This window comes from Carettochelys insculpta, chromosome 30, assembly GCF_033958435.1.
Source record: "Carettochelys insculpta isolate YL-2023 chromosome 30, ASM3395843v1, whole genome shotgun sequence".
NCBI lineage: Eukaryota > Metazoa > Chordata > Testudines > Carettochelyidae > Carettochelys > Carettochelys insculpta.
In genome coordinates, this window is record NC_134166.1 from 7909942 (window position 1) to 8029070 (window position 119129).

At 53.7% G+C, this 119129-nt stretch overlaps 2 protein-coding genes across 7 annotated transcripts; both read left to right on the forward strand.

Moving 5' to 3' along the window:
* Positions 1-840: 840 nt before the first annotated feature.
* LOC142003657 (acyl-coenzyme A thioesterase THEM4-like) lies at positions 841-14380 on the forward strand. 5 transcript variants are annotated; one of them, XM_074980789.1, is made up of 8 exons: positions 841-1089; positions 1599-1802; positions 5874-6033; positions 8316-8481; positions 8623-8693; positions 11340-11464; positions 12335-12378; positions 13070-14380. In XM_074980789.1, the coding sequence occupies exons 2-8, from the start codon at positions 1665-1667 to the stop codon at positions 13173-13175; spliced, it is 810 nt and encodes a 269-aa protein (XP_074836890.1). In that variant the 5' UTR covers positions 841-1089; positions 1599-1664; the 3' UTR covers positions 13176-14380. The 5 variants fall into 5 exon arrangements, with proteins under 5 accessions (XP_074836890.1, XP_074836891.1, XP_074836888.1 ...); XM_074980790.1 differs by having other exon boundaries at positions 841-1029; positions 8623-8739; XM_074980787.1 differs by having other exon boundaries at positions 841-1029.
* Positions 14381-27007: 12627 nt separating this feature from the next.
* RORC (RAR related orphan receptor C) lies at positions 27008-94229 on the forward strand. Of its 2 annotated transcripts, XM_074980666.1 has the most exons (11): positions 27008-27106; positions 45824-45853; positions 79579-79664; positions 80396-80537; positions 83572-84090; positions 85095-85216; positions 87321-87453; positions 88232-88339; positions 90941-91051; positions 92211-92320; positions 93316-94229. In XM_074980666.1, the coding sequence occupies exons 1-11, from the start codon at positions 27061-27063 to the stop codon at positions 93475-93477; spliced, it is 1569 nt and encodes a 522-aa protein (XP_074836767.1). In that variant the 5' UTR covers positions 27008-27060; the 3' UTR covers positions 93478-94229. The 2 variants fall into 2 exon arrangements, with proteins under 2 accessions (XP_074836767.1, XP_074836766.1); XM_074980665.1 differs by lacking the exon at positions 27008-27106 and having other exon boundaries at positions 45763-45853.
* The last annotated feature ends 24900 nt before the right edge of the window (positions 94230-119129 follow it).

Here is a 119129-nt window from a genome sequence, read left to right on the forward strand (position 1 = left end):
TCTATAAGGTGCCACAAGACTTCTTGTTGTCCTGCATGATGTCATGGGAAGCCATTTCACAGCACTTACAAGACCGTAAAATCATCTGGCCAAGTACTCTTCTGTGATGTGGCACTGGGTAAAAAGTTAGGACAGTCCTGTACAATTGTAAAAACTCATCCTTCTGTTTTCCATTTTACCTTGTCCATTTGAAAAGTTCAGATTAATTACCAGAGTTCACTTTTCCCCCCAGACAGAACACTGAAACTTTGCTGGGAAATACTGGTTTGTACGACCAAATAACCTTTCAAAGAACCCCGTTCCCTTTCTCAAAGGAATTAGATAAAAACCCGGGCCCGACACATAAACTTTTATGGATTCATTTGGCAACTGGCGGGATCACATATTCTTCACTGCTTGTCCCTTAGCCACTTTCACATGAGTGAGGGGACAGAGATTTCCTGCATACGGTATGAAGGACCTTACAAGCTTTATGTCAACGAGACCTACCTGGTATAGAAGCGTATGGGGCTATGTGGCTGGTAGTGGGGGCTATATAGGGCAACAGACAGGCCTAAGGAACTATATAAGGACCTGGAAGGTTTGTGTAGGGTCCTATAGGGGATCTGGGGGAGAACTATGCGAGCTTGATGAGCCTGAGGGAGCTATGGGTAAGCTGAGGATAATTACATGGGCCTCTATAGAGTCTGGGAGGGGCTACAAGGGCTACAGCGGAACTCAGGAACGATTCTATAGGGTCTGCGGCGAGCCCTGCGGGTGCCGCTCTACATGGGACGGCAGGGGGCGCTGTCTATGGGCGGGGAATCGCACGAGGCCCCGCCCACGGGACGGGAACGAGACTGCGGCTTTCCAGCGTCTCCAGGTTCCCCTGGCAAACGAGGACCGCGGCGCCGGAAGCGTCAGCCTGGTCACGCGCCGCAGCATCGCAGCCGGTCGGGGGGGCGGGGGTTGCCGGCGGAGCTCGTGGGAGGGCAGGAGTGGAGCCGGCGGGTCAGTTGATAGCGCTGCCGCCAGGTCTGAGGGTTAAAGGTCAGCGGGAAGCTCCTCCCCCCCCCCCGTACAGCTGGGGTCAGCTCAGAGCCGCCTAAGGTTAGAGATCCGGGCGGATCCCTGCTGGGGCCGGGAAGTCATTCCGGGGTCAGAGGTCACTCAGTGTCCTGGGGGAGGTCATCGTGCGAGTTCAAGGTCAGGCTGTTGCCCCTCCCCCCCCCGGCTCCTCGCAACACCCCCCAATTCCTTGCTGGGAGCTGCTGTAGCCTGGCCCTGGGAGGGGCCCTAAGCCAGGCCCCTCCGAGCCCTTGTCGGGTTAGCGGTGCAGCCGCAAGCTGTAAAGCCACGTGCTGGGGTTACAGCCTGGCTGAGGCCAGTCTGCTCCCTGCTGGGTCCCTGGTAGGGGAGACGGGGAGGGCGGGTTGCTGTCAAAATCCCTGTCCAGCCTTTGCCTCCACTGAGCTCGGTGGAATTTCCCACCATGCTGCTAGTGAGCACTTGTGAAATCACCCTCTGGTGAGCACACCCCCTCTGAAGTCACCAGAAGCCTGAACCAAGGGGCTCTTGTTCATGGCACCTGGCAGCATCGTTGACTTCCTTTACTACAGTGGCAACATTGAGGGCTGTGTCCCCCAGAGCAAGGCTCAACGTTTGGTATCTCTGCAGTAGAAGCCATGTGGAGAAATTGTGTGAGGCTGATGTGGAGGCTTGGTCACAGTGCAGTCCTCTGCCCAGGCATAAAGGTATCACGGTGCCGAGTCATTGGAGGGTTCATTCCTGCTGCTCCGTGCAGTCCACTCTGGAATGCGGTGGTGAGTACCGGTTCCCTGTTTGAGAGATGCACAGGCCGAGCAGGGGACAGGGAGTCATAAAAGGTTTTCAGACGCAACTGGGTTGCTGTCCATCTTTGTCAAAAGTGGCCACTCATCTGGGTTGATTTGATTTTGGGTGCCTGGTTTGGGTGTCTGCTTTACAGGGGTGCAGAAACTCTGCAGGACTTATGAAAATTAGGCCACAGTGTCTCAGCTTGAACTCAGAGATGTTAAGGTATCTACAAAAGTGGTCAGTGTTAAACTTCTCAACCTGTCTGCTGCCCAATTCCCCATCATTAGATAAGGGAGGGAAATCTCTTGGAGCGGGAGGGAAGCTTTCCATCATATGGCATTGGGCTTTATATAATTGCCAAATAGTAGTAGTAGTAGTGAATTTTGAAAACAGTTAAGAACAGGTCACATCTAAATAATTTTATGTAAAAGTCCAGCATTGAGCTACAGTTCAAATGTATTTTTAAAGGTGACTCTTCTCTTGCTTGCCTGTCTAATCATTAAGATAGAGAAAAACTATTCTGATGCAATAGAGATGTAAAACAGGAGAGAAGTGTCTTATAGTCATTCCCCTGGTGCCTCAGTGAAAGCTGTATGTTGGTTTTAAACCATGTTCTGTGCTAAGAGAATGAATGAGTGGCTCTGTTTGCAATGCTATTGTGATGAAAGTATAGGAGTCTGGGAGCAGAAGGCCACTTCTCTGAAAATAATGAGAGGAAGATATCTTGTCTGGAATGTGAAGCATTTAACAGCACCATGTTACAACAAAGCTGGTTTTGCCTTTCTTAAACATAACAAATTAATATACAGTCATATCCCAAGATACACCCATTTGGGTTACGAGAATTCGACTTTACAAGGAGTTTCATGTAATACCCCTACTTCGGCTTAGGAGGCATTTCTTCGCATTTACGAGGACTGATTTGGATTTTGTGCGCCTCAGCAGGACGTGGCCGCCCTGCAGCAGGAGAAAGGCCGCAGCTCCAGGCAATGGCTGCCCACAGCTGTTGCCCGCCCAGCGCATCTCTCTGCAGCACCTGCTGGCGGTTTCCTGGAGCCCCTGGCCGGCCACAGCGGGCACCCATCTCCAGAGCCAGGAGAGGAGGGGACAGTGCCCATCCGTGGAGCCACCACCACGAGCACCTCGGCCCACCTGTCTTTACCTTGACACTGCTGTGGCTGGTCTGGGTCTCCGCCTCAGTGCTGCAGCAGCGGTGCACCTCAGCCCGGCCGGTGGCCGCGGGCTCCCTGGGTTGCAGGCCGGGTCCGGGCAGAGGCTGGTGGCTCTGGTAGGTGAGCACCGAGGGGATAGAGTTAGCCGGGTCGGTCTTGACGAAGAGGCCATGCAGGGGGGTGGAGGCGCGGTGCGAGGAGGTAGACTCATCCGAATCCTGGCAGTAGATCAAGCTGCTCTGCAAGACGTGGCTGCTGGGCGCACAGCCCATCCTGGCCCCCAGGCCCTGGTTCAATCCCCCTGCCTCCTCTGCAGCCCTAATCCACCCCAGGCTCAACCCTCCTGACATCCTCCCACAGCCCCAACCCACCACTAGGCTTAACCCTCCCCTAACTACCCCAGTCCCAAGACTTACTGTCAAAAGGAGCTCCAAGTGCTCCTGCTGCTTCCCTGACTGCAGAACGTGCATTCTGCCAGGGAAAAAGCCGTCCTTGACTCACACAAAATTCCAGTTATGCGAGGGTGCATGGGAACACAACCGTCACATAAATTAAGGCAGTACAGCAATCAAAATGTCATTTGTTATATAAACTAAGGATGTGTTAGGTAGAGAATATAATTTGGACTGGATAAGGCTGTGCTGGGACCCCTAACAAAGACAGTCCTCTAGCCTGTGTCACTGCATGCCAGTGTCTGTCATCTGGTCAACCATTATTCCAACCAATAAAGAGAGAGAACAATAATTATGTAAACCGAACATAAGACGATTTATTAAGAAGTGATAGTTTACAGTGAACAGACCAAGAGCGAGAGAGAAAACTAATCAAATAACATGAACACCCTAATCATAACAGTCAGTCCCAAATCAATCAGTACCCACATGTTTATGATTTACCCTTCTTCAAAGTTCCAGACGGGTTGCCCAGGACCTTCTGCTGTTGGGCTAGTTTAAAGCCCATTGGGAGGAGCACTGGTGCAGTCCCTCAGTGGTGAGTTAATGGTACACTGATCTCAAGTCCTTGATGTTGCAAGTGGTAATGTCTCATGTGGCGAGTCCTGCGGTGTCTGGTACTCGTTGCTGGTGGAAGCCCGCACCACTCTGCCTCTTGGATGGGCAGCACCGCCAAAGGCTCAGTGCTGGCCTTATATTGCCCTTGTGGCGGGAAAAATTATATAATCAAGCCCCTGAAGGAAGACCCCTTAGGAGGTGCTGAGGCGATTCAGGAAAGGCGGGAAGAATCTGCTGTGTCAGAATGACTTAACAAAACTCAACCCTCCATTTTGGGACTCCCTGTAAAATAAGGGCTCTGTCTGGGACATGTGGCCGTCCTCCATTTTGAGGCTTGAACAACTTGGGTGTTTTGGGTTTCACTCCCAACAGATGTTATAGATTAACTGGTAACCCTCATCCTAAATGGATGAGGCTCAGCAGTTCTGGTTAACGGGTAGGGGTAGTTTGGAAATGTTTCTAGTAGGTAGCCCTAATGTGCCAATAATGCTAACTGTGTTACAGGGAGCAGTCTACTGAACAATAACACACTATGGTGTATGGGCCAAAACTTGAGGTTTGAAGACCTAAGGGCAAGAGAGAAGTTTCCACAGGCTTTGGTGGTTTTTCTTCAAATGAAGTATTATTTTTTTAAAATGAAACTTTGATCTGCTAGGGTTTATAACCTGACAGCAAAGGTGCTGAACTGAAGCTGATTGTAATCAAGAGCAAAACTGACTTTATTGGTGTGTGGTACGGTCACTTAATATAGCATCCATAATGACTGTAAATTAGATTTGGAAGTTTGTAAGTTAAGTTTTTAAAAAGACTCAACTGCAAGTCTGTGTTTACAGACCAATATCTTGCTGGCCCATTAAAATATACTCTGTTTATTTGGAAGAAAAATTATATATTGCTGATTTGATGCCATTTAGGAAGTGCATCCTGAGCCGAGTGGGAGGAACTACTGCTTTTCTACCCTTGGAAAGATGTTAAGAATAGTTGGCTAATATTCAGTCTAACTAGAACTAATCTCACTAGATAATAGCTGGACAAGATGGGGAGTTGACAGACCACGTCAGTCTTCAGATAGGTGACAGACTGTTATAAAGATAACAGTGATCAGTTGTTCTCCATGTCGCCTGAGGTGAGAAGTAATTTGCTTAATCTGCAGCACGTGAGATTTAGGTTAAATGTTGGCGAACCCCGCGGATTATAAGTCTTGCCAAGCATTGGCATGAGTTGCCAAGGGAGGTTTTGGAATCCCCATCATTGGAGGTTTTTACAAGTAGGTAAAACAAATTAATCCTTAATCCTGCCATGAATTTAGGGGACCAGACAAGATAACCTTTCAAGGTCCCTTCTGCTCCTATGATTCTATGATTGTTATGAAACACATGTCAGGCACTGTGTATGTTTACTTGGAGCTGCTTCAGTGTCGGGGACTGACCTAGAGGACCTCTAAAATCCATTCAAACCCTAGGTATTTAGGAGCTGTGCTTATGTGACTCTGGATTTGTGTAGCAGTTGATTCTTTCTTGTGACTGTTCAGTTTTCACTAGGTAAATAACAGCATCCATTCATTGCATGGGAACTTTCTCACAGAAAGTAAATGGGAGTATGATGTTTTCCAAAAGGGGGAATTCATATGCATTTCTTATTTTCTTATGATTTTCAGGGTGGAGAATCACCAAATAAATTCATGATTTAAATCAAGTTACCAGAAAAGCTAAGACTGACTCTGCTTAGACTACAACTGGCTGGCTCTTTGCCTTCTCAGATGGGTTGAAGTAAAGTTTTCATCGTGCTTTGAAGGCTCGACATGCTATATGAATGCTAACCAGGGTTCCTAGGAAATGGTCATCAGCTTCATGGTATTTTAACAATTTCTTTTCAGGCCTGGGTCTGTCAGTCCCAACGATTGAAGGATTATGCCCTCCCCAACTCCAGCTGGAGCCAGGACATGATGAATTTGTATAGCAGGTTCCTGGAGATGTGTAAAGATGGGACGTGGAAAAGGATTCCTTCCTACAGCACTAATGTTGCTCATCTACCAGGCAAGACTTTTGTGTGTGTCTGTCTTGAATTCTGGATAAAATATTTGCCCCATTTCAGGGGTGGGGAACCTTTTATGGGCTGGGATCCCTGACCCAGAGAAAAATTAGTCAGGGGCCATGCATAAGTGATAAGCAAGAGACAGAAAACCCCTCATGGACCTGGCCCCAAGTGAGAATGAGGGGAAAAAAGCCCTCACCAGATATGGCTCCCCAACTGAGCCTAGAAAAAGACACCTCGCTCCCCTCAAGTTTGATGGGGAGGGGCAGGAGGAGGGTGCTGAGGCTCAGGGTTTACCCCCTCCCCCCGGGCCAGATTAACTCTTCAGGTGGCCTGTGGCTAGTAGATTTTGTGGGGGGGGGCCCTAGGTTCTGGGGTAGGGCTGAAATGAGGGGTTCAGTATTCAGTGGGGGGTGGGGGGATGCAGGAGGGTCTGGGAAGGGTGTAAGAGTGGGCTGGGAAGGTGGGGAGTGGGATGGAGATGCGGGTCCAGGTGGTAGGGAGGGTTCAGGAATGGGGTGGGAGGTCTGGGTGGGAGGAAGATGGGGTGGGGGTGCTGGGTATGGGTGAGAGGAAGAGGGAGGAACTGTGCAGGAGATTGGGGCACCTACCTGGTACAGCTCTAGGAGTGGAGGGTGAGGTGACACTTGTGGCTCCACACAGCTCTGTGTGCTGCAAGATAACACTCCCTGCAGGCGCTGCCCCTGCCGCTCTCATTGGCCACAATTCCCAGCCAGTGGGAGTGATGGGGCGATGCCTGAAGGAAGCACCTCTCTGCAGTGCACAGGGGCTTCTCCTCACCCCTGCCAGGCAGAGCTGTTGGGCTCGGTCCAGTCTCACTTGCCATGATCGGTCCTGTGAGATTTGGGCTCCCTCTTTCTCCAGCTGGGGAGCTGGCCGCGGGCTAGTTGGAGCACTAGCACTGGCTTGCCCCACTGCAGATGTGAAGGAGTGGGAAGCCTCAAGCCTCACAGGCCGGATCAAGGCAAGCCACAGGCTGGATCTGACCCACAGGCCATAGGTTCCCCGCCCAGCCCTACTTCCATACCTTGTCTAGTATGTGAGGGGATTGCCACTAAAGCCATGAAGACACCAACTGGATCACTGACTTGAGTTTTCCTCCATCAATGCTGGTGTAAATTCAGAATCCTGCTAGGATGGTCAATGGAGTTAGGTTGGTGTAACTGAGGGGAAAATCAGACCCACTCTTTACCCTGGGTGTTTTGTTGCTGTCACCACTAACCCTCTCACATGGCTGGCAGTGTGTAAATATCAACTCCAGCTCTAACAAACTGTCTGTTCACTCTCCTACTTGTAAGTGCCTGTTCTGGATCAGACCAGTGAGCCATCCTGTCTGTGCCAGTGGCTAGTAATACTCCTGCCAGAGTGAATAACTATGCAAAGATGGGGTTTCATCCCAACCCCAAGGAGCTGACTGCTCAGTTGAGATCCTGAACCTTGAGGGCTGATACCCCTTATTACCTCTCTATCCAGCTAATGTAATTCTGTTCCGATCGGTAACTAATCTTTTTGACTCCTGCCTCTGTCGTCTTGTGGCCGGTATCACAAGAAGTCATTTACCAAATAGAATATCTATAGAACTCCTTTTCCATTACATCTCCGTGCATGGATCTAAACATTCCCCTCCCTCTGTGCTGTCCAAAGTGCACTGTTTCTGCTGCAACTGTTTGTGTTTCTTTCCACGTCTCCCTGTAGGCACAGAATATGCTCCCAGTCTGCCAAACCATTAGCCTCTCCTGCAGACTCAGGTACCTGGAGGTGCCCATAAGGCAGTGTTATTTATTCACTTCCTAAAAACAAACAGGGCCCAGCCCCCACACTCCACCACCTTACTGTCTTTTCATCCTCTGAGCTTCTGATTGCATCTGAGCCTGTCTGCGTTTGGTGGCTGGCTCAGCAGTAAGTACTTTGTCACAGCTCATCAAACAGTGACTATTCACACTTCACCTGTGAGCTAGTGGATGAGAATGAATGAGAACTAGAAAGTGAAATTGACTAGCCTAGCTTTATAGTTCAACCTAATTAAATGTGAAAAGCCTTAGTGGCTGAAAATTGTAAAATCTGAGTTATAGCAATCCAAGGGGTCATCAGCCAGACATGTAATGGATTTAGGCCCAGATTCACAAAGGCATTCAGGTGCCTAATGTCACCTGAGATCTTCGTGCATCTGAGCTTTAGTTTTTAGCCTTGGGTTGTCCCTTTAATTCCAAACATCTTTGCACCTGTCCACTCATTTGATGTTCCTTTCCTTCCCCCTGACTAGAATCGCTGAATGTAGTCTCTAAGAAGGACTGGAAGGAAACTCGCCTGTTCCCCAGAAACATGGATACCGAAGGTGTAGGCTTCGAATATGCCATGTTCTTTAACCCGTCTGAGAAAAGGATGGTGTGCCTGTTTCAGCCAGGCCCCTATCTGGAAGGGCCTCCTGGGTGAGGTGTTCATATTCACTATCCTACCGGCGAGTACCGATGCGATTACCTGCAATTGATTCCAGTGGGAGAGCAGCAGCTCTTATGCCTCGAGGTTGTGTTCAGTCATCTCTTATGTCTCCTTTCTCGTCTGCCTTCCAGGTTTGCCCACGGTGGATCCACTGCTACGATCATCGACAGCACTGTTGGGGGCTGTGCTATATTTGTTGCTGGTGGGTTGAAGGTGATGACCGCTAACCTTAGTATAAATTACAAGAAGTAAGTGAGCAAAGGGTTTCCCTGTTACTTCAGGGCCCACCTGGAAACTCGGGGGGGCTTACAACAGTGCAAAGAAATTGTAAGCTCTGTGGGGCGGGGCCCAGCTTCTAGGTCTGTGCTTGTGCAGCATCTACTGCAGCGATGGACAACCTAGACTGGTGAGAGGGCTGCCTGACTGGCCCTGCATCTCTGTGGGCTGCAAGATTGTTGTAGCCAAGAGAGTGTCCCAGGCAAGGGTAGTTGTGCTCAGTGCGCCAACTTGCCTAGATGTTGTGGGCTGTGCTGACTGAGTCATAGCAGCACTTTGATTGCATGCAGAGGTAGTGCAAGGCTCTCGCAGTCAGAGTGTAATCAGCACAAACCTCACTTCCGTGTCCTTGCTTTACATGTCACTTTAATAATACTGGTAGGAAAAACTACACAGAAAGCAGCAGAATCTGGCAACCTGAAATGTGGGTGGAATAAGTTTTATGTGCACTAAGGCATATGGACATGTGGCATATACTGCCAGCTGTGGGCGCTCTGCTAATCAGCTGGGTGGCACCTGGATCTCTCCTGGGTGGCCGCCCACGTGCTCAGCTTACAGGGATCACTGGCTACAGGTTGCCCACCACTGATCTAGTGCCACAGGTCTGTAACTAGGGGACAAATAATAACTTGTGTCCTGCTCTGGAATGGTTTGACAACTCCAACCTTTCTAGATGAATAGGGCTGTAAATCTAAGAGCACCGAGTATGCTTTCAGCTCAGCCAGCAATACTATTGACTGGGCACAAACCAGTCGCTCATCAATGTTCCTTCATTATTTTCTGTTCACTTGCAGAATAAATTTTATTACGTGCACGAGGCATCACCAGCAGAAACTGAAAAACTAGATTTGAGAGCTACATATTTTTAAAACGTTACCATCTGGATAATTACTCTAGCTAGGCCAGCTTAGGCATTTGAGAGCTCACTAGTCAAAGAGTTCTTCAAGTGCGAGAGAAGTAAAAATGAACTGCATAGACAGTCAAAACACTAAATAACACAGTTTGAAAGAGAAGGACATTATGGAGAATATAGGTACGTTGCAAGAACTATCAAATTAGAATAATACAAGTATATATTGGGGAGTGAGTGTAAAAGACTGCATGTGAGTTTGTGTGAGAGACTGAGATGGTAGGTGGGTGACAGACTGTGTGGGTGACACAGATTGCATGTGTGGAGGTGAAATAGAGAGACAGGGTGTGTGGCAGCTGTTGCTGGGTTCATGTCTCAGGAACCTCATGCCTGTCTCTTTAAGACACTTAACTGTCCTGCTCTGTTCCTGAGCCCTGTTAGCTCCCCTGCCATGCAGAGATGAGGTATAAGTGGAGAGAGGGAAGGAGGGAGAGAGAGAGAGTGTGTGTGTGTAAGTAAGCTGGCTGCAGGAGAAAGCTCAGAAACACAGCGCTGCCTCTTTAAGAAAGGCAGGCAGTCACCCACCACTGACTTCAGCAGCATGGTGTTCTGCTGAGCTGGGCTGTCCCCCCACATCTCTGTTCCATGGAGATGGGGTGCAGGGGAAAGGGGATACCCTGACATCAGCACTGTCATGTTCCCCCACCATCCCGTTCTGTACTGCTAGCAGGAAGGTCCCTCCTGGCAGCAGGTGAAGGATGGAGCAATGTGGGGGAGGGAGACCTGAACACACATTGCTGGCTGTGAGTGCTCTGCAAATCAGCTGAGTGGCCTGTGACTCTCTCCTGCTTGGCTGCACATGCACACAGCTTACAGGAACGTAGCACTGGTTGGGATCTGGGTTCAGACTCCCTTTATGCTCTGGGCCTAGCACTAGATTTTTTTGTTTCTGGTCCCCATCTGTGAAATGGGGGCACCACCTCTTTGCATCACTGGCGTGTTGCACAGATAAGTAGGTCCTGCTGAGTAGTCCTCAGAAGAGCTGGTTCATGTCTATGCACAGCAGAGCAGTAGGACATCTAGGATGGCTCTGCAGGCACTGAAGTGACAGTGCGAATGACCATATGATGTTAGAGTGAAAACTAATATTGGAAGCCACTGCTTAGACTTGCTCTGCTCTCTGAACAGTAGAGCTTACTTGTTAAGGTCATGTTCTCAGCTCGAGCTTAATTACATTATCTTCTAGGGCCGTGGTGACCCATACAGTCGCCACTTGTGGCGAATAGGACACTGCATTGTGGCGGATGTGGCTCTCAAGCCACATTCACCACATTGCAGTAATGCAGCTCCTCCTGAGAGCTGCATGCGGAGAGGGCCATCCACCTGCTCCGCACACATGCCCCACTGTTTGGTGGGAGAAGTGCGTGGCAGTTCTGGCAAGTTGCTGGCATTTAAAATGGAGGGGCTAGGGGTGTCTGGCTCTGGGGGAGGGCATTCAGTTAGAGCAGGCGGTGGGGTGGGCTGTGGCAAATATGGAAAGAATTCTTTGAATTCCTATTGGACACCGCTATTAGGAAGTTCTAAATTTCTTTATCCACCACTAAAATGTAGCCACCTCTGGGGTGGAACACAGTGGCTGTTTAACAGCTCACAGGTACGCTACTCCACAGCATAGGAAAGGAAGTGGGATCTCACTAACAGTTGGCTGTTTTCTCCTCACAGTCCCATTCTGCTGGGTTCAGTGGTCTTGGTGGATAGCAAAGTGGACCAGATTGAGGGAAGGAAAATATTTCTGTCCTGTCAAATCAGGAGCATCGATGGCCAAACACTTCATGCAGAAGCAACAGGTAAGGATCCTGTGGGGGCCTTTCATAAATGAATCAGAATCTCTGGGCACTTGGCCTCGGGCCAGTCGGATAGGGCTGTTGGGAGCCTCAGACCTTCCATCCTAGTGACGGTAGCTTTGTGTGGGGAACAGAGGACGATCAGGTAAAGTGTGTGCTGTCCCACACTGATGTCTGGACGTAACAACAGTGAATGAACCCCTTGGGCATGGAGTCCTGTTTGAACCCTCCCTGAACCATCGGTCTCTACGTGACCCAGTCTTTCGCTGGGATGCTCTAGATGGCTCATCAGTGAGGGCTAAGCATTGTTCTCTGGAAGTACCTGTCTCCGTAGCAGCAGGCGCTGACATCTGTGAACCAGCCACAAGAGGGCAGCAAAGGCTTTTTCTGTTAAAACGCAGCGCACAGCACGGTCGGTCTACTTACCAGCCCTATCCCATTGAAGTCAGGGTGACCTCTGGTGCAAAGCTTCTTGCCAGAGGGTGATGCTAAACGGTTGAGGCCTTTACCTGGTCTCTTCTCTGTGTAAGATCCAAGCTGGCTGAAGCAGTAAGGAAATATCCAGCATTGGCCCTTGGTGTTTCCTTTGTGGAGGGCGATTGCAGCTCTAGCCTCTGTCCTCAGAGCCCCCTGTGTGTGCTGTTTTGGAGAGCTGTGAAAGGAGCAGAATCACAAAGCAGCATGAGTCAGATTTCTCCAGAGGAGCAGGTGTGCTCACCCAGTCTGACAGCAGCCCTGTGCTGTAGCTTGCAGAACACAGGGCAGCCACTGTGTCTCTTGGGGACATCCCAGGGCCGTGCATGCACATGGCTCTGTGTTTGCCACGACTGTGTCCTGAGCTGACACGTCCACCTTTCTTCTGTCCTGCTTTAGCCTTGTTTATCCAGCTGGACATCACGAAGTTCCTGCAGCCGCAGGTGAGCTCTCAGTGAGTCGTCTTGTCCTGTTGGAGAGCCAGGCCAAGAACTTCTGCATCTCTTTGCTTGCTAATTCCCTGCTCCGATCTCTCCTGCCTGGAAGCGAGAGCTGTGCCCCAGGGTTCTCCTGAGTAACAGTGATGTGGCGCAGATTCTTCTGCGCTCTTTGACTTTGAGGGGGGCCTCTCTGGAGGCCAGTTCTGCCCCTTGCTGTCCACTGCAGCTGCTGTGTCTTCCCACCTTCGGCAGGCCGGTCAGTATTTGATTAACCCCCGAACAAGAAGAACCCATTTGTTACCTGCTGTACAGAGAACTGCTGCTGGGAGTCATTGCTGTCTCAGGACTCCAGAGGCAGTGAGCTCTACATGTTGTTGGGTGGTAACAACTTACTGTGTTTTTTATCAAAGAACAAATGTAATTAACCCTTGGTGAGCCACTTACTGCACTGCCAGCCTATAGACTGTCTGTTTCTACGTGTATCTCTTACAACTGTTTCGGTAGGTCTGCTAGCCCTCTTGCCTGATGAAGAAGCTGGCATGCTACTTTGTGTTCCGGCATGCTGTCTGTCCTTTGCATCATACACTATCTAAATGTCTTGGGATGGATAATGGGCTGTGAAATATTGGTTCAGATCTGCTGATCTAAACCCACATTGTATCTATCCTCTTGGCTATGACCTATTCTCCTGTAGCAGGGTGAAGATGCTGGGGAGGCATTGTTTGCTTCCATGCCTAAAAGAGGATAAAGTGAACATAATTTGGTCCTCGTCATTGGCACTTAATGGACAGATCTGTTAGTGATGCCTGAGCCAGAAAAGAAACCAGCGTCTGCTCTCATACGAGCCAACACAGCAATTATTAAGTAAATCTGAGTCTGATTGTGGGATAGATCTTTGGACTTGGTAGGTGCCATCGTGCAAGAGTTTTGCAGAGAGATTTTTAGAGCTGATTGAAAATTTTCCATTAAAACCATTTTCTTGGGAGGGAGAATCTGGCCTTTGATCAAACAACATTTTTGCAAAAACTCTCCGCTCTCCACAGAAGACTGACTTGTTTCCCATTGAAAATGGAACGTGGGACTGGAAATTTTAGATTCTGAAATGCTGCTATATCTCAGGTGCATCCTACTCCTATTCCATAAGGGTTGGGATCCGCAGCCAGATGACATGTTCCATGATACGCAGTAGGCGTGTGTCCACCCGGATATGTGGCTTGCCTCACACGGGGATGAAGAAGCAAAGGCACCACTGCTGCATTTCAGATTTGCCGTATTTTAGGTTTTGATTTTAAAAACCGAAAGCTCCAAGTTCTTCTTGGAAGATGTAGATGAAGATGGAACTTTTTTGTGGGAAGCTGCCCCTCGCTTTCTGGCTAGCTCTAGAAAACTTTCCATAATGTAAGCCTTGTCTGAGGCGTATGAAAACCAGCTTAATGGAGAGCTGGTTTCTATACACTTGGAATGCGATTACAAACAAACCAAAATCTCTAGCAACAGGTCTTTTCCCTAAACAGCTAAACTTCTTTTCCCTTCAGTAACTCTGTTCTCCAGTGCCCTGATCCTGCATTAACTTTTGATAGCTGATCTCTGGACACTTTTTGCTGTTCGCTGTAAGTTGCCAGCGTGTGGTCACCTTTCCCTTGAAAACGAGTTATTTTTGCAGACTCCTGGATTCGCTTCCAAACTCTGCCACTGCCTCACGTGGCACTTTGACCTCTGTGTGCCTCATTTTTCTGACCTGCAAAATAAGTTTTGATGAAACTTGGAGAACAACGAGAGTTAATTGATCTTGGTCCAGTATTGTAAGTGCAAAGTATTTATTTTAGGTCTTTATTTGCATCTGAGATGTAAAGCAAGGAAAACGTTAATGGAACTAACAGAAGAAATATATGCAATGTTGTTTAGTTTTGTAGTTACCTTGCTGCAGTCTTGGTTCATTGGTGAGAATACAGGATGTTTTGCAGAAGCCTCCTGAGGAGTTTGCCTGTAGCGGTTGTCAAAGATAAATGGGATTTTAATTTGCTTACTAATGACTTGCAGAGATTTTTTTGCCTGTGCCCAGCACAGAAAGTTTGTGTCTGTGGGACCCAGGGCTTGCACTGCTTGCTGTGAATGGGACAACTTTAAATTTGTAGTGGAAATTGCTTCTTTTAAACATGTATCACTTGTGCAAAATCTAACATCAACAGCATTGTCCTGGCAGCCGCCTCTGGTCCTGCAGCTGCTTTGCTTCTGCACCCAGACAGAACTAATCAGCTGCAGGGTCTCTGAAGACATCCACGCAGTGTGCAGCGGCAGTTAGTAAGGCAAATAGGATGTTAGGAATTATTAAAAAAGGGATCGATAATAAGACAAAAGATATCATACTTCCCCTATATAAAACTATGGTACGCCCACATCTTGAGTACTGCATGCAGATGTGGTCTCCTCACCTCAAAGAAGATATATTGGCATTAGAAAAGGTTCAGAAAAGGGCGACTAAGATGATTAGGGGCTTGGAACGGGTCCCATATGGGGAGAGGCTAGAGAGACTGGGACTTTTCAGTTTGGAAAAGAGGCGATTGAGGGGCGATATGATAGAGGTATATAAAATCATGAATGGTGTGGAGAAAGTGAATATAGAAAAATTATTTACCTTTTCCCATAATACAAGAACTAGGAGACACCAAATGAAATTGATGGGTAGTAGGTTCAAAACTAATAAAAGGAAATTTTTCTTCACACAGTGCACAGTCAACCTGTGGAACTCCTTGCCCGAGGAGGCTGTGAAGGCCAGGACTCTATTAGGGTTTAAAAAAGAGCTTGATAAATTTTTGCAGGTTAGGTCCATAAATGGCTATTAGCCAGGAATAAAGTATGGTGCCCCAGCCTTCAGTACAAGGGCAGGAGATGGATGGCAGGAGATAAATCACTTGATCATTGTCTTCTATTCTCCTTCTCTGGGGCACCTGGCATTGGCCACCGTCGGCAGATGGGATGCTGGGCTGGATGGACCTTTGGTCTGACCCAGTATGGCCATTCTTATGTTCAGGGTCTCATCCAAGAACCAAGGTAGAGCAATTCTGTTGCTCAGTCCAGGCAGTTCAAGGAACTCCCAGATGCTGGGGATGGGGCGCATGCATTAAATGCATACAGAAATGACCCTGCAGCTGAGCCTTTGTAGCCAACAGTTGATGTGGTCTGTGGAATCACAATGTGTCCACAGCTGGCAGCAGGGAAGTGTGTTGATTGGGATCTCTGCCATGTGCTGTCTACTCGTGCTCAGTCTAGATACCAGCCTGGTTTAAAACCGGCTGCATCTGAGCTGTGTCCATGCTCCTGCAGTTGTTGGATGGTGGGAGAATATGTCTAAAAAGTGTCACCATAGACACAATCTAGTGCAGAGTGCTCCAGAGCCTGAAAGCGACCAGGCTAGTTCCACCTTCAGAGCTGCTTGAAGAACAAAAATAAGCCCAGGGCAGCAGTGCAGCAAATCAGATCAGGATGTGAAGCTGGAATAATTGTTCCCCATTAAGGCAGCTCTGGTAAGGAAATTGCTCACAGCCGAGTGAGTCTTTCTGATAGGGCAGGGATTCCCAACCTATGGGTCAGGACCCAAACATGGGTCGCCAGTAGATTTTCTAAGGGTCATCAGCTGGGCGGCTCCAGACCACATATGGCTCTTTAAGGAGCCATTTGCAGCCCTGCTGCTGCTGCTACTCACTCCTCTGGCTCTCAGTCCCTGCCCTGCCGTACCAAAATGAAACACGATTTGATTCAACAGCCGGCTGGAGGGATCCGACTGTTAAACCAATTACATTGAGTCCCATTTCAGCGTGGTAGTGCAGGGAGCTGCCTGTACTGCAGGTGGGGGAAAGGAGTAGCAGGGCTGTGGAGAGAACGCGGTGGTGGCCCAGCAAAGGAGCAGTGCCAGGGCGGCAGCAGTGCTAGTGTGAGGTAGGTGGGGGGGGGCATTTGGGGCTATGAGGGGTTTAAGCCTGGGGGGTGAATCAGGTTGTATTAAAAAAAAAAAAAATTGCACAGGGGGGAACCCTCCCTCCCCTGCCTTCCCGGTTTTGAATTGCCCTGGGTCCCAAAGTCTTACTGAACTGTCGGAATGGGTCGCCATCTCAAGAAGGTCGGGAACTGCTGTGATAGAGCCTCCGTCAGGCTTTGACATGAATTGACCCCCGTGTGTAGGGTTTAAATCTGCTCTCCGAAATATCCCAGTGCCTGGGTGGGGAGTTCAACTTGGTTTTGAGTTGGATTGTTCTGTTTGTTGCTGTTCAGAGCACCTCAGTCAGAAGGGGACTGTGTCTGAAAGGGACGTGACCAGCAAAGAATACAGGTATCTATTTTAGAGTAGACACGTAGTGGTCCTTTGATATTTTTTCCCCTTGCATGCACCTTTGGCAGGGATATAAAGTCCCATTTAAGCAGTTAACTGGTTAAACTTTGGGCTTAATGCTTAACCAGTTGAGTGGGATCCTGGGCAGGGGACCATACAAAGCCCAGCTGGAGCAGTCTCCAGGGCTGCCAGTGTTGCAGGGCTCCTGACTGTCCCCCCAGCTCCCCTGCCAGCTCTCCCGGTCATGGGGGGTCTTCTGGCTCTCTCAACTCCACGTGGGGCTCTCATGCTGTGGGCCTGGTAGGGGGTTACTCCCAGGCACCAGTTAACTGTTACTGGACATGGCAAGGGCGATGCTTTCCAGGTCACCAGTTACCCGTTCACATCCCTTATCTGTGGCACAGCAGACCCTCTGGACAGCCTGGTTATTGGGTTTGCTCCCCTGGAGAGGGGTGGGTTGGTTTTTCTTCTTTGTGCTGTCCTCTTTGAATTGTTCTTATTGCCAAAGCACCGAGAGGCTTCCTGTGATGGGCTGGATCACAGAAATCCCGTTGGGGTTGTTCCCTGGTGTGCCCATCAAGGTACTGGTACTTCCCTTCCCATCCACGGGGGTTCCCCACCACTCTGTCTGGCCAGGACAGAATCTCTGGTCTCCCCCAGCCAAGAGACAGAGTTGGGGTTACTGCCCTGCTGCAGAGCAACCCGGAAGGTGAACCAGTTCAACTCTGGGAGGGCTCATCTATAAGGGCTCAGCACCCAGGAAAGCAACTCCCAAGCGGGATCCAACCCCCAAATCAATCCGTATTACTCTGTGGAAAAGTTTTACATAGAGAAGGTGTAACCCCAATGCCTGCTGGATGGTTCACTGTCCCAGGGAGTGTGGCACACAGACCTCTGACACAGAATGAGTCTCCTCTACAGCCATACCTGAGTGCCAGCGGGCTGTTAGCTCAAACTAGAGCCCAGCACCGTCCAATAGGAATCCAGAGATCACCGCACTTGTGCTTGTCATCCTTCCATGTTTGCCACATTTCTCCCCACTAAATAAATGCCCTTCCCCAGAGCCAGGCTCCCCCATCCGCCGCCGACTAATTTAATGCTGGTGACTCACTGGGGCTGCTGCTGGGTCTCCGCCAGGTCCTTCTCCCACCAAGTAGTGGGGCATGTGTGGTGTGGGCAGACAGCACTCCCCATGTGGGGCTCTCAGGAGTAGCTGAATTTAAAGGTTCAAGACCAGAGCTTGGCCACCTGCCTGGTCACTGGTGGCTAGTGGCGAATGTACTGGACACCGCGGCTGTAGAGGCTCCTGCACTAAGCTCCAGAGGGCCCAGGGAACACAGCTGCTCATCCCCCAGCCACCCAGAGCCATCCCCCTCCCACTTCGTTCGCAACTGCAGGCCGGGAGGGGAGGCTGGGTGGAGCTGCTGTGGGCTGGCAGGGATCAACCAGGTGGGGAAAATCCTTGTGCTTGCCCCCACGCAGGGCACAACCTCAGCCTTCGGGTGTGTTAAAGGAGCAATCAATGTTGACAAGACTCTAAATCCATCCTCCGGGTGGGGCAGGGCGTTGAAGGGGCAAGAGGCCAACTGGCTAGGAAGGATGGGAAGGGCTCAAAACCACAGACCACCTGCAGCATGCGAGCAGCTAGTTCCTGGGCCGTGCCTGGCCACCCGGCAGCACAAGAGTTGCTAGTGTATAAAGCCCTTGTGAACCTCTGCAAAAGGGGCTTTCTGATGGATGCCCAGCAGAGGTCACTGCTGGGCAAGGGATCCCTCTGGCTGCAGCCATGTTTTTCACAGAGTGCTTTGCCCCTGAAAAGAGGAATTGGGGGTGGGGGGGGCAGGGGTATCTGGTGCCGAACAGTGGGGTATGGGGAGTCAGGATCCCTGGGTACCACTCCCAGCTCTGCCACTGTGTAGTACCAGGGTGGGAGAGGAAAATGATGCTGGGTGCCTCAGTTTCCCCCACAGGCATGCAGGAACTGCGACAAGCTTCTATTCCCTGTTCTTGGTGGGGAAGGAGGGTCAATGTTTAGTGGAGGTGATGAATCAGGACTCCCATTTAGCTCAGCCCGACTCTCTCTGACCTGGCACAAGTGGCTTCATTTCTTTGTGCCTCAGTTTCCCCAGCTGTAGCATGGCATTCGCAGATGAGGGGTTGATAAGGCTGGATTAACGACTGAGCCCCTCCAGTGGAAGACACTGGCAAAGACACAGAACTGACTGTTGGATTCTCTTTTGAAACCTGATGAACTGGAAGAAATTGGGCCCCAGGAGCATTTGGAATAGACACAGGTAAAGCTGGGGGAACGTTCCCTAACACCAGCGCTAGAGCTATTGTGCAATCAGAGACAAAGAAATTAAGGGAAAGAATTTTTAATACGTACTTGTTGCATCTTGTCTTAGCTTGTCTGGGACCTCTGTGGGGCAGGGACTGGCACAGTGGGGTCCTCATCTCAGTTACTCTGAGTCTAGGCAGTACCCAGCAGAAGCGGGTCCCTGATATTGGTTGGGGTGTCTCAGGGCTGCCATAATACAAAGGAATGATGATGGAGAGTCTGCTTTCTTGCTTGCAGCAGTGCCCTGAAGACATAGGCTCTGCCCCTACCACTGGCTTAAGGGGCTGAGAAGAGGAGCCCAACAGCATGAGTAGCACCCAGCTCTGTGCTCAGTTCTGCTGGGTGAGGCTCCCAGCTCTTGACAATTCCCATGGAGGAAACCAGAGAGGGGAATGGGAAGGAAAGGGGGACTGCTTTGAGAGGGTAAATCCATCCATGCAGGGATTGGGAAGGCCCCTCTCTGCTAGATGGCCACAAAGAGTCCTGCTGCCTCCCCATCGCTACCGCAGAGCCTGCAGGACACAGGCACTGACAGATACACCACGCCAGGAGAGGGTTTCCAAGACAGGCTCAACTCCAGCTTGGCACCTTAACCCAGGCCCTGGCCTCCAGGAAGGGAAGGTTGTGGCCGAGGAGCTAGGAGCAGCCCAGAGAGGTTGGTACCAGGTGTCACTGGGAGCATCTGGAGGCCATGGTGGAGACTGGGGCCACCCTGGGACCAGGTGCTGCCCAGATCAGGGCTGCCTATGCAATTCAATTCTGTACTGGCTCATAAATCTGGCCTGCCCATTTCACCTTTTCTTGTTTGGTTGCCTCAGGGCTGGTGGCTGTCCAATGACAACTGGCTCTTTAACATCTGGCACTAGGATGGGCCCTGTAGGGGCTCTGGGGCCAACCAAGCTGCCTAGGCAGGGGGAGAGATGGGGATCCCCTGAGCCATATCAGCACCTGATGGCCACTGGCCCCTAAGGTCTTTCTCTGTCAGTGAAAAAGATACTCTGTGGAGGGCAGGAGGTGGTGTGGGAATTCTGGCAGGGCTGGAAGCCAGATTCTTAGGTTCAATTGCCTTAAATACAACTGGGAATGCAGGGAGCCGGCTTCTAAAGGAAGGTCGGCCCAGCCCACTGCTACCAGGCACTGACCCCACCTGCAGAGGGAACAGGACACATGTGCAGAGCACTACAGCTGTGCACCTCTTGCTCTCCCATACGCTGGTGAGAATTCTACAATGCTGGCCACAGCTGGCATGCCCAGTACGCCCTCCTGGACTCAGCGGGGCTGGGATGCCTGTGCCACATCCGGCGGAGCATGGAGCCTGGCCTGGGCTCCCCTGGAGGGTGAGCAGGAAATCCTGTCGTCACAGAGAAGGAGAGATGGCTTGAGACTGGCTGCAGGAGCTGGGACATTCAGTGGCACCCCAAAGGTCACACCAGGAGTCTGTGTCAGTGCTGAGAACTGAACTCGGAGATCCTGGAGCTCAGCTCAAGGCCTGACCCGAGGGTGACCAGATAGCAAATAAGAAACACTAGGACGGGACTGGGAATAGGCACCCATATAAGAAAAAGCTGCAAATATTGGGACTGTCCCTACAAAATCAGGACATCTATCATCCCCCAAACCCATCTTTCCTCCCCGGGTGGGGGGTTCAGCTCCCACTCCCCCCCAGTGCCCCTGCAGCACTCTGGGGTGAGGGAGGAGGGGACTTGTCCCACAGTGAGCAGGGAAGGGGGCGTTGGGCGGCATCGCGCTTCAAGTGGTGGTTGTGGTTTCCCACCAGCAGGGCACCCGAGTCAGACAGGAGCATTGCCGAGTGGCCGGGCTCAGATGCCGGGGCAGATAAAGGTCCAGGGAGGTTCCTGTAACCCTGTGCGTGCCAAGCACCATGTGGGCAGCACTTACCGTCAGCTCTTATCTCAGCCCTACTGTGACACGCCAGAGTCTGCTGCAAGGCACGCACCTGAGATTGCTGTGCAGCTCAGCTCTGGATGCTGGGGAGGGATATGTCCTGACCCACGGCCTCCTGCTATTCCTACCTGGGATCCCCACTCACTGAGGTTCCCCCAGTGCCCCTCAGTCTCGACCTGCAGCCCCTGGCTATTCCTGCGCTGGGGCTCCTGAAGATGTGGAGCTGGGGGTCAGGCTCAAGAGGCTTCAGGAGATCTGTGTGAGTGTGGGTGGGAAACCTGGAATTGGGCCAATAGGGTCCTGCATGTGGGGATTGAGGGGCACAGGAAGGGTTGGACGTGGGAAGCCCAAGGCAGGGACAGCAGGGGGCTGTGGGTCGGGATTGAGGGGTATTGGCAGAGATGCTGGGAGGGTGCCCAGGGCTCAGGTACTAGGGGGCCATGAGTCAGGGCTGAGGGACATGCCCCTCTTGACAGGCCCCCAGAGCAGAGCTAGTTCACGTGTTACCGAAGCATAGCCTGTGGGGAGGGTGTCGGGGGCTAGCGCGTTGCTGCCCCTGTGGGCTGGAATCTCTGATTCACATCCGACCACAGGTTCTCAGCCCCTCTCGGGAACACAGCCATCAAGATGTGACTTCCTCCACAGCCCCCGCCTCCCGCCCCACTGCTCAGCCCTAGGCCTTCCTGTTTGCAAGCTGCTCTCACCTGCCCTGGGTTCAGACCCCTGCCTGTGCTAGCCTCGAACCTGGGATGCCCCAGGGCAGGCACAGGAAGCAATAGGAAATTAAGCATCCACCACTGGACCAATAGATCTCATTCTCTGCCCCTTCCAGGCCAGGTTCCAGGGTCATGCTGCCCTTAGCTTCTCCACGGACAACACCAGCCAGGGGCTACCACTGCCAAGGTTAGCAGCCCTATAACACTGCACTGGGGCAGCTCCCCCAGTGCTGAAATGCAGCCACCTCTAGGGGGTGAGGCCTGGCAGCTGGTTCAAACCCAAACTGCACAATACTCGGTGAGAGATCCTGGGGCAGTGTTCCACCCCTGAAGTGGCTGCATTTCAGAGATGAGTGCTAGGCTCTGTGGGTCAGTTCTGTGCAAGTGTGTCGTACAAGCCAGTGGGCAGCTTTCACCCCAGGAAGCTTTTTAGGGGGATGAATCCCTCGGGAGCAGCCATGACCTGGGATCTTACCACAGGAGGCTGAGCTGGCCCTGGGGTGCACATCCCACTGTTATCCTTTCCCAGGCTTGATGGAAGAGGCAGACAGGCTCAAGGGAGGGCAGGAGAGTGGCAGAGGCTGGGCCCAGATACCAGCAGTCCTGAGCCAGGGCCTGATGAGCTGTTAGGAGTCCCACCCACAGGCCTTGAGTTGTACTCAGCTGGGTGACTCCCCTGTGATACAGCAGCCAGGGCTGCGAGCAGGCGGGTGAGGGCAGGATGTGCTTGGGCCCCTCAAACAGCTCTGGGCACTCCAGTTCCCTGCAGAGGGCCTGGCCCCCTAAGGGATAAAGCCATTGGCACAGCGTGGAGGCAGGGGCCCTGGAAGAGCACCCACTTAGCCAGGAGTGAGGTACAGGGAATGGACACAGCATTCTGGGTGACAAAGGGCAGGGTGCTGGAGCTGGGCAGAGGCCCCAAGGCCCTGCAGGGGACGACATCTTCACTCTGCTATACCCGATCTGGCTCCTCCTCGCAGCACACGCAGTGCCCAGCCTCCCAGGGCTGTTCTGTGCCAGCAGCCAAACCAGTTCTCCTGCTGCTACAATGGCACATTGCAAAAGACATGTGCCTCCACGAGGCACCCCACAAGGGTGTGCCACAAAACCACCCCCAGCCACACTCACCGTGCACAGCCCTCACAAACTCACCCCAATTACACCCCCAAATCACAGCCCCCCACAAGCCCACTAATTACACACCCAAGATGAACCCCAGCCAATCACCCTCCCAAACACACCCCTGGCCACACCCACCAATCACAGCCCTCATAATCCCACTATCCAGCTACACCCACCAATCACACATGCCCCAGCTCATGCCCGGCCACATCCACCAATCACCCCCCCCCCCACAAACCCTCCCCTGTTCACACCCACCAATCACACTCCCCCTACAAACTCCTCCCCAGCCACAGTCACCAATCACAATCACACCCCCCCCCACAAATTCTCCCCCAGCCACACACATACCACAGAATCACAGGGCTGGAAGGGACCTCAGGAGGTTGTCTAGTTCAGCCTCCCTGCTTGAAGCAGGATTAACTCCTGCACATCCACACACCAGCTTGTGGCCAGGGTTGTTACAGCTTAAGCCAAACAACCAAAGCCCAACAGGGGACACTCCCACCTCACACACCCCAGCGCAACACAGCCTGCCCCAAAGACACACATACAGGCTCAGCTACAGCCTGTTTAGGCACCTCCATATCCCACAGCATGCAACTGGCATGTGTGGCTGCCCACAGACAACCCCTAGGTCCCTGCAGCCACCCCTGGCTCGGGTCTGTCGTCAGAGTTTTCCCTCCTTCTCCATGCAGCCCTGCTTGCTAGGTGGCTCAGCGCCAGAAGCACGCAGCACTACCCAGATGGGTGCCAGCTGCACCTCTCGGTGGGTGTAGCTCTCTGGCAAGCGACTCACCTGAGGACAGCAGGGACGTTTGCCCTGACCCCACCTGGCTGGCGGAGACAGGGGGCTGGCTACATGGAGGGGTCCTAGCCAGGTCCTGCTGATCCACTCTGTAGGGGCAGGAGAGTGTGGGACTAGGCAAGGGGCTTCTGCCATGAGGACCCTCTTTCCCACTCTGGGGAAGCAGCAGTGCATTGTCCCTAACTGGGCTTGAAGACCTGTGGCAGCAGGGCACAAGGGAGAACCACAGGGTCTGTCCGTGGTCCGCAGGCCTGAATCTCCAGCCCTGGCTGTTCAGTAGAGCGTGGCACGCCTACACCTGAGGAGCTGCAGAGAAGCCAAGCACAGGTAGAGTGGGAGCATGAGAGCTGCTGACAGGCGCAGAGGGGCACCAGCAGAGCTGGGGGCTGGGCAGAGACGGGAGTGTTGGTCAGGACTGAGCCTCCGGAACAGGCAGGTGATCCTGATTATCCCACATTACCTGGTGCAGTAGGGCCTGCCCCTCACCCTGCCCCCATATGCACCCACTGGCCCATGTTACACCAGATGCTTCTAGGTGCTGCTGAGAAATGGCAAAGGACCATGTGTGCTTCTCTGGGCCATGAAATTACCTGGGGCTGAGCCCACTTTGTCTGGGGCTGGACAGGGCAGGGCAGGGCTGGACTCCTGCGTTCTATTCCCTATCTAACCTGGGGCAAATGGCTCAAGCTACATGTCCATCTGGGAGGATGGATGCAGGGTCCTTTCCTCTGCTGTTTCCATCCACATTTTACCCCATGGAAGAGCCAATTACAACCAAAATATGAGACAAATTTACCTGTGGGACAGATCCTGGCCTTTTGCACACCCTGCTGGGTATCAATCCTCTTCTCAGTTACCCTGGTGTAAACAGGGTGTAACTTGGTGGAAGTGAATGGAGGCACATGGTGTAAATCAGGAGTAACTTGCTGGACGTGAATGGAGAGATATTATGTAAATCAGGAGTAGATCCCGGAATATGAATGTCTCGCTTCACAGACGCCAGTGGAGGGAAGGGGTGTAAACCTGGACCATGCCATGGCAGGCAATGGACCATGTGAAGTAAATCCAGAGTAGCCCATGCCAAGCAATGAGGGGAGGACATGTTAATCTGGAGTGTGGGGCAGGCAGTGTAAGTCTGGAGTAACCCATGGCAGGCAATGGGGGAGGTGGTGTAAATCCACAGTAGTCCGTGCAAGGCAATGGGGGGGAGACATGTAAATCCAGACTAGCCCATAGCAGGAAATGGAAATATGTTTTATAAATCCGGAGTAGTTCATAGGAGGCAGTGGGAAGAAATTGTGTAAATCCGGAGTAGCCCGCAACAGGCGGTGTAAATCCGGAGTAGCCCCTGCCCACGCTTCCCGCACGTGCCGCCCGGGGGCGGGCCCTGGCCGGGCCGGGCGGTCACGCGGCGGCGGCGTGGCGGGGAGGAGGAGCAGGCAGCTCGGGCCGGTCCAACCTCTTGCACCGGCGCTGGTTGTGTAACACGGGCGCCCAGGCCCGGCTAATCGAGTGCTGCTCCCGGGAGCCACGCGTGGAAAACTACTGGCCCCTGAGGAGGTGCGGGGAGAGCGGTGGGGGCTCAGCCCCTCTGAAAATCAGGGGTGCTGGAACGGGGCAGCCTGACCCTCCTAGGCCCCTCTAGTCAAGTACTTTGCAAACACCTACTGGCCTCCGCTCCCCCACGACGGGTGAGACTGACTCCCCTTTACACCTGGGGAACTGAGGCACAGCCAAGGCAAAGTGGCTCTACGCCTATTCCTGGCTGAGCAAGGGAGGAAATCCTGCGTCCTGCCTCACCACCCGTGCAGCCTGGTCCTTTTTCACAGCGGCATGGGGTGTTTGGGGTGGCTAGGCCCTGAGTCGGGGGAACTGTGGGGTGGGGCAGGGGAGTCCCTTGGGGATGAAGGCCTTTCTGCTTCTCCCCTTAACTCTGCCCTTTGCTGGATGGCAGCAGCCTGCACTGCCACATGGGGAATCACTAGGCCCCCTCCTTACACCCTGGTCCCCCCCCTTGCCCTGGTGAATCTCTGCCACCCCTTTAACCCTCCTTCCTCCCCTAGCTGTTTAGTCCCTGGACATCTCCGGCTGGAGGAGGCCTGGGCTCCCTTGCCACCTTCAGCGTGAGCTGGGTGCGGGGTATGCACTGGGCAGGGTGACCTTTGAACCCTGACCTCCAGCACCATGGGGAGGGGGTTGGGAGGGTTTTGGGGAGCGCTATGGGGGGAAAGGGGCAGGCTGAAGACCTGCCACCCAGGGCATTTGCCTGGGAGAGGTGTTTGTGGGGGACGGAAGCTACCACTAGTGGGAGTCACCGAGTCCCGGCACCCATTGCTGTCTGCACTGGGTTTCAACCCTGTCCCTTCTCGGGGGGAGGGGCTGGTGGCCGGGGAGGAGGCTCATCCCCCCAGGGCCCCGAGTCTGGGATCTGCAGCCCGGGAAGTTGGGACAGGGCTGCCTGGCGCGGGGGGATAATCAGCACAGCCTGGACCTGCTTTCCCAGTCGCTCTGCGAGTGACTGGGCGCTGCAGTGTCTCCATGGGACAGAGGGGGAAACTGAGGCACAGGGCCAGGCTTTCCCCCAAGGTCACATGGCTCAGGAGTCCTGACTGCCAGACCCCTCTTACTAGACTCTACTCTGTCCACAGCTTGGCCTGAGGCCCAGGCGCCCTGTCTCCTGCTCCCCTGGGTGACCACCAACCCCTGACTGCCCTGGGAAGCTGAACGAGCCGCAGTGACTTCCCCAAGGGGGGGCTCTCTGTTCCTTGCCACTTTTACATCCTGGGGGCAAAACGTTGAGCGGAAGGAGAGAACGGGTCTCCCCCCGCCCCCCAGATCGGAGCCGGGGTGGGCAGGAACTCTGGGAGTGCTTCCCCGGCCCGATTCTGTGCTGGACCCACTGATGCAACCCCAGGGTACGGGGGAGGGGGTTCCACGTGGGGGCACGTGGTGGGAGGGGGCTGGGAGGAAGCAGGTTGGGGCGTAGAGGGGACTAGAGAAGGGGCAGCCGGTGCAGGGCTACAAGGCGGGAGCGGGATGCAGGGCTGGCCTCGGGGCGGGATACGGGGCTCAGGTGCAGGGGCGGACAGGGCACGGAAGGAGGGGGGCTGGGGGACACTAGGGGCTGCAGGGGGGTGCAGGGCTGGTATGCAAACGGTAGGGGGGGCCGGGGGTAGGGTAGGGCTGGGCGGGATGTTGGGGGTGCAGGGGGCGGCGAGGGGTTGAGAGCTGGGGAGTGGAGGGAGACGTTGTGGGGGGCGGGGAGGGGTGCAGCGCTGTGGTGGGGCGGCGGGGCGGGGCGCGGGGGGTGTGGCGGGGCGGGGCGCGGCGCCTCTGCCGTTCGCCCGCCGCTGCTCCTCGGGGAGCGACTCCTCTCCCCTGCCCGGCGCGTCCCTCCCTCCCGCAGCGGCGACGGCTGCCCGGGCAGAGGCGCCACGGTCCGGCCGCGGCGCGCAGCGGAGCGCAGCCCATGGAGCCCGGCGGCGGCAAGAGGCAGCGGGACGGAGCGGGCAGAGGTAGACTGGGGGCTGCCTGGCGGGGGCGGGGCGGGGGCACTGGGGCAGCTGTCGGGAGCAAATAGGAGCTGTGTTGGGGCAGCTGTTGGGGAGAGGAAGGGGTATTAGGGCAGCTGTCGGGGTGTTGGGGTAGCTGTCAGGCAGATGAGGGGTGCTGGGGTAGTTGTCAGGGTGCTGGGGTAGCTGTTGAGGGCAGGGCAGGGGTGCTGGGGTAGCTGTTGTGGTGCTGGGGTAGCTGTTGAGGGCAGGGCAGGGGTGCTGGGGTAGCTGTCAGGCAGAGGAGGGGTGCTGGGGTAGTTGTCAGGGTGCTGGGGTAGCTGTCAGGCAGAGGAGGGGTGCTGGGGTAGCTGTTGAGGGGAGGGGTGTTGGGGTAGTTGTTGGGGTGCTGGGATAGCTGTCAGGCAGAGGAGGGGTGCTGGGGTAGTTGTCAGGGTGCTGGGGTAGCTGTCAGGCAGAGCAGGGGTGCTGGGGTAGTTGTCGGGGTGCTGGGGAAGCTGTTGAGGGCAGGGGAGGGGTGCTGGGGTAGCTGTTGAGGGCAAGCAGAGCGACGTTGGGGCAGCTGGCAGGAGGGTGCTGGGGCAGCCAGCTGCGAAGGTGTTGGTGGGGGTGGGTCAGAGCAGCTGCCGGGGAAGTGGAGGGATACGGAGGAAGCTGATGGAGGAGAGGGGAGTTTGGGGGGCAGTAAGTGGGAGTGGCTGGAGGGGGCATTGAGCAGAGGGGGCTAGTGGGCACCGTGCTGGCTGGCTTTGTAGGAGGGCCAGGGCCTGTGAGCATCATGGCAGGCGTCAGTAAGGCCCTGGGTATTGGTGGCAGCTAGCAGGGAAGGAGGGCAGAAGAGCCCTGCAGCTGGCATGCTGGGTGCATGGATTGGGAGCCACTGGAAGGAGGCTGGGACTGAATCTGGCTGTGATGTGCAGCGTGACGGGGTGGTCCTGTGTGTGCTCCCCAGCTTGGCCAGGGACCTGTGAACAGACTGACGCCCTCTGCCGGGGCACTTACAAGGGAGGGAGAAGTTTTTACCCTCTTGTCCCACTTTGTCCTGCCCTGTTTCATTGGTTTGGCAACCTGGTCTCTGCCTCAGTGTTGTTTTATTGTGTGCTGTGGTTGAGTTTGGTTTTATTCCTGTGCCCCTCTGCTTTCCTGCTGGGAGCTGTGCGGGCCAGGCATGTTCTCCAGGCGCCGTGCTCATAGACCTCATTGCCCTCTGCTCCAGGGGATCAGAACTGTGCAACTGTGTGTCATGCACACTATACTGTTCAATCAGAAGAGAGAGTCTCCTTTAATCAGGTGACAACAAGGCTTTGTGTCCTACACCCTTGCTTAGGGAGGGAGGATGGCGTAGGACCATGCTGTCCAACTAGTTCTGTAGCAAACTAGCAATGGTATTCTGAAAATATATATGTAGTATTGTTCAAGCCAACTAGCCACATTCAGCTGACCAAACAGTCACCTGTGACTAGTGGCTAGCATGTTGGACCCTGCAGGCCTCGTGGATAAGACTCTGTGCGACAGGAGAAAAGCTTAGTTCAATTCCTCCACACCTTGAGGCCTCAACTTCCCCATCGGCACAGTGGGCACTTGTTTGGCCTGTTTGCACTGGGAGCTGTATCAGGTAGGGATGTCTGTCTGACGGCCCCTGTTCTCAGCAGGGATCCTTTTCAGCGCTGCCATCTAATAAGGTCCCGTCTTGTCAGGCGTCTGGGAGAGGTGTAAAGTGCCTGTGGATATTTTTTGAACAGTTCAGGTCTCTCTGGCTTGTCATGTTCCCTCCTCCTCTTTTCTCCCTGAGTCGTAAACAAAAGCAGCTGCTTCCGTCCAGAACCTCCAGCAAGGAACGCTGTCCCCCGTCCGTCCCCCTGCTGCCCCGGTGCAAGTAGATCAGGGAGCAGCTGACTGCAAGCTCATGTCTGTGCCACAAAGACATCTATCTCATGGTGGCCTGTCCGGGGTCCCAGTTTCTGAGCTTTCCTGTGTGGCACCTCTGTCACTTGGAAGGAAGCTCCTTAAATGCCTCCTGCATGGCTAGCTCCCCCCCGCCTGCTGTCCTGGGCGGGGCGTAGAGACCCCACACCACTGAGCTCCTTGCCAGACTAAGTTGCATGTGGTCTTCCAGTGACCCCTGGTTGAGAACCACTGACTTTGCCTCTGTGCCTCAGTTTCCCTGCCAAGTCAGCACTCAACAGGGCTAAAGTCACTCTCCTGCATCCCCGTATGGACCTGTGAGAAAGGGTGGCCTCTTGGAGAGAGCAAAGTGGGAACTGGAGGGTCAGGACTCCTGGGTTCTTTTCCCCAACACTTCCACTTGCCATGGGGCTCGAGTGAGGTGTTGCTCCCTGCCTCAGTTTACCTCCTCCCTTTGTCATTCTCTGGGGAGGGTGGAGGTGTGTGTCATGAGGCTGAGCCCGTGCTTGTGAAGTGCCCAGGGATCTGGGAAGGGCGGCTGCAGAGGTCCAAGTTTTATGGTCCATGCGTTTGCTGCAAAGCCCTGGGGCCCTGGCGCATTGGCTAATGCTGCTGTGCAAGAGCAGCAGGTGGGTAGTGGTGGATGCACTGGGAGGCACCGGGTTACTGGCAGGGCTGCTGTTGCCTAATGCCGGGTGAGGTGCTGTCGTGCAGGCAAGGCTGTTGTTTTCTCTTTGGGTGTTTGCATCTGCTTGGACGGGGCCAGCGCAGGCAGCGCAGGTGCCCTTCCCGCGAGTAGGACTGGGGTGGAGGGATATTGTGTAGCTATCCAGTGCATGGCTGGGGGACAGAACCCCAGCTGGGAAGCGAGCACGTTACGGGAGGCAGGGGCAGGACGGCTTAGTGGTTAGCGCAGAAGCCGAGCACTTGGTTGGATTACACTGACTCCCTGGGTGACCTGAGGCTCATCACGTAGTCACTCCTTGCCTCAGTTTCCCCATCTGTACCATGAGGATAATTCACCTGCCTGACATGGGCGTGCAAAGGGTAATGCACGGAGATTGTGGGGTGTTCAGATTCAGTGTAATGGGGACCATGTATGTGACCACAGATAGCTCCAGGCCTTTGGGAGATTCAAGTAACCCAGAAGCCCTGAGCCCAATGCATCCCTCGTCCTCTCCCACCGCAGGGCCCGTAGCTTTCCTGGGAGAACTGGGAAAACTTGCATTGCTTCCTCCTTTGGTGGCTGGTCTGCCAAGTGTAATAGCCTACTGCTGCTGCCAGGGGATGGAGTTCCTCCTGCAGCCCCAGGGACACAAGGGCCTGTGCGGCTAAGTTGGGTTTGCTCCAGAGTGTGGTGGGACAGGGCAGCAAGGAGCTTGTTATAAAAGCGGTAGAGGGGCGAAGCTCCTTTTGCATTGGGACTGTGCAGCTCTTGGGCCAGAGACCTTGGAATATGGAAGCTTTCAGCCCTTAGGGGTCCCTGTGGATTAAGGGTCTGGCTGCCCAGCAATGCAAACCAGAACCCACAGCAAGCGGCTCCCTTAAGATAGGTCTCAAAGAATGCTGGTTACTTTCCTAGGGGAGTGTCAGTAGCCAAAGGTGAGGAAAGTACCCCAAAAGTTACTTGAGTAAAAGTGCAGCTGCTTGTAGGGAGGAGGGGGTATACTTAAGTACAAGTTACAAGTACCCATCTGGAAAAGTACTTGAGTAAAAGTGCAGGCACATGCATACCCCCCACCCAGATTGTATTCAACTATCCAGAAGTGAAAGCAGCTGTACTTTTACTCAAGTAACTTCTTGGGTATCTTTCCCACCTCTCTCTGTAGTGCCACAGAAATGAGCCTTAGCTGCCCTTGAATCCAAGGCTGGTTACATTTAAACAGAGGGAGGCAGTGGTTAGAGCTGGGAGGACAGGTAGTCTAGATTTTTGGATCACAGGCTCGGCTCCTGGAGAGGAGTGTGGTCTAAGGGCTCGAGCAGGCTGGGGTTGAGAGTCAGGAGTCCTGGGTTCCACTCCCAGCTGGTTTGCTGTGAGCTGCTGGCACCGTGCCTCAGTTTCCCCAGCCACCAAAAGGGCATGATGATACTGGTCAACCTTTACAAGCAGCACAAGGCGCCCGGATGAAAGGCGCAGTGGCAACCTGTTTGTAACGCTGGGTTATATAAAGAGGTAATTGATGTTGTTGGTAGCAGCGAGGTCTGGTCAGCTGGCCGAGAGCATGTGTCAGGCATGGTTAGCAGCGAGGGTGTCTGTAAACACCTCTGGCATACGCAATGGCAGCTGCCGCTAGGGAGGTGCCTGTGTGTTCTTATCCCATACAATACTCAGGGTGGGGTCTCCCTGTGCAGGTGCCTGGGCATGGCCCTCCCGAGAGATTACCCTTTCCCCCTGGCTTTTTGCTGGCAGGGATCCCCAGCATTTTCCAAACCCTGCTGACCCATGGATGCCTCTGTCCCTTATCTCTGCAGCTTGGCTCCCAGTGTCTCCCTAGGAGGGACAACCCTGCTGTGGGCTGTGCTGCAATGTTTGCCGCCAGTTTTTCCCTGAATAGACAGGTTACTACCCCATACCTCAGTTTCCCCACCTGCCTGTCTCCATTTAGACCGTTAGCTCTTTGGGGATGTCTCTTGCTCTGCATCTGTACGTAGCCTGGAGCTTTGTGGGACTCCTGCACTCTGCTGATGCTGCTGTGAGGCACCTAATGCTGTCCAGCTGGAAGCTGACGGGTGCCCCAGCTCCTCTAAGGGAGGGTGATTTTGTCGGCTTCCTGCTCAGATGGGACCAGCGAGGGCAATGCTACCCCCTGCAAGTGCCACTTGCTTGTACATTTAAATCCCTTCCCCCTCCACTTTTATTTTTAACCAGAGGGATGTGAGCTAATTAAGTTAATGTGTGGGGCAAAGCCGGCTCGCAGCGCTCGATGCGGCATAATCGCTTGGTAATCCCCACCCAGGAGTCACCCTGTTTCCTCAGCTGATGTCCAGCAAATGGGAGACCCGATCCTGTCCAGTGTGGTGCTCTCCCAGTTGCTGGATGATCCTTCGCCAGATTGGGCCCTTCTGTGCAGCCCCCCCCATTGCTGCAAGACAGCTGCTCCCTGGGGGCCCTGCTGTGCTCCGCTTCAGCCTTGCAGCCCTACGCTGGCAATTACCAGCACTGCCAGGGTTATACTGGCTCTGCTAAGCCGTACACCTTGTCCAAGGTACCCACCAGGCTAGTGAAATGTGGGGTGAGCTGCATCCTGAAATAAGGGCATCCCGAAATAGCTCTGTAGTGTAAGGATAGCCACAATTAACCTGGCACTGCTGAGGGCTGGGATGGAGAGATGACATCCCCTGGCATGAGCGGGTGCAGTTCATAGGGGAGAACTCTAGGGGGCGTTTAGGGCTGGTGGCAGTGGTGGGATAGCAGCTCATAAACTATTGGAGTGCATTGAAATACAGTAAACCCTTGAGATACATGCAACCAGGTTGTGTGTGTCTGAGGTTAACAAAACAGCCACCCCGACAAGAGCCCTGCGGTAACAGGCTGCCATTGAAGTGCGGACAGGCCAGAGAGACTGGTGAAGTGCTTAGGCATGAGATCCCTCAGTGCTGGGGGGCAATAGTGGGTGGCTGCTGTGCTTGGCACAGTGGTGTGGAATGGTTGGCAGGTTGGGCCTCTGTGCACATGCAGGGCATGGCCTGGGCTCAGTGTAGGGACATGGTAAATGCCACGTGGGACACAGGTGCTGAGCTGTGCTGGGCATGGGCTGATGAGAAGGTACTGCAGGGGCACAGGAACTGGCAGGTGAAGGCTACCAGTGGCAGGTGCTGGGCATGGCACAGGAAGCTACCTGGGGGCAGGGCACTAGTCGGTGCATGGGCACGGATTGGTGCAGTATGGGGTGCAGGCAGGTGCTGGGGGGCGGGCAGAGTTGCAGTGTGGGGTGAGGACTGGTGCCGGGGTGTGGACAGGACAGAGTTGCAGTCTGGGATGCAGGCAGGTGCTGGGGGTCCCTGGCAGAGTTGCAGTGCAGGTTGTAGGTAGGTGCTCTGTGGGGGCCTGGCCAAGTCAGGGTGGGGTGCAGGCTGGTGAGCATATGACAGGCCACCAAGGGTCCGTCAGGCCCTGTCCTGTCCTTTGAGCGAGGCCAGTGCTATGTGCTGCAGAGGGAACGAGCAGGACGGGGCAATCGCTGCGTGACCCAGCTGGCATCCAGGCCCAGCGTGTGGCAGTCAGCGCTTAGGGGCACCGAGAGTGTAGAGTTGCCTCCCTGCCTGTCTGCGCTAACGACCAGTGATGGCCCCCCTGCTCGGATCTCTCATCCGCTGCTTTCTGGTACCCGCTTGTACTCTTGGCCCGTCCTCACGTCCCCTGGCAGTGAGCTCTGCGGGTTGACGGCTGCTGGGTGAAGATGCGCTTGCCTGAGTTCGCGTGAAACCCTCTGCCTGCTGGTAACGGTGTCTGAGCCCTGGGCTGGGGTTACTGCCGCTTCCCTCCTCCGCACCAGTCCCGGCTGTATAGACCTCGAGCCCGCTCCCCCTCTTCAGCGCTCTCTCCTCCTCGGGAAGCATTCAGCCCCTTGATCGTGTTTGGTTGCCCTTTCCTGCACCTTTTCCAGTACGAATGGGTCTGTTCTGAGGCCCACAGCGTTGCAGGTCTAGATGTGCTGCGCCTTTGGACCGTGGCGTTGTGATATTTGCAGTCCCAGTGCCGTGCTGTGCGGGGGATGAGCTGGCCAGGGAGCTGCGCAGGTGCAGGCTGGTGCTGCGTCGTGTCGCTGGCTGAACAGGTGTAGCTGGCGCTGCGCGAGGTCACTCACAGGGTGCAGGCTGGCGCTGTGTGGGTGCAGGCTGGCGCTGTGGAGGTCACTCACAGGGTGCAGGCGGGGGCAGCCCAATGGGCAGCATTTGGTAACAGATGTGATCCTGACCAGGGAGCTCACAGAGATCCACCGAAATCAGGATCTTCCTGCTGCTGGCTGGGATACGCTCTCAGTTGGAGTTTGCCCACCGGAGGAGCCTGGTGCCCAAGCCGCCCCAGCGGGGCCATGGCGCCAGAAGGCCGGGCAGCAGTGTGCTGGGCAGGAGCGCTCTGCAGCAGCAGCAGCAGCCGCCGGCCGTGCCCTCCTCTCCTGTGTGCTTGCTGTTCTGCTTCCCCAGCGCTTACTTCTGCCTGGCTTCCCCCATCTCCCTGCCGCCTGCTCCCGCAGGGCCCTTTGCCACCCCTGTGCCACCTCCTATGTGTTCCCTCTCCGGGAGGCATTTGTCCGGCTGTCCTGGGTCCATCCTGGGGATTTCAGCTGCGTTGCCTCTGAACTGGGTTTGGCTTGTCCTCTAGTAGGGGCTTGGGCTCTAGTGGTTAGTGTTGGGGTGGGCTGGGAGTCAGGATTCCTGTGTCCTGCTCTCGTCACTAGGAGGGGTTTAGGGTCTAATGCATTAGAGGTGGGAGGGCTGGGAGCCAGGACTCCTGGGTCCCATTCTCACTTCTCAGAGAGTATATGTTCAAGAGGTTAGGAGTGAGGGAAAGGGAGCCAGGACTCCTGGGTCTTATCCCCAGGTCTGCTGCTCATTTGCAGGGTGATACAGGGGAAGTCATGTCTCTCCGTGCCTCAGTTCCCTCTCTGTAGAGCAGATCGTCACTTAGCTTAGATACCAAGGCCAGAAAGGACCTGGAGTTGCACCTGTCTCATCTGAGCTGGATGGTTACAGACCTGAGAGCTGCCCTGAATTAATTAGTCTTTGAACTCCTAGAAAACGAGCCAGTTCCACTCTCCAGCTAGGGGATGCTTGCAGGTTAATTTGCCTTTGTAAAGGACTTGTTCAACCCTTGTCTGTGTTGCTATCCGGCATTCCTGCTGGGAAGCAGGTGTGTGGGGTGTGTGTGAGTGAGAGAGAGAGAGATCGTATGTGCGGGGCGGGGAGAGAGATGGTATGGGGAGAGAAGCAGCTCATAGCCCTCTTTGCGGGGCCTCTCCATCCCTGCTGCTTGGGATTGAGAAGCCAGCCCTGAAGGCGAAAGGTGCTGTCACTTCATCCCGCTGAAATAACAGCCAGCTCTGGGGTGGAACGTGGTTGCTCTTTAACAGCACACAGCAGCAGACCGCGGGAAGAGCAATCCGGTCAGACCAGCAGGGGTGGCTTGGGGAATGAGGGTGTACTGGCTTCAGCGTGGTGTCCCAACAGGGCGCTGGCCGTTTGGGGAACAGGGAGGCAGCGATGTTCCAAAGTAGAAGCGGCTGTGTCAGCACCGTGGAATTCTGGGAAGACTGCCATGGAAATATTGGCTGGAAAAGCCCTGACAGGCCGCAGCAGCACCACTGTGCTGCTGATGGGTGCCAAGAGAGGCAGGGACTGCTTAGGGGGAAGGGAGACCTCCCCACTCCCATCTGTCCCGTCCACCCTACCCGGTCGTCTGCCCCTCATGAAGGTACATTGCTGGCTAACATGAGGGATTGCAGCCCCCAAAGAGGGAGGGCTGTACTTTAATACCCATTTCACAGAAAGGTATACTGAGAATAGAACACCGGCATCCAGGCTCCCCGTGCTGTACCACTAGGCCTCACTCCTCAACCACATCTGTCTTGATGCCCGGTCCTGTCTACAGCTGGGACCTGGGAGTCCTGGCTTCTGGGTACTTTCTGCAGTCCGGGGACAGAGCGTGCCTGGCCACAGGCAGAGGGGCCAGGAGTCAGGGAGCATGTGGTCTAGTTCTGTCTCTGCCACTTGAGTTATGCTGACATTCTGTGCCTCGGTTTCGCCTGCTATGGTGGGCTGAGGTTTTTTCCCCCATTTTCCCCGTGTCTCTTTGGCAGAGCTGTTCTGGCCCTCTTACTCCTGTCGGTTTCCCTGCATAGACCAGCCCTTTGCCCTCACCAGGGAGTGTCTCCTGCCCTGGCGGGCTGTGCTGGGAGCCTGCACTTGCCTGGCTTTGGAAATGAAAGCAGACATTTCCTCTGCCTCTTTTGCAGCCAGGCCTCCTGGCTCTGTCGGCTGGAGCCCCTTCCTTCTGGCCAGCATGCTCACAGGCGCCCTGTCCGGCAGCCCGGCTGGGGGAGAAAGGAGAGGGATCTCTACAGGGATTTTGCTGCGAGCTGCTTTGTGACACTGGCGAAAGCCTTTCTCCTTTCATCCCTCTCGCTTGGCAGCTGGGCTTTAGCTCCCAGAAAGAAAAGGAGTTTACTGGGTGGGTAAGGATTCCCCCCCGACATCTGCTCCTGCAGGTGGGAGATTATTGCACTGACGTAACTGAGGCAGGAGGTTAATGATCGTTAAGCAGTGTCTTTTCTCACGTCGCCTGCCTCTCCCCAGAGCCCCACAGCAGTCGGGCAGCGCTCGTGGCCTCGGAGGTGGCAGAATTGGCTGCTGGACGACGACCCTGTTGCCTGATGCCGAGAGCATCCTGTGGGGCATCTCCTCGGGAGGGTGGTGACACCTGCGGTGCTGGCTGGGCATGGGGAGCGGAGGACCTGCACTGCCCCCAGCATGGGTGGGACATGGGGGCACCTTAAAGAGAGGCCCTGTTGCGAAGATCTCGTTGTTCAAGGAGAAGGTGCATGATCCCTGTGTTACAGATGGGGAAGCTGAGGCTCGGGGGGTGTGATGTGCCGCGCCAAAGAGAATTGAAGGCTTGCCCGAGTCCCAGCTGAGAGCTGCTGCCCAGCAGATTCAGGTGCCGCCCAGCTGATTGGCAGAGTGCCCCCAGCCAGCAGCACATCTGTAGGTGGTGCGCAGCCATTCATGCCTCAGTCCATGAACAAAACTTATTCTGCACATGGATGGAAAAATGAGAGGAAACATTGGCTGTAGCCCCAGCGTGATGAATTTCTTTTTGCCAGCCTTAAGTATGGCCTTCCTGGGGGCGGAGGGGGGCCTCCATCCCAGCATCCTTGTCTCAAAGCAGGCCACAGGGTCTGGGATGGGTCATTTGTCCCTGGTTGTAATTGTACCACCTGCAGGCTCGTTCTGCTCCCACAGGGAAACTAACAGCTGTGGGCTGATGCTGAGAGCATCCGTGGTGCCATCTCCCCGGAAGGGTGCTGTCACCTGAGGTGCTGGCTGCTGTCCGAGCGTGGGGAGAGGGGGACCTGCTCTGCCTCCCAGCATGGGTGGGACACGGGGGCACCTAAAATACAGGCCCTGTTGTGAAGATCTTGCATGGGGGAGAGGCTGTGTGTGGGCGACGCAGCGGGAGATGGGAGCTGGTATTGAGCAGCAAGGTCCCTTGGCCTTCTCAGGAGCCCTCCACAAAGCAGCTGCTGCACATCTGGGCTGTGTCGTTGTGAACATCTGGGCCATGGGCACACCCCTCTTCTGCCTGGGCGCAGCCGCCAGCCCTCGGAAGCCAGCCTATGGCAGTGGGGTGGAGTGTGGCTGGGGAGCAGGGTGTTGTCACCCTGACCGGCGTGTGCTGTTAGCAGCTCCCCAGCGATTTCACTACCGGGCTTTTCATTAGCCAGTTTTCTTTCCTCCTTAGCTAATTAGCTGCAGAACTCAGTGAGGGGTTGAGCTGGTGGAGGCTGCGTCTGGCCCGGCAGGGCCCAGCAGCGTACTGCGTGCAGTCTCTGGCAGGGCTCAGCCAGAAGAGCCTTGTTCTCCTATATCAGCCCAGGGCGCGCTCAGCTTGGATCTCCAGCCCTTTGTAATCACAGACCTGGGACTCCACCCCCTAGCTCTGCCAGTACCCCTCAGGCGTGACCCGCAGCCCCCTTGTTGTTCCAGGCCTGCCGGTACACCCCAATGTGACCCCACATACTCCTCTGCTGTTCCTGCCTTGTGGTCAGTTTGGCTCCTGTTGTGCTATACTTGGAGGGAAGCAATGGCTAGTGGTTAGAGCGGGGGGGTGGGGTTGGAGGCAGGACTCCTGGATTCAGTTTCCCTTTCTGCCACTGACTCTGCAACTCTCTCATAATGGGCCAGTCACTGCCTTTCTGTGCCCATCTGCAATGCAGGGTGCAGGTCACACATGAAAAGCTCCCCCATTCTCTTCCAGACTGGTTTCTCAGCTACCCGGCAGTCACACCCGTACAAATGATGGCTGTTTGCTGGATGGCGTCTGGGATACAGACACGCACTTCTTGACAGTCTGAAATACCCACCATGCATTCCAGTTTCCCCTCCTAGCTTCCAGCGCTGAAAACTGTGATCTTTCTTTTGTCTTGTGCACTCAGGCTGTAAGGAAGGGACTGTCCCTCCCTGTGTGTCTACGTGCAGCACCTGAGACAAGCGGGCCCTGATCTCAGCTGGGGCAGGGACTGTCTCACTGTGCATGTAGCCAGCACCTGGCACAGTGGTACCCAGATGGGAGCTCTTCAGAAACTTTTTGACAAAACTGTTTTTTGGCTGGAAAATGCAAATTTTGTTGAAACTGAATTTTTCGACTCAAATCTACCTGCTTTGACGCAACATTTGCCAGTGAGTTTTCTCAGCTCCAGGGTGGAATTTCTGGAGGGGGAGAAGCTCCAGAATAGCCTGTGGCCTAGTGGTTGGAGTGCTCACTCAGTCCACAGAAAACTGCTTCAGACCCTGTCACTGCCTGCTTCAGAGCAGGGCTTTGAACCTGGGCCACCTTGTCCCCCTAACCACTAGGGCGTGGGGGATTCTGTGGTCTCTGCCTGGGCTTCTGTAGCTCCCTGTTCCCCCTACCCCAAGGTGGAATCAAACTGAATGTAACTCATGAAAGGGTTTTGATTAAATGGATTTCTCGTTTTCCAGCCACCAGTGGCTTTAATCTCGGCTGAGGCATTTCTGTGCCTCCCATCGCAGGGCCCAGCAGCGCCAGGCGTAATCCAGACCCTGAAACGGTTCAGAGGAGTGTCCTGGTGGCTGGCCAATGAGCTCCTCTCAGCTGCAGGAACAGGAGAGCAGCCCTGAGGTCTGTGTCCCACCCACCTATCCCCTCTTCCAGCTGTCTTTGCACAGCAGCAGTCGGAACCTCCCCGATGGCCCCACTTGGTCCAGATCCTGTCCCTGTCTGGGGAGAGTCTGATCCCTGTGCCAGCAAAACAGTAGGAGCCAGCAGGGTGTGTTTTGCTTGTTACGTAATAGCTGCCTAGCGAGGGCGTGTTGTTTGCATAGGTTTGAGGTTATACAAGAGCTGTGGGTTCTGGATACTCCCTGTGCAGATCATAGGAGCTGGAATGCCGGCCATTACGCCATGGAAGTCCGAAGTGCCGACCATTACCCTGTGGGGAGTTCTCTCTTGGGTGGAGAGAGGGTAGCTAGCTGCTGGCCTGTGGTTCTAGAGAGAAGAGTTTGAATCCTGGCTTTGCCTCTGACTTCTTATACAAGCCCTGGCAAATTCCTTCATCGCCTGGGCATCAGTTTTCTCATCTGCAAAATGGGGAGAAATCAGCCGCCTCTGTTTAGCACAGTGGCTCCCAACCTTTTCAGTCACACGGCACGCTTCAAACAATCCACGGCATGCCTGCTTCTTTCAGCTGAATCGGTTGCTCATAAACATCACTTTTACTTACCTTTACTATGGTTACAGTCTTACTGGAGAGGTTTGCAACACAGGCGTGCGTACAACAAGCTAACCCAGGATCGAATCCATTCATGTGTCGAATCCACCACAGACTGCGCCGTCTTCCACAGGTCACAAAAAGGCGGACGAGGGAACACACGCCGTGCGAGGGAGGTTGAGTACTTGAGTAATCGCTGAAAACTTCAGCGGTTACTCGATTACTCGCCGGCGGGGCAGAGGCAGCTCCAGAGATCAGGCTCCCCTCCCGGCCCGTCTGTTCGGGCCAGGAGGCAAGTTTCAGCTGCCTCCTGGTGGGAATGTGCTTCTGTGGGGCCGGCACTTCCCCTCGGCTGGCACAGGGGTCATCAGTTTCTACCTGGGGTGGGCTCTCTGTGGGAAATTGACCAACCCCAACCAGTTGGGACTCAGGCAGCCTTGACAAAATTGACAAAATTTCATGGCGTACTTGGCCAGTTCTCCCAGCATTCCCGTGTGTGGTGGCACACCGGTTGAAAACCACTGGGCTAGTAGATTGTGAGATCGGTGGGGCAGGGGCTCTCCTGACCTGTCACTGTGCATTACCCAGAATGGTGGGGCCCTGATCTCAGCTGGGGCAGGAACTGTCTCTTGCAGTGTCTGTGCAGCATCTGCAATGGTGGGGTCCTGTCTCCGCCAGGAAAGGGGCTGACTCTTGCTGTGTGTTTGTGCAGCACCTGGCAAAACAGGCCCTTGATTGCTGTTGGCTCTTCTGAGCATGTCCGTAATATAAATTAAAGTGAGCTGGGACGTGGTTCTCTCTGGGCTTTTTGAAGGGGCCTCAGATCCTGGCTGGCTGCTGCCCTTCTGCTGTGTGGGCAAGGCCTTGGGCTCCCAGCGGTGAGCAATTAGCGGTATCCTGCCGGTATGTGCCTGGTGCCTTTTGTGCTGCAAACACCTGCTTGTACCCTGGAGCAAAAGGAGCAACTCCACTAGCTGGTAGTTATAGTAGACTCTTATCCTCTTAGTCAGAGCAGCTCCTGGGGCAGAATCCCACACTCCCTTAGAAAGGCTTTCACTCTGCCCCAAGCGGGGATCAAGCCCCAGGGCACTAGACGCCGTACAGACACAGACCAGAGACAGAGGTGTTCTCTCCCCCACGGAGCTGACAGTCTGAGTAGGGGGTCTGTTCTGTGTCGGCCCTTGGTGGGGGTGAGGAAGGGGGATGACAGACCCTTTAATTCTTAGATTGCTGGTTCACCCCCAGCCCACCTCTCCAGCATCAGGTGGCTCCAGGACAGGGGCATTTGTGGGGGGGGGACTGCTCCGAGGTGGGGGCATCCACCCAGATGGGCAGGGAAGTGGCAGGAAACTGACCTGCTGTGTGCAGAGCTGCGGGTCCAGGATGTAAAGCCTGGCCGGGGTTGAGGGGAGCAGGTGGTGATGCCTGGTGGCCATTGCAGCCCCTCTGCTGTGTGCTGCAGAGAGCGGTGGGGCAGGAAAGGCACCTGGCCTAGTCAACAGGACCAGCCTGATCACGGCAGCCTACGGCAGCTCCAGCCCACGCCTGCCAGCCCCCAGCAGCGCTGCAGCCCAAGGCGAGGCAAACCCTCGGGTGCTCCCCTGCACGACCCGGCACTGCCAGGCAGTGCCCAGAGAACAGCTGGACATCAGGGCTGATCAGCGAGCAAACGGGGTGTCAGCCCGGAGCAATGGCTGCAACCAGCCAATGGGCTGGGGAACCACGGGGGTGGGGGCATTTGGCCCCCTTGGAGTATTATCCTCTGGGCTCCTGCAGTGCAGGGCAGGTTGGCGTGCCTGTTGGTCAGCCAGAGGGGAGCCTGGTGCTGCCCTGTTCCCCTCCCCCACAGCTGCTGTGCATTGCCGTGAAACTGCTATTAAGACCCCTGCACCCCACCCCGGAAGTGGCTGCTTCTCAGTGCTGCCTGGGGGACCCCTGTATGAGCTGCCCTTGATCCTCACCCCAGAGGTGGCTGCATCTCAGCAGGTGGCTCTGGCTGGGGATAAGGGAGGCAGTGTTGCCGCTGAGCTGCACAGGCGATGGCTGCGTGGGGTCCCAGTCCCGTCTGTGCAGGTGCCTCCCTGCACTATGACTCAGACACGTGTGGCTGGCTGGCAGCCAAGACCCAAGAGCTTGGTTACGTAAGTAGGGAGTTCAGGCGAGGCCAGCGTGGGGGCTGGGCGGAGCTGGGCTCCCTGCCCTGCCCTGCTTCCCCTTATTCAAACCCTGCAGGGCCAGGGGGGTTGGACCCACACCCTGCGCTGTGCAGGAGCCGGGACCCTGAGTGGTGTAACTAGGGGCTCTGACTGCAACCACAGTTCTTGGTGCTGCACCCTGTCCAAAATCAGGGCCCCCTTGTGCCAGGTGCTGCCCAGACCCAGATTGGGGCCCCATGGGGAGCCAGAGACTGTATTGGGCCCTCGGGCCGAGCTGAGGCTCCCCACAGGGAGGCAGGGCCCTAGGGCTCAGATCAGGCACCCCACAGGGAGGCAGGGCACTAGGGCTCGGATCAGGCATCCCACAGGGAGGCAGGGCACTAGGGCTCGGATCAGGCATCCCACAGGGAGGCAGGGCACTAGGGCTCGGATCGGGCACCCCACGGGGAGGCAGGGCCCTAGGGCTCGGATCAGGCATCCCACAGGGAGGCAGGGCACTAGGGCTCGGATCGGGCACCCCACGGGGAGGCAGGGCCCTAGGGCTCGGATCGGGCATCCCACGGGGAGGCAGGGCACTAGGGCTCGGATCGGGCACCCCACGGGGAGGCAGGGGCCTAGGGCCGGGATCGGGCACCCCACGGGGAGGCAGGGCACTCGGGCTCGGATTGGGCACCCCACGGGGAGGCAGGGCACTCGGGCTCGGATCAGGCACCCCACGGGGAGGCAGGGGCCTAGGGCCGGGATCGGGCACCCCATGGGGAGGCAGGGCCTGCCCAAATCTCCAGCTGGGATCAGAGCTTTCTTGGCCTGGGAGCTTCTTGGCTGGTGTGAGAGTTGCTGCCCTGCAGAGCCCACGGCCCTGGGGCACAAGGTGGCAGGAGGCACAGAGGCTGCTTGGGGGCTCAGCCGAGGTCAGGCAGCAGCCCCTGTCCCCTAGTACCTGCAGCAATAGACTCGGAGTTTTCTGCCCCAGGGTTCCTGGTACAACTGCAGCCCCACCCCTGAGGAGGGAGCGGGCCACCCCCCACTCAGGTTCCCAGGAACCAGGGGTTGTGCCAGTCTCCATCTCAGAGGTCCCTGCTCCCCCAGTCCCACAGGTCACAGCTGGGGAGCATCTCTGCCCTGGAGTGGGGAGCGCGTCCCGGGCAAGGAGAGGGCTGTGAGTCAGGGCAGGGGCAGGTCCCCACTTCAAGCTGTGCCCCAAAGCAAGTCGGGATGGGCTCCCAGCCCTCCTGCTCTTGGGGGGGAGAGAGGGCCAAGCCCGAAGCCAGATCCACTTCCCCTGCACCCAGGGCAGACTCCCCTGGGGGCACATGGGCCCCTGAGTGCCCTGGCACGGCCCAAACTTCCAGCCCTGGGCAGGTCCCTGTGGTGGCAGCTCTGCCCACCTGGCCTGGCCCAGGGAAACGGCGCTGCATGGACCTGGCCTGAGGTTAAGGCAAGGAATGAAAATAGCAAAGCTGCTTAGGAGAGTGGCATGCGGCTTTCTCTGGGCCTGTGGGGCGCCTGACGCTCAGGGATGCTCAGCAGGCTAATCAGATTGAGCTTCCCTTTTGGGGGGCAGGTGTGGAGGTGCTGCTAGCCCCTTGTTGTAGCCTGGAGGTCGGGACTGGGGGGCACAGACAGCAGAGGGCGGGGCAGGGTTGGGAGAGCAGGGGGGTGCGGATGAGCATCGGGGGCACTGGCAGGGCTGGGTAGGCTAGCGGTGGGCTAGCTGGGGGCTGCAGGTTGGGGCCAGGCGGCACAGGTGGAGCTGGGGGGGAGGGCAGCCTAGCAGGGAGCTGCGGGGAGGACTGAGGGGTGCTGCAGAGTGAGGGCGGGGGTGGGGTTGGCGTAACGGGGGATACAGGGCGGGATTGAGGGATTTCTGCCACTATCGCAGCTGTGAGCTCCTGAAATCTACCAATGGCCCCTACCCCCAGCACTGGGATGTAGCAGAGGAGGGGAGGGGCACAGGTGCTGGGCAAGGCTGGGTGGGGAGCAGGGGGGTTGCTGTGTCTCTGTGGCTCCGTCCCAAGAGGTACCAGGTTTTGTGCTGCCTGGGCCCCCCTCAACCTCCCCCCGGCGATTCCCCACCAGAGGTGACCTGCCAGACCCTAGCGCATAGTGAGCCAGGCCCAGGCAGAGTCCTGCAGAGGGCAAGGGATGAAGGGGTCAGAGCTGGGGGTGCTGGTGCCCGGACTCCTGGGTTCCATTCCCAACTCTTTGTGACCTTGGGCACGTGGAGATGCAGCCCCTCCCCCATATTCTGGGAACTCCTTCAGGGCTATACCCAAGACCCTGGAGGTGTCACCATGAATGCCTCCATCCCCATCTGTCAGGCACCCCCCGAGTCCGTCTGTCCCAGCTGAGACAGGGTGCGACTGGGGCATCTGGCAGAGATGGCAGCAGGATTTCTGGGCACTGGGAGGGCACCGCCTTTGTGTGCTAACGGCAGTGGCTTCCCCTGGCCCGCGGGGAGGCTGGTGGTCCCTGACAGGTTACGACCCCCTCTGCCCATCTTTAAGAGCAGGGGAGCCCAACGCCCACGCTGCCCCTTTGCAAGGAACAGGGTTGGAGAGGGAGTTTGGCAGAAGCCCCTCCCTGGGCCTTGTGCTGATTGTCCGGAAGCTGAGAGTGACTGTGTTACTGCCCATTCCCACCAGGGGGCAGCAGTCTCTGTTCTGGAGTACAGAGCGTGTCTGTCCACCCAGTGGCATTCAGGCTCCTCTGTCTGTATGTCCCATACAGTCCTGGGCTGTCTGTCCCTCCATCTATCCACCCCGTCTGTCCCACTGATCTACAAGCCCATCTATCTGTCCATCCTCCCCTCTGCACCCCCATCTAAGGTACTTTCCTGGCCCCCGCTGTCTTAGTGAGTGAGTGTCTCCAGCTCTATAATGGCTTTATCCTCACAGCCCCCGGGAAGCAGAGCAGGGCTGTTGTTCTCTTGGAACGGGGGAAACTGAGGCATGGTGAGGATACGTGAGTTGCCCAATGCCACGGAGGAAGTCTGTGGCAGAGCAGGAGCTTGAACCCAGGTCCCTTGACTCCCATGCTTGCCCCCCCCAAATTTCTGTGTGAATGGCTGGGGTTTTGAAGACCCGTTACCGTCCCACCTACAACATCGCGCCACAATTTTATTGCTGAGTTACTGATTAATCAGTCGGCTAATGGGTCCCCAGTTGCTAGTTATTAATCAGGGCAGCGGGTATGGGCTTGTGGGGAGCGCCCTCTCGGTGGCTCCCAGTGAATAATGAGAAGCTCCAGTCTTTCCTCGCGGCTCGCTCCTACCCTCCGTGTCTTCTGGTCTCCGCTCTGGCAGGCTGCTGTGCGCCTCATCCTCTGAGCCTGGAGCTTTGCTCATCTCTGCCTCCCTCTTTTGGCTGCTCCCCGGCCCCTCCCTACCCTGCCATCTTCTTTGCACTCTCCCAGCTGGCTGGGTCTGGGTGGTCGCACGTTTCGGTTGTCAGCTGCTGGAGGCGGGGTCTTGTTCTTGGTTTGTACAGCACCTGGCACGCTGAGGGCCACTAGGTGCTACAGTAAGATGCTTAATGAAGCACGGCGCCTAGCACCATGGGGGTCCAGTTCACAGATGAGGCACCTCGGTGCTAACCCAGTGCAAACAGTGATGACAACATTTTGCTGCACCCATTGTTGTGTGCGGGTCGTTCCCAAATGTTCCTGTGGGTCCCTGCTGTAATGCCCCCAGTGGGGCTGAGCCCCTGAGGCATTTGTACAGGGGTCACTTGCACTCCAAGGGGGAAGTGCTGGATAAGTTAGGGTGGGAGTTGGGACTATGATGTAAAGTCTAGTGGTTAGAGCAGTGGGGAGAAGGAGCCAGGACTCCTAGGTTCTCTTTCCAGCTTAGGGAGAGGAGTGATGGTTAATGGTTAGTATGGTGGGGAGGGGGTGGAGCTGGGAGTCAGGACTCCTGGGTTCTCTTCCCAGCTCAGGCAGAGAAGTGCAGGCTAGTGGTTAGAGCAGGGGGTGCTGGGAGCCAGGACTCCTGGCTTCTATTCCAAGCTCAGGGAGGGGATGTGGGATTAGTTGAAGGGAGTCGGGGGCTGGGAGAGCTGGTAATTAGGACTCCTGGGAGCACCTGTCTGTGCCTGAGTTTCCCCCCGCTGCTCGAGTAGCCTCTTGGGAAGGGTGTCGGGCTCTTGTGGGGATGCCTGCAGGAGCCCTGCTGCTGCTGCCACCATCTCACCCTGTCTCTCTCTCGGTTGCAGGCCCGGTTGCTATGAAGAAGACACACACGTGTGAGTACAGCTCTTACCCTGCTCTGCTCTGTGTCAGGTGTCCTGCCCAAGTGGGGACCTCAGGCACTGCCCCTGATTCTCCACAGGGCACGGGGAGACCTGCAAAGCCCCACACAGCCCGGCCCTGGACCATCTTGGCCTGTTGGGCCAGGGGAGGGCAAGGGGCTCCCAGTCTAGATTGGCTCCTGCTGACCCAGGCAGGGGGAGATGAAGTTTCTGACACTTTTTCCCCACAGTTCTGGGTCTGCCTCTGACTGTGGCCATACCCAGGGGTCAGAATGGCCCAGGACTCCCCCACCCGTGTGGGTTTCAAGTGGAGGGAGGTTTGGCTTTGAAGACGCTTCCCGGCCCTTTAAGCCTGTAGCCAAGGCAGCATGGCCTAGTGAGCTGAGCAAGTGGACAAGGACTCAAACCAGGCCACACGCTGTGCCTCAGTTTCTCTCCTGCATGGCAGGGACAGCGATACTCGGCCAACTCTCAGCAGTCAGGCAGTTCTTTGTGTGTTACTAGAGTTCTGTTTATAAAGGGCTAATAAGCCAGGGTGAAGTTGGTTAATTAATTATAGAGGCTTGTAATACCCAGGAGCTCTGGAGCTGGTTGAGTCTGTGGCCCCTTCTCGCCCTGTAGCTGCAGCCAGCTCCCGCCTGGAACGTGCTTACGACGTCAGCTCTCCCTTTGTTACTGCAGGGTGGGAACTTGACTTGCGTCACCATTGAAACTCGCTTACTGCTTAGCCGCTGGCTTTGCCTTAGGGCTGTAAGACCCTCCCGCTGGCTTGGACCACCATGGCAATCACAGGGGCTCGTCAGGGTTGGGGGGCAGGGCTGCTGGTCCAAAGTTGGTGGTTCTTGAGCAAGGAGTTCCTGAGATCCAGCCCCTGAAAAGTCATGTGCCAGCCAAGTGTCAGGGGTATTCAAAGGGGATAGCGGGTGAAGAGCCCTTGGCATGGAGGGGTGAGGGGACACGCAGAGCCACTGGCATGATGGAGGAGAAGAGAGCGATGCAGGACCTGGGGAGAGGGGTGCCCAGGGTGTGCCAGGACTTGGTGGCGCACAGGCCACATGTCCATCCGCGTGGGGCCGCACTGTAATTCCTTCTTGACCCTGAAGGTTGGGAGCTGCTGCTGCTAGTTGTCCCGTGTGCTCTGTCTCCCTCTGGTGTCTGGATTATGCAAAGGGCTTGAGCCAGCTGCTGCCACTGGGCTGCCAGATGTGCTTCAGTGGAGGGAGGCTCGTGCTCTCTGGTCGAGGGGGCTGTGGGTTCGAGGCCTGCTCAGGGCCATTGCAGCGTTTGTTGGTAAAGTGAGAGATCGGGGGGCGTCTCCGCTCACCAGGAGGGGGATTAAGGGCACAATCAGCAGTGGGGTCTTAGTGCACCCGGATATGGGGTCTTAGTGCCCTGAGGATTGTAACAGCCTGTCCCAGGATACGCAAGCCCCCATTCTGTTCCTGTGCTGCTGGCTGAGGCTGAGAGCTCAGGGCAAGCTGTGCCTCTGAGTCACCCTGCCTTGGCAGGGCCCAAGGCTGGCTACCTCCCTGTCTGCAGCAGGGCATCCCGGTGGTGCGCTCTCCCTGTCTGTCCTTTTCTCACAGAGCCGCCCTGTTTAACCTCCCATTGATGGGGCTGGCTGAGCATTACAGCCTTGTGTTTGGGAGCCCAGGGACACCAGGCCCTGCCCAGACACAGAATGAGAGACAGTCCCTGTCTCAGAGAGTTCACCATCTGACTAGACCAAGGGAAACTGAGGCACAAAGAGGGGAACTGCCTTGGCCCGTGGCAGGCCCAGGCATAGAACCCACATGTCCTTAAGCCCATTGTAGCGCTCTGACCGCTAGGCCGTGTTGTCAGCCACATGAGCCAGGGTGCCTAGAAGGCCCAGTCAGGGGTCAGAGCCCTGCTATGCTAGGTGCTGTACATTTACATAATAACCAGACAGCCCTGCCCCGTCGCCCTCTGCCCACCTGTAGGGGAGCAGCTGCCAGCGGGAGGGGAGTGGCCCCTGTTTCTCTCTGGGTCTGTGTGGGGGCTCTGTCTTGGCCATGCCACGCGCGGCGGGGGGAGGAGGGAGGGCAGAGGCAGGCTCTGTGGTGAGCGGCAGGTTTGGTTTTTACATCACTGTGGTTAGCTCGTCCCGAGGTGTGACTGCTCCTGAGGAGAAGGGAGGAGAAGGAAGCCTGGGGAGGGGGCCTGCTTGCTCCTCAGCCCACCTGCTACAGGGGCTGTTCCCCCTCAGCTCGCCACAGGGAGAGAACACAAGCAGAGCTGCGCCCGGGGCTGAGCAGGCCGGGGGTGGGGGGTACAGGCCACTTCCCTGGGGGGGATCTGACGGGGGGAATGGGACCGTGCCGGAGCAATGGGGGCTGTGTCAGCTGAGCCCTTCCCAGCAGGCCGTGCAGCTCCGTCGGCATCTGCGTCGTGCCTGAGAGGAGGTGGGTGAGGGCGGGTGTTGGCAGGTGGCACTTCAGGGGACTGGACAGCCTGGCACCCATCCGGTTCAAACCCAGCTGGGGCCAGGTCCCCTCCAGCTCTTAGGGGACCTCTCCCTGCACTTCTTCCCAGCACGAAGACCCTGAGTGGAGAGACCAAAAGACTCGGTGAGCCACAGGGACCCCCGGCAGGCCTGGGTCTCTCAGGAGGAGGCCTGTATTGCCAAGGGGTGCCCTCAGACGGGCCCTGCTTCGCTCCTGTTCGCAGGCAGCGAGGGTCTGCGCCCCCAGGTGCCGCACACCCTGCCGATGCATCAGGCGCCTGCCACCGGGCTTGGGAACCGGCCGGAAACCTTTCTGTGCAGGTGCAGGGCCAACCACAAGGGTTTCCACAGCAGGTGTGCGAGCGCCCTCCCTCCACCCAGCCATTTCCCTGCAGCCGGTGCAGAGCTGGGAAGAGGCCGGTCAGGGTGTGCCCTGCGCTTGGTCACGCTCTTTAATTCATGTCATCAAGAAGGCAGCTTTGCCTAGGAGTCAGTTGAAGGAGCTGAAAACCAGGACTGCTGGTTTCTAATCCTCCTTTCTAAGATGAGAGTAATGCCCAGTGGTTATAGCAGCCTAACCCTAACTCTGGCCCTGCTGCGAATTGGGAGTCCTGCGTTCCATTCCTGGTTCTAGAGGGAAGTGATGTCTAGTGGTTGCCGCAGCATGTACTGCGAATTGGGACTCCTGGTTTCTATCCCTGGTTCTAGAAGGCAGTGATGCCTAGTGGCTATAGCGGGGGGGTACTGTGAATCAGGACTCTAGGTTCTGTTCCCAGCTCCGCCTGGGACTTCCTGTGTCACCTTGGGCACATCCCTTTCCCTGTTCTTGAGGCTCCATTTCCACGCCCATGAAATGGGGCCTCCCAGCCGCACCATGCACAAATGCCTTCTCCAGTGCTCATGGGTCCTTGGCCGAACCCTGCTGGAGCAGAGCAAAACCTGCTGCCATGGGTTAGCCTGTCAGCTGCTGTTTCCCTGCCACCCCTTCAGGGTGGCTCTGATGGCTGGTGGTGTCTGCTCTCGCCCTGAGTGTGCTGGGAACGCTGGTTTTGTGGCCAGAGGTGCATGCATTGCCAGCTTTCTGGGGTTCAGCGTGCTGAGCTGATACTCATGCTGTGTCGTGGCCCTGCCAAGCTGGATGTGCTGTGGATGCAGGTAGTGATGCTGCAGAAACATAAGAGGCAAGAGAGGTACATGAGGAGCTGTGGATCTATATACAAGGAACGCTGCGTCATTCATTGGGAGAGAACTGGAGGGATTTAAAGACTGGGATTGTATTTAATATTTTTCCAGCTACTCCATTTAAACCAATAGCAGTTTAGATTAGCCTGGTACACAGTAAAAACCAGATTAAAAACCCTCCGGCTCCTTCCCCTCGTCTACAAAACCCTAGTTCATTCCATTCATTATCACTAATATTCCCTTGGATACAAATTCTTCTTGCTTCCCTTGCCCTGCCCTCCTGTGCTGAACAGCTGCCATGTTCCACACCAGAGATGGGCGCATGGCAGCACCACCGCAAGCCCAGAGTTCCTGAAGCGTACTGGGCTGCAGGGCGCTGTGCCAGAGAAAGGCAGTGCTGCTGTTCAGTTTGGGGCGGCTGGTTTTCCTTGTTTCATGGAGGCTTTCGCAGCTGCTGTGCCTCCTGCCTTTGGCTCAGTCTGCACATCAATTACGTCTTCCACTGCTGGTGGAAGAAAGATGACACATAAGCCACACGGCATGGCCCTGCTGGCCCCTGCATCCTCCCGGCCTGCCAGTCAGCATAGTGCCTTCAAGCCTGACACAGCTAACAACTTGCTGCCTGGCCAAATCAGGGTCTTGGGAACAAATATGATGGATGATTCTGCCCTGGGGGCTATGGCTGGAGGGAAAACAGGTCACAAGGTGACATCAGAAGCCTCCACGTTAATGTGGGAGGTGCAGGAGTGTTATAAAATAACATACAAAAAATCTTAGTTAAATCCACGGAGGGGTTGGGAGCTCTGTGTTCTGCCCCTGACTCTGGGAGGAGAGTTTAGCCTAATGGTTGGAGCTTGCTGCCCGGCACCAGAGCACTTGGGTTCTCACCTCGACCCTGGAAGGGAAGCAGTTAAAATATGGCGACTGGGAACCGGAACGCCTGAATTTGTCTCTTGCTGGCTGTGTGCGGAAGGTGGGATCTAGTGGGCGCGAGGTGGCGGGATGGGGAGCTGTGACTTGGAGGTGTTGCACTCAGGGCTATGGGTGAGTGTAGCAGAGCGGGTAGCGGCAGGGGCCATGGAGTCGGGACTCCTGCAGCCTCTCCCCAGCTCTGCGTGAGAGATGTGGTCTAGCAGCTTGAGTGAGGAAGTCTGGAAGACCAGAACAAACTGGCCTCTGATCATAGCTTGGCTCCATGTGCGGCCGGGCAAGTCAGCCCCCACCCCGCGCTCCCACTTTGTGCAGTGTCTCATTTTCCCTGGCTGCGAAATGGGGCACCACGGGCTGTGAGTGGGTGGGCCAGGAGCGCTGTGCAGGAATCATGCTGAAGAAAGGGGCACAGGGTTTAATGCAGCAGAGAATCACCTGGATCCCAGGCTGGCCAGGGCTCAAACCTCCTGCCGTGCCACCCCCTCTCCCCCAGCCCTTCGCACTCAAGGATGGAAACTCGGCACCTTGTGGCTTCTTGCTGTCTTGTGGCTTTGGAACTTTCCAGTCAGCTGCCATTGGTTAACCCCAGTGCACAGCGGGGGCCCTGATTGGCTAGGGGGGTTGCCTGTCTACGGGTCTTGCTGAGCCACCTGTGCTGGCCAGGGTGCTTTCAAATGCAAGCAGCCCTGGGGCAGAGTATGGCACCCCGGGCCCCGCGCTAACCTTCCCAGCTGGCAGCCAGAGACAGGTGCTGCCGGCGACCTCCCCAGGCAAAGCCGCCCCACCGAGCCGCTTGCACCGCCGGCACCATGAGAGGTGGGTGGTTTTGGGGGGAGATGGGGAGATAAAGGGCCAGCTGGCGCAGCGAGCTGGAGGGCTTGCCCTGGTGCGTGGTGCGGATGCAGCCCCATCTGCCTGCTTGTGGCAGGGAGGGGTGGTTCCGGCACAGGCCTGGCTCCTTGTGCCCAGCTCAAGCACAGTGGGGGCTAGTGGTTAGAGCAGGGCAGAGCAGCAGTCCGAGAGCAGGCTCGAGTACAAACAGCTGGGAGGCAGGAGTTAGAAGGCCTGGGTTGTGGTGCCCTGTTCTGTCAGGGAGCAGGGTCTAGTGGTTAGAGCAGGGGAGATGGTGCTCTAGTAATTGGAGCTAGGTGGTGGGAGTCAGGACCCCTGGGTTCTTGTGCCCTGCTCTATCAGGCAGCAGGGCCTAGTAGTTAGAGCCAGGGATTGGCAGTCAGGACTCCTGGGATCTCATGCCCAGTTCTGGCAGGGAGCAGTGTCTAGTACTTAGAGCAGGGGAGCGCAGCAGTCAGAGAGCTGGCTCTAGTACTTAGAGCTGGGATGTGGGACTCAGGGCTCCTGGGTTCTCGTGCCCTGCTGTGTCAGGGAGCAGGGTCTAGTGGTTAGAGCAAGGGGACTGGCAGTCAGGACTCCTGGGTTCTTGTGCCCTGCTCCAGCAGGGAGCTGTGTTTAGAGCAGGTAAGATCAGGAGATGGGGAGCAGAAGATAGGATGTATTGCTGGGATGTGGGAGTCAGGGCTCAGAGCTCCTCTGGCCCTGCTCTAGGAGGGGGTGGGGGTCTCACCTGTAGCGGAAGGCTGCCAGTTAAGACTTCTGGGCCAAGATTGTCAAAAGTGGCTAGTGATATGGGAGCCTGACTTGAGACACTGCACAGGGCTGGGCTCAGACTGTTCAGCGCACACGTTCTGGGACATGGGTCTGTTCCTTGCCCTGGGAGGAGAGTAGAATCGAGCAGTTAGTGAGATGAGGCAATGCAAGCTGGGAGCCAGGACTCCTGGGTTCTGTCCCTGGCTCTGGGAGGGGAGCGGGGCTTGGTGTTGGAACAGGGAGTAGGGACAGGGAGTCAGGACACCTGGGTTCTGTCCCAGGTTCTGCTGTGGGGCTTTGTGCAAACGTGCCCCTCCCTGGTGCCTCAGTTTCCCCATCTGTAAAACAGCGATGAAAGTCCAAGCTGGGAGTTGTTGTGAGACTGAATTGTTCACAAGCAGTTTTCCGCCCCTTGGACGGAAGGTGCTATGTTCAATTCTCATCCAAAATCTTCCATCAGGCGAGGAGGGCCTGCCCAGGGTGAAGTGGGGGCCACAGTCCGGCTCTTAGTAGCCGTGACCTCTCCGAACGCAGCTTTATACAACAGCTCGGGGCATCGGGAGCATGCGGGTACTGAGTCTGTTTGCAGGGGTGCTGGTTAGGGAATTGTGCGGCTGATTGGGTGGCAGGCCTCTGGCCAGATGCGGAGGGACATGTGGGTCACTAGCATCCCTGAGGGGGATGGTCCGAATGGACCGTCGAGACTGGGCTCCCCATTCTCTCTGGGGCTGAGGCACTTTGTAGGAGACTTGCGCAGCTCTCGTACGCAAGCATTGGAAGCTGCTGATTCCCTGCCTTTCCCCACTGGCGGTTTAACAAGCCCCATGTCAGTCATTGTGGCTGCATCCCTGAGGGCCTGATTCCCCCCCGGCCCCCACAAACCAGATCCTGATCTCGGTCCTTCTCCTGTGGGGTAAAGGTTCTGGACATCAGCGGAGTGACTCCAGATTGAGGCCAAGAATGGGATCCAACCTGTTCGGCTCTGAAAGGGATGTTTGGAAGGTGGAATGTAAACAGTTCCCGCAGTGGGAGGTCCTGGCCTGTTCGCTATGAAAAAGACATGCCAGCATCCCAGCTGTGCGAGTTCCAGGGGAAATCTCATGGCAGTCAGGTCTGGAGCCTCTGGTGGGGTTTCCTAAGGGTTGGAGCAGCTTTGTCTTTGGGGCTGGAGTTGTACTTTGGCCGGGGGAGTCTGCTTTTTGGGGGAAAGCGGGTGCAGGCATGTGCCTATCTTTCATATATGGGTTTGTGTTTGTGTCTTAAGGTGTGTCTAGATTAACAGTCGCAGAGGGGTCGCCCTGTTAGTCTTTTCTTTTCTCAAAACTTAAAACAAGAAGTCCGGTAGCCCCTTAAAGACTACCCATTTTATTTATTAGGTAATGAATTAAATGTGTGTGTGTTTTGCGTGTGTGTGTGGCTGTTTTGATTATATAGCGTGCCTGTCTGGATCTTTTTTTCATAGGCATGTGAAACTTGTAGGTGTGCGCCTTTGTGTGTGTGTGTGTGTGTGTGTGTGTAGTTGTGTGCCTTTGCTTTTGTGGGTGTAGTTAGCTTTTCATATCAATAATATGCTTTTTTTGTCCGTGGGGTGTGAGTGTTTGTCCCTGTCCCTAGAGTGGGGTTCCCACTGCATCAGTACATCTCTCCTTCCCCTTTAATTTTCAATGTGGAGTGGCTTCTGGTCCCCTTCCGCTCCCTTCAGAAGGAATACGTGTCAATTAGATGCGTGTTACCTCTGACTGTGATACAGGGGGTGCCTGGGTGTACTCAAAGGGTGGAGCATGAAGCTAAGATTAAGTCTGTGGGTCTCACAGCTCTACCCAGCTCCAAACGGTGATGGATGAATGCCTGGACACCCACAGCCCCACGCGGTCTGGCCGAGTCCGCTGGTTATTTAATGGAAGGCCGAAAGGCCTGGGGAAAGTGGACGGGGGACAGAAATAGCATGATCATTGCCCTGCCAGGGGCACAGTACCACAGCCTGGAGCCCCCGATGCTTGTCTCTGGGGAAAGCGGAGCCAGCAACCCACAGAGGGGGCCGTGTGGGCTGGGTGCAAGGCTGCATTTTAGAGAGACTGGACACAAGGGGGGCGGAAAGATCTCGTACGGCTGAGGGGAGACCTGGCTTGGGGGGGGTGGGCAGATGTGAGGGCCCAGTGTCTGGGGGGGCACAGGGGAAGCTGTGGGGTGGTGCAGGCCCAGGGAGCAGGTGTCAGAGGGAGGGGTTGAGAGAGGGTGAGGACTTCAGAGGCATGTCGGACACCGAGGGGGCTCGGGCATGGGGACCTGGCAGGGGTGCAGAGGTGAGAGGACCCAAGGATGGGAAGCTGCAGAGGTGAGGAGCCAGGCTGGAGGCAGCATGTGGGCAAGTGGAAGGGGTGGGCACAGGTGCCTAGGGAGGGCTGTGAGGAGCCAGTACGGGGGGAGAGGCTGGCACTGGGGAGGTGGAAACTGGGGGAGGGTAGGTACGAGGCACGAGTGTACCAGAGAAGCTGGGGCATCACAGCTACCAGGGCCCAGTGGAGGGGTGGTTGTGTGGGAAGCAGTGGGGGGCTGCAGACCTGAGGATTTGGCCTGGAGGTGGGTGGAAAGCTTGCAGGGCGGAGGCGAGTGTGATGCCAGCGTTCGGGCGCCTGAGGCGGCCGGCCTCAACAGGCGTTGAATACTGGCAGTGGGGGCAGGGTGCGATGCGGGCTGAAAATCAGCCTCCCCCCACCCCCGGTATCTCAAGTGGGGCCTAGAAACCAGGCGCCTCCCTTGAAAATCTCGGCCCAGCCACCTGGCCATGGTGGCCCAGGGAGATTCTGGGGGAGCCGCAACTTGGGCCCAGCTACGCCTAGTCCCAGAGCAGCTCCCTGGCCACTGCTGCCTCTCCGCTGAATTTCCCCAGAACTGAGGCCGCTGATTTAGACAACTCCTTTAAGCTTAGAATCCTCCATCCAGATCGGAGTCTCTCCAGGGACCTCACCCCAGCAGTCACCTGCCGGTCGGAGACACTCTGCCCTGTTTGACTGGGGCCCCCTATATTCCAGATGGGTGCTCCCCTCCATTTTCCCCATCAGCCCCATGTGCTGTAGGACTGGGTGTGTGTCCCCAGGGGACCAAATACCAGCACTTTGCATTGTGTTTCTCCTCACCCACAGCCTTTCAGTGCCCTCCTGGGCTCCCAGCCTGTTCTTACACCACTGACGCTTTGTGGGCTCACTAGGCCAGATGCTTGGCTGGTGCAAACTGGTGCTGCCCCTTCTCTGTCACTGGCGCACCCCTAATTAGCATGAGGTGGGCTCTGCCCTGTTTGCCTCCCTGGGGCGCCATGGGGTGACACCCAGTGGGGGAGTTGGGCCTTTGACCTCAGTGGAGCTGTGCTGTTTTACTCCCTGTTTCACTGACGTCAGTGGAATTTAATCCATCGCAGTAGCTGGGGTTACAGGCCACTGACATCAAAGGAACTACGTCCCCTTACGCCAGCAGAGGTTCCAGCCCAGTGTATGGTTCCATTTTCACCCCCGTGTGAGTGGAACAAACGGTGTAATTTAAAGCCCTGGTGAAATGGTGCTGAGGGTGTGATATCACACCCTTCTCACCGGCATAGGATTGGCAAGTTCAAAGGAAGATAAGCAACAAGAAATTCAGGGTTTCTATCTAGTGTAACTCACACAGGTAGGGGTGGGTCACTGTCCCATGGAGGGGCACCTAGACCATTTACCCAGAGAAAGAGTGAGTCTCCTCTGCGTCCTTAGCTGGCTTTCAGCTCAAACTGTAGCAGCTCAAGCTCTAAGCTCTAGAGGTCTCAGATTCAAGTCTGCTGTGGGCAGTTACACTAGAATAGGGAAAAGAGGGCAGGTAAGAGAAAGCTTGCCCCCTGGGAATGTGGGCCTATTCCATCAGCCGTCCTCTGAGCTCAGAAAGGCTAGAGGCTATAATGCCTTGCAGTGCCCTGTTGCAGGACTCCAGGCTCGGGCGAGGGGCCTGCAGAGGAGACCCTCCAGCCATGCAGTGCCGGCCATTGTTTGAGACCTCGCTCGCTTGGCAGTTTGTTACACCCATTTCCCAGCCCTGGAAGGCATTTCTGGTGCCTGGCGGGTGGATCTCTTTGGGTTGGGGTTTCTAAAGGCCAGGAGAATTTTGGGGTTTGGAGCAACAGACCTTACGTGGCGGGAAATGGAATGTCCTTGTTCCTCTACGCGCCACGTACGCAGCAGGGACCTCTTGTCAGGCTGCAAATGGTCTGCAGAGCTCCTTGATCCTGGGAGAACTGTAACCTTGGCCCACTTCTCCCCTCTGCTATTATTACAACATCGCAAGGTCCCAGCCGAGATCTGGGCTCCAGGTAGGTGCTGCATAAATGCACAGAGAGACAGGCCCTGCCCCATGTCTTTAAATAGACAAAATAGGCAAAGTGTGCAAGGGGAAACTGAGGCACAAAGTAGGGCCAGGACTTGCCCAAGGTTGCATGGCAAGCAGGGGACAGAACCTAGGAGTCCTGGCTTCCACTCTCTGGTCTGAGGCCAGGCTGCTGCTCAGAGCCAGGAATAAACCCCACAAGTCCTGGCTCGCTCTGTCCCCCTCTAGCTCTTAGACCCCACTGTCAATTAGAGGCAGGGTTGGACCTCAGGGGTCCTAGCTCCCAGTGCTGGGGCCAGAACACAAACCCTTCTCTCCCACTCAGGCTGGTGCTTGCCCCCGGCATGGAAATTCAGCTTGTTTTAGAACATACGAACAGACTGTCAGACCAAAGGCTCGTCTAGCCCAGGATCCTGTCCCCCAACAGCGGCCGGTGCCAGGCACCCCGAGGGAGTGAACAAAACAGATAATCATCATGTGACCCCTCCCCTGTCACCCATTCCCTGCTTCTGACAAACAGAGGCTGTGGACACCGTCCCTGTCCTTTCTGGCTAAAAGCCACTGATGGACCAACCTCTACGAATGGATCTAGTTCTTTTCTGAAGCCTAACGTCCCGGTCTTCACAATGTCCTCCAGCGAGGAGTTCCACGGGTTAACAGTGTATTGTCTGAAGAAATATTTGGTTTTGTCGGTTGTAAACCTGCTGCCTATTAATTGCACTTGACAGCCCCTAGTTCTCATCTAAGGGAAAAAGTTAATAACTTTATTTATTTTTTCCGTCATGGTTTTATAGAGTTCTATCATATTCCCCCCTTAGTCTCCTCTTTTCTAAGCTGTAAAGTCCCCCTCTTTCTGTGTAGTAGCCGTTCAGAGCCCGTCATCGTTTAGCCCTTGCGCTGGCTCAGCAGAGGCGCGGCATGCGCTGGGCTCAGGTTAGCTCAGGGGAGTTTTGTTTAAATGACTTTCTGAGCAGTTCCTTTCCAAAGAGCTCACCCCAGCCAGCCCCCCGCAGCCTCACAGAACGCTGTCGATGGCAAGAGGGGCCTGGGCTCCCTCTGCTCCATCCACCACATCTGATTCAGCTCAGCTTTCCTGTGCTGCAGACCCCGACCCTTGTGCAGCGACTGCCCGTGGGGCTGCAGCGTTCAGGCCCCGGCAGCCAGGGAAGCGGAACCTCGGGGCAGGAGGGAGGCTTGTGGGTTTTCTGCATTTGATGCCACACGTACAGGTTAGGGCTGAAGGGGTGGAGGGAAAAGTGCTGATTAAGGTTGTTTTGATCTCCAGAGAGGCTCTGTGGTGTGGCTCTCCCTTCACCTCCCCTTCGCCGGTTTCATGCTCTGCTCCCCCGGCCGGTGCGGTGGCAGGGTAGGGCCAGCAAAGGCAAAGCAAGAGCTGCAGAAGGCTCTTATAATCAGCCCAGTGGCCTCCTTCCCTCTTTGGTTTGTGGCTAGTGATGCATGTTAGTCGGTAGATTCCTCTCTGCAGGGAGGTGCAGTTGCTTCTAGTGGAGCTCTGTGGGTTTGAACCTGCCCCCCCTGAAAACAGTGGCACAGGCAGGGCCAGATCCCAGCACCCCAGACGTGGGTGTTTTAGCTGCCCCATTTCAGAAGCTGGCCAGGCTGGTTTCACTCATGCAGGATTGGAGCCCTGTTTCCCCCCCGTAGTCTCCCTCCCCACCTGCTGCTTGTCCTGCTCTTGTGGGCATCTCCTGTGTCCCTTTTCCCCTTGCCGGCAAGAGCGGTCGTGCACCCACCCACACGTGGAGCTGTGCCTCTGATGACATAACTCGCCCTGTTGCACCGGGTGGCTGTGGGTGGCAGGAGATGGTTTCCTGAAGCCGTCTGAGAGCATCAGAGAAGCCACCTCAAGCAGAGGGGGCCTGAATACAGAGCCCATGGGCTTCTTTTCCCACCCGGCTCCTCTGGGACCAGGACAAGGGACTCTCCTCTTGTACTGCGAAAGGACTGGAATTAACATGTGCCCAGAGGAAATCACTTTTTTGTCAGCCTCCACTGGCTGGCAGGAGATAGGGAGGCTGCAGTGGGTTCTGTTCCTGGGCTTGCTGCTCTCTGGCTTTGCAGCTGCGGCGCAGTTGCTTCCCTGCTGCCTGCATCCGTGTCTCCGCCAGTGAGAAAAGCTGGGGAATCTCGCCCAGTATTGTTCATGGTCCTTGCCTCCAAATTAGAGCCTGTGGCTTCCTCTCCACAACGGGTCAGAGGCCCCCACATGAGCTGTACGGTTCCATCTACTGAGGCGCTTTACCAGCGGTGGTCTATCCGGATTCACACTCCTCTGCCCCCGATCAGCTGCTCCTCAGGTGTGCCTGAAGGGCAGTAAAGCAGCCCAAAGCCGGACCTTCCTGCAGTCGACTCTCCAGGGCTTTTAGACGTTCCCGGTGCTCTGCCCCTAGCAGCTGGCACAGGGAATAAGAAGCCATGGTGCCCTGGGGGGAGAGACTCCTCAGAAAAATCCACCCTCGGTTTTTGATGGTATTTTCTCCCACCTGCCTCCGTGTTCCGGTGCGTGTTGCATACAACTGGACAAAGCGAATGTGTTGGTGTCGGAACAATAGAAGTAAAATTGACCCACCAAGCAGAGGGGTTGAAATGTTTATTCCATGGCTGTACAGGGCCTTGTATGGAAGGATCCTGATCTGTGGCTGGCGCTTCTACATGCTATTGTAATATACCGAATAAATAATAATGTGGAGCACAGTAAGATCTTTGTCTATAACAGGGGCTTCAGAGAGACACCCTAGTACAGATGTGAAAATAACTAGCTCGTCAGTTTCTGCTTGCTTACATCACCTGATATGGCTGCTGGGCTTTCAGGCAGTTCTAGGCACCACTTTGTTCATGTTTAAAAACAGCTCCAGTTATTAATAGGTTGCTCCACTATTTTGTGTGCTTTTAGAGTTGATGAATTTAAAAATACCACCCCCCACAACCGCACTCCCCAGATATAGCCCCAGACTTGATTTTCCATAGATTCAGCTACTTACATCATCTCTGAATTTGCAATAGGAAATTTTGGGCCCTTCCCCCCACTCCACCACCACCGCACACAACAGCCTTTTGAGAAACAATGGGCCAAATCCTTAGCTGGAGTAAATCAATGTCATTCCATTGCAATCAAGGTAACAACCCACTTTACACACACTGAGGATTTTGCCCAAATCCTTCGCTTTGAGGTTATTGGGTTTTTTCCCCCATTTGTATTTGTATTAGCAAGAGAAAAGAATATTGCAGCCCCTAGTATAGTTTCCAAGTGTGTCCCGGGTACTCATATAGTTTCAATAGAATTGCTTTGAGGTTTTGCTTGTTGCATGTGTAGAAAATGAGGTGACATCAGGCTGGTTTGATTTAAATAGAAGCGATTTAAATCACTTTTAATCATGGTTAAAATCAGCAAATAGGAAACCTTGACTAATTGAATTTGATTGTGTTTTGCGCTGGTGTTTTTCTAAATGAAAAAATGATTCTCACTGGTTAGTAACCATTAAAACATGTTGCTTTGCCACTAAATATGGCCTTCACACTAAATTTGCTACTGCTTTTAGCTAACCAGGAGGTTATGATCTATCTACCTAAATTTATTTAAGCAATTTATGAAGTTTAACTTTTATTCAGATTTTTAATTTTTCCTTATGCTAGAAAATGATGATTGATCCATTTCTCATTTCCCATATGTGTTTTTCATTTGTGATTTGTGTCCAGCTTTGTTTGGATGGAATTTTCAGTTCAAACAAAAATGCATAAAAGTGTTATTTTCAGTTTTTTTAAATGAAATAAAAATAACTTAAATGTGCTGGATTCACATGGAAAAAAAATAAGTAAATCAAGACAAGGTTGCATTTAATACTAACTGATTTTCCTAGAAGATTTTTGAAAGAATAGAGTTTGTCCTCTAACATCTAGTTTTTATTCATAAATTGGAAAAGGGAAATTAAGCTTAAAAACACTGGGACCTTTTATGTTAGCAAAGAGGAGGTTAAGCGGGGGGATATGATTGAGGTCTATAAAATTATGTCTGGTAGGAAGAAGTGAATAAGGAAAAGTTATTTACTTGCTCCCATGACATAAGAACTAGATGGGCTGAGGGAGTCACCACATGAAATTAATGGGTAGCAGAGTTATAACAAACTAAAGGAAGTTTTTCTTCATGCAGCACCTGGTAGGCCTGGGGCACTCCACAGGATGTTGTGAAGACCTTGACTTAATCAGGGCTCAGTAGATTCTTGGAGGTTAGGTCCATCATGGCTATTAGCCAGGATGGGTAGGCCTGGTGTCCCTAGCCTCTGTTTGTCAGAGCCTGGAAATAAATGACAGGAGAGGAATCACCACATTGGCCTGCTACATCCTTGACGAGGCCATTTAGGGCTTGGGGCAAAGAGATTCTTAAAAATGGTGCTTGGTCCTGCCAAGATGGCAAGGGGACTGGACTTGATGACCTCCGAAGGGCCCTTTGAGATCTGTGAGATGTGTATCTCCATATTGCCTGTTCAGTCCCTCTGGGGCATCTGGCATTGGCCACTGTTGGAAGACAGGATCCTGGGCTAGATGGACCTTTGGTCTGACCTGCTCTGGCCGTTCTTAAGTTCTCCTGCTCTTAAGCTTTCATGCTGTGTCAGCTCCCTGTTGATGTCTTGACTTTGGATGAGGTAGCCCTTGAATTAGCTGGATAAACTGAAATGATGAAAGTATTTTCTCTGCCTCTGCAGAATGCACTGTTCACTGCTGCTGTCAAAACCTGATTTAGAATTGCTTCAGACTCCGGTTCCAGACAGTTAGCCAGTGACTTTCACAAGTTCAGGGGTTTGAGTTCCTTTAAAACTGGGCAGCAAACATGTGCTGCTGATTGCTTAACACTTTTTTTTCATTTTATTTAAATTACTTTAATAGGTTATATTAAGCATAGGTCTGAATGGAGGTTGCAATTTCAAATTCGTTTTTAAATAGTTTACTTTTTAAAAAATACAGGGGGCTTTGATTTAAATTTAAATATCTGATTTTTTTTAAAGTCACTGATTTTTATCCAGCTTGGGAGGCATATAGAACTGGAAATCTGTGCCATCAGCGTCTGATTCTGCATAGTGCCGAGTGCCTTCAACGTCCATTGTAGGGATTTTGCAACCTTCATAATTATGTGACTGCACCCAGGTGCCCCACTTGTCACCCACGCACTTAGGAGTTTGGGTCACTGTCCCACGTAGTTGCACCTAGACCACTTAACACAGAGAAAGAATGAGTTTCTTCTGCAGCCTCAGCTGAGAGCCATTTGGATTTTAGCTCAAATTGTAGAGGCTCCTACACTAAGCTCCAGAAACGGGCTCCTTGTACTGGATGCCGTACCGAGACAGAACACGAAGGCGTTACGAGTTTTGAAGAACCTATCATGATGCCTTGCCGCATAGTTTCTGCCAGGGCATGGTAGCCTTTGTGGTGCAGTTTAGAGCACTTTTAACCCTAGAAGTAGATACAAATGTTAGCTTCTCTCAGCTGAGTTCTGTCTGAACTCTGGTGGAATTTCCACTGAACTAAGAATTCAAAGCTCCAAGGATAACCAGTTCCCAGACTGCATCTTCTTGGTGTGGTTTTTCTCTTAACATCGCAAATCCCAATACTCGCTGTAGTTTCCTAAAGGCTGTACATAGACGTGACTAAGTGAGCTTGCCGTGTCCCCAGTCAGAGTACCTGAAGTATTGTTCTGTAGTGTAAGGAACCATAATAACATAGTTTGAATTGATTTGCGAACATCACCTCATCTCCTGTGATCATTTGGCGCAAATATGTTCAAGTCTTAGGCAAAACAGAGTTTCCATGTCAGTGATATTCAAGCCTCTTATCTCAGGCACGTACACTATAAAGAAAGCGTATTCGTCGTTAGAGAGTTTTGCTTTGAAGGGACATGATAAACTAATACATAGAGAGAAAAGAATAAAGAGTGGTAGTGAGGCTGAGGTTTCAGAGGGTATGTTGATGCGTTGTATTCTTAAACCCGAAACTGCTTTTAAAATATCTCTCTCTTCCTTTCCCGCGTTTCAATTGGCAATGCTGTATTGAGATAAATAATCAGTGGCTCTGTCTCAAGCCAGTAAGTGAAATTTCACTATTTTGTCTTTAATCTGAGAGCATTTTGGGTAAAATTTCATCTCCAACTTCACGTATAGTTCTGGGGCTGCAGCTCTTACAGTAGACACCCTGTTCGAATCAGCCAAGGGATGAATTTGGATGAACAGAAAAATTTGCACAAGATGTACAAAGAACAGTTTTGCAGGAAGGATGTCTGTCTGTCTGTCTGTCTCTCTTAGCAATGGTAGTGTTTTGGGGCCAGATTCTGCCTCTTGGCTAGACCAGAACAATTCCACCTCCAGCCCCCACCAAAATCTAGATGTACTTGCAAACAAATTTATTTCTAATGCATGATTTTTACTTCTGCAAACTGGAAATAATTATACTTTCTCCTGTTTTATGAAACACTTTGAGATTTAGGGATGAAAAGTGCTGAATAAGAACTAGGAATTAATTATTTCTTTATATTACACATAGATAAGACATTATAATGTGACCTCCAGAACTGGAATCTACTAGTGAAATGATTTAAGGTTTTCTGACCAAATGATTTAGAGAGTTGATTAGGTATGGTTATTTAGAAGGGGGAAGTGAAAGCACATGTTGCTGCCAGGGCTATAGTGTAAGAATAATAAGCTGAGCTACAAGAATGATCTGAGCTTGCATTGTTCCCTGTAAACTGAGCGCCTGGGCAGCCATCCACGAGAGATTCAAATGCAGCCCAGCTCATTAGCAGAGTGCCCACTGGCCCTATGTGATTTTACTGATGTGCACAAACCGCAATGCACATAACAAAATTTATTCTGCACATGGATGGAAAAAAGTAGAGGAAACATGATGAGAGAGATGAAAGAAGCTCAGTCGGTTTAATTTATCACGGGAAGGTTAAGCGGTATCTTGATCGCGGCCAACTTGGGAAAGAGATTACTGATTGCTTGTGGGCCTTTAGTTTTGCAGAAAAAAGCAGAATTAAACCCACTGTCTGGAAACTGAAGCTAGACAAGTTCACACTACAAATAAGTGCACATTTTTAGCAGGGAGAATAACCAACCAGTGGAACAATTTACCAAGGGTTGTGGTCAGTGTTCCTTGTAAGCTGAGCACTGGGGCGGCCTTCAGGAGAGATTTAAGTGCCACCTAGCTGGTTAGCAGAGCACCTATAGCCAGGCAGCATGTGTTTCTATTCGTGGTGCACATCCCCATATGTCTTGGTGCATATAACAAAATTTATTCTGCCCATAGATGTAAAGAGTTAGAGGGAACCGTGATTGTGGTGGATTCTCCAGCTGGCAAAAAACTCTCACACTGAGACTAGATGGGCTCATAAAAAATAAACTTCAGTTCACCCACAAGTGGTACAAAAGGTCAGACTGGAATAGCTTATCCTAATGGGCCTTTCTGACCTAAAAATCTGTGAAAAGTTCACAGCCTGCTCCTGTGGCTGGGAGGATTCAGCATGGCCAGGATCTTCTGCAGAACTGTAGTTTTCCATCCACGTGGGGGCTGTGTGTGTGGGGGCGGGGGGAGGATGAGGGATATGAGCATAGATTACTGAATAGAAGTCGTAAACCTCAACAATCAAGTTGGGGATCTAATTCTGCAAAGGGCTGAGCCTCCTGACCTCAGAATTAGAGGTGCTCAGCTGCTCTACTGAGCGATCGCTCCAAGTAACTAGAAGGCGAGAACAAAAACTCAGACAAATTAACTTTCTTAGATGGTTCCTAGAGAATGGAGTATTCTCAACCTGTCTTCTCTTGCTAGGTTGGTGATCTAGTGTGTGTGTCTGGCCCAGCCATTGGTAATTTACTCATTTTGAAATTGACTAAGGCCAGAATTTTCAAAAAGACCTTCACCCTCCGCCCCCAAAGTATTATTATTTATTTCAATTTAAACCCCAATTTTAAAAATTGCCCATGCAAAATGGTGCTAAAATGATTACCACCCAGAAGCAAAATAAAACAAACTTTGGGCACCAAAAATATTTAGACAGCAAAACTAAGCGGCTAGATTGTCAAACAGGATCACAGTGTTGGGTGCCAAGTCCGTGAAAATTTGGTTTTGTATGTTGTAACTTTTTGGGTTTCTTTTTTTAGCGTCTGATTCAATCCATTACTGAAATAAACCTCTGATCTCGGTCAATTCATACCTTGCTTTAACTGACTGAACATATTTATGTGTTCAAAATCCCAGAATTAATAAGATGGAACAAATAAGACTTAAAATCTTTTCGCTTCTTTCCAAGAAGTATTTTAAATCTGCCTCAAGCGGAAACTTTCGGAGAAAACAATGAGGTTTTGGACAGCGCAAAAATATCCTGAACGTGTATATCTCAGCCTGTTGCTGCTTAGTGACGCAACAGAATGCAAAAAGTTGACCCTGTTAATAAAAGCCAATTGCTATGTTTTGAATAAAGTTGATTTTCACAAAATATTTGGGGATCTATTAGCTGAGAGAGAGATCCCCCATGGTTCTTTTAATTCAATTATAAAGACTAATTTCCTACTCAAATCCAGCTGGTGTCAATGCTCAGCATCTTTGTAATTAGTGTAGCGCTGAGTGTAAATTTTTGAAAAATGCTTGAGATGCAAAATAAAAGGAAATACTCGGAGGGAAAATGAGAATCCTAAATATGCAGGTAACAGTAGTGAAGCAGGGTTGTGTTAATTGCAATATTTTGATTACTGAAGACTTTAAGAATTAAGTAGATCCTTTTTGGATACATTGTGAAGCAATTGCTTTTGTTTTAGCATAAAATTACTTGTTACATCAAATGTTTGACTTAACAGTATAATTTTCTTGAGTTAATTAACACCACATTATGGTGGTTTACAAAGATACATATCTGTTGGCTTTTTGGTCCTTTGGCATGTTCAAACGTTTTAGTTCACATCACTCCCTTTGTGATGATGTAAGATTATAAACTGTTTGATAATGAAGTTTCACAGTCAAACCAAAGCGATTCTTAGACCTTCTGAGCAACGGCTGTGGAAAAAACAGCACGATCTGTCTATTTATTATGAGTTATGTACATCTTTCTTGTGTATAATGGGTGTTTTAAAAATTCTTCAGGCCAAATCCGTAGCTGATGTGATGTCAGTCGCACTTTATTGGCTCTGAAATCTGGCTCTTAGTTGATGTGAAATTTAGAATCAGATTTTCAGAACAGATGAGCTGTTACAGGCACTGAATTCTGGAAATCTGAGTCTTTATTTTGGTGTCTGAATGAGAGCTGAGATCTTTTGAGGGAAATCTCACCCCTATTGTGGGTGCAGGCCATTTGAGAATCTACCTCAAAATAAATGCATGATCCTGCGGCATTGAAACTTGAATTTACTAAGGAAACCAGTATCATTCTACCATGTTTTTATTTAAAATCCATAAAGCATCTTCAAATGCAAAGTTACAACCAAAACTTTTGTCAAAGCATAACAGTTCTGCTCCCTTTGCATGTAAAAAGAACAGAAAGAAATGGTTAAAAATTTGGACAAAATGTTGGATTGATCAGACACACATCGTAGATTAAAAAAACCACCTTGGTGTAAAAAATACAAAAGGCAGAAGACACTGCTGAGTGTAATATTTTGCAGCCTACGTTGATAGCAGAAGCTTAAGAAATATGTCCCAGTGTAGTTCATATTGGTTTGGAGTGTGGTACATTTTCTTTGCTTGCAGATGTGTGAAGTTACACTGGTATAAAGATACTTTATACCAGAATAGCTTCTTCCCCAAAGTGGTAAAACTTTTTCATGCAGACGAACCTTTAATGTGTCATAACTTTTATGTAGGTTGAACCTCTCTACTCTGGAATTCTGTCATCTGGCAACATCTGTAATCCGTCATGACTTTAGTTAGCTGGACGACCACTTATCATGTGTGTGGCCAAGTTTCCTGTGGTCCCATAAAGTTTGTTTCCAGCCACCAGTCGTGGCTCTCAGTGTTCTGTGCTGTTATGTAGCTGCAGTTTACCCCTAAATGTCTTATAAGAGCCCTATAACCAGTGGAAGTGTTGGTAATGTGCTAGACAATATTGACCTCCTGTGGGGTGGCAGGTTCTTTGGTCTGGCACCTGTCAGACCCCAAGGGTGCCAGATTAGAGACGTTCAACCAACATAACATAACATACATAATCTTACATTGCCTAAACAGGGGCAAAAGTGAACCAAACGGCAGTAGACCTGTAGAAATAGTATTTGGTTGATGGATGAGGATTATTTTTTGGAATAATTACTTGATTTTTCTCAATACTAGTCCAGTTCATAGTGCTGGGTAATTGAGTCTTTAGAGAATAGGATTGCTGAGTCATTTTCAACAGTAATAGGATGTCCAGTCTCCTGGCTTCCCATTATTTATAACTTCTCTGAACGCAACATACGTTTAACTTTTGTTTTAAACTCTGTCCAACAGTCTAATCTATTTTATCTACCTTATCTGTCGATGTGCCTGTCTAACCTGCTACACCCTTCCCCCACTGTCATGGTATCTGGCTGCCTTTTACAGAACATCAGTCGCATACAGCGAGGTCTCTGGGGATTTCACGTCATCCAGGCATTTCTCCGTTTTTTGTCATCCACATTCTGCTTGTGGCTGGGTTTTGGGGGTTGATTTTTCATCTCAAGAAATAATAATGGTGATGAGTGACGCAGATAGGGGGGCAGCTGAGCACCAAAATAACAGTGCGGGTTTTCAGAAACACTCGGTATTTGGGGTTTGGAAATCTGTTGCTCGGTGAACTTGGCTGTAAGCAGATCAGTGAGAACTGCTGAGAGCTCGGGAACAGAAGCTGCTGTGGTTTTTGGAGGAAATTAGCAGCGTTCCGTGTAAGCTGAGCGCTTGGGTGGCCATCCAGGAGAGATCCAGGGGCCACCCAGGTGGTTAGCAGAGCGCCCACCACCAGCAGTAGGCGTTTCTGCTGATGGTGCACATCTGTAAATGTCTTGGTGCACAGAACAAAATTTATTCTGCCCATGGATGGAAAAATGAGAGAACCCTGGGTATGACAGTGGAAGGGGCTGCGTACAGATGAGGCTGTTGATAAAGACACTCAGTTGCCTGTGGGGTTTGGGCTTAGTGAGCTACCCTAACAGAAGCCGTTTGCCTACCCTGTCTTTCATTGTGGTTGGTTTTGACTACAAGGATCAGACTGAGGTAGGAAGGGAACACAGAAGTCCTGTCTCTGTCCTTTTGTTCTAATCCCAGAGCAAGGGACAGACCCCAGAAATTCTGATTCCATTGCCCCCGCCCCAGCCATCTGACCCCCTGTTCCGTGAGGTTCTGAGCACTTCTCACCTCCATGGATCTGGCTCTGAACTTGTGATTTTGAGCAGAGTTGACCCACGGGAGGTTCCTCCCTCTCTAAAGCAGGAGGGGAAGATGGCTATTGGACTTTTCTTTTTGCAGCCCATCTTTTCTGCTTCATCTTGTTGGGCACCCCCAGAACTCCACCTGTCTGAGATGCTGTCTCAATCTCCGAATCTAAGCAAGCAAAAAACAAAAAAAATGTTTTTTCAAGCTGAGGGAGGGGGGAAAAAAACCCAGCCCAAGACACCGCCTCCATGTCTAGACCCTGTGAGCTTGTTTTTGAAGCTCTGGGTCTCACGGGGCCCCCAGATTTCGGGAGCTGCTTTGTTCTGTAGACACCCAGAAAGCTGAGTAACTAGTTGGGGGCGTGAAATGTGCCTTGACACCGCGGTGAGTTCATAATCGGGTGTTTTCAGTTTGATTAATGTGGGGAAAGTGTGAACAAGTCACTGTGCCCTGGTGGATGCTCAAACCCGTTCCAGAAAGTCACTTTTACTCAAAGAGCCCGGCCCAGGCCACACACTCAGTTATTGTTTGCCGAGCAAGTGAAATAAAACACCTTCTGGTGCTTCCTCAAGACATCTCCTTCCCTGTTTGTGGAGGGAAGGCATTGTGTGTCTTTGTCCGTCCTGAGGGCAGGTGAATGTTAGCAGGGCAGCTACCCCAGTGGAGAGGTGTGCTGAGGGTATCGCAAGCTGCTCTCTAAAGCCTGTCCAAGGGGCAGAGTAGCCCCATTGGTTCCTCATTAGGTCACAGACTATTGTTTTTGATTTTGGGGAGAAAACCATAATGACCTCTCACCCCACCCCCAACATGCTGTTATCTACATAAGAGTGATCCCAGGGAGAGCTTTTCACCAGCACCTCTCAGACCCCATTCCAAGGGAGGGTAGGCTCATTCTTCCCATTTTACAGGTGGGCAAAATGAGGTGCAGGGCAAGGGAATAGCTTGCCTGTGGTTACCCAGCCATAGAGCTACTAGTAGACTCTGGATTTCTTGAGTCTGTGAGTGTGTCAGTGCCGCCATCAGAGCCGTGACTGCAGCAGGTGTAGGTATCACTCTGCAACAGCAGTGAGACTGCAGCCATGTGGGCTGGACTGGGGATTGTGAGGACACCCTCCAGTGGCTAGGTCATGTTTCCAGGGCTTTGCTGCTGCTGTTTCTCAAACTAACTGGATCAGAGCTAGCTCAGGTATTTTCTGCTTGCATGCTGTAGATGGAGCTGTGGGCCATGACTCTACCCACTAGATCAGACTGCCTTTCTGCTACAGCCTCTGCGCCCATGTTCTCTGCTCTGGTCTCCAAGAGTTCAGACCCCCGGAAGGGCCTGTTGGGAGGCCAGGAAGGCCGTGTGCCAGGCTGCAAGTTCCCCATGGCCGTAGGGAGTCCAAGGCTTAAACCTCCCAGTGTTGCTTCAGCCCAGGCATGCCTCATGTACAGCCCCTGCACCACAGACTCCCTTTGCAGGGCTCCGACTGGGGACCCTCTGTGGCAGGGGGCAAGGCACAGCACCATGGTAGCCGCCGCTGGCTTTGTCTCACCTGCTTGTGAGGCAGTGTGGAGATGGGGCTGCGCTGGCTCGGTGCCATAGGGTCAGCAGGCAGGGAGCTGGCTGTGTCGGCAGATGGGCACCCGCCCTCTCTGAACCCTGCACTGAGAAGGCAGCCAACCATGGAGGAGTCACTCCCCGCTCAGGCTGGCAGGAGAAGGTGGGGAGGGAGACTGGATGGGTGTGTTGGAGGCAGCTGGGGAAGAGGAAGGTGTAATGGTTAGAGCAAGGGATGGGGGTGGGGGCAGGGTTCCCTGTAAGCTACGTGCTTGGGCGGCCGCCCGGGAGAGATTCGTATGCCGCCCGGCTGATTAGCACAGGGCTCACAGCTCCCCCCGGGGCAGCGTGTGTTTCCGCTCGTGGCACACATCCGCACACGCCTTGGTGCACATAGCAAATTTTATTCCACCCATGGATGGGAAACCGAGGCACATGCCGCTGCAGTGACTCGTGTGAAGTTATGCAGCTCGTCGGTAGCAGTGCTGGGGTGAGGACCCCAAAGATGTGAGCCCTGGAACTACGAGACCTCTCTCCCAGCACTGGCAGTAGAACCCAGGAATCCTGATTCCCAGCCCCCTACTCTAACCACTAGACGCCACTCCCCAGCCTGTGGAAGGAACCTAAGAGTCCTGGCCCTGCCCCTTCTGACTGCTTCTGCTTGGGTGCGGGGGCTAAGATTTCCACCCCTCGCACTAGGCGTGTGCGTTCCACGTAGAGCCACCTCTGTGCAAGCGTGGTTTGCAGAGGTGCTGAGCTGGGAGGTTTGTGGCCTACTTCAGCAAAGCAGGTCACTTGGGCACCCCCGTCTGGAGTTGAGGAGCTTAGTTTTAGCTTCTGCATGTGAAGGGATATCAGAGTATCTGACGTTAAATACGCAGTGGAGTGTAATAGACCCACTGATGGGGAGTCGGGACTCCTGGGCTCTTTTCCTGGCTGCGGGAGGGGAACAGACGGCGAGGCACCAGGATTTCTGGGTTCTCTTCCTAGCTCAGGGAGGAGCGTGGGGTCTAGTGACCAGAGCAGGGGCTGGGCATCGGGACTCCTGGATTCTGTTTCCACTTGTGCCAAAATGTGTGACCATAGGCAAGTCCCTGCCGTACTCCATGCCTCAGTTTCCCTACCTGAGGCATTCTCTCCTTTTGAAAAGTGCCGTAAGGCCCAGAGGCTGAACCTGGTCAGAGCAGGGCGAGGTGGCTGGGGTTATTTCACTGGGCGTCGCTTTGCTGGCTCACTTAAGCCATCTGTCTTACCCAGGACCCAAACCGTGGCCCAGTGGGGTGGAGAAGGGAAGCTCATTTAGAGCCAAAACAATATGCGATCTTATCAGATCCTCCTCCTGGTTGCTGCTGGCCCCGAGGGTTTTCTATTAATATGTAAATACGCTTCTCTTTCCTGGAACTCAGTGCAGGGATCACAGCCAACCAGCCCCGTGCACTCTGGCCCCACAGCTCCAACCGCGGCATGGTTTTGAAAAGAGGGGGGGTGCACGTGCTGGGGGGCATGTGTCATCAACCGTCCGTGAAGGCACGGATCAGCCAGGTTCTGGTGCAGTTCATCTAAAAGCCTCAGTGGCTTGCTGAGGGGCAAGGTAGGAGAACCAGTGGCTGATCAGCATTACCCTCGCCTGGGACCTCAAAGCGCTTTGCAACCCTCACACACCCCATTTTACAGGTGGGGAAGCGGAGGCACAGGACGGGGTGGGAGGGGCTTGCCTTGTAATTTAGCAGGCAATAGGACCCAGGTATCCTGACTCCCATTCACCCTGCTTCCTGTCAACACTGAGAAAAGAATCCAGGAGTCCTGGTTGCCAGTCCCCTGACCTAACCACTCAACGTCACTGCCCCCAGAGCTGGGAGGAGAGCCCTGGAGCCCCTGGCTCTAAGCCCTGGTTCCTCTCTCCAGGGCTGTCTCCTCTCTCAAGTGTAAACATGGGACCTTACAACACCGTGGGACGGTGGACTGTTGGCTGGGAGACAGGGAACGGAGCTGCAGAGGTTGCAGGCCTGCCCAAGGTCACCAGGGAGTGAGGGGTCAAGCAAGGCCCCTGCCCAGCCTTGTTCTCTAACCACTGCAGCAGCAGCATCCTGAAGGCTGGGGCCGCGTCAGGCCAAGCTATCTCCATGTGTCTCTAGGTTGCCCGCTCTGCAGGCCAGTTCTGTAGCCAGGCTAAGCCACACTCACACTTTCCCTTCTCTCAGGCCAGGCCCTGGCAGTCCTTAGCTCGGCACGAGGTTATCATCGTGCAGATGGACAGACAAATAAAGCCAGCCCAAGCAGCAGCAGCAGCATGCACAGGGCAGCCGGGCCTGGTTTCCAGGAGGCCACGTCACGGTGGCACGGCCCGCGCCAGGGGTTCTGTGTGTCACAGCCGTGAGGGCACCGCCAAGCCCGGGAGTTGGGGGTGGGCCTTGCTGACTCAGCTGGCCAGCCCCGCTAACGCTGGGAGCCCCGGCGGAGACTGTGCCCGAGCTCTCCTCAGGCCCGGGAGGGGAGAGTTGGCCTCCCAGAGCCAGGCATTCCCATCCCATGCTGCATCCGCTTCCCAGCTTCTCATGACTCCTCATGTTTTCGCTGTCCCACTCCCACGTGACCCCACCATTTCAATAAGTTCCATGTGTCTGACCCCACCCCCACCGCCAGCGCATGGGACTTCCCATGACGCCACGGGAAGCCTGACACGGACCCTCCTGGCGAGGTTCCTCTGTGATTAAACTCAGGAACATTGGCCGGGGCTAGTTCCCGGCCAGCTTACGCTGCACTTGTTTGGTGTCAAAGGTTTTTTTTTTGGGGGGGGGGGGAGGGGCGGGGAGGGGTTGTTGTTATTGCCTCTTCCCCTCTGAAGTTACTCAGCCACCCGCGGGCATCACGCATCGATGGCGGGGCAGCAGGGGGAATTCGCCTGAGACCTCACCGACCTTTCTCAAGTCGAATTTACTGGCATGAGCCATCACCTGAAAGTGAGAGTTACTGGCAACTTGCTCTCTGGCTGCTGAGTCGTTTGACTAATTCAGGCTCTGAGTTCCTGTTTCTGAGTCAAAACCTGGGCCCATTCCCACAGATTTGATTTGATATTTTGTGTGTGTGTGTCTTTTCAATTTAATCGTGTTGTGAGATTGGGAGCGGATCAGTTGCAGCTTGTGGCTTTTTCTTCTCATTGGGTCGGAGCCGTGGGCGGTTGCAGAGAGGAAATGGAGTGCGTAGGACAGGGGACGATTCTTATCAGACCAACTAACTAGCCCCCAAGCTCTTTAAGGAAATACGGGAATGGCTCAGCACGCAAACCCCAGCCCCGGCTGCATTGGGGAACCTGAGAGAATTCCCTTCCTGGCCCCTAGGTTGGCTGAAGCCTGTTGCAGGAGAGTAGACATTGCTTCCTGCTGTAATTCTGGCTGTTCTTTTTATCCACTGAAGGGTTTGGCCACTTCTACAATGCTGCTGCGCTCTTGACTTGAGTGAGATCTTGTCTCAGTGAGTACCACATGCTCATTGTGTGTTGGAGATTGAGGGGGTTTGTCCTGGAGCCCCTGTTACAGAAAGGATGTGGACGCATCGCAGAGAGTCCACAAAGGACAACAAAGATCATTCGAGGGCTGGTGCAGGTGACCTACGAGGAGAGGTTGAGGGATTTAGGTTTATTTAGTCTAGAGAAGAGAAGCATGAGGTGGGGATTTGATAGCAGCCTTTCAACTACCTGAAGAGAGATTACAGAGAGGATGGAGAGAGGCTGTTCTCAGTGATGAAAGGCAGAACAAGGAGCAATGATCTCAAACTGCAGGAGGGAAGTGTAGGTTGGATATTAGGAAAAACTCCTTCACCTAGAGGGTGGTGAAGCACTGGAACAGGTGACCTGGGAGGTGGTGGAATGTCCATTCCTAGAGGTATCTAAGTCCCGGCTCAACAAAACCTTGGCTGGGATGATTTAGATGGGGGGTGGATCCTGCTTTGGGCAGGGGGCTGGACTCAAAGACCTCGTGAGGTCCCTTCCAGCCCTAGGGTTCTATGATAGTGTATGGGTATGTGTGCATCCAATATACATGCGCAGTGTGTGGTGTAAACACAAAGCAGCGTCACTGGGACCAAATAAGCCCTGGTGTAAGTGCCCAGAAGTGCCTAGGTTTGGGTTAATTCTCAACTCCCTTTTAGTGGCCTGCAGAGCTCTGGTGTTTTCTCTGGGTGCCATAGAGCATCTGAGGGTACAGGTTGCACCTCCCTGCTCCGGCACCCTTGGGACCTCACCAGACTAGGGGAGGTTAGTGCCCCCCAGACCTGGCTACCCCCACAGGCCTTCTGGCTGCAGCTTCCTGGCCCTGCAGGTGTGGCTTGCCGCTGCAGCCAGCTTGCCGGCCCTGTGGGGCTGCTGAGGGATTCCGTCTCTGGTCCCAGCCCCCGGCTGGGCTGCCAAGAAACACCACCTCCAGCCCCGGCCGCACTGCCCTCCACAGGGCTGCCAGGAGGCCAGCTTGGTTTGCCCTCCTGCCTCTCTGCCATGATCATTCCGTGACACCCTCTCTGGTCTATGAGCATCCCTTGTCCTGCCAGATGAGGGATGTTACCACACTGGGGAGTGCCGGTTTTAGGCGATACAACCTGTACTTGCTCCCGGTGCAGCCTGCCCTCCGCTCCCCCAGGCAACAGCAGGGTGAGGGCCCACGCACGGCACCCCCTGCCCACCTGAAGGGGGAAAGTTGCTCTCCATTCCGACTGACCCATGAGAGTTGGGCACCTGCATCCCTTGGAGAATCGGGGCCTTATTTTTTGTGTCAGGACCAGTGGTAAGTGTTCTCAGATGTGCTCCTTTCTTTCTGTGTCAGTCACCTTGAAGCAGCAGCGGCCCTCTGCTCACTCCTGGCTCATCTCGTTAAAAGACCCATCCGGGGAGGGAGAAACAGTCAATACAGGCGAACGGCTGCAGGGCAGAATCGTGGGTTTCAATGATTCATACTCATTATTTGACTTGGGATGGGTGGTGCCAAGGCACCAGCTGAGCTCCAGGGTGCCACATGCTGTCCAGATACAAAGCAGCCAACAGAACCTGCTCTGAAGAGCTCACGGTCTAAGCAGACAAGGCCAAGGGAGGGGATGGGAAACCGAGGCCCTGCACAGGGAAGCGAGTTGCTCCTGATGGCAGAGCCTGGAACAGAGCCCAGCTCTGCCCCCCCAAAAGCGTGGTGTTTTCACCTCTCTGCTCCCTAAGAAGCCTGGTGGAGCACCACTGGCGTCTCTGAGTCACAAATGGCTGAATGTGGTGTGAAGCCACAAAGGTCTGTGCAGCTGTGGTCACAGCAGGCCATGAGCTCTGGCTTTTTGTGTTGCAGCTGTTATGAGGCCACGGAGAAGGGCATGGGACAAACTAGGGTCAGTCCATCGCACCGCAGCCACAGCTCGGCGTCTCAGCGTTCTGTCCCGCTGGCTCTGCCAGCTTCTTGCTGCTGCTGAGCCACATCTCCAAATGTCAAGGGGAGTGCGAGACACAGCAGATCAAACATCCTGATGCATCTAAGCCAGGATCTGGCCCTGCTTGCAGCCCCCGATTTCCACTAGTCCTGTATCCTGCGTTGGCCAGAGGCTAGAACAAGGGTTGGCAATCAAAACAGCAAAAAGAGCCAGGTTTTTCGAATTTGGTAAAATCAGTACGTCAAGAGCCGCAATGCAGGTGAATACGAGACGGTCCTTAATAAATAATGTCACACCAGACTTTTTGTAACCCCTCTTTTCAGAGGAGCGCACACCGGAATTGGCAACACAACACACGTTTACTGCAGGACGTTCAGAAACTCTTTACATGTTCTGTTTCCTCACACTTCACGTGTGTGTGTTTGTACCTGTCTTCCCGACTTTCACTCCCCAACCTATTTTAATGATGCCAACGTTACTTCACGTTTCGTTTCAGTTTTCTTTCTTACAATGCGTGTTGTTGCCCTTCCCAGCAGGAATGTCGTAAGCTTCCGTTTCCTTTTCAAAATCAAGGCGTTATCAACAATAGTATCACATCCCACAATGCACTGCACATAGTGAAGGGGGAGTTAACCAACGTGGGAGATCACATATCGTTTGCTATTCAGAGATGAGTTGTTCGTTGCTGGGCTTTTGGACGCTCGCCCTTTTATTTATTTATTTATTTAGCAATTGTACCATCAGGGCTACGTCTACACGTGAAGCCAACATCGAAATAGGCTATTTCGATGAATAACGTCTACACGTCCTCCAGGGCTGGCAACGTCGATGTTCAACTTCGACGTTGCGCGGCACCACATCGAAATAGGCGCTGCGAGGGTACGTCTACACGCCAAAGTAGCACACATCAAAATAAGGGTGCCAGGCACAGCTGCAGACAGGGTCACAGGGCGGACTCAACAGCAAGCCGCTCCCTTAAAGGGCCCCTCCCAGACACAGTTGCACTAAACAACACAAGATACACAGGGCCGACAACTGGTTGCAGACCCTGTGCCTGCAGCATGGATCCCCAGCTGCTGCAGCAGCAGCCAGAAGCCCTGGGCTAAGGGCTGCTGCCCACGGTGACCATAGAGCCCCGCAGGGGCTAGAGAGAGAGCATCTCTCAACCCCCCAGCTGATGGCCACTGTGGAGGACCCAGCAATTTCGACGCTGCGGGACGCGGATCGTCTACACGGTCCCTACTTCGACGTTGAACGTTGAAGTAGGGCGCTATTCCGATCCCCTCATGAGGTTAGCGACTTCGACGTCTCGCCGCCTAACGTCGAAGTTAACTTTGAAATAGCGCCCGACGCGTGTAGCCGCGACGGGCGCTATTTCGAAGTTAGTGCCGCTACTTCGAAGTAGCGTGCACGTGTAGACACAGCTCAGGAGCCTCAAAAAGTACTTAGAGCTGCATGTGGCTCTGGAGCTGCAGGTTGCAGACCCCTGGGCTAGAAGAAGCAACTTGGCGGCTCTTTAGCACCCTTCCTGACCCTGGCCCTGGCCAGGGCCCTGAAGCCTGCGATTTGCTACCCTTGACCTTCCCCTTTAAAGCACTGTATCAGCATGTAGGTGCTTCCCCCGCCCCATGGCCCCATTAGCGCTCCCCTGTTGGGGGGAGGAGGGCGGGTATGAGGGGGTTGTTTACTGCTACCTGCCTGCGAGCGGCAGGTAGGGGTTTCCACCTGTTGGTGTGTGGTGAGCAGCGGAGGGGAGGCTGCGAGCTTGCTGTGCTCTGGAGAAGTTTCTGCCTTCCTGCTCAGTGGGAGGTGCGTCCCAGTTGTGGGTTAGCGTCAGGCGAGCTGCTGCCTGCTGAGGTTTCAAAGGCGATGGGGGGACGAGGGAACTGAGCTCTTGGCCCTTGTTTCACGAGCCGATCGCCGGGGTTCAGGATGCGCTGGGGCTGGGGGGGTGAGCAAACCAAAGGAGCGCCTGGCATAGCGCGGAGCAGGAGCTGGGCTGGTGCCAGGCGGCTGCCCGAGGTGGCGGCAGGGAGGGGGTGCTCGGGAAAGCAGCCGTTGGGCCTGGAAGGTGGGGGCTGTGGTTACGCACGGCCCTGAGCGCGGGGCTTTCAGCTGAGGGGCACCAAGCCCTTGATGCTTGCGGCTGCCAGAGGCAGGCGACAGAACTCGCTGTCCTGGCTCTCTTCCCTGTCAGATCAGCCCCTCCCAGAGCTCTGCCTGGATCCCAGGAGGCCCGATGCCCCAGCACCCTGCCCTAACCACTAACCTTCACTTCCTTTCCCAGAGTTGCAGGCTCAGCAGTCTTGATTTCCAGCTCCTGATGCTCTAACTATTAAACAGCCTCCTCCCAGACCTGGGTTTAGAACCCAGGAGTCCTGGCCCCCAACCTGCTCTAAGCCCTAGACCCCACTCCCCTCCCAGAGCTTGGTTTAGAACCCAGGGCCCACATTCCCCATCTCCTGCCTTACAAACCCTCTGTTCCCCTCTTCCTGCTTAACTTCTTTTTGGGATGGAGAAACTGAGGCATGAACTAATTAAGTCCCCTATTCGCTGTCATCTTACATCAGGGGAAAGACTCCCCTTGAGATCAAGCCTTAAGAGATGCGTCCAGTGCCACACTGGAAGTCTGCGACAGGCAGGGCATTAACAAATCCCCAGATCCTCACCCCTCTAGCAGTGGGGAGCACAGGCCACTGGCTGCATTGAGGTGGGAGATCCCCCTGCAGCCCCCACCTCCCCCAGGACCAGGACTCAGCAGTGAGGCTGCCACTGATCCTGACACAGTACTAGGGCTGGCCCTGCCCCAGGAAAACCCTGTGGCCCTGCCTTTCCCTGCCAGGCGCACCAGGTGTGGCTGGGCAGCCTCAGCCCAGCAGGAGCCGTGTGTGTGGGGGCGGCGGGGGGGGAGACCTGGATGCACAGAGGCTTGTTGGGGGGTTCTGGGTGCAGGGTGAACAGAGTGCCTGGGCGTTCACTGCCTGCCAAGGGGTTAAGCAGGGGCCCTGTGGGCCTGGCTGCCTCTCCCTCCCTGTGGGATTATGAGATGATCTCTGGGTTATGTAACTGGCCATGTGATGATAAACTCTGTGGGGTGGGGAGGGCAGGCTGCTGATCTGTGCGGAAGAGCTTTTCTCTGCCTGGATAAATAAGCCCCGGGAAGAAAAAGCACCGGGCTGCACGTGTGGGGAGGTTACCTAGGTCCTTGGCACTGAGCGGAGCATATGCAGGGCAGCCTCCCTGGGCTGGAGCAAAGGGGTCGTTGCCCGTCTGCTGCCAGCCCTTCCCAGGACGCAGCACTGCCCTGGCAGATGGGCCTCCTGCCCCATGGTGCAGGAAGCTGGCACCCTGCTCTGTCCACCATGTGGTGTCCTCTCCATGGTCCCCCTGGAGGGCAGGGATGGGGACCCCACTTAGGTCAGCTCCTTCTTGTGTCCACCTGGCTTTCCCCGCTGGTTCCCCACCATTCTGGCTACGCCCTGGCCTAGACTAGCCAGCCCCGCCACTCAGCACCTTCGGTCATTAGATTGCAGTTCGGGGCCTTCGAATATGGCCTGCTCCACAGCCCAGATCAGGGAATGTTTTTTTACACAGAGGGATGTGCCACCAAGGCATAGCTGCCTAGTGGTTAGAGCAGCAGGCCGGGTGTCGGGACTGTTAGGCTCTGTGTACTGCCTCTGACGAAGTGGGTCTTTGCCCATGAAAGCTGATGCTCCAAAATATCTGTGAATCTACAAAGTACCCCAGGACTTCTGGTTGGTTTTGAAGATACAGACCAACTCGGCTCCCCCTCTGATACCTGTCAAAATGATTAAGGGTGTAGAGAACTTGAGCTCTGAGGGAAGACTGAAAGAACTGGGTTTGTTTAGCGTAGAAAAGAAAAGCCTGGGAGGGGAGGAGATAACAACTTTCAAGTACCTAAAATGTTGTTACAGAAAGGAGGGAAGTAAGGAAGCAACAGGCTGAAACTGCAGCAAGGGGGGTTTAGGTTGGACGTGAGGGAAAAACGTCCTTCCCGGATGGTTAAACATTGGAATTGTTGAGGGAGGTTGTGGAATCTTCATCGCTGGAGATATTTAAGAGCAGGTTAGACAGACGTCTATCAGGGATGGTCTAGGTGGTGCTTGGTCCTGCCATGAGGGCAGGGGATTGGATTTGATCACCTCCTTGCCTTTGCCCTGTGCCTCAGTTTCCCCATCTGGGTAATTGACCCCATTCCATCTCCTTCCCTTCCAAGGCTGCTGGGACTGTGGCCAGGCTCTGCTTCCCTCTCCCTGCTGAACTTGCTGGCTGACTGGATGGCAGAGGCGGGAGTAGCACATGTGCTCTGAGTGATGGCCACAGCAGCTAGTTGCTGGCTGGGTTACTGCTGTGCGATCCCTGTGAATCGGTATCCCACTGGGTGAGCGCCTGCCTGTGCCCCGGCATCTGATCTTAGGAGTAAATGTGAGATGAGGGCGCCCCTGTGTGGGCAAACTGTGCAACCCTCAGCACTGTCCTGGGGGTTCCTCCTCGCTCTTGGCCCCTTTGTTCCCAGGAAGGCTCCACCCACTCTCCTGGCACCTGATTGAGCCATTTAGGGACCAGCTCTGCTGTCCCTTAAATGGCTTCACCCCGCTGGGCTCACTGAGCTTGTATGTGCAATAAAACCCAGGAGCCCTGACCCGGTCTTGCCCCTCTTCCCCCCCGCCCGGCTCTAACCATTGGCCCCCACTCCCCTCTCACAGCAGGGACTGGAACCCAGGAGTCCTTGTTCCTGCCACCCCACACCTTGTCCGGCTGGTATGAGGCAGCAGTACCAAAGAGCCAGACCAGCGCAGGCAGGGAGCAGCGCATTCCAGCCCCTGCTCACCCGCTCGCGCTCTCTCTTTCTCTTCTCAGCACAAATAGAAGTGATCCCGTGTAAGATCTGCGGAGACAAATCATCCGGGATTCACTATGGGGTCATCACCTGTGAAGGCTGCAAGGTGAGCAGGGCCCCACAGCTACGCCCCCAAGCCATCTCCTGGCACCAGCGTGCCCATTCTCTGCCCCGGGGGCATGGGATTCCTTCCCAATTCCCATGGTGCCTCCCCATCCAGAGCCTGGGAACAGCACCCCCAAAAGGCGTCCAGGAGCAGATGCAGCCCAGCATCTGCCTGCAGGTCTGGCCCTGCTTACCATGGCTGAGGACTTTGGGCTTTGTCCCCAGGTGATGGGGTTTGGGCTTCAGACCCAAACCCCAGAAATTCTGACGCCAGCCCCAGCAACTTCATTAAAACAAAGTTCTGATCAGTGCTTCCTCTATTTCTTTCCATCCGTGGGCAGAACAAATTTTATGTGCATCAAGGCATGTGCAGGTGGGCACCATTGTAGAAACACATGCTGGTGGCTGTGGGCACTCTGCCAATCAGCTGGGCAGTATCTGAATCTCTCCTGTGTGACGGCCCAAGGGCTCAGCTTACAGGGAACACTGAGCCAAGCAGATGTGCCCTCCCTGGGCCCATCACTGCCACATTGGAGCAGAGATCCACCCATCGTGCCCCATTCGGCCCTTGGGCCAATGAGCTGCTGTGTTGATTTTATGCCTCAGAGGCTCCTCCTCCCCGGGCACAGCCACCCCGAACTGGCTTCACGCAGAAGCCGCTGAGCCACTGCAGTGACTTTGCCGGGGTCAGTTTCTCTCTCCCCACTCCGAACCCCCATCCTCTTGTTTCAGGGGTTTTTCCGCAGAAGCCAGCAGGGTAACGTGACATACTCCTGCACCCGTCAGCAGAATTGCCTGATTGACCGGACGAGCCGCAACCGCTGCCAGCATTGCCGGCTACAGAAATGCCTCAGCCTGGGGATGTCCCGAGATGGTAAGATGTTTAAAACAGCTGCTGCGCCGCACCCCAGAAGTGACTGCATTTCCCTGCTGGGTTGAGGGGTCCCTGTTAAAACAGCTGTTGTCTCCCACCTCTAAGGTCTCTGCTTTGACTCATTTCATGTGTCCTGAAGTTAAAAACACCTGGCTCTGACTTTAAAAATACTCATATATCTTTTGCTTCTCTCCTTTACACCATCTAATCCAGTCTCCCATCTCTGACAAGTGGCTGGTCCCAGCTGCTCTTTGGGATTTTTACCCAAAACCTAAAACTTGTTTTTAAAATGTGGTTTTCAGTAAAAAGTTTTGTTGGTGGTGAAAGTGAAACATTTTAACCAGAAATGTTCAGTTTTTGACCAAAACATGTACAATTTTTGGCTTAAAAAACTGAAAAATTGCATCAAAATATTTGTTTTCTGCAGAAATGTTTGTCTTTGACCATGAGCCATTTACCATCAAGAACTCAGGATGATGGACAAAGGGGAGCTGGCTCCTTTCACCAGTCCATTGGTGCCCTCTTGAGAAAGCTCAGTAGGGAATAGGCTAAGCCACATCGCCGGCAGGTGCGGATGAGGCCTGGCCTCTCACTGGGCATGTAGGCACAGGGACCCACCCTTTGCCTTGTGTGCTGCTCTGCAGGTTGGAAGCACCCCCAGAAGAACTCGTGGCAGCCTAGCAGGGCCTTTTGTCTATGCTGTTATCCCTATTGTGCAGATGGGGAAACTGAGGCACAGAGCCATTGCTCTGCTACCTACTCTGAGCAAGCCGGAAATTGAACCTGGGTCTCATGAGTCACAGGTTAGCCTGAACTAGGGGGCCAACTGAGGGTACATCTGTACAACCTGGTAGATCAACCCAGTCAAGGTCGATCTCCTCAGTTTCGCAAGGAGTAAGGGGAGAGCTTTTCCCATCGACTTCCCCAGTGAGGACGGCTGGGTAAGTCGATCCTGTGTTGATTCTACCGATGCAATTGCTGTAGCCGGAAGTGCATATCTGTGATCGACTTTAAGGTCTAGTGTAGACCTGGCCTAAATAATAAGACCCTCTTCAGAGCCTCCGATGGTGGCTCGCGTGCCAGCCAGGCTTAGCTCCTCTGGCCCCGCCCCCTGTGTGACGTGGGGGTGGAGTTTACAGAAGACAGCCAATGGGAACTCATCCCCACCAGAATTCTCGCACAGCCGGGGTATGAGCAGGGACCAGGAGTTCCTTCCCAGCCCGGAGAGGACAAGTACCACCCTTCCTTCCCCCATCGTAAAAATGTTCCATTCTGAAGGCAACACCAGAGTCCTCTGCAAAGCAGGAATCCTCCGGCTGGGGGTTATCAGCGGAGCTAAAAGCCAGAAGCGGAGGCCAAAGGAAGTGAAAGAGAGGTGCACAGAACTCGGGTTCAGGCTGGTTTGGTAGCACTGCCAGCATGCAGCCCTGAGCCTGGTGTGGGGACCGAGGGGGGGACTTAAACCAGAAGGAGAGTGAAAGTGACAAAAAAGTACACGCCCCACCCGCCAGGCCAATCCAAGGAGGATGGAAAAAGTAGCTCAGGTCTCGAGGTTGGTGTGTCTCGGTGGTGAGTATGTAGGTCGCTTGAGAGAGCCCGAGAGCCTGACCACGTGGCACACATGATCAGCCGCCTGCTGCAACCGCGGTTCTTCTCTGCAGCTGGGTAGATGAGGCTCCTGCTCCGGCACGCGACCACATACAGACCCACACGACCACATGCAGTCGTCCCCGCTCCCAAGCAAGCACACTGAGATCCTGAGATAGCCGCCCCCACCCTGGGGACACCGCCAGGTCCTGTTCTGTTCCTTAGCTCAAGGGTCTCGGGCTGGGGGTCGTACCCTGCGTTCTCTATTTTCCATCCATGGGTGGAATAAATTTTGTCATGTGCACCATGGATGTGCACTACCAATAGAAACCTGGCTGTGGGCACTCTGCTAATCAGCTGGGCAGCACCCGACTCTTCTGGGCAGTCACCCAAGCACTCAGCTTCCAGAGAACACTGGTCACACACACCCCCGCCTTCCCCAGCTTGCTGGAGGGGAAGGAGCACATGGTAGGAGGGGAGCCTCTGGTGGTAGTGTGGTGGGGAGTCTGCAGATTGCTCCTTTGGTACTTTTCGTCCCCAAAGATCTCAAAGCATTTGACATTGTCTCTGAAATGCAGCCACCTCTGGGGTGGGTTGTGGGAGAGGTTTAAGCAGCCGCAGATGAGCGTTGTCTTGCAGGCTAGGGCAAGGGGTGAAAGGGATCGGAACGGTGGGGCAGAGTGTAAATGACCTGAATGAGGGTATGACCAGCAGCCTGCTCCAGGGAGAATGCCCAGGACTCGCTAGCAATCCAGGTCACATCCCCTCTGCTAGGTGTGCTTTGCTGCTGGAGGGGAGAGGTGGAAATTGGTTATTGATTGTTGGGCGGAAGCCCCCCTGTTAGGTCGTCTCCCCCGGCTGCACCGCCCTAGGTGTGCCACCCATCCCACCCAAGTGCTGGCCAGACCCCCTGCTTAGCAGTCCTTCAATCAAGACAAACCTGGTGGGTTTCCATCACTGTCAAAGTTGGCAGCTCCCTCACCTCCCATTGGCACCAGTGTTCCCTGGCAGCTGAGCACTTGGGCGGCCACCCACGGGAGACTCAGGTGCCGTACAGCTGATTAGCGGAGCGCTCACAGCCAGCAGCCTGTGTTCCTTTTGGTGGTGCACGTCGCACATGCTTTGGAGGACATAAGAAAATTTATTCTGCACATGGATGGAAAAAATTAGGGGGAACTCTGGTTGGTGCCAGTCACTTTGCAGCTGCTGCTGTCCTCTAAATCCATGGTGGGTGGGTGGCCCCTTGTGAGACCTGCTGCCACTGGGCTCCCCAAGGAGATGGAGCCGCCCGTGCAGGATCTCCTGGGAAGTGGAAGGGTTGAGTGGCTGGGGCCAGCAGAGTGAGCCCGGTGCTCCTCTGACTGGCTCCGGCTGCAGCTGCAGGGTTGGTCTCCACCCCACAACTCAACATGTGCTGACATCGTGACCCTGCCCTTTTGTTTTCTAGCCGTCAAGTTCGGCCGCATGTCCAAGAAGCAGAGGGACAGCCTCCATGCCGAGGTGCAGAAGCAGCTGCAGCAGCTGCAGCAACAGCAGCAGGGTGGCGAGGGGGTGGCCCCGGCCTACTCCCTGGGCCTGGCTAACGGGCAGCTCAAGCTGGCCTCCTCCCCGGACCTGCTGGAGTCCTCAGCCTGCTCTACGGTGCTCCTGAATGGACAGGCGCGGCTGAGCCAGTCTCCGGATGAGACGGCGGCTCTGACTTATCCCAACGGGCTGGCCAAGGGCCACAGCCGGCTGAGCGACAACCTGCGCGGCCCCTTTGCCAGGGAGTACAGTCCCGAGCGGATCAAGATGGAGAGTAGGGCCAATGTCTTCTACACCCTGGAGATGCCGGCGACACCTGACCTCTCCCGGCTGGACATGGGCGGGGGCAAGCGCGGCGACATGGGGGAAGCCGTCGACTTCTACACAAGCCCCAACTTCACCAGCATGCTGGAGTCACCCAATTCCTCCATGTCAGAGATCGGTGAGTCACCCAGGGCAGGGACAAGGGATCCCCCACTCGGAGCGTGATAGGAGGGTGGAGGGGTCAGCATCCACGTAGGTATTCTTCACTCTCAGCTGCGAGCTCAGCCTCTTAGCTAGAGCTGCTCTTCCTTTGTTGCCCCTGAGTTGGATCTCCTGTGATGACTCAGATGACGGCTCTCATAGAACCTTGGAACATTAGAACTGGAAGGGACCTTGAGAGGTCATCAAGTCCAGTCCCCTGTCCTCATGGCAGAACAAGCACCATCGAGATCATCCCTGTTGGATATTTATCCGGCTGGTTCTTAAATATCTCCAATAATAGAGATCCTAAAACCACCCTAGGCAGTTTATTCCAGTCATTATCCACCCTGACAATTAGGAAGTTTTTCCTAAATGTCCATCCTGACCCTCCCGTGCGGCAATTTAAGCCCATTGCTTTTTGTCCTATCCTCAGCGGCCGAGGAGAATAATTTCTCTCCTTCCTCTGTGTAACACCCTTTTCGGTACTTGAAAGCTGTGATCAGGTCCCCTCTCAGCCTTCTCTTTTCCAGACGAACCAAACCCAGTTCTTTTAATCCTCTCTCATAGGTTGTATTTTCTAGGCCTTTAATCACTTTAGTTGCTCTTGTCTGGACCCTTTCCAGTTTCTCCACATCTTTCCTGAAATGTGGAGCCCAGAAATACCCAGCTCGTGTAATTTCTGACACTGTGGCTGGGCTGTATTGGAGGATAACAGCCTACTGCTGCTACCAGCCAGCGGAGTTACTTCCCCACTGATGTGGTTTTAAGGCAGGAGGTTCCAACCCTGCTAGGTGCTGTACTGTGAAGTGGGGGCGTGGAGTCAGGTAGTTATACACACAGGACCCTGCATGCCAAGGCTGGCAGCACAGAGCAATAGGTGGAGGAAGCCACGGAAGAAATTGAAGGGAGAATCGGGGTAGCAGTTTTCCCCACACAGGTGCACACTGCCCCCTTCTGAGCCTCACCACCTGCCATCCACAGAGCACCTGACCCAGAACGTCCTCAAGTCCTACCGGGAGACCTGCCAGCTGCGTCTGGAAGACTTGCAGCTCCTGAGGCTGGAGATGTTCTCGTGGGAGGAGGTCAGGAGCTACCAAAAGAAGGTGAGAGGTGGGACAAGGAACATGGTTTGGGCCAGGGGCTGGACGGCAGTGAAGGCTCCTTCAGTAGCTTCAGAGCGCTCCTGATGCCCAGCACAGGATAAGCCAGCAGCTGGATCACCTGGGAAGCCAGCCCACGGGGCTTGAGGCTGAGCGAAACACCTCCCTTCCAGCTGGCAACCATGTCAGCTGGGAACCTAGGCAAAGCAGCCGGATGGCTTCCGAACCCCCACATCTGTTTCCTGCCTCAGTTAATGCTGGGTCAGTGACCGGGGAGGAGGCAGCGCCCTCTCGTGTTCAGGCCAAAAGATGCAGCTGAAGGTCTGATCCCAGCTAATTTACTTTCAGTCCTGTGGGCAATCCCCCTGCAGCCCGACTGGTTCCCAACGGAATCATGTTTTACCAGGAGCAGAATCAGGGTGGGTCTACACAGCAAAGGTATTTCAAAATAACCATCCTAGCAGGCACGCAATGCAACCGCTATTTCAAAATAGCAATTGGCGTAGTTGGAAGTGGGTAAATCTCATTCTGCAAGGAATAGCGCCTATTTCGGAGTAAGCTGTAGTGTGTCCAATGGCTCTGTTTCCAAATTGGCTCTCTGCCTGCAGATGCTGTGTTTTAGAATAGCTCAGTGCTATTTTGAAATGCATTTGAGGCTGTAGCATTGTTACAGCAAAATAAACTGTTCAGAAGCGTTCTTCCAGAATAGCTTATTTCGAATAACTTTGCCGTGTAGATATACCCTCAGACTGTCCACCCAGAAATAACCTGTGGAATTAAAACAGAGAAGGGCAGGGTGGTTCCCCTACAGACCTTCTAAACCAATCTCCAATCTTTTCTAGCAAAGATACGAAATTTTACAGGGTTGGCTTAAAAATTCTGTCCAGAGGGTGGTTTCCTCTGTTCAGGTCTGTCAGGCCCTTGTTACATTTTGAAGGACATTCCTGTAGGTGCTGCCTGTCAGCTGCCTTCCTAAGTGATGCCAGTTCCTCTTCATCTGTTTCCTCTTGTTCTGTGGGGGACAGAGGGTTCTTAGCTGGCAGAAAACCCTAGCAAGTTTGCGGTCAGGGTTAGCTCAGCACGGGCTGCGAGAGGAGACGGTTGACTGACCCAGAACGCAGTGTCTCTGACCTTTTGTGGCACTTTTGGGTTTAGCATCTGCTGCCTAGAACCGATGCGGCCCCTGGACTGTTTATCGTGGCTTCGGCTTGTAGGGTTTATGAGTGGCTGCTACTTCGGCTGAGTTCACATGAGGATTTTGCAGTAAAATCAAGGGATGGGGTGGAGGGGAGCAAATAAGATTGTCTGATTCAGCAGCTAATTATGACCCATTAACTAAATGGGAACCTCGGTCTGGTTTGCTAAATGATTCATCAGCTTTTCCGATGAGGCCAAGTCATTTTGGAGCGATTTGCAGTGGCCGTGTCAAGGTGCACAGGGATCAAGACAGACTCCGGCGCTGGGCCCAGTGCCGGGAAGAAAGGAACATGGCTAATGCACGAGCAACTGCTGGGCTTTGGTCCTCTGTGGAGCGGATTCAAGGATTAAGTTCCCCGGCAGGACCCATGGGCTCACAAAGGCAGTCCAAGGGCAATGAAAACCCAGAAAGGTCTGGGGAGGGCTGGTTGAAAATACTTCCTTGGAATTGGTTTGGGGCAGAAACTTGGATTTTTGATTCAGTGAAATTTTGCTTGGAAAATGCCCCCTTCCTGTGGGAAATTTCAGTTTTTCTTCAAAAAACCCCTCCCACAAATGCTCCCTGGAAGGAAAATTTCGGTTCAGAAATATGCGTGCAGTGACTCGTGCCCCCTGCCCCCCTCCCTACACTGGGCTTCCTGGCTGGACTTCATTCCCCACGTTCCAGCAGCACTGGGAACACCCATGATGCCAAGAGGGGAGACTGTGGTGCATCATGGGAAATGTAGTTTAACCAGGGAGCCCAGCCTCTGGTGGAGAGCAGGAACATGAGGCACCCAGGACCAGGCCTGGGGCACATGAGGTTTTGGGGCAGCCATGGTAGATGGGATAAGGAGCAGCTGGGTGTGATGGGTCACAGCCTGAGGGCCAGCAATACCCCCTGATGCAGCCGTGGGCTTGTCTCTTCCAGTCCATGGAGCAGATGTGGGAACTCTGTGCCTGCCGCATCACAGAAGCCATCCAGTACGTGGTGGAGTTTGCCAAGCGGATAGGCGGCTTCATGGAACTGTGCCAAAATGACCAGATCGTGCTTCTGAAAGCAGGTATGCGGCTGGGGCTGCTGTAGCCAGGGCCCAACGGGGACACCTCTGCCCCACCCACACCGGGTCCCTTGAGTGCTCAGTGAGAACAACCTTCCTGGGAAGCAGCCCCTCGCTTCAGAGGCACAGCGCCCGGCCTGCAGGGGCTGTTTGCACCTGGGGCTGTGCTCGGATGTTCAGCCCCCTCTGCTGCTGTTTCTAACCCACGAGCATCCTTTGCTGGGTGCCCAGGTTTGCCCCACATGTGGCTTGTCCTCTGCCTGCGATCATGCCTCTGGGATGCACCATCCCCTGCAAGTTTCCCAGCTGCTCCAGACGGGCCGGAGAGACTCGGGCCATGCCTGTGATGCAGTCGGGAGCATGAGAGAGAGACTGCAGTTCACACTGGCATCCTGGTGCCAGCTTTTGTCTAACGGGCAGGCTAAACAGAGCAGTGAAACTATGGCAGGGTGGGCTGATCCGCCACGGTCCCTGGCAAGTGCCTGCCTTACTGGCCCATGGCCATGCCACTGCGTTGCCAGTGCTATTTGTAGCTACGCGAGAGCAGAGGAGGCTAGCTCAGTGGGTTCCCATCTGGCAGTGTGGGCATAGTCCCCAAGGTTATGCCTGTCACCAGACGGGTGCGAGATACCAGGCCTGAAGCTAGCTTGCTTCTCTGGAGTTGCCTGTTTTCATGCAACAAGGCGGCGGTGGTGGGACCTCGGCTGAGTGCGTTTTCTGCTTCTATTTATAATTTCTTCTCTCCCTGCACCCTCCCCGCCACCTGGCTCTGTTTTCGCAGGCGCCATGGAAGTGGTCCTGGTGCGAATGTGCCGTGCCTTTAATTCAGAGAACAGGACGGTCTTCTTCGAGGGCAAATACGCGGGCCCGGAGCTCTTCAAATCACTTGGTATGTTAGTCATGGTGTCCCAGTACAGCCCAGTGGCTCCCATGTGCCCAGGCACCATGCAGGAGATGGTCCCTGCCCCACAGCACTCCCAGCCTGAAGGGACACGGGCGCGATGGTTGTCCTTGTACAGATGGGGAAACTGAGGCACAGAGCAGGAGACTGAGATTTTCAGACAGACCTTTGGTTCCTGTTGAGGGAGTGAAATGAAGCAGCCAGGTTTGCAGAAGTGCTTGGCCTCTCCCAGGGTTCCCGCGCTGGGCTGCTGTGTGTGTTTGTGCCGGGGTGTCGGCAGCAGAGCCAGGGTGCAAGGTCCCCTCCACCGTGTCGCAGCTCAGGGTGTTCCCTACAAGTTTGCCCCAGTGAGGCAAATCGCTTACACAGGGCTACCGACAGCCCCAGACTGGGGATCCTCCACTATTGGACACCCACACAGTCACACGGGACATTTGGGTCACCACACTGGCCAGCAAGAAGTCACGCCAGCAGTTCCCTTGTGCCACAACTAGCATCCCTCCTTGCACAGATGAAAGGTTGTGAAAAACCAATCTCACCAAATCGGAACAGGGTCTTCTGGTTCCACATCCCCAGGTCAATGTACACCGTGGATCTTACCCAAAAGAGTACACTGGGCCAGTTCTTTAGAGTCTAAAATCTAAAGGCTCGTGAATCAAAAGAAAGAAAGAATAGGGGGAGAGGGAAACTGCGAAAGCAACCAAATCACCTTCATCAGGCACAAAGTTCTCCATGCAAGCGTGCAGCAGCGGGGGAGTAGGCTGCCATCTGAAAAGTCTCAGGAGCGCTTCCTTTTGTGAAGATGTTTGCCGTCCGTGTCCTTTCTTGGGGCAACCCGCAATTGCCTGTCTGCTCAGATGTGGACTGGAGTCTGATAAATCAAGTACGGCTTCATCGGACTGGGAACCCTTTCACAATAGGTTGCCACAGCTCCTCTTGTGGTCTCCCAGAAACACCAGCACAGAGCCAGGGCCTATAACTTTGCATATGAAAACAATAGAAACAGCTGAGCCATATAGAGAGATTCAGTGAATCACCAGCTGTCAGTAGATGCTTGACCTACTGGTCCACTTGGCATAATGTTGCCTGTGAACCTGGGACAGTGGTTCCAACAATGGGTTGCATGCATCAGAGGGGTTGCCGGGTTAGTCTGTATCCAAAAAAACAAGAAGTCCTGGGGCATCTTATAAACTAACAGCTATTTTGGAGCATAAACTTTAGTGGGCAAAGACCCACTTCATCAGATGTGGCTATGGCAGATGCATCTGACAAAGCGGGTCTTTGCCCATGAAAGCTCATGCTCCAAAAAATGTTAGTGTATAAGGTGCCCCAGGACTTCTCAATGCTTTGCATGTTCATCTTAAAATCCAGTAACATCACACCTTGATCGCTTGTTTGTGGGACCCTGCTGCCCTTTATCATGCAGCTGTCAGGAAGCTTCTTGCCCCTTGTAAGGGACCCTACTGAAGCTGGGAATTTGACTGTTTTGTTTGTCTTTGAGTCAGAAATTTGCAGGCAGGAGACTTTTCTCTAAGGAAATTAGGCTGCACTAAGGAGTGGCTGCAATTCGAATGCAGCAGGTTCTGGCCAGCGCCCCACCAGTGCAATGCCTCCACTTGGCAAACACAGGTGTCTTGCTGCCAGCAGCCAGTACAAATGTCTGCAGAGCTAATCTCGGCAGATGGACGTGATGGATCCTTTCCAGCTGGAGCAGCCAGTGCTGCCTGCTAAAGCCCTGCAGAAGACAACTGGGTTGGGTCACACCCAACACTCCCTTTAATTTTTCCACCCATGCACAGAATAAATTTTGTTAGGTGCACTGAAGCATGTGCCTATGTGCACCGCCAAGAGAAACCCAAGCTGTGGGCGCGCTGCGAATGAGCTGGGTGGCACCTGAATCTCTCCAGTGTGGCTGCCTGAGTGCTCAGCTTGCAGGGAACACGGATCATATCTAGAGTGAAGCTCTGTGCTGATCACTCCGGAGCAGTGACTTTGATTTATGCTCAGCCAGTCTAGGAGGGACGGGTTGGCAACCAGCTGTTGGGCCTTTTCCTTTCTAGGTCCCTGGTTCAAATCCAGTTTGCGGCACTAAGGCCCAAATAGATTCCCAGCCAATGGTGGCTTAGACTGTAGGTTTCTCAGACCACCATCTACTGCGGGTCTGGCAGTGCCTAGTGCTTGGGGTTCTGACTGGGCCAGGGCTGCCAATGGGAGGGCGCAGAGGGAGCAGTTGCCTCAGGGCCCAGTGTTTTAAAGGGGCCCGGAGCTCGGCCTACCAGCACCCTGGGCCCCTTTGAAGTGCTGCAGCAGCTCTGCTCTGCTGCTCCGTGGGGCTGTGGCGAGAGGGCAGCCGTGGTCTGAGTGGCACTAAGGGCGCACTGGGGACTAGCCTGGCCTTCCAGCCCCATGGGGTAGGGAGAGCTGGTCCTGGGAGGCTCCTCAGGAGGCCCCTGGGATCATGTGGTCGGCGATGTCTGTTGGGGTCTGGTTAGGGAGGAGGACTAATCCTGCCTCGGGGTGGCGCTGGTGGCAGGCGGGGGGGCCCAGGAGGAAGCTGAGGAGGACTGATGGCTGTGCTCCGTTTCCCAGGGTGCAATGAGCTGATCAACTCCATCTTCGACTTCGCTCACAGCCTGTGCTCACTGCACTTCTCCGAGCACGAGATTGCCCTCTTCACCGCCCTGGTGCTCATCAACTCAAGTAAGTGCCCGCCGCTGCCCCCAGTCCCAGGGCTGCGGCCCCAGTCATGGGGGGGTACCTGATGTTAATTGCCAAACAGCTGCCTGAGAGAGCTTGTCAGAACGGGGGGAGGGAGGGGTGTTCTTGTGGGAAATGAAGACTTTCTGATGAACCCCTCTGCACCCCAGAAATATTTCACTTGATAGTAGTACTGCAGTGCCTTCTGGGAGTTACAGTTTGAGTATCTCACGCGGCCATTCTCCACTGTAGGGCAGGCTCTGTGCCTGGACTACAACTCCCATGATGCACCATGTTGTTGCTTGCTAAAGGGAGGCCTCATGGGAAATGTAGTCCAGCCAGAGAACCAGGTCCCCAAAGGAGAGTACACAGCTGAGGTCCCAAACCCATCATTCCAAAGAGGTGCCATGGCAGTGTTGTAAACTGAAGTTTTCAAGTGGTCCGTTTTGACTGATGAAATATAATTTTAATGACAAAATTCCTGTCCATAAACACCATCAAAAACCGATGGAAAATGTTCAACAGCCCCCCCACCGCCCCACCGCAGCCTGTTCCCTCCTGAATCTGGTGTCCTCTGCTCCCCGGCCAGCACAGATGGGCAAGGGGCTGAGTTTCTCTCCAAGGTGCCCATTTCCAGGTCTGTGCTGAGAGGGGCCCCTCTTGCCCCCCAGTCCCTGTGCGTGGGATCAGGGAGAGATTGATAGGTTTTAGAATCATCCCTTCTCGTCCTGCTGCTCCCTGCAGGCCACGAACCCTCCATGGTCAGGGCCCAGGGGGCTCAGAGGGTTATCACAGAGGGTGAGATGTCACTCCAGTCCCCTGGGGAGGCCGCTAACTTGCATTTGGCCAGGGCTGAAAACTCCACACCAGGTGAAAGTTCTGCAGATCTCTGCTGCCATGGTGGGGCGTTCATGACTGGACAGACACTGTTGTGGTCCTCAGCCCCAGTGTAAAGGGGCACAGACCACAGCAGGTGCTCAGCCAGCCTGGTCTGACTGCAGCAGGCTGAGCTCTGTCCATCCTGCATCTCAAGCTGTCGTGCAGCACGACGATGTTCAGGAAGCCCACAAGGCCAGGCGGTCATGGGTCGAGAGACATGACCCTCCCACCCCCAGCTGGGCATAGTCTGTGCTCCTCACTGCAATCTCCTGTCCTGGTGCAGGTCGGCCGTGGCTGCAGGAGAAGGACAGGGTGGAGAGGCTCCAGAATAACCTGGAACTGGCCTTTAAACACATGCTACGGAAAACCCACCGAGAAGGCATCCTGGCCAAGGTAGGTGCACAGCCCCATGGGTGCTGGTGCCTCTGCTCCAGCCCATGCACGCTACCAACATAGGGCCCTGCTCGGGGCTGCGAAGCCCAGGGCTAGAGGGCAGGAGGGGCAAGAGTGCCCTCAAAGTTGGGGGAGCCACAGGCTCCTGAAAAGACCCTTCCACTCCCCTTGGGCTGCCCCAAATGCCCCACCCCTTCATGCCTCCCCCAGATGCTTCCCTGGAGGCTCCACCCTTGCACCGCCCATTTCAAGACCCCACCCTACCTCCAGACCCCGCCCCGGCTCACTCCTGTACACTCCCTCCCTCGTCATTTGCTGTTATGGCCAAAAAAAAGGGGGAGGGCTATGCCTTCCCTCTTTTAAAAGCAGGGCACCCTGGGGGCCCTCCCTCCCATCTGTTCCAGTGTCCTTGCTTGAGGGCCTGCGTTTGGGTCCCTTTCCTGAGCCCAGCTGTGGAGCTAGCACGTCCCCAGCACTCCTGTGCTGGAAGGAGCTGCTCAGAGCCAGGACCTTGTGTTCAGTAACATGGAGCCGGGGGCCTGGGCCGCTGGGTCCGTATTTGGTTTCATGTGCACCATGTGGCTTGGGAGCTGGGTCACCAAGGAGGGGGATACTTGTACCAGGCAGACGACGTGCTCAGGTGGGACACCAGGGGCTCCCACGAGAGGATTCTGGGTAATTATGCAACTATTTGCAGAAGATCTATAAGCGGAGGGTTCCACGAGGGGGTTCATGCTCATGCTCACCCACCAGCAGGGGGCAGCAGAGTGCAAGTGTGCCGCAGCATCACAAGAGCTCACAGATGCCCCCGGCCCTGCCAGAGCAGTTGCTGCCTGATGCAGCTGAGCCCTTCGGAACTCATGTCGCCCACCGAGCGGCGCTGGGTCCCTGGCTGGCTGTGAGTGGCGATGGAGAGCCGCGTTGGGCCTTGGAGGGGCAGGGGCGGTCTGTGCCCAGCGCTCCATGTTTATACCGCTTGCCTGTCTCCCCTCCAGCTGCCGCCCAAAGGGAAGCTGCGCAGTCTGTGTTACCAGCACATGGAGAAGCTGCGGTCCTTCCGGCAGATGTACCCCATCATCGTCCACGCCGTGTTCCCCCCACTCTACAAAGAGCTCTTCAGCTCCGAGTGCGAGCTCCAGGGAGCAGCGGCAGAATGAGCCCCTGGGAGCCCCGAGACCGTCTCCCATCTCCCCTGGTCTGTGGCATCTCCCCACTCCAGGATGGGAGGTCGGGGAGGGAGGGGGTTGGACCAAATGAGAACCTGCTGCCTCCCCTTTGGTCCCAAATAGCATATTGGAGCATTGTGGCCAGGGAATCAGAGTGACATCTGGGAGCCAGGACTCCTGGGTTCCATGCCTGCCTCTGTCACCAACCTGAGCAAGTCACTGCCCCTTTCTTCAGGCCTTGTTCCTTTCTCTACAATGCAGGGGGGAGAGAGACCCCCTCCCCGTTCCCCGGGGTGGTGGGGTGATACGTAAATAACCTCGTGAAGCTCTTTGAGGACCTCAGCTGGCAGGTGCTACAGATGTGCAAAGTATTACTGGGGAGAAGCCCCAAGACCCCAGGGGCACGGAGACCAAGAGGATCACTAGCTTTCACTGTAATAGAGTCAGGGCCAAGGAAAATATGCTGCCCACCGTATTACTCCAGTGACGAGAATCTAGAGGCCGGCCCGGGTAGTTCAAATACCTCATTTTTATTTCTGTTTCTTTGGTCTCCTCACAGATTTGTGGCAGGAGAATTTTTAACCAAGCTGTTTTAAAATCAGAGTTGTACATAACACAGAGATGGAGAGGTAGCCATGTTAGTCTGTATTCTGTCAAAACAAAACAGCAGTCATGGAGCACTTTAAAGACTAGCAAAATAATTTATTAGGTGATGAGCTTTCGTGGGACAGACCCACTTCTTCAGATCTACAGCCTCACTGAACAGACTAATATATAAAGCACAGAGGTCCAAAAATTGCTATCAAGGTTGGCAAATCAGAAGAGTGGGGGTGGGATGCAGGTGGGGAGTTAAGAGTTAGATAAAACATCGAAGTATATAGTGGGTCAGGTAATTGCTGTCTCTGTTCAAGCCACATGTTAATGTGTCAGATTTGAATATGAATGTTACCTCACCCATTGTAAGGACTCTCTTACGTACTTCGATGTTTTATGTAACTCTTAACTTCTCCACCCCGCCCCCACACGCACACCCGCCGTCCCTCTGCTCTTCTGATTTGTCAACCTTGATAACAAGTTTTGGATCTCTGTGCTTTATTATTGAGTCTGTTCTGGTGAGGCTGTAGATCTGAAGAAGTGGGTCTGTCCCATGAAAGCTCATCACCTAATAAATTATTGTGTTAGTCTTTAAAGTACTGCATGACTGCTCCTTTGTTTTGATAACACGAGATCTATTTTTAAATGTCTGCCTTTGCTTCTAGCCAGCGGAGCGAGAGGGAGACCCTTCTCCCCAGCCCATGCTGTTGCTTTCCTTATTCACCTCCAGTAATTGACGAGAAAGTGCAGCTTTGTAGAAAAGTTGTCTGTGCTCTCTGCTGCCCCCTGCTGGGAAGAACCCCCCCACTTCCTCCTGAAATTCTCAGGGTTTTAAACCCAACACGTTTTTACTCCTAACAAAATATCTATATTGTATAAAGTTAATATAATAAAAGGCTGGTTTTATTGATAAGGCTATTTTTGCAAAGCAGCAAATTCTAATTTTCTTAGGTCTGGTGTTTTTATGGAGCAGGAGTTGTTTACAAGAGGAATGATTTCCTAAATCTCCGTTTTCTAAGAGATCTTTTTTCACCCACCGCGTGTAAAACGATTTGGGCTGAAGATAGCTGGGGTTTTGTGTGGTTGGGATTCGGAAGAACAGCCACTGTGACGGGAGTCAGGCCATTGGCCTCAGCTGGCTTTGGATCAAGCCAGCAGATTATGCAGACCCAGGCGTTAACTACAAGGTGATGGTGGTCCTGATGATGTCCCAGGTCATAGCATCGATCAGACTGTGTGACATCGCTGGGAGGGGACAGGTCCATCAAATGAAGCACTGTTTGCAGGATCAAACCCCACGCTCCTTGTCTAGGCTTTTCCATGGCTCATGGGCACTGTGAAGCAAAGCCCACAGAAGTACCTTAATGTGGGGCCTCTCTCTGTCAGTCCTGCCCTGTAGTGCTTCCCATGCTCTGACGATGGGACTTGACCCCATGGGGCTGCACTGCAGAGCCCAGCAGCCCGTGCATTCACATCCTGGCATTGCAGACAGGCACACCCTAAGCGTCTGCGTTCCAGAGACATCAGCACATACCAAGGCACGACTCCACTCCCAGCCGTGCTGGCACCTGCTTGGAGAGTGGAATAACCCTGAGAGCAAAACTGAGAAGCAGTAGTTCACTGGCAGCATTTGAGCCAGATTCTCTGTTCCCTGCTACCTATAAGGCCATTTACACTAGTGCATATCTGCCACAGGCATACCTGCCTGCGAGCAATCATTCACATGGGGCCGTAGAGAATCAGGCTCAAGAGGCTGGGTGACGGAGGATCAGGCCCGTGGCCTCCCACTGCCCTTAGTCCTGCTGCCAGCTGCTGTCAGCATGAAATGATTTTTTAAAAATCTCTTTGACATGCTGAAAATTTTCAGGTTTGGTCCAACCCACTTTTCAAATGGAAAAATCCTCCTTGTTCTCTGAGTCTAATTCACCATCTTTGCCTTCTCTCACATCCGCCCAGCAGCTGCCTCATTAAATGAGACACACCGCGTTTCTTTTTCCTCTGCAGTGAGAGAGCCAATGAGTGCCTCCTGGGGCTTGGGCAGATGCTTATGTTAACATCCCACCACTGCCACCAGATGTCACAGAGTATGGGGAGGGTCACCCTGCATGCCATCCACAGCCTGATGTGACTCTCATTCAGGAGGGAGAACAGAAGGCTTATTAGTTGATGGGACACAGCATAGAACAGACTTGTCAGTACAGAAATCAGAAGCAGTCAGTACAATCCATTGTGAGGTGAGGAGGCCCAGTGGGGGTCTCCAAGCCAAGGCTTTGGCCCTCCTTCCTCCCTCTCCAGCCAGATGAGACTGCCGTGACCTGACCCCGCTCATGCTGATCAGCTTCAGTCACACCAACCTTTAGCTTTTCTGCTTTCCTCAGCAAATGGGTGAATCTGGGCACACTTGTCTCTTCTTAACCTACCCTTGTGTCCTGTTCACCTGCAACATCTGTCCTGCCCATGTGACTCCTTCGTCCTGTTCCAAGCACTTTGACCCTCTCGCAGAGAAGCTAGAAACAGGACAAGATTGGCAGGGTCCCATCTAAGCCTATTGCGGGTCTGTGTCCTTAGGTCTGTATCTGACTGGCCTAAATGCCTTTTTCTGTCCCTCCTAAGGCCTAGATGCTTCTGAGTTTGGAGCAGCCTGGCAACTCTACACCTGATGTTCTTCAGCTCAGACAATAGAGGGAGAGGCTTTCAGATCCAGACAGACTACTTTCAACCCCCAACAATGTTCCCCTATTTCCCCCCATCCATGGGCAGAATAAATTTTGTTATGTGCACCAAGGCACATCTTTATGTGCACCACCCATAGAGAAACATGCTGCCAGCTGTGGGTGCTCTGCCAACCAGCTCGGCGGCAGCTAAATCACTCTTGGGCGGCTGTCCAAGCACTCAGCTTACAGGGAACACTGGCTCCCCACCTCCATAACCCAGCTGTGCGTCTCATGTAACAGGCCCGAAACATTTGTCCAGGCAAGAGTGAAGTATTCGTGGCAATTATTCTTTCCTCCCCTCTCGCATAAGCCTGACGGATCTGTGCTCCATTCTTTTTCAGTCTTTTCCCCTTTCTTTCATGTCATCTCCTTTATGGGCACGGTCAGGCTCTTTGCATTTCCCCAGCCCGCACTTGCTGCTGTTGGAGCTGATGCGGAACCCCCTTGCATGAAAATCCCCGGAGAAGGACACAGCGATCGCTGGTAGGGGAAGAGAATTCTTTGCTGGTATCCAGCCCTGAACTCCTCTCAACTTGCACTTGGAAGATTATTCAGCGAGAGCTTTACGGAACGGGAGGTTGCACTTTGTTCGTCGCTAGACCATGTGCAAGTCTCGCAGAGGCCTAATTAACGTTCGGGGCTCCGTAGGTGTGTGCTCGGATGTGTCAGATGTGAAGAATTCACAGTGGAAATGCTGATGTTTGATAGGGGCACTGAGTCAAGCTAGTGATTCAGTAACAGCCAAAACTAGAGCTGCCTCAAAAATTCCTGTTGTTTATTGCAGCAAATTTGTAACAATGATGAGAAATCATTTTCCCCCTGCCGAAGTTGCTCATCAAAATGTTCCAGTTTTTTTTTCGCAGAAGACTCAGTCCTGTCCCGAGTGAAAAACGAACACCCGCAAACGCTCTTGTTAAAAAACACCAGTTTCCAACAATACAGAAAGGAGGAGATGTTGATTTTTTTTAGGGAAAAACACTAGAATTTTTGACCAAAATGGGAACCTTCATGTCCGTCAAAAGTCATTTTGTTTTATTTAAAGAAATTGGCCTGGTGCTAAGAAAAGCCAGTGCCAGACACAGTCCCGGTCAGGCTGCGTTATTGCCTAACACGGTCTCTTTGCCAAAGGGATTTGGTTTTGAGTCGATTCTCGGATCACTCGATAATTTCAGCATTCGCCGCCTGCTGCTCATGCAGCGTATGCAGTCTAGGACTCAGCCCCATCTGCTGCTGGGAGAAGTCTTCTGTATGGATCTACATGCACATCTGAGGTGCTCTGAGTTCGATTTCTGCCTCTACCACTCTTACAGCCGTTGTCCACCTCTTTAGCCGGAGCCTGCCTGTTTGCTGTCACTGGGCAGCCGCTGCACAGCCAAGCAGGGCTTGACTGGCCAGTTCCCTGCAACTACTTGTGGATGATTGGACCTGAGGTTTAGCCATGCTGCAGAAGGCCTGATTTCCCAAAAGTCCTGAGCATCCACTGAAGTCAATGGAAGCTGAAAGGGCTCCAGCGTCCTTGAATATGAGGCTGCTGGCACAGACTGTGGCCCAGGTATCTGCATATGGACACACACAGGAAGTGTTTGCTTTTAAAAGCACCCCAGGGTCTAATTTTTAAATACGTGTGAGCACCTAACTCCCTTTGAAACCTGCAGGAGTTAGGCACCTTTAATATCTTTAAAAATCAGGTCCTCAGTGACCTGGGAGCCTAAATCCCATTTCCAAAAGGGACTTGGGCACTTAGGCCAAGCACTCAAAGGGACTTAGGTGCCTAATACCATTAGGAAGCTGGGCAAAACCTCCCTTGTCCCACTGGTGTGAATGAGGAGTTAGTTCTGTTGTCCATGAAGTTCTGTGCAAAACTGGCACAAGCAAGAGCCAAGACAGGGTCTTTAACGGCCATTCACCCCACATGTGTAACACCCCCTCAATTTCCTAAGTACTTTGGGGCCCTGCACTGTCAAGATTCTGAGGAATTAAATTGATTGACCCTGAAAACCATATGCCTCATTAGGGAGCATCACTCAGACGGGCCTGTATCCAGCACAATAAAAGACAATCTGTCACCTTAGATCGGCGATGGGCAACCTCAGCTAGTGAGGGGCCGCGTAAGTGGCCTTCCTTCATCTCATTGGGCTGCAAGACCGTTGTAACCAAGACAAGTATCAGAGGGGTAGCCGTGTTAGTCTGGATCTGTAACAGCAACGAAGGGTCCTGTGGCACCTTATAGACTAACAGTAAAGTTTTGAGAATGAGCTTTCATGAGCACAGACTCACTCCAGCATCTGATGAAGTGAGTCTGTGCTCACGAAAGCTCATGCTCAAAACTTTTCTGTTAGTCTATAAGGTGCCACAGGACCCTTCGTTGCTGTAACCGAGACAGTCTCCTTGGATCGGGAAGTTTGGTAACTGCGCTGGTGCGCCTAGAATTTGTGGGCTGGGCCAATTGAGCTGTAGCAGCGCTTTGATTGGGTGCAGAGGGAGTGCCTGGCTCTTACAGTGTTGTGTGCAGTCAGCAGGCACTGCGCTTCACTTGCCATTGCTTTACGTGCATGTCACGTTAGTAATGCCGGGAGGCAAAAAACTGTGTGGACGCAAACCAGTAGAATCTGGAAACCCTGCACGTGGGTAGCAGTAAACAAAATGTCTCGTGGGCCATATACAGAACCCCGAAGGGTCGCACACAGGCTGCCCACTGCTGCCGCGGGTCCTATCTAGCCATCTGCTAGCTTGGTCCATAGCCGACTCTTAACCCAGGGTATCTGCTTTGCCAATTCCCAGACCTTTCTGCAGTCCTGTCTACTGTTGCTTTGCGGTTTCATTCTTTTAGCGTTAAAAAAAGAAAAAATCCGATAAATCTAACCTGCAATATCGTCATTTTGTAAAATTGTTTGAAATATTTAAATATTTTGTCTGGACAGGTTTGTAAATATTTGACAGTTGTAATTTTTTTAATAGATCGATTGTTCTTTTACAATAAAGAGAGGTTTTAGATTTCTTTTAATTTAATTGAACTTACGGTATATTTTCATTTGTCGCCCCAGGTTATCTGGTTACTTGCAACGTTTAAAGAAATATTATTCAGGATGCACATTGTAATGAAAATTTATTGAAAAGTGTCCAGTTTTATCTGCTATTTTCAATAAACTAGGTTGCCAAGATGTGTACCTGGCTGCGCAGTTATTTGTAGTATTGCAAACTTGTGTGGTTTTACCCCAGGTGCTCCAGGGCAGAGGGCTGGGAACCCAGCACAGCACCTGAGCAGCTGCCTGCACAGTGCAAGGGGACTCAGCAATGAGGAGCAGATCTCTGTGCCAGGTGCTGTACGCACTATTGATGCCAAAGACGCCCAGGAGCTGACAAGCAGTAGCTGGTGCCAGGTACGATCTGCTCAAGTAGGGGAAGGGCCAAGGCTGGGGAGCGCTGGCCCATCTGATCCATCTGTCAAGCTGGCCCTGGTGTCCCAGCCACGGGCTGCACTTGAGGGAACTGTCCTGTCACATGGCAATATCCAAGCAGCTTATGGTGTCACTTGGCAGCTTCCACCAAGCTCAGGGCATTGTTGCACTTGGTGCTGTACAAACACACATCATAGGGGGTAGTTTTCCAAAGCTTATGAGCTAATGGTGGAGGGTAGAAAAAATGTACATTATGCCCATTTTACAGATGGGGAATTGTGGCACACTGAGATGCAGCGACTCCAGTGAGTCATTAGTAGAGCAAAGAGCTGACAGCAAGTCTTCTGTACCCTCGCTACACCCAAGAACAGACATGAGTATTTGTCACATTTTCCACACAAACCTGCTTTGGATTCTCCCACAAATATTAAATCAGCCGAGAGGGTATTTTTAATTACAGTGATTTTAAGGTTTCTCATGTGGGGGTCTTTTCTTATTCATAGCTTCAAGCTCTCAAGTGAAACTGCTACACACACCAAGGTGCTTATCTTGTTCTGTTCTGATCATTGGCATCATGTTGCTGGGCGCTGTTAGACAGCTGCTGCAGTCCACCCCAGAAGTGGCTGCATGCCTGAGGTAGTGAAAGCACTCTAGGTGGAATAGATCTACAGCACTACGATCCTCTTATTTGAATATTTTTAACATCACACTTTCTGTTGGACACAGACTCCCAATCTGGCAGATTTAACTCTTCCAATCCCACCTTTCCTATCCTGGCAGATGCAACATGAGTCACTGCAATGTTCATAGACTGTCGCTGTTCTAATATTCAGGGCTTAATTTAGAAAGGGAAAGGTGCCAGGGCTCAAGCTGTTTTCTAAAAATTCATAACTAATACAGCAACCCCAGAGGTGCTGGGGCTCTGAGCTGCCAGGCCCAGAGGTGCTGGGCTCACCCCAGGCACAAATTAAGTACAGCTGCTATTTCATGCCAGGCCAGCAACAATAGGGCTGTGGCAGGGACAATGAAAGGGTGACATCCACATTCCCTTTTGATACAAGGGAACCTTCCCTATGACCATCTGCTGTCTTGGGGTGGGGGGTTAAAAATCTTGCTGGCTCCCTGGGGCCTGAGCCTGCAAGATGCTGAAGCCCTCAGATCCTGGGAACACCTGGTAAAGGAGCCCAGAAATGAGAGCCGCTCACAGGACTCCAGGCCGGGCACTGCATGTTTTATTTTACTCCATCACAATAGAGTGTTTGGGGTGGGGGTAGAATCCAACCAACTAACCAAGGGCGGGGGGGGGGCGGGGGAAGAGCAGAACATGCCTCCAACCCATAATACTCTTCAGTAACCCAGGGAATCCCTTGATGACCCTCTTACCTACACAAGCCAGGGACAGCCCCTGCCCCAGGTGGAGGCCTTTTCAGAATGATTACCCCTTTGCATGCTGCAGCCAAACCCCAGAGCAGCAGGCAAGTTGCAGCCTACCAGGTGGTGGTGGTTTTGCAGTTCTGTCATGTCAGGGAGGTAACCAGGGAGGAAAGGGCCCAAGCATGATTTTTGGGGCCCTGTAGCATGGGCCTGCTCCCTTCACAGACCACAATTTGCAGCCTGGGCTCAGCTCCACAGGACAGCCTACCCTCCCCCCTACCCCCTACCCAGTGTGGGGTGCTGAGGGAGGAGGTGAGCTCAGGCATTGTGCATGAAGAAATCCTTCCCACAGCAGCCATGAGCGGGGCGAGCTTGCCTGGGGTGGCACATTGCCTGGGAAAAGTGAGAGCCACGTGGGTTGGAAGCGACCGCAGCGGCAGCAGAGGGAAGCAGGGATCTCTCGCGCACACACTGATGACTGTCACCATGCCACCCAGAAGCATCCTTGCTCCTGCAGGCACCAGATGCTCCAGGTAAGAGTCTGCGGGGGCTTCCTCGGCTACCTGTTACCAATGGTCAGAGGCACTGAGGTCTGTGCTACAGAGCTGCAGCTCTGACCCTGCCAGCAATGGGAAGGCAGGTGATTTGCAAAACGGTTCTTTTGCCTTAGGGATGGGCAGCAGCCTGGAGCTGCAAAGGCTGCTTCGGCAGAGCATGTGTTGGGGGCTTGGGGATGAGGGGAGGGTTGCTTCCCTCTGGAAAAGCCCAGACTTCGGGGAGATGGGTGCATGGAGTGGCAGAGCTGGGGGAAAGGGACGCCATAAGACCCTTGCTGTGCTCCATGAGAGCAAAGCCTCTGGTCTCAGCCTGTTCAGCCAGCGGCATCGCCGAAAAGCACAGAGAGGGTTAGACAAGAACCCAGCTTGTTCCGTGACCCATGGTGCTGGGGCTCTGAACTGCCAGGACCCAAAACCCAAATGTCAGCGACACATCAGGCTCTGACCACATCTATCCCATATGCAAAAATCAGTGGGAAACACCATTGCATAAGGAGAGGGTTGCTGGTAAGGTACATAGGTGTTTTGTAGACCTTGGGATCCTGAAGTGGGATAGATAGTTTGCCTGCTGGAAAAGACAGTCAGTCCTGGCCCTTAAGTGCAGCTAGTTCATTCTGACCATTAAATCCTCTCCATTGCATGCAAGTGATGCCAGTACAGAAAGGCATCTCTTAAAAGAGAAGAGAAATTTTCCCCACTTACCCGTCGCCAAACAACATGTGGGCTACGTTCCCTTGGGAGGCTTGGTCGATATTTTTGTCTGGCGTTTTGCAGACTGATCCCTTTTCCAATATGTTTTTAAATATCCGGGGCAAGGATCTTATCAAGTTAAACTGCTGTTAAAAGGCTTAGCAGCAGCAGCTCACAAAATGGGGCATGTTGTATGCTAAGGTGTAGCGCATCAACTTCACAAATATTGCCATGTGCTTTTAGACCTGCTGCTCTAGTCCAAGGCTCTTCGGAATGAGAAGCCGGGTGCTTTTCCTTTGTTAATCCCTCTTTTTTTTTTTTTTTTAAATTATACCCCGCTGAGGTCGTGTGTGAATATCTTAATTCTAATGCACGTTCCTTATGAGCTTGAAGGGGCTTTGAAAAATACTGAAGTCTTTATTGTTAATCCAGAGGATGAAAAACCTAACACATTGGGGTAAGTTCTTAGTGTTTGCAAGCCAGCAGGGCTCCACTCACTTTTGACTTGCCACCGTGCGCCAGCTGAGAGTCTGGCTCTGTGGATTTCAAAAATAACTGGCATTTACATGTTGATCTGCCGCAAATTCAGCTGTACAAAAGGGAGGGAGGTTGCCTTGAGCTAAGATGTTCGGTTGTGTTAAATAAACCCAGTAAGCTCCTAACCTCATCCGATTGATTTGAACCAGACTACACAAGGAGTAAGGTGCAAGTAAGGATGGCCGGGGGCTGCCTTGTAATCCAGGGCCCTGTCTCTGACACTGGCCGTGCACCAGCTGCTATCAGACATGCCTTATAAATTGGCCTAAACTCTCAAGCACAAGGGTACTATCTCTGTCAAAAGAATGGCTAGCAAAAATTATGCTAACTTTGGATCTTCTAGGTATTCAGATACATACCCAGTCTCTCTTTCTATCCTGCTAAATTCCGAGCTCCGGTGACATCCTGCGGCAGTGAGTTCCACAGGTTTGCCATACATTGGTGTGAAAAAGTCTAGCATTCTGTCATCTTTTCATTCTATTGAGCGTCCCCTTGTCCCAGCATTGGGCCACCAAAAGCTGGAAGGCAATGAGCAGCATTCCCGCTCATTTTTTTCCATCTGTGGGAGGAATAAATTTTGTTATGTGCACCAAGGCAAGTGCACCACCAATAAAAACACATGCTGCCTGCTGTGGGTGGCTGTCGGTGCTGTGCTAATCAGCCAGGCAGCACCTGAATCTCTCCTGGGTGCACGCCCAAGTGCTCAGCTTACAGGGAACACTCATAATGACTTTCCAGAAATCTTCAGTGGGATCACAAAGTATCAAGATTGTGAGGCCAGGGGACAGGGCTTGATCTGTGTGATGGCTCTTGTGCCCTTTAAAGACGTTCAGCCAGTCTCTCCAGGCCCTGCCACCGCTTGTGGGGGGCTGAGCCCTAATAACAAGCTGGTGGCTGGCTTAAAAGCAAAGCCAGGCGCTGTCAGATGGAAAGCGGCATCAGAGAAAATCAGCAACCTTGCTTTGCTGGGGCTATAATTAGCCATGATCAGACTTCGTGATGTAAATGCAGTATCATGCCAAGGTTGCCTATTTAAAGTTGTCAGTAATGTGCAACCCTCCCTCAGTCAATACTGTGCCATCCCTGGACTCCTGGGAGAAAGGCGCCTCTCCGGGTACGGCTGTAAACAGTAGCCCTTGAAGGATGCCACATCCAGGAGGTCATTTCCCATCTGGTTCATTGCATTTGAGCCATCCCTGGTGAGGAAAAGGAAAGCTTCAGGATTCAGGGTCCTAGCTCAGGCCTCCAGAGACCCGGATCGAATTCCTAGCTCTGCCACAAGCCTCTGGGAAGGTCACCTTGAGCAGGTCACAAGGGCCAGATTCAGGCAGGGGACATCTGTCTCCACGCATGTCCTGGGGGCAGTTAGGTGCCTGGAAAGAGGACCTGCATAAGCTGGCCAGCAGTGCAGAGCGGAGGTATGGGGGCAAGCTGGGAGAATCCTCGACAGCCCCGTGGTCACAGTTACTCACTCCCCAAGCCCTGGCTCCAAATTGGCCTGAACAGAGATTTGACTTTGAGCCCCTCTGTCATACTGCAGGATCCAGGTGTCTGATCGCCCCAGGCAGCTTGTGCTCAAACCAGGGGTACACAGAGCTCTCCTGCTGCTCAGGACCCGCAGGGCAGACAGCTGGGGAAAGGCCTGGCTTGCAAATCACCCCCGGGACTGAGCAGCTTGTGAGTCCCAGGGCAAAGTCAGGGTTCGGCTTTGCCCAAGCTGGACGGCAGGAATCTTGGGGTGGGGGGACCCTCACGCCGGCAATGAAATGAACGAGGCCAGTTCTGCTCCCTGGCGGCAGGGGCAGGGGCAGGGGCCGGGCGAGGATGAAGCAGCTGGGGCCAGACGGGTGGAGGGAAGGAATCCCACAATCCCTCTCTTGGGTTTGGAGGGTGGAGAGACCAGCAGGAGAGCAGGCTCTGAGGTGGGCCATGGCCCTGGGTACCTCTCGTGGAAGGAGAGGCTGAGGGTCAAGCCCCAGGAAGGCAGCACCTGGGTTAAGTTTGTACTGTGGGGGTGGGATTTCTTGGGGGGGTCCTTGTGGATCCTCCCCAGCCCAGAGAGAAGGGTGAACCTAGAGGGGCCGAGGGAAAGGCCAGCTGCCAAGTCCAGGGAGCTGACATCACTACAGGGCCTCTGGCACGGAACCCAGCGTGGAGGCCGAGTTGGGCTTCCCCCACCACCACAAGGGAAGGGGTCATGATGGGCCTGTGCCCTGCCCAGGCACGAGGGGGCACACCAGTCAAATCTTCCACGGGCAAGTCTGGAGGGAAGCGGCAGCTTTGCAAACATCAGTGCTGCCAAAAGGTTAGATTTGGGTATCTGAATCCTCTGGGGCGTCCAGCCCGTCTGTGCTCTGGGCCTCAGTTTCCCCATCTGTAACCTGGGAATAATAGCCCTGCCCTACCTCATGGTGAGGTTCTCAGATACTATGCGGTGGGGGACAGCAGGGGAGAGCCTCTGCAGGAACAACTGAATCAAGCAACCGCTGCTCCTGCTTCACAGGCAACCAGCTTGGAACTAGAGTGACTGTGTCAGTCAGAGGAGGCAGTGTGTTCTAGTGGTTAGAGCCAGCGCTCTGTTGTCAGGACCCCTGGCTTCTAGCCCAACAAGGATTTGTTGGGTGATCTTGGGGAGGGAATAAACAACAAGATCCTCAGAGGCTTAAATACCTCAGGGTGTGGGAGATGGTTCCACAAAATTTTCCAGGGTACCCCAGGGAGCTGCAGCTGTACAACACTCTGAATTTCAAACCCTCAAAGTCAAGAGCTCCCCTGAACTAGGCACAGGACCAGGAGCTGCCTGGAAACTCCCCTGGGTGTGGACAAGGGGGTGTTATTGCAGCAGCTGCTGCAGGCTGGCTGAAAGCGGTGGGGAAGGGGAGGGTGGCGATGCATAGGGCTAGGCTAGGACAGACAGAGGACAGACCTGTGCCGGAGCCTGCTCCTGCTGCAAACCAGCGGCAGAAACCCCATCTGGCATCACTGGGGCAGCACAGGAGCCTGAACCCCTCAGACGCTGTTAGCTGTTGGTTGGAGCAGAACCAAATTCATTGCAAAGGGGGTGGGGGGGGACCCCCACTGTAAAAAGATGTTGGGCCCATCCTCTGAGGCATGTGGGATCATGCGGCCCCTAAATTATTATGTGCCTCCCCTAGATTTTAATTCAGAGCCCTCACTCTGTCCCATCGCCCCTCACTGTCAGGCATGGGTCACCTCTGCCTGCTGGTGGAGATCATTGTCATACCATGGTCCCGCTAATTGTTTCCGCGCATGTGTGGAATACATTTTATTACATGCACGAGGGATCTGTGGATGTGCACCACCAATAGAAACGTGCTGCTGGCGGTGGGCAGTTGAGGACACTCTGCCAATCAGCTGGGTGGCACCTGAACCTCTCCTAGGCGGCCGCCCAAGTGCTCAGCTTACAGCAAACGCTGGTGTCACGCAGGATGCCCTGCTGTGAGTGAATGGAGGTGTTGGCTCTTTGGCTTTAAATGTTACAGGTGAACTCTAGATGGGCCAGTGCTGTGAATGACAAGCAGCCTGTGGTCTGCCCAGAGTCACCTGCCTTGCAGCCTTTCACAACCCCCACTTATGCGCTTGTTTCATCTGCTCTGCGAAATCCACAGCCGCCCCTCTAGCAGCTGCACCTGAGTTTGACAACTGGGGATCCTATTGGCCCCATGCAAACACAGCCCGGATGGTTCGGCACTAGTGCAGATGGGGCCATGAAATGGTTCAACTGGCCCTCCCCCCCTGCCATCCCAGGATGCGGTCTGGACACCAGCCAGAGCCCTCTGCAGAACCCCCCGCCCCCAAGGGTGCAGCTGCTGAGGTGGGAAGGGCAGTGTGAGTGAGTCTGGGGTGTGAACCTTTACACCATTCAGAGCAGCTAGTTTGGGGGTTTTGGCACTGGGAAACGTTCCCAAAAGGGAAGCAAAAATTGCTGGGGGGCTCAGAACGGCAGCCAGGCGGAGAGAGGTTGAAAAGACTGGGAGTTTGCAAGCTAGAAAAACGGCGACTAAGGGGGATATGAGAGAGGTTCATTAACGTCATGCCTGGGGTGGAGAAAGTGAATAAGGAGAAGCCGTTTATGTGTTCCCCTAACATAAGAACTAGGGGTCACCACATGAAGTTTACGGGTAGCAGGTTTAGAACTAGCAAAAGGACGTTTTTCTTCACACGGTGCATGGTGGGACTGTGGAGCTCCTCGCCGGGGAGCTCGTAAAGACAAAAAAAGAACTAGATAGATTCATGGAAGGTAGGTCCATTGATGGCCATTAGCAGGGTAGGTGGGAATGATGTCCCTGGCCTCTCTTTGTCAGAGGTTGGAAATGGCTGTCAGGAGAGGGATCGCGTTAGCAATTCCCTGTTCTGTTCACTCCCTCTGGAGCATCTGGCATTGGCCACTGTCAGAAGACAGGACACTGGGCTAGATGGACCTGTGGTCTGACCCAGTGAGGCTGTTCTTATGTCCTTATGCGTATTTACTGCTGGGCTTGAAATGATCTGTTCCATTCTCTAGCCTTTACCCAAAGCCCTTATGTTAAAACACAGTCACCAGCCAGGACTGTGACACCCTGACTAGCCAGTGGAGGTGTAGCCAGGGAGCTCTGCAGGGCAGGTGCCCTTTGTTTTTGTTTGTACAGCCCCTTGCACAGTGGAGTCGGCTGCAATAGCTGACACTAAATAATGAAGCCCCACTTCCTGGGCAGGTCACTGGATAAAACGCTCAGCAACCCCCCTGCATTCCCATCCAACCAACCACCCCTCAGCAGCCGATTGGGTGATTCTAAAGCCCTGTGGCTGGAACTGACCATTCAGGCTGGCAGGAGGACTGTAGCCTGTCAGCTCCTCTCGCACAAGGTGGAGGCAGGGTTTTGTAGCACGGCCAAAGCCAGAGTTCAAGCACCGTGAGTTCCGGGAACTGAAAGAACATTCATAACCTGCCAGCACTTGTGCGGCTCCAGCTGAAGTCACTGTTGGCAGCGAGTGACTGGCAGTGACTGCTAATTATAAGTGGTATGTACACACACAAGCTCACATGTACAGCCAAGCTGGCGGGTCCTCCTCCGGTAATGTAATGTAACTGCTGATCTTTTCACAAGGGAGGCAAGGTTGTTTAGGGTCAGGGTTCTGGGGTTCTCTTCCCCCAGCTTTGCTCGTCCATCTATGGTTAAATGCCAGGGGTAGAATAAATTTTGCTATGTGCACCAAGGCATGTGTGGATGTGCACCACCAATAGAAACACAGGCTGCCAGCTGTGCGCGCTCTGCTGATCAGCTGGGCGGCACCTGAATCTCTCCTGGGCGGCCACCCAAGTGCTCAGCTTCCAAGGATCACCGATCACTCATACTGGAGCAAAAGACGTCCTCTCTGTAAAATGGGGTGAATGAGATCCCCTGTTCAGGGGGGATCTATGAGGGTCTGGGGATCCCCAGTTGTAAGGTCGGACCCTGGGGTGGAAGAAGAATGACACTTACAAGGTGAATGGGAGAGGGTGGTCCTGGCTCTAGTATCATTTTGTCATTAATTGTAATTAGAGCTTATCTAAGGAGTTGAATAATTCCATCATTCATCAGTCAGTCCTGGTGGGGGTAACGGCGTTGGAACACAGCTGACTTGGTGGGACTCTCCCTGGACCAACACCTGAGCAGCACTGACCCTTCGCCAGCTGCTGCTCATTTCCCCAGAGTCCCTCTAGTCATTCAAATACTCCTAGTGACAAAAACTAATTCACTGGGGAAGGCCGTGCCTGCCGGCTCCTGCAGACGACACACACGGGTGAAGGAGCATACAGTCTACCCCCCCCAAGATGCAGCTTGCAACCAAAAGAGGGTGTGCTGAGCTATATGAATAAGCAGCTGAACAACTGCTGGGAGGTAGAGCCCAAGCCAGCTTCCATGGCTAGGCTCTGCCACAGACCAGACACAGAGACTGTAAACTGGGAGCTCTGGATGGGAATCCTCGGCCAAGGGCCTCTCAGCTGCCCCTTTCCTGGGTGCCTAAAGGGACTTATTTATCTTATTTTTGCTCCCTCTGGTCCATTCTTTACAGCAGTGATGGCAACCTCGGCTAGCGAGTGGGGTACATGAGCGGCCCTCCTCCATCTCAGTGGGCCGCAAGGTTGTCATAACCAAGACAGCCTCCTGGCAGAGGGGAGCTGGGCTACGGGCACTGGCGTACCGAGAATTTGCAGGGTGTGCCGACGGAACTGGAGCAGCACTTGGACTGGCTGCAGAGGGAGTGCACAGCTCTTGCAACGCTGTGTGCAATCTGCAGGCATCTCACTTCACATGCCCTCGCTGGACGTGTGGGTCACATTAGTAATGCCGGTAGGAAACAAAATACATGGACGGAGATGGCAGAATCAGGGCCCGGGAGGAGAACCCCAGTGGGGCCCATAGGCTGCAGGTTGCCTGCCCTGGGCTTCCCAGCGAACTTATAGATGACGGAGATGTGGCAAAAATTTTCCAGCAGATGCAAATTGCGGCAGAGCGTTAAGTCTGCAGCTGCGGACAAAGAGCTTCAAAGGGCTCTCGCGAAACTGGGGGAGTGGACCACAAAATGGCAGGCAACATTCGATGTTGCCACAGCACTGGTGGGGTCACCCTACTCCCAGCGGCAGTGGGAGCTGCGGGCAGCAGAGCTGGAAATGTGCGCAGCAGATTGCTGGTTCACTCAGCTGCCCCCAGCTCCTGCTGCCACAGTAAGTGCAGTGGCCTCACCCCTGCTGCAGGCCTCAGGCCTCCCAGGTAATCCCCCAGGCCCCATGGATGAGGTTGGAGTTAACATCAGTATGGGAAACTGTCCCATCCATACGACGGTTGGGACAGCCTTTTCCGGGCCCCTCCAAAGCACAGGGCCCAGGGCAGCCACCCTGAACCCTCCAATGGCTGGCTCCAGCCCCTAATAATTGGGATGGTCCTGATAACATTAGAATACCAGAGAATTCTAACCTCTGGAGATGAGAGTCCAGCCCCCTGCCCAAAGCAGGACCAACCCCAACTAAATCATCCCAGCCAGGGCTTTGTCAAGCCGGGACTTAAAAACCTCTAGGGGTGGAGATTTCACCACCTCCCTAGGTAACACATTCCAGTGCTTCATCTCCCTCCGGGTGAAACAGTTTTTCCTAATATCCAATCCACTGCAACTTGACACCATTGCTTCTTGTTCTGCCAGCCATCACTCCTGAGAACAGTCTCTCTCCATCCTCTTTAGAGCCCCCTTTCAGGAAGCTGAAGGCTGCTATCAAATTACCCCGTCTTCTCTCCTAAAAAACTAAATAAGCCCAAAGCTGTCAGCCTCCTCTCATAGGTCATATGCTCCAGCCCCTTAATCATTTTCATTGCCCTCTGCTGAACCCGCTCCAATGCATCCACATCCTGAAGGGTCCCAGAACTGGGCACAATACTCCAGATGTGGCCTCACCAGTGCTGAATAGAGGGGAACAACCGCTTCTCTAGATCTGCTGGAAATGCTTCTCCTAATGCAGCCCCATATGCCGTTAGCTCTCTAGGCTACAAGGGCACATTCTTGACTTATATCCAGCCTCTCATCCACTGTAATCCCCAGGCCTTTTTGTGCTGCACTGTTACTTAGCCAGTTGGTCCCCAGACTATAACCACGCTTGGGATTCTTCTGTCCCAAGTGCAGGACTCTGCATTTCTCCTTGTTGAACCTCATCAAATTTCTTTTGGCCCAATCCTCCAAATTGTCTAGGTCACTTTGGACGCCATCCCTACCCTCCAATGTATCTACCTGATCCTCTTCCTTGGTGCCTCTGCAAATTTGCTGAGGGGGCAATCCATCCCCTCATCCAGGTCATTAGTAAAGATGTTGAACAGTATTGGCCCTAGAACTGATCCTTGGGGCACCCCACTTGAAACCGACTGCCAACCAGACATTGAGTCATTGACCAATACCTGTTTGGCCTGTCCACCAAGCCAGCTTTCTGTCCACCTTACAGTCCATGTATCCAACCCATACTGCCTTAACTTATGGACAAGACTGTTGTGGGAGACTGTATCAAAAGCTTTGCTAAAGTCAAGGTCACCCGAGAGAGAGTGAGAGAGAGAGAGAGAGAGGTATATTTTCTACTCGGAGTTGTATTGGTTGTCTTGGGACAGCAGATGGAGCTGCTGTGTAAAACTGGGGTGGGGGCGGGTCAGAGGGGAGGGGTTCAAGCTCCGCCCACTAAATAAGCTCCACCCACACCAGTCACCAAAGTGAGGCCACACTCATAATAGAGTCTAGAGGCAGATATCACACGTGTCATTGTTGCCATTGGGGGTTGACAGTGTCCAGCCAGGCATGCTGCTAGGTCCCTGGGGCTCAGCTCCTTCCCTCATGCACATTACCGACTTGGGTCACCACACAAGACGCCGCTCGCCCTAGCTGGTCCTGATCTTCCTCCCTCCCCCTGCTCTCGCACCAGGGACAGAAGAGCAAACCGGGCTGAGGGTTAACTTCTCGTCACGATTCACACCTGCGCTCTGGAGAACAAAGCTGGGCTCAGAGTGGTGGTGGGAGGGCGAATGGGTGCGTGCCAGCCGTTCCTGCAGGCTTGCTACGAGGCCTGAAAGCTAAAGGTTATCTGGCTCAATGGAACATGTAGGAGGTCTCTGCAGAGCTCTCAGCTGCTTTTAAGGCCAAATCCTGCTCCCTTATGCAGTGTGAAAGACAAGGCCTAGCGCCTTGCCGGCATGCCGAGGACTGCAGCTTTGCGTGGCCTTCACAGAGGGGACTTCCACCTTCCCCCCCCCGGTGAAGGCTCCTTGCCTGGGTAAGGCAAAGAGGATGAAGCGTTCTGGGGCTGAGCTCCGGGGTTAATCTAGTGGGGGGAGCGCAGTGCCATGCAGCAAAACAGCCCCCGGTTACTGTGTCCTCACTGGGCCCCTTCCGGGGTACAGCCTGGACTGCTTGCAGCTGCCCTGAGCTGCTTTATGACTCTTCTCTGGTCAGTTTTGCGAGAACGTGTCTGTCCGTTGGCACCCGGAGGGGAGGCGTGTGAAAGCTGTGAGCCCTGAGGGGTTATTTTACGTCCTCCTTGCCAGGCGAAAGGGGTCTCAGCCTGAGAGAAAGTGGGACCCAAGCTCTAATTTAAAGCGCTGGCCAGATTGGCTGGGCTGGGGCTGGGGCTGGGACTGAAAGCTTCAGACTAGGGGCAGAGGGTTTCGTGCATGGACAGGAGGCAAGGGAAGGTGATGTCCGATTTAGCGCAGCAGAGAGACGTATTGTGAACGCCTCACGCTCCCCTCAGAGGCTACAGCCGCAACCAGCTCTACTGAGTTGTTAGAGAGAATCATAGAATAGTAGAACTGGAAGGGACCTCAGGAGGTCATTGAGTCCTGTCCCCTGCCCTCATGGCAGGACCAAGCACCGTCTAGTCCATTCCTGATAGACGTCTGTCTAACCTGCTCTTAAATATCTCCAGCGATGGAGATTCCACAACCTTCCCCAGGCAATTTATTCCAGTCCTTAACCACCCAAACACTTAGGAAGCTTTTCCCTCCCTTGCTGCAGTTTAAGCCCATTGTTTTTTGCCCTATTCTCAGAGGCCAAGGGGAATAATTTTTCTCCCTCCTCCTCCAACCCTCTTTTATGTAGACAGAGCAGCTCTTTATTTTGCACTTTGATTTTAAACTCCAGCAGTGAATGGGCCCCACTTGGCAGGTGAACCTCAGCCTACGGGGTCACGCACACTCCACCAATGGGCAAATTCACTCTGGTTCCAATGCAGGAGGCAAATCCAGGGTCGAGTCGGCCCTGCAGGTCTCAGCCAGTGCCAAGTCCTCATTTCTTCCTTTATGCTGCAGTCTGCCCCGTCGCCCCCTTTTCTCTTTGGCCAACACACCTGCATTAGCCTGATTAACTCTCCCTTGGCTCAGATCTCTGAATCTAATCACCATCCATCTGCCTCCTGGGGCTACTTAGGCATTGGCAGCTCCAACCTGGGCACTTGTGCTTTTACCGAAAAGGGCCTTTTAAAAAAAAAAAAATTACAGCTGCTTTGCCAGCACAAAAGGATCCTGGGCCCACAGCTTGTTTGCCGTGTTTGCCCTGGACCCATCAGCAAGGGCCTTTTGTCACAGAACAAGCAGGGGAGAAATTGACCACGTCTTTTGGTGAATGTTGATTGGATGCTACTGGCCATTCTGTATGAATGGTCCACACACGCACATATTGTGCTGGGCAGGGGCGGATTAAGAACAGGTGGGCCCTGGAACAACACAGTCACAGGCCACCCTCCACCCTGATGTATTCAAATATTAATTAATCTCTATTTATTTTTAAAAATCTATTCATGCTTATTATTACTCATGATGCACAATACAGTTACCCTTATTTAATTTTAAAATAAGACTGGCATGACATGTTTCTTAGGTTCCATTAAAGCAAATTGTTTAAAGCAAATGAACTTGGGCCCCTCCTGCCTGGGGGCCCTGGGGCAACTGCCCCTTTTGCCCTTCTGTTAATTCGCCACTGGTTATGGGAGGTAGTGCTCCTACACTGGCGGAAGAAATTTTCTCTGTCCGTACCTGCTGCATTTATACACTGCCTGGGGTGGGGTTATGCTGGCAGGTGCTGTGTAGATTTAGCGGTGTTCCTACAGCACTGGGTGGACCTTTTATAAGCTAAAACTTAATTACTAGGAAAGGCTGCAGGATCTCTCTCACTTAACCTTTCCCCCTCGCCCATTGCTCAGTCACAGCTGATGCCCATTCCCTCTGCACAATGCGGTTTGCTGCCATACAGATACGTAATAACTCCCATGGTTTCTTTGGCCCTGAAGGATCTGAAAAACCTTTGCCAAATGATGACCAAATCCTGTAATCCTTATTCAGGCAATTCTGTCATTGGAGTCACCAGAAGTTTTGCCCAAGATTAAAAATTCGCTTTGCCCACCACCAAAATGCAGCCACTTCTGGGGTGGAACATGGCAGCACACACCAAGGATATGTATTTTGTTAATCATATATATAGTGCTTTATCCTAAAAGCATGAGCCAGTCCCACTCCTGAGGTGTGTACAGTCTAAATAAGGGTATGTCTATGCTTACCGGGGAGTTGGCATGCCACGACTGATCGATCGATTGATCCCCAAATAATCAAAATTTATTCCGAAATAGTGCATCCGCACACAATAGAGCCTATTTCAGATATAAAAAGATAGGCAATTGCCACCAGTGTTCTATGTCTACACAGCAGTATTATTTTGGAATAAACTATTCCAGAATAGTTTATTTCAAAATAACCCTTATTCCCTGTGTCTACAGCCCCTATTCTGAAATATCTATTTTGGAACAGGCACTATTCCTTGCAGAGTGAGGCTTACCAAAATTGAAATAAGCTGTACGCTATTTCAAAATAGTGGTTTTGCTGTGTGACCACTCGCAAAATGCTTTTGGAATAGCAGCTGGTATTTTGAAATAACTTTGCTGTGTAGACACACCCTAAGAGAGTTTGCAGTTGGTTTTAAAGAGGCCACCTCTGCTCTCTGCGACCATCTCATGGAGAGACGCTCATGTCCAGAAAGCTGCAGAGGGGATTTACCGACCTTGCTCCTCTCTGAAAATATGGGACAAAACGGACACTTTTCAGCTGTACATCCAGCCAAACACTGCTCCTGCGGTGCGCCAGGCTCTGCCCACAGTAGCCTTCTGATGCTGAACTTACTCCAGTGTAACAGACATCAGGATCTGGGCCACGCCGTCCTCTAGCTGGTAGAGAAAGACAGCATTAGGAAGCCCTATGCGTGCCAGACCTTATTCCACCAATGACACTCTCCTCGTCGTCAGGCGCACCAAAGGCGATGGCTCCCATTCCAATGAATTCTTGTCCTCCCACTGCTTCCAAGCAACTCCCCCACCACCCTGATGAATGTTCTTCCCCTTTTAAATCATCCCTTGCTTTGTAGCCTACATTTTAATGCAAGTGCTGGCACCATGCCACAGGGGCACTCAAGGGAGATTGTATTCCTTGGCCTGCTGGAGAGCCACACGGCATCCCTGAAAAGGGAGGCTGGCTGCCCCAGGCAGCTAGGAGGAAGCCACGCCTCTGGGCTGGAGAGCCAGCGGGTGCGGAACAGCTGCCTCCGCCTTGCCCAGGCCTCTGTGGCGGTTGCAAGACAGAAATGCTGAAATCCCCAGGGGTGTTCAGCTCATAATGGTCTCCCACGCTACGGTATCCTCACCCGCCTGGCGCAAGCGCTGTTAAAAGTCGCTTGTCCTTGAGCGTGAGGGCACCAGGCCCTGTGCTCCAGCCACAGGCAGATGTGACTCATTGATCACATAGAAGAGAAGGGACACAGCGTAGAACAGACGTAGCAGCACAGAAATCAGGAGCAGGCAATGCAGTCTGTTCTGGGGAAGACAGGTTGTTTCTTAACTGGGACTCAGGGGACCTGGGTTTGAATCCTAGCTCTACACTGACCTGCTGGAGGACCATGGGCAAGTCCCTGCTTCTGCTGTGTGTCTCAGTTTTCCCCTCTGCACAATGGAGTTAATAATACTGACCTCCTTTGTAATGCCCTAGGCGACCTAGGGGTGAAGAGCTAGGTAATATTGTTATTCCCATACACAGAGGGGACTCACAGGGTAACTGTCTTGTCCAAGGTCACACAGCCAGTCAGTGGCAAAGCCAGGAAATGAACCCACATTTCCCCAGCCCTAGGATTGGGCCCTAACCAGTGAGTCATGCTATCTTTCTCATATGGGCGTGCTTCTCCATGCACCTTCCAGCTGGTGGCCGATGCAGCAGCCCTTCAAGTCTGGAGCTCTTAAGGCTTCAGCATCAGATCCTGGCCAGGTTTGTGTCCAAGGGCTCAGTCCCGTGGACAGCAGGGGAGCAAATATCTGCCCCTCTCCTTCTGAAGCAGCTGGTTCCTTTGCAGACAGTTCTTGCTGACGTGTCTGCATGGGTGGGATGGCTAATGGCTGACCATTTCTGCTCTTGACTCTTCTTTTTCCACAGTGGGCCATGAGCTGCAATACAGACAGCAGGGCTGGTGAGAGCCCTTGGACACTGGGGAGCAAACCTGGAACCACTTTGCCGTGACTGGAGCTGGCTGTGCAGAGAAACACCTGCCAGGGAGATGATTAAAGGCATGTGCATCTTCTTGGGGGTGGCAGATGGGTGGGTGGAAAGGTGGGTTGGAATTAAACAGCCCAAGGTGCCTTTCTCCAGCCAGTGTTTCCCAAATGGTGTTCCATGGAACCCCGGGGTTCTGCAAAGTGCAAATAAGGGTTTTGCGAGAAAATGATCAGGGATCAGCAAGCAGGAGTCATTTGAGGCTCCAGATGCTGCTGCCGCTGACTCCCCTGCAGCTCTCTGCCCTGCTCCTGCTGGAACAATAGAATCGAATAGGTTTAAAGGTTAGCAGGGCAGCGGGAGGGATCCGGCCATTAAACCAACTGAATTTTGTTCCATTATTTCAGCAGCAGCAGGGCAAGGGGAGCCAATGGCTATCCGGAAGGGGAGCCGGACGGGGCCGGCGGTTCCTGTGTGGTCCTCACATTTCATTAGCTGCAACCGGCCTCTTGCGTTGCCACAGGGCGGCCAATGAAATCCGGCCCTCGGGACTAGAGTCGGAGGAGCAGCAGTGGCTAAGGTAGGTTCATCTGCCATGTTGGGTGAGGTAAAGCGAGGAGCTAACTCAGGCGGAGTTTGTTCAGGCAGGGTTAGGCTGCAAGCCCCTGTGGGTGGATGGGTTAGTCCCAGGGGTGGGTTCGGGGCTGAGAGGAGATAAGCCTGGAGATGGGAGGGCAGGTTTGGGGCTGGGAGGGTTAAGCTTGGAGATGGGGGGCGGGTTTGGGGCTGAGAGGGGTTAACCCATATAAGACAGTTATTAGGGGTCCTGCAAAATTCTTTCAAGTTTAAAAGGGCTCCGTGGCCAGATAAAATTGGGAACCATGGCTCTGGGCTGTCACGTCCCTTGTGGCCGGGGCATGTGGCTGATGGGCTGGCTGGCGTGGAAGAGACCCAGGTTCAACTCTGTGCCCTGCTGCTGTTTCCTTGTAGCCTCACACCCGGTAGTGGAAGGCTGGGACAATGCCAGCTGGAGAGGACCTTTTATCACTCCCAGCAGCTAAACCTCCTGCCATGGGAGTGGGGCATTTCTGCTGTCAAAGAGTGTCTGTCTCTGTACCGACCCCTGTGAGGAAGTGGGTGTGTGAGGATTTGATTCCCCTAGTTAAGTTGCATGTGTTTCCTACTGTCCAGGAGCAACAGGTGGGTGCCTTGGTTTCCCTATGCACAGCATCACTGCACAGCGATGAAGGGAGTTGCAGTGTGATGATTTCTCACATGTAGACCAGGCCTTCCTGGCTCTTTGTAACCTAGGCAACCAGGTGACACCCTTCTCCCCCAGGAAACAGGACAAATAAAGGAGAAGGGGCCTGGCTGGTTTGAATTGGAACTGGGCAGTTGAATGTGGAGTCTCTTCTGGCTGGAGAGGGAGGAAGGAGGGCCAGGGCCCCGGTTCAGGGACCCCCTCTGGGCCCCTCTCCCTAGCATGGGTTATATTGACAGCTTCTGGTTTCTGTGCTGACAAGTTTGTTCTCCACTGTGTCCCTGTTGCATAAGAAACCCTCTGTCCTATCAGCTGAATGAGTCTCACATCTGGGGTGCAGGGTCTGGTGACCCCACACTCCATGGCAACCCCTTGGTCCGGGAAGCCAGCCTCTGCCAGGGAAGGGACAAAGACAGGTTGTCTGAGTCTGTTGCACCTTGCCGTGGCAGATACTAGACGGGGCTATTCTGCATTGTCCCCAGAACCAGCAGCACCCCGGTCTAGGCCCGCACAACTGCTGCATCCTGGGTGGGCTGGGTTGGGTATTTCCAGGTGTATTTCATTCCCACTGGATCTGAGCACAAACCAGCAAAAGGCCCTAGTCCTGTCGGTTGTCTTCATGGCAGCTGCAGGGGTAATTCCCACACTTCCCCACTCAGTTCCCCAGCCCTCACAGCCGGGATTCAGCCTCAGATCACTCACTTGCTTGACCATATCCTGGTTAGCCTTGGCTGAAGATGAAAGGAGCTGGATCACCTGTCCCTGGAGAGAGCTCCCCTGCTGGATCAGGCCCCGTTCATAAATCCCTCGCTTGCAAGGCGCTTGGTACAACACAGACAGTGCACAAAACCCATCAGTGCTTCAGGAATTTATGCTCTGAAACCTTCAAAACTTGTCCAACACCTTTTGGACTAGACAAGATCCCTGCGGCTTCCTCTGTTCTAAGAATAAAACAAAACATCCCAGGGCCAGTGAATTTTTAGACTGACCTTCCAGTACTGAACTTGACCCATTGTACTCCACCTGAAATGCTAACCGGGACTGCCAAAGTTAAGGGGGAAAAAAACAAAATGCAGCCAGCGGCGTGAGTGAGAGTCACAAACAGACTTTAAATCACATTGCCGGTGGGAGCCTCTGATGTTGGTTAGCTGAAGTCCTCCAGGCAGCAAAGGTTTCTCAGCCATCGTGTGATCTAGCATCGTGTTTCCTAAACTTTTTGAGGCCACAGAGCACCACGCAATAATAGTTTTTATGCGGAACGCCTATGAACATTTTCTTCAAGAAAAATAATTGTTGTCAGACCGAAAAAACAAACAAACAAAAAAACACAAAACCCACAGCAATGTAAACAGCACAATCAATATGAAGCAATTTAATCCGGTATCATAGCACTGAAGAAGTAACCTTGTATCTGGTTTTAATAACAGCAAATAGAGACCATCAGTGTATGATATCAAAAAAGTGCCAGATGCTCACAGCACGCCTAC

Bases quoted from the DNA above. Each gene is read 5' to 3' on its own strand.
- LOC142003657 (XM_074980789.1), top strand. From the start codon at position 1,665: ATGTGGAGAAATTGTGTGAGGCTGATGTGGAGGCTTGGTCACAGTGCA. The intron at 6,034-8,315 runs GCAAGACTTTTG...CCCCCTGACTAG, and splicing joins TAATGTTGCTCATCTACCAG to AATCGCTGAATGTAGTCTCT. The intron at 8,694-11,339 runs GTGGGTTGAAGG...TTCTCCTCACAG, and splicing joins CTGTGCTATATTTGTTGCTG to TCCCATTCTGCTGGGTTCAG.
- RORC (XM_074980665.1), top strand. From the start codon at position 45,763: ATGCCTGCAGGAGCCCTGCTGCTGCTGCCACCATCTCACCCTGTCTCT. The intron at 80,538-83,571 runs GTAAGATGTTTA...TTTGTTTTCTAG, and splicing joins CCTGGGGATGTCCCGAGATG to CCGTCAAGTTCGGCCGCATG. The intron at 85,217-87,320 runs GTGAGAGGTGGG...TGTCTCTTCCAG, and splicing joins TCAGGAGCTACCAAAAGAAG to TCCATGGAGCAGATGTGGGA.